This window comes from Primulina eburnea, unplaced genomic scaffold (assembly GCF_022965805.1).
Source record: "Primulina eburnea isolate SZY01 unplaced genomic scaffold, ASM2296580v1 ctg1423, whole genome shotgun sequence".
NCBI lineage: Eukaryota > Viridiplantae > Streptophyta > Magnoliopsida > Lamiales > Gesneriaceae > Primulina > Primulina eburnea.
The window spans coordinates 405,822-550,000 of NW_027330951.1; the positions used below are offsets into that span (position 1 = coordinate 405,822).

At 37.5% G+C, this 144,179-nt stretch overlaps 1 protein-coding gene, 2 non-coding genes and 1 pseudogene across 3 annotated transcripts; 2 read left to right on the forward strand and 2 right to left on the reverse strand.

Moving 5' to 3' along the window:
* Positions 1-3,289: 3,289 nt before the first annotated feature.
* LOC140820755 (uncharacterized) lies at positions 3,290-86,263 on the reverse strand (annotated as a pseudogene).
* LOC140820757 (small nucleolar RNA R71) lies at positions 65,718-65,823 on the forward strand. Its single transcript, XR_012115570.1, has one exon. It is a non-coding gene; the product is annotated as a small nucleolar RNA R71 (small nucleolar RNA).
* On the reverse strand, positions 81,490-82,002 carry LOC140820754 (uncharacterized; the record flags this gene model as incomplete). The annotated part of the gene is made up of 1 exon (XM_073181102.1): positions 81,490-82,002. A coding segment is annotated over one exon (513 nt), but the record flags the coding sequence as incomplete, so codon positions are not given.
* A 667-nt stretch (positions 86,264-86,930) lies between the features above and the next one.
* LOC140820758 (small nucleolar RNA R71) lies at positions 86,931-87,037 on the forward strand. The gene has a single exon (XR_012115571.1). It is a non-coding gene; the product is annotated as a small nucleolar RNA R71 (small nucleolar RNA).
* Positions 87,038-144,179: the final 57,142 nt, after the last annotated feature.

Consider the following 144,179-nt stretch of genomic DNA (forward strand, 5'->3'; position numbering starts at 1 on the left):
GACATAAGTTTTATTACGTTTTGACATGTCTTGAAATTATGATATTATAAGAATTGAATGGAATTCATATATGATGTTCTTGACATGTTAGACAGCGTAGAATCGAAGTCAGATTAAGAAACAGACTGAATATGGAATTGTTATGAATTTCAGAATGAGATTGACTGGAATTGATATAGACTAATATAGTATTATCGGTATCGCAAGATTGTACTGTTATACTGTCAGAATTTGATAAAACAGAGACATTGTGATTTGATTAGAATATTGATACAGAATATTGGTATTGTCATTGCCAGATTGAACAGTGACAGACTTTGAATCAAGACTTTGATTGTATCAGTTCGACAACAAGAAAGGTATAAATAAATTTTGATTCGGGATTGCACAACTCGAGTTAGGTTTGACTTGCGTTTCCCTAAATCACATACTTTACTTTATTGCATTGATATTTGCAGATTATCAGATTGATATGTTAATGTGTTGACTTAGAACAGGGTCAGAGTCCGAGTCTAGGGCAGATCAGCCTAGCTAGGGCAGAACCGCCGAGTCTTTCTCAGAACCGATAAGACTCTAGACTTACGGTGTATCGAAGAGCCTTAGATGAAGATCGACGTCTAACTCAGACACTCGATACAGAATACCAGAGTCTAAACTAGATTGGGATCCCTAGATTTGAGATAAGATAAGATTAGATCACGAGTCATTGATTCATGTAGCCAGATATGATACATGTTTTGATGTTTGTTTATGCTTTTATATATGTTTATATGAATGCATTTAATACATTGTTTATACTGGGATATTTATATCTCACCGGAGTTATCCGACTGTTGTCTTATTTGTATGTGTGCATGACAATAGGTGGGACAGGTACAGGGTCACAGAGGTGAAGACAGACCGAGATTAGAGTGGTGATACCGGACTTGGACTAGAGCTAGGGTTTAAACACTTGATAGTAGTTGTTGAACCTGAGTATGTATGATTGTATATTTTATCAGATTTATACTTTTATACTGATATGTATAGGAGTTTGATTCCATTACCTTCCGCACTTTAAAAAAAAAAATTAGACCCTGATTATTATAATTGATTTAGTCCCAATGACGATTAAGAACATGATTAGCGTCCGGGTCCCCACAAAGGAAATATAGAATATTTAGATATTTGGGTTATGATGTTACAATGAATGGAAATCAAGGACATTATAGGATGAATCAATCTTAGGCATGAAAATTTAAGCGTTAGTGAAATAATGTTGTGGCAAATTAAGAATTTAAAGTGATGACAATTTTTTTAGGTAAATTTGATCGGTTAGTTAAGTTATAAGGATAAACATTGAGTTAATAAATTTTTGGGAACATAAGTTTGATGTGTCACAAGTTGTAGTCATGATCTTAATAGTTAAGATTATACCTTGTGAGAATTTAAAATTTTTAGGAAAGTTGGGTACGATGATGGTTAGTTTAATTGGTAGACGCACGTAAGAGGTGAGGTAGACACCTTGCTTTGAGAAATTTCGGAAGTCATTAAAAAACTTGGGACTAAATGGATAGGTGTATTGGAATTATTTAATTCAAAGCTATTTGGATTAGGTAAGTTTGAATTTCAAATTTATGGGATATTTGTTCATACGGAAATTTTGGGTGAAACAAAACAAAAGGGAATCAAATGTGTTCAATATAAGTTATCAATTAATGAATATTAAGATTTTTTTTATCAAGTAAGAAATCTAAAAGCTTGATATGGGGATTCTAGAATTCTATGGGTTATAAGTGAAATTGATTTAGTAAAGTTAGTCTAATGCTACCATGGGCTAACTTATTAAGTTTATATGCTAGAATTAAGTAAGCATTAAGGATACATAAGAAGGCGACACTTGTTCTAATGAGGAAGTTCAAAGTCCTAGGCCTCAACTAGATTTTAATTGGGAAAATGATAGTTTGAGTAGGTAATTGATGCTAAAAGTGTTAATTTTAAGGTAGAAGGTCGATGTTGTATAATTGAGTTTTATGGATTAACGTTATTCGAGGTTTAAGATTTACAACAATTTCACATTCGGGATGCACTTGTAAATAATAAGTTATGTAAGTTTAGGGCCGTAAGATAAAGATTCGATTCCAGGATTTTAGGCTAATACTACTATGAGTTTGAAGTAAGGTGTAACCTTTAAGCGTTCTACTGAGAATAGTAGTCGATCGGTAAATTTTAGTACAAAGGTTTCTTAAGTCGAACTGCATAAATGATAATATAATAAGTCGATGAATATTACGAGTATAGTATAAGAAAAGTAAGGTGCGATAAGTTTAGACATCCATCTCTAGTATGAGAAATTGCGGGATAAGTGAAAATTCGGGGCTATAGTGGAATAGAACTAAGTCACCATAAGTTGTTTTAAGTTGCGCTTCACAAACGAGGACTTTGGTAGACAAATTTATTTAGGATTGAGGAGACTTAAGGACAGCTTAATATTTATTTTATCAGAGTAACGCATCGGAAGCGTGAATTATTAGGATTCTAGAAGTAAGAGTCTAAACTTTTTGTTTATCAAGGATAATCGAATTTCGAGCACGAAATTTTTTTAAGGGGGGAAGGATTGTAGAACCCGTAACTTAGTCTACGTATAAGCCATGCATAATTCTAGTATTTAAATTTTAAAATGATTTTATTGCAGGAGTATTTAAATGATTTTCCTTAAGTTAATTATTTTATGCAGTATTTTGTTTTTTATCATTTCAGTTAATTCAGTGAGGCGGACTGGGGTTGGAGTTTAGAGATAAAATTTAAGATTTAGAAATCATTTCCAGAATTTATTTTAGCTAGAAAGTAAGTTAATTTAAGTTAATAAAGAAGTTTAAGGAATTATTTAAGTTACTTGAGGTGAGTAGAAAATAAATTCATTTAAGTTCCTTAATTAAGGGTTAGTTCACAAAATTAATTAAAGGATAGGTAAGGCTTTTATGGGTTATAAATTTAGTAAATAATCAACATTTCCCTTCATTTTTATTGATGATTTTCGGCCCCCTTGGATGACTTAGCATGCCGTGCCACCTCACCACCTTTGACCCTTCTTTGTATTTAATTAGTAGGATAATACTTTCATTTTTCTAGCACCATTTAATTAATGATCAAATTTATCCTCACCTAGTCTAGATGGTATTATAATCGGCCATGCTTCTCCCCCCCAAGAAGATTTGTTCAAACAAATTCAAAATTTAAATGAGAGGTAGACTTGGTCTTGCATTTGAATCCCTTTATTAGTGGATCTTCCCCCTCACCTTTCCTACCATCATTCTCCTCCCCCATGACCGAAATTCAAAGAGTTTAGAGTGGGAAAAACTGTGGGCATCATAGCTAGAACAAGAGAGAAATCGAGTGAGAAGAAAGGTAGAAAAGAAAGCGCTCCACCTCCTCCGCGCCGGATCGTCTCATTCTTTCGTTTTTCATTCAAAACGAACCAGGCATGCATATATTCTTCCTTGACTCTTCAATCAAGTCATACTATCATTATTTTTATGTTTCATGATCATCTTTTCATGTAGAAACCGAAACACACCAAGAAATTTCAGAAAATGTACATGCATATTTTCGGCCCTCTCTTTTCAAGCTTCACGGTTTTCTTTTGTTTTGTGGTTTCAGGTATTGGTTCGATTCCAGGATCCCAAGGCTACATCTAGACATGTTATAGGATGGATTAGAACCACTTTGGTCCATTATTTCAGCCCCCATGTGTAAGGGCCAAGATATTGATTCTGTTAATCTGAGATTTTGATTATATTAATCTGAGATTATTGAATTTGAGCTAATGTGATTATTTCCGGGCCATTTCGAGATCAGATTGAACAAAGCATATAAATTGCACAACTTGGGGACAGAGATTCTGGCGCTCGAGCGGTAGTTTGTGACCGCCCGAGCGCCAATGTTCAACAAGAAGTATGTTCGGGCAGAAGATGTGGCGCCCGGGCGGTAGTTTTTGACCGCCCGAGCGCCAAGGTGCAATTTGGAAATGCTTGGACAGAGACTGCCGCGCTCGAGCGGTAGTTTAGCACCGCTCGAGCGCCGACCGAAGTTTAAGAAAAAGGAGACACGTATCTTTACATGCAATCGAATATATATATATATATAACGTTTTCCTTCAGAATTCATTAGAAACGAAGAAGGAAATCGAGAAATCTTTCAGAAAATCCTTACGCCTTTATATTTCGGTCCATCCGTACAAATTGGAATCCGAGTACGACACCGTGTTCCTAGCAAAGACAGCTACTACAGGACGTAAGTTTTGTTACGTTTTGTTAAGATTTGAAATTATGCTATGTCCAGAATTAGATATTATTCATATACTGTGTTCTTGACATAGTAGACATCGTAGAATTGAAGTCAGATTAAGAAACAGATTGATTATGGAATTGTTATGAATTTTAGAGTTAGATTGACCGAGATGTGATGTCAGATTTGAACTGAGGTTGATTATAAGTTAATGGAATTTGTATAGACTGATATGGTATTACCATTATCGTAAGATTATACTGTTGTATCGTCAGAATTTGATAAGACAGAGATGTCTTGATTTGAATAGAATATTGATACAGTATATTGATATTGTCATTGCCAGATTGAACATTGACAGACTTTGAGTCGAGTCTTCGATTGTATCAGAGGACATCAAGAAAGGTATAAATAAATGTTGATTCGGGATTGCACAACTCGAGTTAGGTTTGACTTGAGTTTCCCAAAATCACATACTTTATTTTATTGCATTGATATTTGCAGATTATCAGATTGATATGTTTAGTCTATTGAATTATAGCAGAGCCAGAGTTTGAGTCTAGGGCAGATCAGCCTAGCTAGGGAAGAACCGCTGAGTCTTTGTTAGAACCGCGAAGACTCTAGACTTACGGTGTATCGATGAGCTTAGATGTAGATCTGTGGGGACCCGGGTTCTAAATCGACTTGATCTGGGATTAATTGGATCTGTGAGAAAATGTGGGTCAAATTTTCGCTTTTTAACATTAATTCTAATGTATATAAATAAGCATAAGGTCTTTACTTATTTTACAAACATACAAACATGTCTTGCTCTAATACATCAATGCAACTAGTGTTTAATAAAAAATACAAAATACAAGTAGTCCAAGTCTAATAAGAGTCACTAGTCATCTTATGCGCCCGTAGTCACCACGCTATCTCGAACTCATCTCTGTCGTGACCCAGATCCTGCCCCACCTGTTGTTATGCACACATACAGACATTACAACAGCCGGAAACTCCGGTGAGAACAAATCCCAGTATAAAACATGTATACATGCTAACATAAAATCATGAATCATGTATAAAAGCAATAATAATGGGTTCCATAGTTTATGAAACCAATCTACATAAGCATGAAATGCAAATAAAATCATGTCTTGACTCAACTCGACTCTACTCTAGGGATCCCGGGGTGAATAAGACATCACTGTCTGTTACCTACCCTCCCAATCGGGGTAACTGTACGTCTTACTCCTAAACTTCGGTCGTGTCTCTAACGAAAGTCTACAATCGGAGGAAGTCTGCTCTTATGCGTTGATACACCGAACGTCTATTTTGACAAATCTGTCAATGACTCTCCTATCTCAATGCTTGAATATAAATCTATAGACAAAGCATGATCATATAAAGAGATTTGAATATAAATCTATGAACAAATCCAAATCATATCAAAGAGATAAACAATAAATCTAGTATGTGATTTTGTTGGGAAACTCAAATTGAATCTCATTTGAGTTGTGTCTTCCCCAAACAAAACATGAATTATACCTTTTGTAGCACAATCTGTGTCGTAGTCGAAGTCTCGAAGACGAATCTATCAATATCAAATCTGAAATGGAAATGTTGATACATATTCTATCAATCTCTAATCTCAATCAACACATTGTACTCAACAATCAATCTCAGTACAATTCAACGGCATTTCTGCGTAGTTTCTCGATACCGATCAACTCATATAACAATAATCAATAACCTCAACTCATATTCATCACAATCTATACATCATAAGCTCATATCATTTCTGAAATCTCTATCTTTCCAATTTATGACATGCTGAAAATCATAACAATCACGTAGGGTATCATTTTCTCGATCCGTTTACGGATATACGTTGCTTATAATCATAAGAACATATATCGACAAGCATATCAAGATTTTCCCAACATCAGTATCTCAAATCATGTTGAAAATGAACAATACTTACATCCCCTTAAAGCCTTTGACGAGAGAAACAAAAATCTCAACTCGGATGGCTAAATCTTGAGAAATCTTTCTTCAAAGCCTTGAAGAACTTAAAGTATTTTTCAGAGCTCTCTCTCTCAGTCCTTAGCTGTGTGATGAAAGGAATGAAGACATACTATATATATCTTGCATGTCTAAGAACACTTGGCTCATCCTTTGGAGTACACGTCTCGCGCATATGCGCGACATCACTCGCGCATATGCACGAGACCTACTGGTCTCGGCAATGTCAATCACAACACCTTGGCATATGCGCGCTTCAACTCGTGCATGTGAGCCAAAGTCACTGGAGGTGTCGCGCATATGCGCGCCTTATCTCGCGCATGTGCCCAATGTTTCTGGACGTGTCGCTCAGATGCGCGCCTTATCTCGCGCATGTGCGCCGATGCTACTGTAATTCTCGTGCATATGCGCGCATATCTTTGCGCATGTGCGCCATAACTTCGGCCCTTCTCAATTATTCTGAATATTTTCTCATCTTTTCCCATGTCTTTCCTACTCCATCTCACTTAGTGTTTCTCATGAAATGTCATGCATTCTCATATCTTTGAATCTCACGTCAATGAAGACTAATAATCTCGAGCCTTACATTTCTCCCCCTCTAAGAAATGATTTCGTCCTCGAAATTCTAGGCACTCTATCACATCATACATGAAAAGTAATATAATCTAAACTGAAGAATCACTTACATCATGTAAACAACTCGGGATGTTTCTGTCTCATATCTGTTTCTGTCTCCCAAGTCGCTTATTCGATGCCATGACGACTCCACTGGACTTTCACTAGTGGAATAGTCTTTGTTCTGAGCTTCTTTTCTTTCCGATCAGGAATGTGTATCGGTTGTTCAACATAACTCAATGTCTGATCAAGCTCGGCTTCGTCAGGGTTGATGACATAAGAAATATCTGGCATATATCTACGTATCATCGATACATGAAAAACGTCATGTATCCCAGATAAAGAATGAGGAAGAGCAAGTCGATATGCTCGATCACCAATCTTCTCAAGAATCTCGTAAGGACCGATGTATCTAGGAGACAACTTTTCACGCTTGCCAAATCTGACAACGCCTCTGAAAGGAGAAATATTTAGAAACACTCTGTATCCTTGCTCGAATACCAATGGTCTACGTCTGATATTGGCGTATTTGGCTTGCCTATCCTGTGCCGTCTTCATTCTTTTCTGAATGATTTTTACCTTCTCAGTCATTTCACGGATCATATCAGGCCCAAGTTCTGGTACCTCAGATATATTGTCCCAATATAGAGGAGATCTGCACTTCTTACCATACAAAGCTTCAAACGGTGCCATCTCGATACTCGTCTGATAGCTGTTGTTGTACGAGAATTCACACAACGGTGGTGAATCTTGCCAACTAGTGACAAAATCTAGCATGACAATTCTCAACATGTCCTCTAAAGTCTGGATAGTCCGTTCTGACTGTCCTTCTGTTTGGGATGATAAGCAGTACTCAGGTGTAATGTCGTGCCCAAAGCCTACTGCAAGCTGTGCCAAAAGTATGAAGTGAATCGTGAATCACGATCTGATACGATAGACTTTGGCACACCATGCAATCTGACTACCTCCTTGATATATATCTCCACCATCTGATCGTTTCGGTATGTCATTTTGTATGGAATAAAACATGCTGATTTGGTCAGTCGATCAATGATAACCCAAATCGCATCACAGCCCCGAGATGATCGAGGTAACTTCGTCACGAAGTCCATGGAAATGTGATCCCATTTCCATTCTGGAATAGACAAAGTCTGAAGTAAACCTCCGGGCTTCTTTCTCTCAGCCTTCACCTGTTGGCAGTTTAAGCACTTAGACACAAATTCTGCAATATTTGTCTTCATCTGTTTCCACCAGAATTGTGTCTTCAGATCGTTGTACATTTTTTGGCCTCCAGGATGAATGCTAAACCGACTACAGTGCGCTTCTGACAATATTTGTTGTTTCAAATCTGAAAAATCTTGCACTACAAGATGGTTATTCACGTATAGCACATGATCACGTACCTTATATTCTGACACATGCCCTGATCTAACCATCTGAATTGATCTCTGAACATTCTGATCCGTTCTTTGTGCTTCTTTAATTCGCATAATCAAATCTGGCTCAACTTGAATCGAAGCAAGTAGCAATGGTCTACTACCTGTATCAAATGCTAATCCAGACAAACAGCAATCTTCAACTAAATTCGAAACCCCTATTGTCGACAAGGATAAAGCACAAACATCTCGACTCAAGGCATCTGCTGCTGCATTTGACTTCCCTGGATAGTATTTGATTTCGCAATCAAAGTCTTTTAATAAATCGAGCCATCTGCGCTGTCTCATGTTCAATTTTGACTGAGAAAATAAGTACTTCAGGCTTTTATGATCAGAGTAAATCTCAAACTTCTCGCCATAGAGATAGTGACGCCAAATCTTCAATGCAAATACGATAGCCGCCAATTCAAGATCATGAATTGGGTATCGAGTCTCGTGTGGCTTTAATTGTCTCGAGGCATATGCGATCACATGACCTCGCTGCATAAGAACACACCCCAGCCCTCTGTGAGATGCATCACAATATACAACGAAATCGCCAGTACCTGAAGGAATCATCAAGACAGGTGCACTGGTCAACCTCTTCTTCAAATCTAGAAAACTAGACTCGCAATCTTCAGACCACACGAATGGTGTATTCTTCTGTGTCAACTGGGTAATCGGCTTCGCAATACTGGAGAAATCTTTGATGAATCTTCTGTAGTACCCTACTAGACCCATGAAACTGCGTATCTCTGGCACAGAAGTCGGTCTCGGCCAACTGATAACAGCTTCAACTTTACTCGGATCCACAGAAATACCGTCTCCAGATATGTTATGACCAAAGAAGACAACTTGTCTCAGCCAAAACTCACACTTTGACAGCTTAGCATATAATTTTTCATTTCTCAATGTTTGCAACACAATTCTCAAATGATTGGCATGCTCATTCAGATTCTTAGAGTACACCAAAATATCATCAATAAAAACAATCACAAACTCTTCCAAGTACCTCTGAAAGATGCGGTTCATCAAACTCATAAACACCGCTGGAGCATTCGTTAACCCAAAAGGCATGACAACAAACTCGTAGTGTCCATACCTGGTCCGGAATGCTGTCTTCGGTATATCAACATCTCGAACTCTAAGTTGGTGATATCCCGATCGCAAATCTATCTTGGAATAGATAGAAGATCCCTGCAACTGATCAAATAAGTCGTCGATTCTAGGCAAAGGATATTTGTTCTTTATCGTTGCCTTGTTCAGTTGCCTGTAATCTATACATAATCTCATAGAACCGTCTTTCTTTCGCACAAATAGCACTGGAGCGCCCCAAGGAGATACACTGGGTCTGATATATCCCTTGGCTAGAAGATCTTCTAACTGTGCTTTCAGTTCTTTCAGCTCTATCGGCGCCATCCTATACGGAGCTCTCGAAATAGGAACGGTACCTGGAATAAGATCTATGCGCGCATTTGCACGAGAATTACAGTAGCATCGGCACACATGCGCGAGATAAGGCGCACATATGAGCGATACGTCCAGAAACATTGGCGCACATGCGCGAGATAAGGCGCGCATCTGCGCGACACCTCCAGTGACTTTGGAGCACATGCGCGAGTTGAAGCGCGCCTATGCGCGAGTTGTTGGGATTGACATTGCCGAGACCCGTAGGTCTCGCGCATATGCGCGAGTGATGTCGCGCATATGCGTGAGACGTGTACTCCAAAGGATGAGCCATGTGTTCTTAGACATGCAAGATATATATAGTATGTCTTCATTCCTCTCCTCACACAGCTAAGGACCGAGAGAGAGCTCTAGAAAATACTTTAAGTTCATCAAGGCTTTGAAGAAAGATTTCTCAAGATTTAGCCATCCGATTTGTATTCCGAGTTGAGATTTTTGTTTCTCTCGACAAAGGCTTTAAGGGGATGTAAGTATTGTTCATTTTCAACATGATTTGAGATATTGATGTTGGGAAAATATTGATATGCTTGTAGATATATGTTCTTATGATTATAAGCAACGTATATCCGTAAACGGATCGAGAAAATGATACCTTACGTGATTGTTATGATTTTCAGCATGTCATAAATTGGAAAGATAGAGATTTCAGAAATGATATAAGCTTATGATGTATAGATTGTGATGAATATGAGTTGAGGTTATTGATTATTGTTATATGAGTTGATCGGTATCGAGAAACTATGCCGAAATGCCGTTGAATTGTACTGAGATTGATTGTTGAGTACAATGTGTTGATTGAGATTAGAGATTGATAGAATATATATCAACATTTCCATTTCAGATTTGATATTGATAGATTCGTCTTCGAGACTTCGACTACGACACAGATTGTGCTACAAAAGGTATAATTCATGTTTTGTTTGGGGAAGACACAACTCAAATGAGATTCAATTTGAATTTCCCAACAAAATCACATACTAGATTTATTGTTTATTTCTTTGATATGATTTGGATTTGTTCATAGATTTATATTCAAATCTCTTGATATGATCATGCTTTGTCTATAAATTTATATTCAAGCATTGAGATAGGAGAGTCATTGACAGATTTGTCAAACTAGACGTTCGATGTATCGACGCATAGGAGCAGACTTCCTCCGATTGTAGACATTCGATACAGACACGACCGAAGTCTAGGAGTAAGACGTACAGTTACCCTGATTGTGAGGATAGGTAACAGACAATGACGTCTTATTCACCCCGGGATCCCTAGAGTAGAGTCGAGTTGAGTCAAGACATGATTTGATTTGCATTGCATGCTTATGTAGATTGGTTTCATAGACTATGGAACCCATTATTATTGCTTTTATACATGATTCATGATTTTATGTTAGCATGTATACATGTTTTATACTGGGATTTTTTCTCACCGGAGTTTCCGGTTGTTGTTATGTCTGTTTGTGTGCATAACAACAGGTGTGGCAGGATCTGGGTCACGACAGAGATGAGTTCGAGATAGCGTGGTTACTACGGGCGCAGAAGATGACTAGTGACTCTTATTAGACTTGGACTACTTGTATTTTTTATTTCGTATTAAACACTAGTTGGATTGATGTATTAGAGCAAGACATGTTTGTATGTTTGTAAAATAAGTAAAGACCTTATGCTTATTTATATACATTAGAATTAATGTTAAAAAGCGAAAATTTGACCCACATTTTCTCACAGATCCAATTAATCCCAGATCAAGTCGATTTAGAACCCGGGTCCCCACAACAGGTGGTATCAGAGCAGTAGGTTCTGTAGACTGAGATAGAATAGAATGAGCGGGGTAGATCGAGCCATCTTCCTTGCTTTTGATGTGCTAACATGATTTATTGCTTTCTTTATTATATGTTGTATTGTATCTGAGTTGATTTACAGCATATAATTGCCAAGACTGAATCAGAACCGATTCTGGATCAGAGGTATATGATCAGAGGAGGGCTGAGACAGATTGTATAGCCTGTGTACTAACCTGTTTGATAACCAGATATGCCGCCTAGAAGGATACCGCAACCAGCTGCAGGACAAGTTCCAGAACAGGGGAGTTCATCAGGTACTCAGATGGACGTAACCGTTACCCCGATGGAGACTCTGTTGAAGCGGTTACAGTCGTTCCGACCCCCGACTTTGGAAGGCACTGAGAATGCAGCAGATTGCGAAAGCTGGCTGGATGATATAGAAATGTTATTTGAATCACTTGCCTATTCAGATGAACATAGAGTAAAGCTGATTGGGCATCAATTGCAAGAAGTGGCCAAGAGTTGGTGGCTAACGGCGAAACGAGCCCTAGAACATTGAGGTATTGATATTACTTGGAAAGTTTTTAAAGATGAATTTTACCAACGGTTCTTTCCAGTGTCATACCGAAAAGACAAAGGGGCAGAGTTCGCCAACTTGAGACAGGGGCAATGGAACATAGAGGAGTATGTTGCCAAGTTTTCTTCCTTGCTTCGATTTGCACCACATGTAGCAGGGAATGACGAGGCGGTCGCCGATCAATTCATAAATGGTTTGAATCCGGATATCTTCACCTTAGCGAACAAGGGGCGACCCAACACTTTTTCTGAGGCGCTGAACCGAGCAAAGGGAGCAGAGGCTGGCTTGATTAGGAAGCGAGGAGCTTCCTATAGTGTTCAGGGTCAGAGACCGACGCCACCGCCTGCCGTACGGTTTCCACTACCTCCTCCTCGATTTGATAGTGGAAGCAGTAGTAGTGGCAAGAAGGATTCGTTGAAAGCTAAGGGTAAGCAGTTTAAAAGAGCAAGGAGCAGTTCGTCGAGCTCCAGTGGGTCAAGACAGAGAGGTCCTGGCCAGAGTTTAGATTATGCAGGTGCGTATTGCAGTTCTTGTGGAGGTAGGCATGCCACTGAGCAGTGTCAGGGAGTCATGGGCCGTTGTAACTATTGTAGACAGCCGGGACACTTCGCCAGAGTTTGTCCCCAAAAAGGTGCCAAGAGATTTCAAAGTGCAGGGTCATCAGCTTCAGTAGCTCAGCCTGAGAGGCAAGCTTCGTCTATCCATTCCTTCCAGCCCACGCCTACACAGTCCCAGCCTAGAGCCAGAGGTGGCCAGACAGTGAGCCAACCTCCCAGAAAACCTGCTCAGGTGTTTGCATTGATAGAGGAGCAGGCACAGGATGCGCCAGACGACGTGATTACAGGTAACTGTTTTCTTTGCGGTTATCCTGCATATGTGTTGATAGATACAGGTGCATCACATACATTTATATCAGAACGTTTTACATTGTTGCATTCCTTGCCTTCGAGTCAATGTCTAATGTAGTATCTATTTCTTCTCCGTTGGGAAGTGGTCTTATATCTGTGACTTCAGTTGGACACTGTATACTACAGTTTGAGGGACATGAGACTGATTTAGACTATGTTGTACTTGGTCTATCTGATTTTGATTGTATTGTCGGGATTGACATGTTGACTAAGTACAGAGCTACCGTAGATTGCTGCCACAAGATTGTCAGATTCAGACCTGAAATGACAGAGGAGTGGAAATTCTATGGTAAGGGTTCCAGATCTCGGATCCCCTTAGTATCTGCTTTGACTATGAGTAGATTGTTACAGAAAGGAGCAGAGGGGTTCCTTATTTATTCTGTAGACCTACAGAGATCGAGCCCGGTATTGGCAGATTTGCCAGTAGTACGGGAGTTTGCAGATGTATTTCCTGACGAGATTCCAGGTTACCTCTAGCCTGAGAGGTTGATTTCAGCATAGATCTTATTCCAGGTACGACTATTACCTGGAATATATTTAGAACTGTATTCTACCAACGTTTCTTTCCAGTGTCGTACCGAAAGGACAAGGGGGCGGAGTTTGCCAATTTAAAGCAGGGACAGATGAACATAGAAGAGTACGTGTCAAAGTTCTCTTCCTTGCTGAAATTTTCTCCACATGTAGCTGACAGCAATGAAGCTACTGCCGACCAGTTCATCAATGGCTTGAACCCCGACATTTTGACATTGGTGAACACAGGGCTACCGAATAATTTTAATGACGCCCTGAACAGAGCCAAGGGAGCAGAATCCGGTCTGATGAGACAGAAAGGGGCTTCATTTGTGCCCCCAGCAGCAAGACCACAGCAACCACCTCCCAGATTTGAGGGTGGCAGCAGCAGTGGAGGGAAGAAAGAATTTTGAAGGCCAGGGGAAAGCATTACTGTTTGTAAGAAAGAAAGACGGTTCAATGAGACTCTGCATCGACTATCGGCAACTGAATAAGGCAACGATAAAGAATAAATATCCTTTGCCTCGTATTGATGATTTGTTCGATCAGTTGCAGGGTTCTTCTGTGTATTCCAAGATCGATCTGAGATCTGGATACCATCAGCTGAGAGTCAGAGATTCTGATATCTCAAAGACAGCATTCAGAACCAGGTATGGACATTATGAATTTATTGTCATGCCATTTGGTCTAACGAATGCTCCAGCTGTATTTATGGGATTGATGAACCGTATATTCCAGAAATATCTCGATGATTTTGTGATTATTTTCATCGATGATATTTTGATTTATTCAAAGAATATGAGTGATCATGCTGAGCATTTAAGAACTGTGTTGAGAATTTTATGGGCTGAGAATAATATGCTAAACTGTCAAAATGTGAGTTTTGGTTAAGACAGGTAGTATTTCTGGGTCATATTATATCCGGAGATGGGATATCAGTGGATCCCAGTAAAGTGGAAGCCGTGATTTCTTGGCTAAGACCGACGTCAGTGCCCGAAATTCGCAGTTTCATGGATTTAGCGGGATATTATCGTCGTTTCATTAATGATTTTTCGAGTATTGCTAAACCAATTACTCAGATGACTCAGAAGAATGCTCCATTTGTTTGGTCTGAAGAATGTGAGAGTAGTTTTCTGGAGTTAAAGAAGAGGTTGACCAGTGCCCCAGTGTTGACCATTCCGTCAGGTACTGGTGATTTTGTGGTTTATTGCGACGCTTCTCACAGAGGGTTGGGATGTGTGCTAATGCAATGAGGGCATGTTATTGCTTATGCCTCAAGACAACTTAAACCACATGAGACTCGTTATCCAATCCATGACCTTGAATTGGCAGCCATTGTCTTTTCATTAAAGATATGGCGACATTACCTTTACGGGGAAAAGTTTGAGATATATTCTGATCATAAGAGTTTAAAATATCTGTTTTCACAATCTGAATTGAATATGAGACAACGAAGATGGCTTGATTTGCTTAAAGACTTTGATTGTGAAATCAAATACTCACTAGGAAAGTCTATTGCAGCAGCAGACGCACTAAGTTGAAAGGTATGTTCTTTATCCTTGTCGACAATCGGTGTTTCAAATTTGATAGAAGACTGCTGTTTGTCTGCATTAACATTTGAAACAGATTACAAACTGTTGAGACTTTATACGGTGCAAGTAGAACCAGAGCTGATTTTAAGAATTAAGGCAGCTCAGAAATTTGATCAGAATGTACAAAAATCCGTATCGATGGTTAGAACGGGACATCGATCGGAGTACCAGGTACGTGATAACGTCTTGTATGTGAATAATCGTCTGGTTGTGTCGAATTTTTCAGACTTAAGACGACAGATATTGTCAGAAGCGCACAACAGTCGATTTAGTATTCATCCTGGTGGCAGAAAGATGTATAATGATTTGAAAAGACAGTTCTTGTGGAAACAAATGAAGACTGACATTGCCAAATTTGTTTCCAAATGTCTGAATTGCCAGCAGGTGAAAGTAGAAAGAAAGAAACCTGGAGGGTTATTACAGAGTTTGTCTATTCCTGAATGGAAATGGGACCACATTTCCATGGATTTTGTGACGCAGTTGCCGCGTTCCTCCCGAGGTTGTGATGCGATTTGGGTCGTGATTGACAGATTAACCAAATCCACATGTTTTATTCCGTACAAAATGACGTACAGATTTGACCAGATGGCAGAGATCTATGTCAGAGAAGTGGTCAGATTACACGGAGTGCCGAAGTCAATTATATCAGACCGTGATCCTTGATTTACTTCGCACTTCTGGCAGAGTTTGCAGCAGGCTCTCGGTACGAAGTTACATCTGAGTACCGCATATCATCCACAGACCGACGGAAAGTCAGAGCGGACTATCCAGACACTAGAGGATATGCTAAGAGCAGTAGTGCTTGATTTTAGCACTAATTGGCAAGATGCATTGCCACTTTGTGAGTTTTCGTACAACAACAGCTATCAGACGAGTATTGAGATGGCACCATTCGAAGCGTTGTACGGAAAGAAATTTCGATCCCCTCTCTATTGGGATGATATCTCTGAAGTGCCTGAGATTGGACCTGACATGATCAGAGATATGACAGAAAAAGTGAAGCTAATTCGAAAGAAAATGAAGGCAGCGCAAGATAGACAGGCCAAATATTCCAATGTTCGATGAAGACCGTTGGTATTTGAGGCAGGAGACCGAGTATTTCTAAAGATTTCACCTGTCAGAGGAGTTGTCAGATTTGGAAAGAAAGGGAAACTGTCTCCACGATACATTGGGCCTTATGAGATTCTCGAGAAGATAGGAGATCATGCCTATCGACTTACATTACCGCCTTCATTATCCAGGATACATGATGTCTTTCATGTATCATTATTAAGGAAATACCTTCCTGATGCTTCACATGCTATTCAACCAGACGAGGCCGAACTGGATGAGACGTTGAGCTATGTTGAAAAACCGATTCAGATTATTGATCGTAAAGAAAAACAGCTCAGAACAAAGACAATTTCACTTGTAAAAGTTCAATGGACTCGTCATGGCACTGAAGAAGCAACCTGGGAAACTGAATCAGATATGAGACAAGAGTTCCCAGAGTTATTTCGATAATGTAAATGTTTTATACAGTTTATGCATATACTCCTTATTGATACGATTAATTGACTATGATTTCGGGGACGAAATCGTATCTTAGGGGGGAGAAATGTAAGGGCCAAGATCTTGATTTTGTTAATCTGAGAATTTGATTATATTAATCTGAGATTATTGAATTTGAGCTAATGTGATTATGGCCGGGCCATTCGAGATCAGATTGAACAAAGCATATAAATTGCACAACTTGGGGACAGAGAGTCTGGCGCCCGAGCAGTAGTTTGTGACCGCCCGAGCGCCAATGTTCAACAAGAAGTATGTTCGGGCAGAAGATGTGGTGCCCGGGCGGTAGTTTTTGACCGCCCGAGCGCCAAGGTGCAATTCAGAAATGCTTGGACAGAGACTGCCGCGCTCGAGCGGTAGTTTAGCACCGCTCGAGCGCCGACCGAAGTTTAAGAAAAAGGAGACACGTATCTTTACATGCAATCGAATATATATATATATATATATATATATATATATATATATATATATATATATATATAAATATATATATATATATATATAACGTTTTCCTTCAGAATTCATTAGAAACGAAGAAGGAAATCGAGAAATCTTTCAGAAAATCCTTACGCCTTTATATTTCGATCCGTCCGTCCAAATTTTAATCCGAGTACGACACCGTGTTCCTAGCAAAGACAACTACTACAGGACGTAAGTTTTGTTACGTTTTGTTAGGATTTAAAATTATGCTATGTCCAGAATTAGATATGATTCATATACGGTGTTCTTGACATAGTAGACATCGTAGAATCAAAGTCAGATTAAGAAACAGATTGATTATGGAATTGTTATGAATTTTAGAGTTAGATTGACCGAGATGTGATGTCAGATTTGCACTGAGATTGATTATAAGTTAATGGAAATTGTATAGACTGATATGGTATTAGCAGTATCGTAAAATTATACTGTTGTATCGTCAAAATTTGATAAGACAGAGAGGTCTGGATTTGAATAGAATATTGATACAGTATATTGATATTGTCATTGCCAGATTGAACATTGACAGAATTTGAGTCGAGACTTCGATTGTATCAGAGCGACATCAAGAAAGGTATAAATAAATGTTGATTCGGGATTGCACAACTCGAGTTAGGTTTGACTTGAGTTTCCCAAAATCACATACTTTATTTTATTGCATTGATATTTGCAGATTATCAGATTGATATGTTTAGTCTATTGAATTATAGCAGAGCCAGAGTTTGAGTCTAGGGCAAATCAGCCTAGCTAGGGCAGAACTGTCGAGTCTTTGTCAGAACCGCGAAGACTCTAGACTTACGGTGTATCGATGAGCTTAGATGTAGATCGACGTCTATTGTAGAAATTCGATACAACATACCAAAGTCTAAATTAGATCGGGATCCCTAGATTAGAGATAAGATAAGATTAGATCACGAGTCAATGATTCATGTAGTCAGATCAGATACATGTTTTGATGTTTGTTTATGCTCTTATGTATGTTTTATATGATCGCATATATACATTGTTTATACTGGGATATTTATATCTCACCGGAGTTATCCGGCTGTTGTCTTGTTTGTATGTGTGCATGGCAATAGGTGGGACAGGTTCAGGGTCACAGAGATGAAGGAAGAATGAGATTAGAGTGGTGATTCCGGACTTGGATATAGATAGGTTTTATTACTTGATTGTAGTAGTTGAACCTAGTTTTTAATTAGATGCATGTTATACAGGATTTGTATTATTATACTGGTTTGTATAATAGAGTAATTCCATTACCTTGCGCATTTTAAAAAAAAAAATTAGACCCTGTTTATTTTAAATGATTAAATTAGTCCCTATGACGATTAAGAAATGATTAGCGTCCGGGTCCCCACACCATGCTTGCTGGAAATCGAGATGACAGCAACTCCCCAATCATGTCACCATTTGCATTTGATTTTCTTGTTTGATGTCAATGGTTTATAGATCTTATCTTGGCTGCCCTAAGGGCTATAGCCATGGTTATAACATGTCCTTGTGATGTATAAGACGTGATCAAGTCTCCCCTTTGAGGCTTGGTCCATGGTTGAATCGGTTTTTAAATCAAACAACAAGAACAGCCCTTCGCCCCTTTCGAATTCAGCAAGTGTAACATTTGGTTTTAAGGAATGGTGTGGATCTTGGTTGGCCTATGGCCCTTAGCCACGGTTCATACCATACCTATGGATGTCTAGATCGTGCCATGGTCAATCAAATGGCCACTGGAACGACACGTGATATCAAACGAAGCAAGACACCACACGCATGCAAGGGTGCTCTTGGGTGTGACTTTCGGTGGAGTTATGGTGTGATGCGAATTGTGGCTGGCCTAGGGCCCTTAGCCATGGTTCAAATCATTCATTAGGATGTTGGTAAGAGGTTCTGGTCGGTGGTTCAAGCCCCAATGGCCATTAACCTCGCAAACGACGCAAGGAAACCAAAGCACAGCTGCTGTATTTTTGGACAGCAACTTGCTGTGACGGTTCAGTGGCTTGTTCGAGTTCTCGGTTGGCTTTTACCCCATGGCCTTGGACTGGACAGTGCCTCATCAAGTTAGGAAGGTCATGTTTTTGGCCGTTCGTGATTCGGATCATTTTTGAGGTCGTACGAGAATTTACGGTGCGATGTGCCAAATTGACTCTCGAAATAGCGTTTCATGTTTTGGCCTCCATTCACCTAGATTTCGGCCCTCACCATTTTAGGAGCATTAACTCATCATTTTAAGCGTATTTTAATCATGACTATACGATGTTTCATTGTTGGTTCGGGTTGGTTCGGAGTCATGATTAAATACGAAGCCGTTGGGCGTCATTGTCGCATTTTAGGTTGCATCGAGCCTAGGAGCGATCCAATCCAAACAGTAAATTATTACCGGATATTTAATTGTGCCATTTAATTATATTACTTGCATAAAAATATAAAATGTTCATTTTTGAGATTATGCGATATTGCTTGTGGCCATTTCACTATCATGGGATTATTGATAAATCCGGTCGCCAGTTACCGGTCCGGTCTCCAGTTACTGGTCAGTTCAGTTTGTACCACCTAGTATACGGTGGCATAGTCTGATCAGACGTTTATTATTTTACCCGGTCGCCAGTTACCGGTCATGGGAGCATTTTATTATCCGGTCGCCAGTTACCGGTCAGTTTTAGTGCAAGGGCCACTTGCGTAGACCACAATCTCGACAGAAATTTATGACATGCTATTTTATTACAGGCCTCCAAGGAGCAAACATTTTCACTATGATTTTCAGTTCAGTTATGCACGTATTATAATTTCTCATGACAAGTTAATTTCACTTTATGTCTCATGACCTGATATTTTTATCCCATCCAAATTTTACTATATTATTTACTCGTTATTTACGATGTATGCATGTTGAGTATTTATACTCACTAGACTTGATTGTTGTAGGTACTGATGATTTCGGGGCCGAGGGTGGGGACCAGTGAGCTAGCTTGGGTCGGCAATAGTGGAACCCGAGGACCTCATTTTAGCATTTACCATTTTTATGCTCAACCAGTTTATCCGTTGTTGGATTATTCTTAAATTGTTCTTGGATTATTCTTAAATTGTTCTTTTGCAAACAAATAATTTCTTCCGCTACTATTTTTAACATTTAAACTTTAATTAACGGTCTATTTTATGAATGAGGCATTTTACTTACTTTACAAAGAAAATTTTTAATTTTTCCGCAAATATTCAAACACGAATTTTCGGGCCGTTATAAATTATTATTACATTTCTGCATGGTTTGAAGTTTAGATGGTGGGGAAATTTGGATATGAATGAGATTATATGTTCTTATGATGATAAGCAACGTTTATACGCAATCAGATCAAATAATGGATAGGATATGTGATTGTTATGAAATTACAGCATATATGTGTATGATTATACAGATTTTGAGCCTGTGGATTGATGTTGTTGAAGAGTATGAGTTATTGTCATGATATGGTATCGATTATGCATTGTTGAGATTTGATTATTGTTGTTTGAGTTGTCCGGTATCGAGAAATTACGCCGTTATGCCGTCAAATCAGTAGATTGATATTGTCAGATTCAGTATTGATTGAGATTGTACTGTTATGTTATTGACATTGATCAGATTATGTGTTGATTTGAGTATTGATCAGAACAAGTATTGAATTGAGTTGTTTACTGATATTATACATTTTCGATTGTCATTGCCAGATTTGGGAATGAACAGATTTGAATTCGAAACTTCGACTTCGTCAGATCGAGAAGAAAAAGGTATAAATCGATGTTAACTGGGAGATCGACTTGAGTTAGATTTAACTCGAGTTTCCCTAAACCACATACTTGTATGGTATTGTTTTTATACCTTTGTGTTTTAATGTTTATGTTTATTCTATTGAATTAGAAAGTAGAAAGCAGTGAGCTATTGAGTGAGAGTCACTGACAGAAGGGCTAGCCTATGACAGAGGAGTCACTGGCCCATTGCACATTGTCAAAATAGGTTTAGTCTTGGACAGACATGCCAAGACACTGGACGTTTGGTATATCGAGATGCTTCAGATACAGATAGCATCCTTATTACAGATTATTCGATATAGACTAGACCAAAGTCCAGAAATAAGAACGTACCGCCACCGCGACCGGTAGTAGTAGGTGGGAGACTTGTTACGTTCTTATTCACCGGGATCCCTAGATTAGATGAGAGATGAGTCGAGTCTGAAATGCCGAGTCATGAGTTGAATTACAGATTGTATAAATTATGTTTCGTAGACTACAATTCATGTTTTATTTACAGTTTGATATCGATTCGCATTGTCAGATTTTGATACATGTAGTGATATCTGTTTCATGCTGTATTATACCATAGCATGTATACATGATTTATACTGGGATTTATTCTCACCGGAGTTATCCTGCTGTTGTATTGTTTGTATGTGTGCATGACAACAGGTGGGACAAGATCAGGATCGAGAAGAAGATGAGAGATTGAGATTAGCGTGCTGATTCCAGACTTGGATGTAAATAGGTTTCAGCTCTTGACATGTAGTAGTTGAACCTTAGTTAGTTGAATTTACATTGTTGTATTAAATTTGTACATGTATATTGATTTGTATATTATATCAATTCCATTACGTTCCGCAATTTAAAAAAAAATTTATGACCCTAATTACTTGTCTAGTATATTTATCCTAATAACGATTAAGAAGATGACTAGCGTCCGGGTCCCCTCAAATTGCTGATAGCCCGAAGAAGAATGCACCTACTGTGGGAAGAGCATAGGTTATGCATGCGGTGGAAGCCGAGGAGGAGCCAGACACTACGCTCATTACGGGTAACCTAGTCATTTAACATTTTTATATTGCTTTTAATTGCATGAAATGTCAAATTGGTTATTAGAATTGAATTGGTATCAAGATTAACCTAGTGGAAATTAGGTTGCATGCTCTACCTTAGTTGGAATTAAGATATGATTTTAGAAACCATAGAATTGGTATTGATTTTTTAGCCTTATTTTTAAGTAAAGGATGAAAGAATTCCAAATAAAAAGTTTTATGGCCAAAAATTATGGACAAATCATAACCAAGGGCTAGTATGGGGGTTTCGAAATTCTGGAGGGGTCACTGTGCAATTTTCGAAACTTTTTGGGCAAGATTGTAATTTTCAAAAATTTAATGGACTTAAGTGCAATTAACAAAAAATTAAGTACCGAAAAAATAAATTCCAACAATATTTAGGTTCAAATTGCAATTATTCAAAAATTTTGAGGGACTAAAATGCAAATTTCGAAAAATTGAAGGGCTAAAGTGTAATTTTTCAAGAAATGCTTAATATCGGTGCGTAATCTTCACATAACTTTGGGAAATAATGATAGAAATTCTTTAAGCTTCCACACGAAAAGATTTAAAAGACATTTTCGCCACAGGGAGGATTATTATTCAAGGTGTAGCAACATATGCAATGCTAGATTCGGGAGCTACACATTCTTTCATATTTGAAACCTTCATCAAGCAACTGAATATTATTCCTGAGGATATGGCATTTGGTTTCAAAGTTTCTATTCTTTCCGGTGATCAAATGCTCACGTCTAAAATTGTGAAGAATCTGGAGCTTTATTTATTCAGAGATGTGGTTCAGGCAGATCTTATTGTACTCTCTATGCCTGAATTTGACATCATACTCGGTATGGATTTGTTATCAGCGAATAGAGCTTCGATTGATTTTCGTCAGCGATCAGTGTCTATTCGACCGCCTAGTGGTAAATCTTTTGTCTTTGAGGCGGCGAGGAACAAGCAAATGCCGCATATTATCTCTTCTCTGTGTGCAAGAAAGCTTATGAGACGTGGATGCCAAGCTTTTCTAGCATGTGTCATGATAAGTGCAATTTATTGTACTTTTATTACTTTTTTTTAACTTGGAATTTTGTGACTCTTGAACAGGTTTTATGTGATTTGTTGTTGTTTTTGTTGTTGTAGTTTGGAAGCTTAGAATGAGAATTTGGAGTAGCAAATTGTTGAATTGGAGTAGTGCAAAAGATAAAGTGGCCGAAACATTACCGCACCCGCGGTAGCATATGGACCGCACCCGCGGTCACTGAAGTGTGAAATTAAAAGATTTCTGCCGAAGCCTTACCGCACCCGCGGTAAGTAGAGCGCCTCACCCGCGGTCTTCATAGTTCGAAAATGAAAGGCAGGCCGAAACAGCACCGCACCCGCGGTGCCATCTCTACCGCACCCGCGGTCCATGACAGACAAAGTCCGGAAATTCTTATTATTTGGTGTGCTGAGCATGGGAGTTGATGACTTTTGTGTTTTGCATACAATACTTGTCTAGGACTATAAAAGGTTTCTATTATTCATTCTCTAGGTCATTGGGGGGAGCAAAGGAAAGGAGAGGAGGCTACAAAGAAAGGATTGAAGCTCAAGTTCATCCTTAGGAAATCTCTTGCACACTTTTGGACAGAAATTTCATTGCACTCCAAATCTCTTGTTCTAAATTCTTCTTTCTTTATTTTTATTTGATATGTCTTGTTTAAGATTCATGTGTTGTTGTGTTATTTTTATTATGAACTAATTCTTGTTTCTAGAGGAATGATGGAACAAAACTAGAAACTATGTGTTGGGATTTATGAATTATGCTATATAAGTTTTCCTTATTGTTCATTTGTATTTTTCCAATCTTAATACTTTCATTTTACTGGCCATATCTTGAATGATTCTTATGTTTATAATTTATCACTTGGAAAAGGGAATTTATAAACAAGAAATGGAAAAATACATCGATGCTATTTATATAGTTCGGGAGGACATATATTGCTATTGAAGCCATTAAAAGAAGTTATTGCTTATTGTGTTATTTAATTATAGATTGTTTACGGGGACGTTACAATCCTTTATTAGATAATTAATATCTATTTAACACTCGGGAGAGGGAGTAGATAATTTAGAATTCTTGGCTAATGAATAAGAAGTATATTTATAATATAGCTACACAAAATAACACATGGTGGATAGTTGTGTGAAATCGGATCTCTAGATCTTTTATTCCATTGTTGTTTACTACTATTTGGTATTATAATTAATTTTATTTTCAATCTAGTTATTGGTGCAAACAAATTTGTCAATTGATTATTCTAAATAAAGTCGAGACTATTTCAATTACAAGCACTAATATAAATTTAAAAATACATTCCTCGTGGGATCGACACTTGTACTCAAAATTACATTTTACTATAACTTGACAACGTGCACTTGCGAGCAATCAAAGAAAACACGCAACAAGATTTTGGTGCCGTTGCCGGGGAGTGTTTATTTTGAATTTATATTAGTATTGTTACCAATTAGTCTAGATTTTAATTTAGAGCTATTTTTGTTGTTTTACATTAAACATTGATTTGTTTCTTATCTTTGTTTAACAGTGCATGCGAAGATTGCAAAATCTTGACTTGCTTATCTTTGATCCTGATATCGAAAGAACCGTAAGAAGATTAAGAAAGGCAAGAAGAGATTCAAGCAATGGCTGACAATAGAGATAGTGAAAATCCACCCCCTGCAATACCCATCAGAGATCATTTTAGGCCGGTACTGAATGCTCATTATTCGGGCATAGCACGAGGAACTATTATTGCAAACAACTTTGAGCTCAAGCCTGCATTGATAAACATGGTTCAACAGAATCAGTTTGGGGGAGCCGCTACTGCATATACTCATCTACATCTCAGAACATTCCTTGAAATTACTGACACGGTAAAAATAAATGGTGTCTCTGATGATATAATTCGATTGCGTTTGTTTCCTTTTTCTCTTAGGGATCAAGCAAGAGGATGGCTCCGATCGATTCCTTTGGGGAATATCACTACATGGCAGGAGTTAGCAACCAAGTTCCTTGCTAAATATTTTCCACCTACGAAGTCTGCACAGTTGAAAATAGAGATAAGTACTTTTAGGCAGACTGACTTTGAGCAATTATATGAGGCTAGGAACGGTATAAGGAGTTTTTGAGGAGGTGTCCAAACCATGGTTTTGAAGATTGGGTACAGATTGAATTGTTTTATAATGGTTTGAATGGACAAACAAGAGGCACTGTGGATGCAGCAGCTGGTGGCACGAAATTCGCAAAATCACCCGATCAAACATATGATTTGCTTGAACAGATGACCATTAACAGTTATCAGTGGCCGTCTGAAAGGTCAGGAGTAAATAAGTAAGCTGGAATTTATGCCATATATCCTATTACATCACTCACCGCTCAAGTTTCAGCTTTAACAACTCAAATTGCAGCAATGAATAAGGCTAGTACATCAGAGGTTGAAAATGCATCGGTTATTACTGAAGAACCACATATTCCTGATGAGGCTCATTATATCAACAATAAGAATTTTGGTGGCTACGGAGGATATCGAGGTAACCCTCCCCCGAACACTTATCATCCTGGTTTGAGAAATCATGAGAATTTTTCATATGCTAATAATAAGTGAATGTGTTGAATCCTCCACCGGGGTTCAATACTGTTAGAGTAGGTCCCCGTCGAGCCAAGTGTTGGCCGAGTGTTCACAATGAAACTCTATGTATAAGCAATCTTTATTTTAATAATATTTGAAATTATTATTTTGGCAAATCTTTATCTGTATACCCATGCTAGTTGCATAGATAAAGCCCTTGAATATACAAATAGTAGAAAGAATATGAGATGCTCATATGATGAGTATCATGAAACTCATATTTGAAAAACTATATATTCTAAACCGTTCCTAGTCGATTCAGCCGCCACTAAGAAGGATAAAGGCCGCTCGAGTTAGAGACTAGTATCTGCAATGTGAGTACCATGTTTCATTGGTAGGGGACACTGTGATGTCCGAACATGCAGATAGGTGCTCCTTGTAGAGTGCACTGAACAACCCTCCATAAAAGGACTTTCCAAGTGGTTCTCACTTATCGAGTGGAAAAGTCCTGGTTATGGTTGTACAGAATTAGTCCTTATGACCCGGGACAACATTGAGACTCTATGTGCTAGCGTTTCACTTTGACTTGTTTACCGACTCTTATGGGGTCATTAGGTGGCAAGGTTGGGTGTTACGGCGAAACATATAGGAGTCGATGCATTGTAGTCGGGGATTCACCGCTTACCTACGGGTATGGATATCCTATGTGTTTTTCATGTATATGTGGATTGAAATCTCTGATCAGAGTATGGTGGTAATTATGAAAGGGGTTTCATAGATTACACCATCGATGCAACCACAACATGACACATAGTATCGATTCATTGACAACTCTCGATAGACCAATAGTTGTCGAATCGGTCGGGATATATGAGTTGAAGGGACCGTACTGTACGCTAACCATAATTGAATGGTTCTTGCAGGCACTATCATGTGATACCTAGGGAATCACGTAAGCGATGCTGCTAGGCGTTTAACGTGATTGGTTGGGTACTATCAGACTTGAGTTCTGACGTTCTTACTATCAAGGAGTTGATAAGTAAGAATGGAGCAATTGGGGTATGCTCGAATAAGGACATGTTTAGTCCGAATCACATAGAGATGTGAACCCACGGCTAGTTGTATCAATGAACCATTGAGGGCCACACAAGTACTAGCTTTGTAAATCCCGATGAGAAGTAAAATGTGTTGAACGGCTTATAAAGGAGTTTGTAAGCGTAAAGGAAAATTAGAAGTATGACTTCTATAAAGGAGAAAATAGTTCAATGTGTTGAACGACTTATAAATGAGTTTATAAGTGTAAAGAAAAATAGAAGTATGACTTCTATGAGATAAATATAAATTTTAATTTATGGAAGTGTTCCTAGATTAAAATTTGGCCAAGTGAATAATGTATTTGAAAATTGTGATTTTCATAAACATTATTATGGACAACATTAAATTAATTCAAGTGTTGAATTAATTAATAATAGGATCGGTTAACTCAACGTGAAAGTGTTTAGAAGGGGGGGTTGAATAAACACTTGCTAGATTAAAACTTCTTCGAAAGGTTGGGTACAGTTTTGTTACAAACTGACTCAAGTATCTCGTCGGTCGATAACAATCAGTTAAACTGAATAAAACAGTTGCGGAAAACTAACTGACTGAAAGATAGAATGAATAACTGAAAGTAAATAACAAAGGAAATGTTTCTGGATGTTCGGAGACTTGAATAACTCCTACGTCACCCCTTCTATCACAAAGATAGGATATTCACTAAAAGACTTTGATCAAATACAATAACGTGTACTGACCCACTTCAGTTTGGACTTATCTATTGCCAAAACTGAAACTCTTAGTTAACAACTCTTTTACAGATCACAACTGATCTTAGCACAACTTGTACAATTTATCAAAGATTACAAAGTGCTTTTTCTAGCTCAAAACGTAGCCTGAATGCTACTGATAAAACTGATAAGCTTGAGCTTTGATTTGACGAAGTTGAGAGAATATTTTCGCAGAGTAACAGCAAGTAAAATGAGTAGTTCAGAATCGGTAGTTCTTCAGCTGATCTCTTCGACTATTTATAGGCTTCTGTCAACTGTAACATTTATTTGAATAACAGCCGTTGTTTGCCACGTCAATATTCCCTGATAGATCGTACACTGCAACTTCTGAAATGCGGCGATCCACTACCAGTTCGCAGAAGATTGTACTATTTTTCGGTTGTCGTTTTCACTTTATGACGTGTACAACTGAAAGATCAGCTGATAACAAATCAGTTGGCGAGAATGAACTGGCGAGAATATCTGCTGAAATATCAGTTAAGCTAGGTTCAGTTAAGTCGATCAGTTGGTAGCTTTTAGTTGCTGAATTCAGTTGAGTCTTTTGTCAAACGCCGGAATTAAGTTTCCAACAATTAAACACTAGTGGGCCTAGTAGAGTCCAAATAATTAAATTAATTCAATTGTTGGATTAATTAAATAACAATGGGCCTTGTAGAGCCCAATTGGAAATAATTATTTAACTAGTGGGCTTGAGTTAAATCAAGTAAAGTCTAGTTGGGCTCAAAATGTTTGAGACAATTATAAAGTCCATGGGCCTTGCAAAAGTTGCAAGCCCACTAGGGTTTGAATGCTTGGGAGGTGAAGGGGTTTGGAATACTTTTGATTAAAATAATGCATGGCATGCAATTTTTGAATCTAGCTTTTTGCAACCCCAAGACTCAATTTTCTCCCTCATTCTAGCACCTAGCTTGGCCGAAATATTCATCCCAATTTCTCTCACATTTTTCTTCTCTCTTTTGTTCTTCAAGTGTTGGAGAATAAAAGTCTTCTCATTGAAAAATCCTCTTGATTTTCTAGTGCAAATCAAGAGGGGATTTACCTAGTTGGTGGTGGGCTTAATTTTGGTGTAAGGAGGAGCTTGTAGATCTTCATCCATCAAGAGCTAAAGTGTTTACACTTTAGTTGGAGCCAAACATCAACCTCAAGAGGTTGATAGGTAAATTTCTTAAACATCCTATGTATGTTTTATTTTTGTAAATATTACACCAAGAACAAGGGTGGCCGAAATTTCTTGCTAGAAAATAAAAATTTTTGACTTCCGTTGCGCTTCCGGCCACCGTAATCGGTCCGCTTTCAAGTGGTATCCGAGCTATGGTTACGGTTTTTGTGTAATATTTACGTAATATTATGTTGAGATCGATTTCTAACCGCTTGAGAAATATTTTTGCAAGGAAAACATCAAGGCCGAAAATTTTATGTGACAAAAAAAAAAAAAAAAAAAATTAAATTAATTTTTCGGGGCTGCCCGAGAAATTCGGGCAGTCGAGGGGCAGCCGAGGGGCTGCCCGAAAGTTGCTATTTTAATAAAAAAAAAAAAATTTTTGTTGCCGGAATCCGGCGACGGAGCTCCGGCGACGGCGATGACGGCTAGGGTTTCCAAAAGTGTTTTGGACAATCTTAGTGTCATGGGCCTTGAGTTGTTGGGCCATTAGATGGTCAACATAATTTTGTGAAATTTAAATGGGCCTAAGTATTTTTGTGAAAAATGAGTTTTGGGCTCTTAAGTTTAAATTTACAATTGTTGCACATATTTTCTCATAAAATAAATAATTGAAGTTGGACTTTAATTATTTATAGTAAATTGTGATTTACAAGAAATTCGATTATAAATAAATTAATTTGAAAGTAGACAAAGGTGTTTGTATACTTTGTTAATTTAATTTATAATTGTGGCGGTTAGTGATTGGATCAAGATATATAATATTGGATCAATTAATTATAGTGATAATTAATTGATGGTGTATGATATGTGATATTATGCATGAAGGATGATCAAAAGCCCAAGCCCAATTTGCTAGGTGTATGCTAGGATATTTGTGTTGTATGATTGTAATAATTATCAATTTAAAGTGGGCTTGGTTTATGGCCCGTTCCCACCCCATGAGATGTATCCCTATGTGCCATGGATATTTAATTGTAAATATTAGAATAGTGGAAGATCAAGATTGGAAGATGGTGGCCTTGGTGATTATGAAGATCGAAGACATGTAATATTGGATGCTAATGTAATAATTTAGTTGCATTGCATCCCGTGCATTTACCCTAGGATTGGACCTAGGCCCGTGTTTGGCTCTCACGGGCCATTAGTATTGGGGCAATTGATCATCCTTGTACTGTTTTCTATTTATAATATATGCATGATATGTTATAAATAATGAGTATGTGCGTTATTATTACGATAATAACAAAGTTGCATGAATCCGGCAAACATACGATCAAACATGGCGAGCTTTTAAAATAAAATTAATGATGAGACCTTTCAAAATTAAAAACCCTCATTTTGAATAAGATTCAAAATTAGTATCAAGTCCGAAAAGGGGAATTATAAATTTGTTTATAATTTCCTTGTCTTCCATCGACAATGGATCCATGATGAACGCTACCCGTACTCGGGGCTCGGCTCATATTATTGAGGGGGCCCTGGGTGCCGGAAAGCTGTGACATCCATTGACATGGTGATGTGAACTACGTGGAACTCCCATGATTTCGGCTAATATTATTGAGGGAACTTATGGCGACCGTCCATTAAGGTTCAATATCAATGGGTTAGGCTTGACACGTAAAGATGAACGACGTCATATTATTGGGTCCTAATCAAACGTGAGACACAAGTATACGTAGAGGGTTGCATTGTGATGCAATTGGAAACTACCTTTTAGGAATTGTGATTGGCTGATATTATTCGGGATCACAATTCGCTAATTGGACCTTACGTACCTACTGAGGAAAGGAGTTTCCCGTTTTCACTAGAGGGTAGTGAAAGATGTCAAAACAGTGGGAGCAAATATTTATGAAGTAAAAGTCCAAACTTCATATCTTACTAAATATTTAAAATAGTCATCAACATTTATCTGTTTTACTTTTCAGTACAAATCAACAATGTCTTCGATGCGCAATTCGATATCTGTAATACTCGACAAACACATATTAACTGGACCTAATTACCTCACTTGGCTAAGAAATTTGAAAATAGTCTTGAATTCGGAAAGGGTAACATATACACTGACTCAGTCGCCCCCTGTTGAGGCTCCGACTGACTGCACTCCTGAGGAATTGCAGGCTTACAAGGAATGGTGTGACCATGACTTGATAGCCAGGTGTTATATGCTAACTTCTATGAACGATGAGCTGCAGAGGCGTTTTGAGGGTGCAAAGAATGCTGCTGACATTCATTTGCACCTCAAAGAGCTCTTTGGAGAGCAAACACGTCCTCTTAGGCATGCTACCGTCAAGGAGCTGATCACTTTGCGCATGCGAGATGGGACCTCGGTCCATGAGCATGGCCTAAAGGTGATCGGGCTCGTGGACAAGCTCGTTGGCATGGATCTGATCTTGCCTTCGGAGTTGACCACCGACGTGTTGCTGTTATCGCTGCCTAGCTCATTTGATCCTTTTGTGGTGAATTTCAACATGAACAAGATGGAACCGACCCTTGAGGAGTTGGTGAACATGCTTGTTACGTTTGAATCCACCATCAAGAAAGAGAAGTTGGTTCTTTATGTGGGTTCTTCATCTGGTACGAAGATTGATCCACATGGGAAGGGAAAGAAGAGTTCTTTCCAACGTCCCAAAAAGAACGTGCCCTTGTTGAGGCAATCTCCGAATCCTGTTGAGACAGCCAGACCAGTTAAGGCTGACAAGACTGGTGATGTTTGTCATCACTGCAAGAAGCCTGGACATTGGAAGCGAAATTGCAAGGAATATCTGGCCCAGAAGTGTTCTGGAAACGGTATGTTCTAAATTTAAGTAAACATTTCAAATTAACTCTACTTCTTGGGTATTAGATACCGGTTGTAACAAACACATTTTAAATTTAAGTGCTCTGATACCACTTGATAGGATCGGTTAACTCAACGTGAAAGTGTTTAGAAGGGGGGGGGTTGAATAAACACTTGCTGACATCAGTTAAGAGTTCATAAGAATAAGCAACTCACTTAAATATTCAGTAAAATAACAATAAAGCTTAATCAACAAATTACGAACAATGATCATTAATTAAGATAAATCAATTAATCCAAGTATATTGCGGAAGTGAGAAAACTTAGTCTCAGCCAGTGGCTTGGTGAAGATATCAGCTGCTTGTTGTTCAGTTGAGACGTATTCCAGTCTGATTTCCTTCTTGAGAGCATGATCTCTGATGAAGTGATGTCTGACATCTATGTGTTTGGTTCGAGACTGAAGAACTGGATTGTAGGTTATAGCAATTGTGCTTGTGTTGTCACAAAATATAGGTGATTCTTTAGCATCAACTCCATAATCTCTCAGTTGTTGCTGAATCCAGAGCAGTTGGGCACAACAGCTTCCAGCAGCAAGATATTCTGCTTCAGTTGTGGAAGTTGCTATGGATGTTTGCTTTTTGCTGAACCAAGAAATCAGTCGGTCTCCTAGAAACTGACATGATCCACTTGTACTTTTTCGATCAAGTTTACATCCTGCATAGTCTGCATCTGAATAACCAACTAAATTGAAAGATGAGTCTTTAGAATACCATAACCCAACATTTTGTGTGCCTTTAAGATATTTCAAAATACGTTTGGCAGCAGCAAAATGGGATTGCTTAGGATTTGCCTGAAATCTAGCACACATACAGACAGCAAACACAATATCAGGACGACTAGCAGCTAGATACAATAATGAACCCATTAAACCTCTGTAAAGCGTCGTCTCAACTGATATTCCCCCTTGATCAGTGTCTAGTTTAACTGATGAGCTCATGGGAGTGCTTGCAGCTGAACACGATTCCATGCCAAATTTCTTTAGTAATTCCTTTGTATATTTTGTTTGACTGATGAAGGTGCCTGAATCCAATTGTTTCACTTGTAATCCAAGAAAGAATGTCAGTTCACCCATCATGCTCATTTCGAATTTTTCCTGCATCAACTTAGCAAATTTCTCACATAATTTGGGGTTAGTTGACCCAAATATGATATCATCAACATAAATTTGAACAAGTAAGATATGATCATTCTTAGAAAATTTGAACAACGTCTTATCAACTGATCCAACAGAAAAATCATGATCAGTTAGAAATTTTGAAAGAGTTTCGTACCAAGCTCTTGGAGCTTGTTTAAGACCATATAAGGCTTATGATAGACATGATCAAGAAGGTGATGATTAACAAAACCTGGAGGTTGTTCAACAAAGACTTCTTCCTGCAACTGTCCATTCAGAAATGCGCTTTTAACATCCATCTGGTACACTTTGAAATTTTTGAATGATGCATAGGCCAGGAATATTCTTGTTGCTTCCAGTCTTGCAACTGGTGCATATGTCTCATCATAATCAATTCCTTCTTCCTGCCTGTATCCTTGTGCAACTAGCCTTGCTTTGTTGCGCACAACTGAACCATCCTCGTTCAGTTTGTTCCTGTATACCCATTTTGTACCTATAACAGTTTTGGAAATTGGTCTTGGAACTAAGTTCCAGACATTATTATGGATAAACTGATTTAGCTCTTCTTGCATAGCATTTATCCAGTTAGGATCAGCAAGAGCTTCATCAGTTTTCTTTGGTTCCAGTTGAGATACAAAAGCTGAATGAATGAATAAGTTAAGCATTTGATTTCTCGTTCTTACCGGATCAGATGGATTACCTATCACCAATTCTGGAGGATGTGATTTCTTCCATCTGAGTTCAGCATTTGTTGATTCCAAATTGGTAACTGCTTCAGTAGGTAACTGATTGGTTTCAGTTTCAGTTGGAGCTGTTTCAGTTGGCAACTGAATCTCATTTGTTTGTTCTACTAACTGATTAGCTTCCAATTCAACAGCCTGATCTAATATCTCAGGTTCAGGTGTTTGGAGATTGCTTTGATTAATATGAGTATCTTCTTCATCATCATCCTCCAAACTGATATCTGTAAATCTGTCAGCTAGCTCAACTGTATCAGTTGGCTTATCAGTTAGTACAGTTTCATCAAAAACAACATGAATAGATTCTTCAACATTTAAAGTGTTTTTGTTGAAGACTCTGTAAGCTTTACTTACTGATGAATAACCAAGAAATATTCCTTCTGCAGATTTAGCATCAAAAGCTTTTAAATGAGTTTTACCATTGTCGAGTATAAAACATCTGCAGCCGAATATTTTAAAGTAAGAAACCACACTTTTTCTTCCATGCCAGATCTCATACGGTGTTTTCAAATGATTCTTATTAATCATTGATCTGTTTTGAGTGTAACACGCAGTGTTCACTGCTTCTGCCCAAAACCTTTGAGAGATACTAGAATCAGCAAGCATTGTTCTAGCAGCTTCCTTAAGTGTTTGATTTCTCCTTTCAGCTACACCATTTTGCTGAGGAGTTCTTGCTGCTGAGAGCTCATGTTTGATTCCAGTATTCTCTAAATAGTTTGAAAGAATTTTATTGATAAATTCAGTTCCTCGATCGGATCTGATTCTGTCAATTCCAACTGATTTTTCATTTGATAATCTTTTGAAAAGCTTGATCAGTTGAGCAGCAGTTTGGTCTTTGGTCTTGAGAAAAATGACCCAAGTGAATCTAGAAAAATCATCTACAACCACCAAGGTGTATTTCATTCCCCCTAAGCTCATCACCGGTATTGGACCAAAGAGATCCATATGTAATAGTTCTAAGCATCGGGAAGAAGATTTACGACCCTTGTTCTTAAAAGGAGATTTTATTTGTTTGCCAAACTGACATGCTGAGCAAATTTTGTCTTTTGTAAAATCCATTTTGGACAGCCCAGTCACAAGATCATGTTTACTCAAATATGCAATAGATTTGAAATTCAAGTGGTTTAACCTCTTATGCCATAACCAGTTTTTCGAAGATTTTGAGGCAATAAGACATACTGGTGCATAAGGTTGATCATTCCAGCTGACTTTGTATGTGTTTCCACATCTTTTGCCAGTTAGAATGACCTCATCAGTTGAGTTTTTGACTGAGCAAATAAGTTTGTCAAATTGAACTGAAAATCCATTATCGCATAACTGACTGATGCTTATCAGATTATACTTGAGATTTTCAACTAATAAAACATCATTAATGATAAAATTACCATGGATAAGGTTACCCTTACCCACAGTTGTACCTTTCGAGTTGTCTCCAAAACTAATCTTTGGACCATCGTATTTGATCAGTTTGGATAGCAGTTTTGAATCACCTGTCATGTGTCTTGAGCATCCACTGTCCAGATACCAAACTGAATCTTTAGTTGTACCTGTTACCTGCATTCACATACAAAATAAGATTGTGGTACCCTTTGTTTATTTGGGTCCAAAGTTGATTAGTCCTTTAGGAATCCAAACTTGGATCAGTCTGACTGACCGTCCAGTTGCTGTATTCCATATGGTCTTTCTCGTTTTGTGTGTGCTTTGTGTGTGATGCATAGGTGAATCAATATGTGATTTTGCCTTTCCCAACTGATTGTTCGGCCGATATCGTTTCTGAACAGGCTTACAGTTATAGTAGTTGGAGTATTCATTTGAAAATCGTTTTGAAATTCTTTTCGATGTTTGACCACGAAAGTCAGTTGAAATTTTTGGACTATATCCAATACCATATCTATTTGCCTTGTTCTTGTTCTCAAAGGGTGGTTCAATCAGTTTACTTGGTTCAAGCTGTTCTTGTTCCACGACTGATTTGACAAAGCGAATGAATTTTCCTTTGTCCATATTCAGTTGTGGCTGAGTATCATTGGAAGACATCTCACTTTGACTACTGAACCCGAGTCCAGTCTTGTCAGCAACTGATTTTTGCGAATTCTGAATATCAGTTAGAGCTGCTGAAGATTTATTCCAAGCCTGAATGAGCTCGTTGTGCTTTGCATTTTCAAGCATCAATTTTTGAATCAACAATTGATTCCTGCTCTTTTCAGCATTGAGCTCAGCAATTTCCCTTTTTAGACTCAACATATCAACTGACTGATCAGTTTTAGTATTGTTGTCCAAGGGATCATCTTGCTTTGCTCTGGCTTTATCAAATGATAGAGCAAGCTTTTGATACTCGCTGACCATGTCATGAAGAGTCGAAATAAGCTCTTCTCTAGTGAAATCAGTTGAGCTAAAGTCGAATACCTGCTGATTGTCTGATTGATCTTCTGTCTCATCAGCCATCAGACACTTGACTTCTTCCTCTTCTTCACTAGAACTGTATGAAGTTTCAGCTTCTGACTCATCACTGTCAGTCTCTGCCCATTTGGCTTTGCTTTCTTCAGCTACTAGCACTTCATGCTTCTTTTTATAGGTTTTCCTTTCATCCTTAGGTCTCCTTTTGTGCTCATATGATTTCTTTTTCCGTTCAGTTGAGACTTGACTGTCCTTCTTTGGTTTTGGGCAGTCAGCAATGAAATGTCCTGGCTTTCCACAGTTATAGCAAGCGTTTGAATCTTCTCTGGAGTTATTTCTTTGGTAGCTCTTCTGAAAATTTCCCTGATTCTTCCTCATGAATCTACCAAACTTTCTGATAAACAATGACATAGCATCATTGCTCAATTGATCTGCAGCTTTTTCAACTGAACCAGTTGGTTCTGTTCTTATAGCAGTTAGAGCAGTAGTTGATGAAGGTGTTGATGGTTCTGCTTCTCCTCGAGTTTGTAACTCAAACTCATAAGCTTTCAGATCAGCAAACAAATCATGAATTTCAACTTTGTTCAAGTCTTTTGATTCCCTCATGGCCATTGTCTTGACATCCCATTCTCTGGGAAGTCCTCTGATAATCTTGAGAGCCACTTCTTTATTTGTATACACTTTTTCAAGTGCATTTAGTTCATTTATGATTCCACTGGTTCTTTCATCATATTCAAGCATTGATTCTCCAGCTTTCATTTTGATGTTGTCAAACTTCTGTACAGCAACAGAAAGTTTGTTTTCCTTTGTTTGCTCATTTCCCTCGCATAACTGAATCAGCTTTTCCCATATCTCTTTTCCTGTCTTGCACATCTTGATCTTACTGAACGTTATCTTGTCCAGTGTTTTATACAGTATGTCCTTGGCTACATTGTCAAGGTTTGCTTTTCTTTTATCTTCAGCAGTCCACTCATCTCTGGGTTTTTCAATTCTATGAGGTGCCCCTTCGGTGATGGCAACTGCTGTGTTTGCTTTCAAAATTTTCATTGGCCCGTCAGTTATGACGTACCACATATCATCATCTTGTGCAGCTAAATGAGCCTGCATTCTGATTTTCCAGTCATCAAAGTCTTCCCTGGAAAACATAGGAATTTTGTTGAAAGAAGACATACTGAATCAGTTGAGAGAATATGTTCTACGACAAGATAAACTTCGCTCTGATACCACTTGATAGGATCGGTTAACTCAACGTGAAAGTGTTTAGAAGGGGGGGGGGGGGTTGAATAAACACTTGCTAGATTAAAACTTCTTCGAAAGGTTGGGTACAGTTTTGTTACAAACTGACTCAAGTATCTCGTCGGTCGATAACAATCAGTTAAACTGAATAAAACAGTTGCGGAAAACTAACTGACTGAAAGATAGAATGAATAACTGAAAGTAAATAACACAGGAAATATTTCTGGATGTTCGGAGACTTGAATAACTCCTACGTCACCCCTTCTATCACAAAGATAGGATATTCACTAAAAGACTTTGATCAAATACAATAACGTGTACTGACCCACTTCAGTTTGGACTTATCTATTGCCAAAACTGAAACTCTTAGTTAACAACTCTTTTACAGATCACAACTGATCTTAGCACAACTTGTACAATTTATCAAAGATTACAAAGTGCTTTTTCTAGCTCAAAACGTAGCCTGAATGCTACTGATAAAACTGATAAGCTTGAGCTTTGATTTGACGAAGTTGAGAGAATATTTTCGCAGAGTAACAGCAAGTAAAATGAGTAGTTCAGAATCGGTAGTTCTTCAGCTGATCTCTTCGACTATTTATAGGCTTCTGTCAACTGTAACATTTATTTGAATAACAGCCGTTGTTTGCCACGTCAATATTCCCTGATAGATCGTACACTGCAACTTCTGAAATGCGGCGATCCACTACCAGTTCGCAGAAGATTGTACTATTTTTCGGTTGTCGTTTTCACTTTATGACGTGTACAACTGAAAGATCAGCTGATAACAAATCAGTTGGCGAGAATGAACTGGCGAGAATATCTGCTGAAATATCAGTTAAGCTAGGTTCAGTTAAGTCGATCAGTTGGTAGCTTTTAGTTGCTGAATTCAGTTGAGTCTTTTGTCAAACGCCGGAATTAAGTTTCCAACAATTAAACACTAGTGGGCCTAGTAGAGTCCAAATAATTAAATTAATTCAATTGTTGGATTAATTAAATAACAATGGGCCTTGTAGAGCCCAATTGGAAATAATTATTTAACTAGTGGGCTTGAGTTAAATCAAGTAAAGTCTAGTTGGGCTCAAAATGTTTGAGACAATTATAAAGTCCATGGGCCTTGCAAAAGTTGCAAGCCCACTAGGGTTTGAATGCTTGGGAGGTGAAGGGGTTTGGAATACTTTTGATTAAAATAATGCATGGCATGCAATTTTTGAATCTAGCTTTTTGCAACCCCAAGACTCAATTTTCTCCCTCATTCTAGCACCTAGCTTGGCCGAAATATTCATCCCAATTTCTCTCACATTTTTCTTCTCTCTTTTGTTCTTCAAGTGTTGGAGAATAAAAGTCTTCTCATTGAAAAATCCTCTTGATTTTCTAGTGCAAATCAAGAGGGGATTTACCTAGTTGGTGGTGGGCTTAATTTTGGTGTAAGGAGGAGCTTGTAGATCTTCATCCATCAAGAGCTAAAGTGTTTACACTTTAGTTGGAGCCAAACATCAACCTCAAGAGGTTGATAGGTAATTTCTTAAACATCCTATGTATGTTTTATTTTTGTAAATATTACACCAAGAACAAGGGTGGCCGAAATTTCTTGCTAGAAAATAAAAATTTTTGACTTCCGTTGCGCTTCCGGCCACCGTAACCGGTCCGCTTTCAAGTGGTATCCGAGCTATGGTTACGGTTTTTGTGTAATATTTACGTAATATTATGTTGAGATCGATTTCTAACCGCTTGAGAAATATTTTTGCAAGGAAAACATCAAGGCCGAAAATTTTATGTGACAAACAAAAAAAAAAAAAAAATTAAATTAATTTTTCGGGGCTGCCCGAGAAATTCGGGCAGCCGAGGGGCAGCCGAGGGGCTGCCCGAAAGTTGCTATTTTAATAAAAAAAAAAATTTTTTGTTGCCGGAATCCGGCGACGGAGCTCCGGCGACGGCGATGACGGCTAGGGTTTCCAAAAGTGTTTTGGACAATCTTAGTGTCATGGGCCTTGAGTTGTTGGGCCATTAGATGGTCAACATAATTTTGTGAAATTTAAATGGGCCTAAGTATTTTTGTGAAAAATGAGTTTTGGGCTCTTAAGTTTAAATTTACAATTGTTGCACATATTTTCTCATAAAATAAATAATTGAAGTTGGACTTTAATTATTTATAGTAAATTGTGATTTACAAGAAATTCGATTATAAATAAATTAATTTGAAAGTAGACAAAGGTGTTTGTATACTTTGTTAATTTAATTTATAATTGTGGCGGTTAGTGATTGGATCAAGATATATAATATTGGATCAATTAATTATAGTGATAATTAATTGATGGTGTATGATATGTGATATTATGCATGAAGGATGATCAAAAGCCCAAGCCCAATTTGCTAGGTGTATGCTAGGATATTTGTGTTGTATGATTGTAATAATTATCAATTTAAAGTGGGCTTGGTTTATGGCCCGTTCCCACCCCATGAGATGTATCCCTATGTGCCATGGATATTTAATTGTAAATATTAGAATAGTGGAAGATCAAGATTGGAAGATGGTGGCCTTGGTGATTATGAAGATCGAAGACATGTAATATTGGATGCTAATGTAATAATTTAGTTGCATTGCATCCCGTGCATTTACCCTAGGATTGGACCTAGGCCCGTGTTTGGCTCTCACGGGCCATTAGTATTGGGGCAATTGATCATCCTTGTACTGTTTTCTATTTATAATATATGCATGATATGTTATAAATAATGAGTATGTGCGTTATTATTACGATAATAACAAAGTTGCATGAATCCGGCAAACATACGATCAAACATGGCGAGCTTTTAAAATAAAATTAATGATGAGACCTTTCAAAATTAAAAACCCTCATTTTGAATAAGATTCAAAATTAATATCAAGTCCGAAAAGGGGAATTATAAATTTGTTTATAATTTCCTTGTCTTCCATCGACAATGGATGCATGATGAACGCTACCCGTACTCGGGGCTCGGCTCATATTATTGAGGGGGCCCTGGGTGCCGGAAAGCTGTGACATCCATTGACATGGTGATGTGAACTACGTGGAACTCCCATGATTTCGGCTCATATTATTGAGGGAACTTATGGCGACCGTCCATTAAGGTTCAATATCGATGGGTTAGGCTTGACACGTAAAGATGAACGACGTCATATTATTGGGTCCTAATCAAACGTGAGACAAAAGTATACGTAGAGGGTTGCATTGTGATGCAATTGGAAACTACCTTTTAGGAATTGTGATTGGCTGATATTATTCGGGATCACAATTCGCTAATTGGACCTTACGTACCTACTGAGGAAAGGAGTTTCCCGTTTTCACTAGAGGGTAGTGAAAGATGTCAAAACAGTGGGAGCAAATATTTATGAAGTAAAAGTCCAAACTTCATATCTTACTAAATATTTAAAATAGTCATCAACATTTATCTGTTTTACTTTTCAGTACAAATCAACAATGTCTTCGATGCGCAATTCGATATCTGTAATACTCGACAAACACATATTAACTGGACCTAATTACCTCACTTGGCTAAGATATTTGAAAATAGTCTTGAATTCGGAAAGGGTAACATATACACTGACTCAGTCGCCCCCTGTTGAGGCTCCGACTGACTGCACTCCTGAGGAATTGTAGGCTTACAAGGAATGGTGTGACCATGACTTGATAGCCAGGTGTTATATGCTAACTTCTATGAACGATGAGCTGCAGAGGCGTTTTGAGGGTGCAAAGAATGCTGCTGACATTCATTTGCACCTCAAAGAGCTCTTTGGAGAGCAAACACGTCCTCTTAGGCATGCTACCGTCAAGGAGCTGATCACTTTGCGCATGCGAAATGGGACCTCGGTCCATGAGCATGGCCTAAAGGTGATCGGGCTCGTGGACAAGCTCGTTGGCATGGATCTGATCTTGCCTTCGGAGTTGACCACCGACGTGTTGCTGTTATCGCTGCCTAGCTCATTTGATCCTTTTGTGGTGAATTTCAACATGAACAAGATGGAACCGACCCTTGAGGAGTTGGTGAACATGCTTGTTACGTTTGAATCCACCATCAAGAAAGAGAAGTTGGTTCTTTATGTGGGTTCTTCATCTGGTACGAAGATTGATCCACATGGGAAGGGAAAGAAGAGTTCTTTCCAACGTCCCAAAAAGAACGTGCCCTTGTTGAGGCAATCTCCGAATCCTGTTGAGACAGCCAGACCAGTTAAGGCTGACAAGACTGGTGATGTTTGTCATCACTGCAAGAAGCCTGGACATTGGAAGCGAAATTGCAAGGAATATCTGGCCCAGAAGTGTTCTGGAAACGGTATGTTCTAAATTTAAGTAAACATTTCAAATTAACTCTACTTCTTGGGTATTAGATACCGGTTGTAACTCACATCTCTGTAATGGGTTACAGGTGATGGGAAGAAGTAGGAAGCTTAAGGAAGGTGTGACCTTCTTGAGGATGGGCAATGGAGCAAGAGTTGCTACCAAGGCTATTAAGGATGTTTACTTATTGTTGAACAATGACTTTAAGTTAATTTTAAGAGATGTTTTGTTTGTACATGTTTGGTGTAAAACATTGTTTCCATTTCTATTGTGATAAAAATGGATATTCTTGTTTATTTAGCAAAGGTGTTTGCAACATTTACAAGAATGAATGTTTAATTGGTACTTGAGAACTTGAAAACGATCTCTATAACTTAAAGTTAAAAGATATTCCATTTAATGTCCATTCAAAGGCAGACACCATATGAGATATGGATGGGTAAGCCGCCCAAATATTCTCATCTTAGAATATGGGGAGCCCTGCTTATGTGAAGCAGGTAGTGGGAGATAAATTGGATTGTTGATCCATTTTATGTTACTTTGTGGGATATCCAAGGAATTAAGTTGGATATTATTTCTATCATCCCCAAGAAAAAAGGTGTTTGTTTCTAGGAATACATCCTTTTTGGAAAAGGATTTTCTATTGGATAGAAAAATGGAGATGATAGAACTCGAAGAGGTTCGAGAGACACCCACAATTATAGAACCCACATCCGAAGAGCCAAGTGAGGAGATACAAGCTCCTAAAAGATCCGAGAAAGTCTCGAGACCACCTATGAGGTATGGTCAGCTTCTTGAAGAGGGCCATGATGAGCCTAACCATGGATGTGATCCAAGGACCTTCAAGGAAGCGTTATCTGATGCCGATTCATCCAAATGGCTTGAAGCGATGGAATCTGAGATGAATTCCATGCATTCGAACCAAGTGTGGAATCTCGTGGATCCACCTGAGGGAATTGTTCCCACAGGGTGTAAATGGATTTACAAGAGGAAACTTGGGGCGGATGGGAAGGTATTGACCTTCAAGGCGCGATTGGTGGCAAAAGGATATACTCAAAGACAAGGAGTTGACTTTGAGGAAACCTTTTCACCAGTTGCAATGTTCAAGTCTATAAGGATATTGCTAGCCATGGCTGCATAGTTTGACTATGAGATATGGCAGATGGATGTCAAGACAGCCTTTCTTAATGGGGATATTAAGGAAGTGATTTACATGTCTCAAACCTGGAGGGTTTACATCTATCGGAAGTGAGCATATGGTATGCAAACTTCAGAGATCTATTTATGATCTAAAGCAGGCATCTAGGAGTTGGAACCTCAGATTCGAGAGTACAATCAAATAGTTTGATTTACTAAGAATCCTGAGGAACCCTATATGTATAAGAAGGTCAGTGGGAGTGTTGTGACATTCCCGGTGCTTTATGTTGATGACATTCTACTCATTGGGAATGATGTAGGAATGTTGCAATCAACTAAGATATGGTTAGCGAGTAAGTTCTCGATGAAGGACTTGGGTGAAGCATCTTTTGTATTGGGAATACAGATCTATTGAGATAGATCGAAAAGATGGCTTGATCTCACCCAGTCCACATACATTGATACCATCGTGAAGCGGTTCTCGATGGATGAGTCCATGAGAGGACATCTACCAATGTGTCATGGCGTGTCCCTATCCAAGTCTGTCTCCCAAGACTGATGCAGAGATAGTGGCGATGACACGCATTCCGTATGCTTCGGCAATTCGTAGCATCATGTATGGGATGATATCTACACGTCTTGACGTGGCTTTCGCACTAAGTGTAGTGAGTAGATATCAATCGAACCCTGGTCTTCCATACTGGAAAGCTGTGAAAGACATCCTCAAGGAGTTGAGAAGGACCAATAAATTGTTCTTGGTCTATGGGGTGGAGAACTAAAATTTGAAGGCTATACCGACTCTAGTTTCCAAAGCGATATCTATGACTCGAAGTCAACCTCTGATTTTGTATTCATGCTCTATGGTGCTGCTGTCTCTTGGAAGAGTTCCAAGCGAGACAATACTACGGATTCCAGCACAGAGGCCGAATACATTGCTGCATCGGATGCAGCAAGGGAGGCTGTTTGGATAAGGAATTTCGTCCAAGAGTTGGGCGTCATTCCTAATGGAGTTGCTCCTGTCCCGGTGTTGTGTGACAACACGGGAGCTTTAGCTCAAGCAAAGGAGCCAAGGTCTCATCAGAAGTCCAAACACGTATTGAGAAAGTACCACATCCTCGGAGAGATTGTGGAAAGAAGAGTAGTGTCTATTGACAAAGTCGGCTCCGCAGATTATGTTGTTGATCCACTAGCTAAGCCTTTACCTGGACCATTATTCGACAAGCATCGCGAATCAATGGGTTTTAAGCATATGGGTAGTTGGCTCTAGTGCAAGTGGGAGATTGTTAGAGTAGGTGCCCGTCGAGCCAAGTGTTGGCCGAGTGTTCACAATGAAACTCTATGTATAAGCAATCTTTATTTTAATAATATTTGAAATTATTATTTTGGCAAATCTTTATCTGTATACCCATGCTAGTTGCATAGATAAAGCCCTTGAATATACAAATAGTAGAAAGAATATGAGATGATCATATGATGAGTATCATGAAACTCATATTTGGAAAACTGTATATTCTAAACCGTTCCTAATCGATTCAGCCGCCACTAAGAAGGATAAAGGCCGCTCGAGTTAGAGACTAGTATCTGCAATGTGAGTACCATGTTTCATTGGTAGGGGACATTGTGATGTCCGAACATGCAGATAGGTGCTCCTTGTAGAGTGCACTGAACAACCCTCCATAAAAGGACTTTCCAAGTGGTTCTCACTTATCGAGTGGAAAAGTCCTGGTTTATGGTTGTACAGAATTAGTCCTTATGACCCGGGACAACATTGAGACTCTATGTGCTAGCGTTTCACTTTGACTTGTTTACCGACTCTTATGGGGTCATTAGGTGGCAAGGTTGGGTGTTACGGCGAAACATATAGGAGTCAATGCATTGTAGTCGGGGATTCACCGCTTACCTACGGGTATGGATATCCTATGTGTTTTTCATGTATATGTGGGTTGAAATCTCTGATCAGAGTATGGTGGTAATTATGAAAGGGGTTTCATAGATTACACCATCGATGCAACCACAACATGACACATAGTATCGATTCATTGACAACTCTCGATAGACCAATAGTTGTCGAATCGGTCGGGATATATGAGTTGAAGGGACCGTACTGTACGCTAACCATAATTGAATGGTTCTTGCAGGCACTATCATGTGATACCTAGGGAATCACGTAAGCGATGCTGCTAGGCGTTTAACGTGATTGGTTGGGTACTATCAGACTTGAGTTCTGACGTTCTTACTATCAAGGAGTTGATAAGTAAGAATGGAGCAATTGGGGTATGCTCGAATAAGGACATGTTTAGTCCGAATCACATAGAGATGTGAACCCACGGCTAGTTGTATCAATGAACCATTGAGGGCCACACAAGTACTAGCTTTGTAAATCCCGATGAGAAGTAAAATGTGTTGAACGGCTTATAAAGGAGTTTGTAAGCGTAAAGGAAAATTAGAAGTATGACTTCTATAAAGGAGAAAATAGTTCAATGTGTTGAACGACTTATAAATGAGTTTATAAGTGTAAAGAAAAATAGAAGTATGACTTCAATGAGATAAATATAAATTTTAATTTATGGAAGTGTTCCTAGATTAAAATTTGGCCAAGTGAATAATGTATTTGAAAATTGTGATTTTCATAAACATTATTATGGACTACGTTAACTTAATTCAAGTGTTGAATTAATTAAACACTAGTGGGCCTAGTAGAGTCCAAATAATTAAATTAATTCAATTGTTGGATTAATTAAATAACAATGGGCCTTGTAGAGCCCAATTGGAAATAATTATTTAACTAGTGGGCTTGAGTTAAATCAAGTAAAGTCTAGTTGGGCTCAAAATGTTTGAGACAATTATAAAGTCCATGGCCTTGCAAAAGTTGCAAGCCCACTAGGGTTTGCATGCTTGGGAGGTGAAGGGGTTTGGAATACTTTTGATTAAAATAATGCATGACATGCAATTTTTGAATCTAGCTTTTTGCAACCCCAAGACTCAATTTTCTCCCTCATTCTAGCACCTAGCTTGGCCGAAATATTCATCCCAATTTCTCTCACATTTTTCTTCTCTCTTTTGTTCTTCAAGTGTTGGAGAATAAAAGTCTTCTCATTGAAAAATCCTCTTGATTTTCTAGTGCAAATCAAGAGGGGATTTACCTAGTTGGTGGTGGGCTTAATTTTGGTGTAAGGAGGAGCTTGTAGATCTTCATCCATCAAGAGCTAAAGTGTTTACACTTTAGTTGGAGCCATACATCAACCTCAAGAGGTTGATAGGTAAATTTCTTAAACATCCTATGTATGTTTTATTTTTGTAAATATTACACCAAGAACAAGGGTGGCCGAAATTTCTTGCTAGAAAATAAAAATTTTTGACTTTCGTTGCGCTTCCGGCCACCGTAACCGGTCCGCTTTCAAATACATCAAAGGGGGAAGGAAAACCTTCACTTGAGGATCTAGTTGGGACATTTGTTGTTGAATCTGTTAAAAGGATGGCTAGGACTGAATCTCGTCTTGATGGCATGGAAACTCACATGGGAAATATGGGTGCCACAATGAAATCATTGGAGACACAGATTGGTCAATTGGCTAATGCATTGAGAGATCAAAATAAAGGTCAATTCCCAAGTAATACTGAAGTGAATCCAAAGGAGCAATGCAAAGCTATAACTTTGAGAAGTGGAAGAGAACTTGAGGTTAAAAATTCCAAAGAGAAGAATGAAAATGAGATGACAGTTGAAGAAGTTGAAACTGAGGGATCCAAAGCTGAAGTTGAAGTTGAACAACCTCCGGTACTTAAGACAATTCTTCCATATCCGCGGAGGTTCAAAAAGAAGAAATTGGATGATCAATTTGCAAAATTTTTGGAGATTTTCAAGAAAATTCACATCAACATTCCATTTGCTGATGCTTTAGAGCAAATGACAAACTATGCAAAGTTCATTAAAGATGTGATGTCAAAGAAAAGGAAGTTGCAAGAGTTTGCGACAGTGAAGTTAACCGAAGAGTGTAGCGCCATACTCCAAAGGAAACTACCACAGAAACTCAAAGATCCAGGGAGTTTTACTATTCCTTGTGTTATTGGTGGTTCTAGAATAAATAAATCTGTATGTGATTTAGGTGCGAGTATTAATTTAATGTCTTTTTCTATTTACAGGACTTTGGAGCTTGGCGAGGTGAAGCCTAGCACTATTACCCTGCAGCTGGCGAACAGATCACTTACATATCCACGGGGGATAGTGGAGGATGTTCTGGTAAAGGTAGACAAATTTATATTTCCTGCTGATTTTGTCATTCTAGATATGGAAGAAGATCAGGAGACTCCGCTTATCTTTGGAAGGCCGTTCTTGGCCACCGGAAAAGCTTTGATTGATGTGCACAAGGGCGAGCTCACATTGAGAGTAGGTGGAGAAGAAGTCATGTTCAACATCTACAACACAATCAAAGAACCAAATGAGGTAAGTACTTGTAATAGTATTGATGTAATTGATTCATGTGTATCTCATGTTGGTGCAGGTAGGATGACGAAAGATTCCTTAGAGAGATGCTTGTTGGAATCGGCGTCTACACTGGATGAAGATGATTGGGATGTGTAAGAGGAGTTACTTGCTCTCAATACACTGCCTAAAGAAAAGAGTGATGTGCATAATGTAGAGCTACTTGAAGATGCAAGTAAAGAGGTACCAAAAGCATCCCCTGAATTGAAGGAATTGCCAAGCCACCTTTGTTATGCATTTTTAGGTGAAAATTCGACATATCCGGTAATCATCTCTTTCTTTCTTACTTGTACAAAAAAAGATAAATTGTTGAGAGTGTTGAGGAAATTTAAATCTGTTTTGGGATGGACAATTGCTGATATAAAGGGGATTAGCCCTACTGTTTGTATGCATAAAATCTTGATGCAGGAGTCATATTCACCCTATGTTGATCATCAGAGAAGGCTTAATCCAGCAATGAAAGAGGTTGTGAGGGCTGAGGTATTAAAATTGTTAAATGCTGGTGTTATTTATGCTATATCTGATAGCTCGTGGGTTTCACCAGTACAAGTAGTGCCTAAGAAGGGGGGAATAACTGTAGTGAGAAATGAGAATAATTAATTGATTTCAACTCATCCAGTGACTGGTTGGCGAGTATGCATAGATTACAGGAAATTGAATGATGCGACTAGAAAAGATCACTTCCCTCTTCCCTTTATTGACCAGATGCTTGATAGAGTAGGTGGTTATCATTATTATTGCTTTCTAGATGATTATTCAGGTTACAAGCAGATTGTAATAGCACCGGAGGATCAGGAGAAGACTACCTTCACTTGCCCCTACGGTACATTTGCTTTCAGGAGAATTCCATTTGGTCTGTGCAATGCACCTGCTACTTTTCAGAGGTGTATGATGGCCATATTTTCTGACATGGTCGAGGAAATAATGGAGATTTTTATGGATGATATCTCTGTGTTTGGTTCATCTTTTGATCACTGTTTGCAAAATCTAATGCTTGTTTTGCAGAGATGTCAGGCGAAGAATTTAGTTTTGAATTGGGAAAAATTTCACTTCATGGTTTCAGAAGGTATTGTGCTTGGGCATAAAATTTCGGCTAAAGGAATAGAAGTTGGCAGAGCCAAAGTTGTGGCAATTGAAAATCTCCCACCACCGAAGAATGTGAAAGGGATTAGAAGTTTCTTGGGACATGCAGGGTTCTATCATCGTTATATCAAAGATTTCTCTAAAATTACTAGATCTTTATGTAATTTGTTAGAGAAAGATTCGACATTTATGTTTGACGATGATTGTTTGCAGGCGTTTAACATGATCAAGAAAGCACTGATTTCTGCACCCATTATGGTAGTGCCTGATTGGAAGGAGCCCTTTGAGCTCATGTGCGATGCTAGCGACTATGCTGTGGGAGCAGCATTGGGACAAATGCGAGACAAGATGTTCAAGGCTATTTAATATGCAAGTCGTACACTTAATGCAGCCCAACAGAACTATACAACTACTGAGAAAGAGATGCTTGCAGTGGTGTTTGCATTTGACAAGTTCAGAACATATCTCATTGGCACCAAGGTAACTGTTTTCACTGACCATGCAGCTCTTCGCTACTTGTTTGCCAAAAAGGATGCCAAGCCCAGGTTGATATGATGGATACTCCTACTTCAAGAATTTGACTTCGAAGTAAAAGACAAGAAAGGTTGTGAAAACCAGGTGGCAGATCACTTGTCACGACTAGAGCTGGAAGAAAGAACTGACGGTGGAGTTATCAATGAGTCGTTCCCAGACGAACAACTGTTAGAGGTAAATTTTAAACTCCCTTGGTTTGCTAATATAGTTAACTTCTTGTCTTGTGGTACTCTTCCTCCAGATCAAAATCACCATCAGAAAAAGAAGTTCTTCCATGATATCAAATTTTTCTTCTGGGATGATCCTTGTGTGTATAAGAGATGTGCTGACCAAGTGATTAGGAGATGTGTTGATGGCGACGATGCAAACACAATTCTGGAACAATGTCATTCATCACCTTATGGTGGACATTTGGGAGCAACACGAACAGCAACTAAGGTATTGCAATCAGGTTTTTTCTGGCCTACTTTGTTTAAGGATAGCTATACTTTAGTGAAATCATGTGATAGGTGCCAAAGGTTAGGAAATATTTCTAGGCGTCGCGAATTGCCACTGACAAAAATTTTGGAAGTGGAACTTTTTGATGTCTGGGGCATAGATTTCATAGGACCCTTTCCCCCTTCTTTTGGTCAATCTTATATTTTATTAGCTATTGATTATGTGTCGAAATGGGTGGAAGCAATCGCCACCAGTACTAATGATGCTCGTGTTGTAGTTAAGTTTGTGCACAAGAACATCTTCACCAGATTTGGAACACCGAGGGCCATCATAAGTGACGAAGGTACGGATTTTTGCAATAGAATTTTCAACTCACTATTGGCTAAATACAATGTGAAGCACAAAGTGGCACTAGCATATCATCCTCTGTAGAATGGACAAGCTGAAGTATCAAACCGGGAAATTAAGCAAATACTGGAAAAGACTGTCAACACCAACCGGAGAGATTGGGCTATGAAGTTGGATGATGCGTTATGGGCTTATCGGACTGCATTCAAGATGCCTATTGGGATGTCTCCCTATAGGCTAGTGTTTGGGAAAGCATGTCATCTGCCTTTGGAGTTGGAGCATAGAGCATTTTGGGCTGTGAAGAAATTAAATTTTGATTTGAAAGCTTCTGGTGACGTTAGGAAACTGCAGTTGAGCGAGACGGATGAGTTCTGCAATGATGCATATGAAAATGCCAAGATTTACAAAGAGTAGACCAAGAAGTGGCACGATAAACTCATTGGACGAAGGGATCTCAAACCAGGACAACAAGTACTATTGTTCAACTCTCGTCTGAAGTTGTTCCCTGGTAATCTAAAGACGCGTTGGTCAGGGCCGTTTGTTGTGGAAACGGTGTCACCTTATGGGGCTATCGAGTTAAAGTGCAGTGATGGGAGAACCTTCAAGGTCAATGGACAGCGGGTTAAGCCGTACTATGGGACTGAAGTAAGGCATATCGACAGTGTCAAGCTGAGCGAACCAAATTAATCAGACTAGTGAAAGTCGGGCTGAAGACGTTAAACCAAGCGCTTATTGGGAGGCAACCCAAATTTTTGTTTCTTTATTGCATATTGTTTTCGGTTTTGCTTTTATTCTATTATTCTTATTTTAGGTTGTTTATTTTTTAGTATAGTGTGTGCTTATATCTTCCCAACTCTAATGAATCCCAATTGTTTTCTTTTCAGGACTAAAAATTGAAGAAGAAAAAAAAAATTCCCGAAGGAATACCGCACCTGCGGTATATATTGCACCGCCCCCGCGGTCAAGGAAATTTTTTTTTAATGAAACTGTCGAGAGCACACCGCACCTGCGGTACATGTTGCACTGCCCCTGCGGTTAAGGAAGAAAAAAAATTTTCAAGAAGATACACCGCACCCGCGGTTTTCCCTACAGCGCACCCGCGGTCGATTAATATCGAATTATGCTACATTTATCGAGAGCACACCGCACCCGCGGTCTCTTGTACACCGCACCCGCGGTCGTGGAATACTGAATATCACTACTAATTCGAATATACACCGCACCCGCGGTCCTTCTTGCACCGCACCCGCGGTCGATTGTTTTAAAAGCTGAATGGGGAGAATTAAGACATAATCGAAGAACACTACTCCCAATTTCTTTCCTCCACTTCGAAATTCTTTCACTCAAAATACATTCCACACTCAAATTTTGATCTTTCAAGCACAAAAATAGACTCCACACCTACATAACTTCATAAATTCCACTCAAATTTCCATCTAAATTTCATACAATCAACACCATACCTAGGGTTTCAAAGGGGCTCGAAAATTTCTTCAAGAATTTGATGGATTGTAATGCCCAGAAATTATAAGAAATGATAAGACAAGATTATAAAGTGTTGCCAGGATGGAAAAATAAGAAATTCTGGAAAATGCAGCACCGCACCCACAGTGCTAGACATCACCGCACCCGCGGTGCATGGACAGTAAGTTGGCAAGAAATTCCGAAGCATCACCGCACCCGCGGTGCTAACAGGAGTGCACCCGCGCTAATGACACCGCACCTGCGGTCTTGTAGGAAGCGCACCCGCGGTCTGAGCTGCCGAGAAATGTAGTGATAGACATGGCATGAGCGCACCCGCGGTGCATGTATGACCGCACCCGCGGTGCGACGTGTTGCACAAAGAGGCGTGCCACGTTTTCCTTTATGCATGTAGTATATATACATGTACATAAACGTGTCTTCTTCAGAATTTGAAGAGGAAACCGAGAGCTTAGAGAGAATTTCACTTTTTAAGTTTAGGATTGGATTTACGAAGAAACCGTCCATCAGAATTCGAATTTGAACATAGTACCGTACTCCTCTCGACACGAGCTACACAAGGACGTAAGTTTTATTACGTTTTGAGATGTTTTGAAAATATGATGCTACTAGAATTGCATTTGATTCAGATATAGCGTTTCTGCTATTGTAGACATTGTAAAATCGAAGTCAGATTTCAGAATAGACTGGTTATGCAATTGTTATGAATGATGAAAGATATTAATTGATATTTTGATATCAGAATTGTATATCATTGATTGTGAACATACCGGTATTGAGATTTTGAGTTCTTGTATTATATATGTGATGTTCAGATTGACGGGGTATTCAGATTGTATTGTTATGCCGTAGAAACATCAGTTGAGTTATATTGATCAGATTCAGTATTGATTGAGATTGATCAGACTCAGTAATTATTCAGAGTGTATTGTGATATCGATGACATGACTTAGATTGTATCTTGTTCAGATATTGATCAGATTGTATACTGATTTGAGTATAGATCAGAACATGTGGTGTATTGAGTTATGCACTGATACAGTGTATTCGATATTGTCATTTCAGATTTGATATAGACAGAGTTGAATACAGGTCATCGTCTTCGTCAGACCGGGACGACAAAGGTATAATTCATGTGATATCTGGGAAGATATAACTCAAATTAGATCTCATTTGAGTTTCCCAATAAAATCACATACTTGATTATTGTTTATCTTCTGATATGATTATGATTTGTTTATAGACTTTATATTCAAATCTTTTGAAATGAACATGCGTTGTTTACAGATTGTTATACATTGCATTTGAGATAGAAAAGTTGACAGATAGTCAGACTTCTAGAAGTTCGGGGTATCGTTACATAGGAGCAGACACCCTCCTATTGTAGATTATTCGATACAGATATGACCGAAGTCTAGGAATAAGACGTACGTCACCCCGATTGGGAGGGTAGGTGACAGACAGTGACGTCTTATTCACCCCGGGATCCCTAGAGTTATAGTTGAGTCGAGTCTAGACATGATTTGACTAGAACTGCATGCGTTTATGGTGGTGGTTTCATCTATGAAACCCATGTTTATTGCTTTCAGTTATGACAGCATGTTCATATGATTTGATTTAAATTGCATGGTTATCTGAATTGAGTTGCATGCTTATTTTGAGTTGATTTCATAGATTATGAAATCTATCACTTTTGAATATGAACATGATAGCATGTTTTAAGATTTAGATTGTTTCTATACATGCTTACCATGTTTTATACTGGGATTTATTCTCACCGGAGTTATCCGGCTGTTGTCTTATTTTGTATGTGTGCATGACAACAGGTGGGGCTGGTTCAGGGTCATGAGGATGATGAGAGAAGACGAGTTAGCGTGGTGATTCCGGACTTGTAGCAGACTTGGTTTATTACTTGAACTTAGTAACTGAACCTTAGACTTAAATTGTACAGTATTGTACTTTTTATACCGAAATGTAGTTGTTTTTATACAAAGATGTATATTGTAAGATTCCATTACCTTCCGCATTTATATTTCAAAAATAAAAATTTTTAGACCCTGTTTATCAGAATTGATAATTGAATCCCAAAGATGATTAAGAAAATGATTAGCGTCCGGGTCCCCACAACAGGTGTTATCAGAGCTATAGATCCTTTAGATTAAGATTATCAGAGCTGATAGTTCCTTTAGACTTAGATTATCAGAGCGATAGATCCTTTAGAATGAGATAGTAGAGGATGAGCGGGGTAGATTGAATTTTCTTCCTTGCATGTGATTGCTAGCATGAGATTTATGTCAATGCTGACTTGCATGATGTGTGCTAGCATGATTTATTGCTTTCCCTATTACATGTTGTTTGTTATCTGAGTTGATTTGTGGGAACCCGGGCTCTAATTCTTTTTCTTGGGATTAAATGGATCGTTATTCTAAAATGTGGGTCAATTTTTTTGCTTTTACCTTTAATCAAATGTAATTAAACAAGCATCCATCTTTATTTAATTTACAACATACAAACATAATATACATGTCTTATTCTGTATGTCCTCAACTAACCAGTATTAAAAGACAGTACATAATAAAAGACAACTACTGGTCCATCTGCTACGCCCGTGATCTCCACGCTAACACGATCATCTCTGTCTCGACCCAGATCCTGCCCCACCTATTGTTATGCACACATACAGACATAACTACAGCCGGAAAACCGGTGAGAACAAATCCCAGTATAAACATGTATACATGTAGTAAAACCATCTAAAACATGAAGCATGCTAATATGAATTTCATTCATATATAATCATGCAACGCGAGTCTAATCATGTCTAGATGCGACTCGACTAGAACTCTAGGGATCCCGTTGTGAATAAGACGTCACGGTCTGTCACCTACCCTCCCAATCGAGGTGTTGTACATCTTATTCCTAGACTTCGGCCTGATCTGTATTCGCGTCTACAATAGGGGCGGTGATCTTCCCCTAAGCTGTGATATCGCCGAACGTCTAGAAGTCTGCCTGATCTCCAGACTGTCCTATCTTAATGCATGAATACACAATCTGTAAACAGGCATAATCATTCTAATGCAATGCCACATGATCTGTAAACAAAGCATAGCAAGATTTGTATACAAGTTCTATAAACAAATCTATAAACAATCATAATCATATCTAGATATAAACAATAAAACAAGTATGTGATTTTGGTTGGGAAACTCAAATGTGATCTCATTTGAGTCGTGATTCCCCAAACAAAACATGTACTATACCTTTCGTCGCACAGTTGCTGTCACGGTTGACAATACGAATCTGAAATGAAAATGTTGATACAAAATCTATCAATTCCCACTCAATTCAATCTATTTACAATTCACTAAACGAGCTGGATATAATTCGACGCTATAACTACGTATTTCTTCGATACCGATCGATCTAATTCTCAACATATATCCATAATCAATAACCTCAACCCATCATCCTCCTCATAAGCACATGAGAGTATTCAAAATCTGCATATTCTATTTCTAAACATGCTGAAATTCATAGAACTTGCATATGATATCAGTTCTTCGATCTTTTTACCAATATATCATGCTCAATACGCCAAGAACACAATATAATTATCATATTCCAATTTCCTCAACATCTAAAATCCGAACCATGCTGAAATTAAATTAAATTTACATCACTTTGTAGCCGTCGATGCAAGGATCAACAATCTAAACTCGGATTTAAAATCGGATAGCTAAATCTTGATAAATCTTACCTCAAAGCTTTGAAGAAGTTTGAGGGTTCTAAGGAAGCTCTCGGTTCTTTGGCTGGAAAATGCAGAATTAGTGAATCAGCACGAATTCATATATATACCATGCCATGTGTCACGTTAAGAAGAAGAGATGGATGTTTCGCATGCAGAACCGCGGGTGCGGTACTGTAAGGAGCGCGGGTGCTCTATGGCTTCGGCAGAACTTTTTATTTTTCACAAGTGATGAACGCGGGTGCGGTCATGTAACTACCGCGGGTGCGGTGTGGCTACGGGAATTCACTCATTTTCTGCCCATTGCACCGCGGGTGCGGTGCTTGCCAGACCGCGGGTGCGGTCTTGCACATCTAAACTTTCATATTTTATCGCATCGTTTCGCCCCGTCTGTTCTTGCGCTTCATATTCAACTATCTACCAGAATCTCAGGCATTACTTTTCTCAGTTTCTGTCTATTCATATTCAATCTAGGGCATTACATGATTGCAGCATGTAATTGTTAAGCCTGAATCAGAACCGAGTCTGGATCAGAGGTATATGATCAGAGGAGGGCTGAGACAGATTGTATAGATTGTGTACTAATCTGTTTGATATTCAGATATACCGCCTCGAAGAATTTCAGAAAAGGGCAGTACTTCGTCTGAACAGAGAGATGTATCCGAAACTCAGTTAGAAGAAAAGATGAAAGAATTTGAGTTATTACAGCCGCCGGTTCTGAATGATAACGAGACATCTGAAGACTGTCAGAACTGGTTTGATGACATAGAAATACTGTTCGATTTACTTGATTGTACAGATGAACAGAGAGTTAAAATGGTACCTTATCAGTTACGAGAAGCCGCCAGGAGTTGGTGGATTACCAGTAGAAGAATGTGGGCACAGAGAGGTACAGTGATTTCGTGGGAAATATTCAGAACTGAATTCTATCGAAGATTTTTCTCAGCTTCGTACCGAGAGGACAAGAAATTAGAGTTTGAGAATTTGAGCCAAGGTCAGTTGAATATTGATGAATATACCGCCAAATTCTCTACTATACTGCATTTTGCTCCTCAGATAGCTGGTAATAATGAAGTTATAGTGAATCAGTTCATTAGAGGATTGAATTCGGAGGTAGTTACATTTATGAATCTGCAGCGACCTTACCATTTTGCTGACATCTTGAGTCGAGCGAAGAGAGCGGAGGCGAGTCTGATTAGACAACTGACAAGGTTGTGTGTGAAGCCATTTCAGACACAACGATCCCCTCTTCGATTTGATCACGGCAGTACGAGTGGGAAGCAAGATGTGCTGAAAGCTCGAAAGAAGCCATTCAAGAAGTTGGGAAGTGGTTCCTCTAGCTCCAGTGGTTCTAGCCCGAGTTATACTGGAGTGTATTGCAGAACTTGCGGAGGGAGACATCCCACCGAGCAATGCCAGGGAGTGACTGGTAGATGTAATACTTGTGGACAGCCGGGACACTTTGCTAAAGTTTGTCCCCAGAAGCGTTCCCGAAGATTGTAGGGAACAGAGTTCAACTGAAAACACAAATCCAGAATTCACAACAGGTACTATACTTTATGATCTATTGCATATGTATTGATATATACTAATGCATTTGTTAAGAATATCTTTGACTGAGTTGCATGGGATTATGCTGTATCTGTTGGGTTTATATGTACTGTAGTATTGATGTCCTTGCTTGTTGAGGAAATATTGATATCAGAGATTTCTGTATATATTGTATACTACAGTAAGATGAGAATGAAATAGAGATAGATTATGATGTACTTGTGTTTCCTGATTTGGACGCATTATTGATATGTATATGCTGAACAAGTACAGACATATTGTAGAATTTTTTCCAGAAATGGTAAGAGTCAGATCAGAGATGACTGATCAGTGGAGATACCACGATGAGGATTCTAGATTTAGAATTCATTTGATATCTGTATTGTATATGACTCGATTAATACAGCAAGGAACAGATGGTATCCTTATGTATTCATTAGATGTACTGAAATCGAGCCTAGCATTGGCAGATCTGCCAATGATGTATGAGTTGGCTGATATTTGCCTAGATAAGATTTTAGAATTGTTTTATATCAGAAAGATAGATTTCAGAATTGAATTCAGATCAGATACTGATTGCTGTTTTAGAGTTCAGTGATCGAGCAAAACTTGCACAGTAAAATCCCCAATAAAAATATGATTTTGTATGCTCAAAATAAATCGCAAGTGCACGATGTCAAGTAATAGTATAGTGTATATGAATAGGAGTATCGTTCCACTGGAGACTGTATTTAACAATTATTATTTTAGTTATTAACACTTTAGCGACGAAATTTGATTGTTTGTTTATAACTACTAAAATGCAAGAAAATTAAATAAACAAGTTCAAAGATTAAATGATAAAATATGAATGCTAAATCAATGGATTAAATTTCAAATGATAAAAGAATTTGTTGGGAATTCTGGTTCACCTACCCCTTATTAATTAATCAATTCGTTCGATTGTGTTCTACGCTTCCGACAGGATTTCCTATTCAATTGAACACACTCTCTCGAGCTATGCCAAACTAATTCACTCAATGAAGTAATTAAATGTCTTTAATTATTTATCAAGAATGAACCGCATTTCGATTGATGAAATCCCCTAGTTTTCGACCCTAAGGACTATGACTATCGGTACGTATCCAATTTCATATGTCTATGCAAATTGTAGATCCGCAGATTATACTACTCGATCCTATCACTAGTTATTCTCTCGAACTCACTCGTGATATAAAATCGTCGTAAAAGTTAGCTACGCTCAAACGACACAATAAAAATCGTAGTACAATCAAGAATAAAGCACAACTCAAAATATAAATTAGTCAACTAAAAGTTTGGGGTAGGATCCCCTTTAATCCCAACAAATATGAAAGTTAGCTACTAGAATTCATAATTAAAATAAGCAAAACAATGTTTAAACAAAGGAAAATAAACTAGAAATACTAGGCGTGACGAAATCTGCGAAGAACGATGCCCGGAAACCGTCGAATCTTCAATCCCAGTGCAAAAGCTCTCCCAAAATCCTTTTTTCTCTCAAAATATGTCTGAATCCCCCTCTTAATTCGTCCCCAAGACTTACCATATCATTCCCCCTCCTCAAATCAGGCAAGAAATCGCGAATAAAACTTTCCAAAAATAGGCGGCGCTCGGGCGGTAGAAAAGTACCGCTCGAGCGCCAACTTTCTGTCTTGTTCCTCGGCAATTCAACTTCTCTCGCCCGGGCGGTAGAAATGTACCACTCGGGCGCCAACTTTCTGTAAGGTTATGTTTCGGAGGTATTTTCTCGCGCTTGGGCGGTAGAAAAGCACCGACCGAGCGCCAACTTTCTGTCTCGGCCCTTGAATTATTCACTTCTCGCGCCCGGGCGGTAGAAATGTACCGCTCGGGCGCCGCTTGTTCTGTCCAATATTCTTGAGCTTCCCACCTTTCGCTCTGATTTTCGTTCTCCGATCATTTTTCCTGCAGATCCATCACACACAAGTGAGACATAATCAAAAGCAATTAATTACTATAAAATGAACAAAAAGTAAATGAATATGCATGCATGCGCAATGTAAACTCAATTAAAACTAATGCAATAAACACGTAAAAACACCCCCTATCAACCCCCTCATACTAACCTTTTGCTTGCCCTCAAGCAAAACAGGTTAAAGCACGAGACTCTAAACAACACAACAAAAGTAAAAGACTCAAACAAGAACTAACCAACACAATTAAATACCAATGGTGAAGTGACACGTTTATGTTTATGCCTCAGTTTACTTTCCCACTACCCATCATAATCAAGTCAAGTCGCAACGAATACTCATTCTCGTCTACACATAAATATCGACACTAATTTGAACGTGTGTGTGTATCATGATGGGTCTAGTCATTCGTACGTCAAATAGATCAATCATCAAATCATGCGAGTCACTCAATCAACACTTCAATACAAGTCTCACTAGCATGCATTCCCGTGTTCATTTATCACTAGCCATAAATTGAACTTTATTCAACTTTTAAGTGCAGATAAAGGTGTCGAAAAGAAGGAAAATAAGCTTAAATGGCTAAAAGTTGGGAGTACACCGATCATTTTCATTATGCAATCGTCAAGACTTATCGTCTGACTTTCCTCATCTCCTTACATCTCCAACTTTTAGCCTAGGAATAGAATTTCATTCCTTTTATTTCGGCTCCCCCTCACCTTACATCTCCTTCTTTATTCTTTTTTCCTTTTTTGTTTTTGTTTTTTTTTTTTTTTTGAATGCACAATTTTCAAACATGTACTCCCTAGGCTAAGAATATATATAACTTTTGGATAATAGCTGGTCAAGAGTATAATATGTAAATTCAGTGCATCGGGAAGGAGGTATATGTAACGTTCAAGGCACATCAATTGCTCTCATTCACGATCCCAATCAGTGACTTATTTCCACAGGTTTACATGCTAAATCAACTTGTAAATGATGTCTTTCAAGTTAACTACACAAAACTTTCAAATTTCACCATTATTCCTACAAATTCTAGCCCCCACACATATGTGCTTAAAAAGTTCAAAATTTATACCATAATTCATGCTTTAACAATCACGAGTATCCTTCACGAAGTGACCCAATCAATATTTTTTAAACTATCAATTCATCATCATCATTGACTCATAAACATGTCTTCTCACCATAAACGACACCAAACAAAAAAATTGCAACGAGACTAAGCCAATTAACTAGACAAACAAAACAAACTACCCACCCCCTCATACTTGAGTTGTGCAATGCCCTCATAGCACAAAACGAAACACACAATAAGAAAAAAAAGAACTCATGAATGCAAATGCAAATGCAAAAGAGAATATGCAAAATAAAAAGAAAGGGGAAACAGTAAACTCCCCTGATCAAGGCTCATCCTCGTCATGTTCCGGCGGTTGCACTCCGGCGGCACCCCCGTGCTGGTAATAATCATACTGGAACTGGAATGGGGGAGGAGGTAGCGGAGACGGCGGCACGGTCGATGGGTCAACGCCCCCTTGCACAAGCAGCGAGCGCATCATGGAGTCAATGTGAGACAGATGGTCGGTGACATACGAGTTGAATTGACCTTGATGCGTTTGGAAGGCGAGATTCTCGGCCATCATATCGGTGTGAGTTCGCCGGCGGGGTGGTGGTGGACGGCGGCGTGGAGCGGCGGCGCTAGAGCCACCTAATTTTTCCTCCTCAGTGGGGAAGTCAATCTGTCGCTTGGCATACTTTCGCTTATCGTCTTCGATGGTAATCGGCTTCATGGGTTGAATCCACTCCTCGTCGTCCCGGAATAGAACTCCCGCCCGGGCACACAACTCTGAGATAATTGTCGGGAAGAACAGACCGACGTGACTGTTGCGAGCACACAACATGATTTGAGAGTAGATAAGTGTGCCCACATTCACGTCGTAGCCGTGAGTTAACGCAAAAAGGAGAACCGCTCGTTCCTTTTAGACCTCGCTCTTATGCGAGACCGGCATCATCCGTCGGGCCACAAATAAGTACCACATGGCAGCGTCAACGGTCAAGAATTTCTCGTGGAAACAGCTCGGCGGTCCGCCCACTGGCTTCCACATCGCACCCGCACCCGGATGGCATAGCGCGGTGATAATCAAGTCATAGTTCGGGTCAGCAGCTAAAGCCTCAAAACGAGAGTTGTCGACCTCCGCCGTTTCCAACAGTGCATTGATAGTTGCCGAGTCACACGGGACGTGTACACCTCGAACAAACACCGTCCCATTTCTCCCCTCCACAGCATTCGTGTAAAATTCACGCACCACCGAAACTACCGCCGCCTTAGGATGATTGGAAAAAGTTTCCCATCCGCGCCGTTCCAATTCTATCCGAGGTCCTAGGTGCCTATCGGCCGATTATTTTCGGAATCCCCTCTCTACTATCGGATTTCTATGCATCTTGGCATGCTCATATCTAGCCCGAGCTCCCTTACTAACAAATCGATGCCTATCAAAAGTCGAAGAAGAAGAAGAAGAGCCGGAAGTACCTCGTTGTTTCTTCTTTGGTGCCATGGTAGGTGAGGAGAGAGATGTGGGGTGAATCGGAGAAGATGGCCGCTTGAATTCCGAAGGATGATTGTACCCACGAAGCTTGAACCTCGACGGTTGGAGTGATTCCCTGCAAGAAGATGAGAGGAGAGTGAAAGGGGGTTAGGGATTGAGAGGAGTAATTTGGGGAATTTCGTGCAGAATGGGAAGGGGAAAGGGGAATTCGCGCTTATTAAAGCGGTCGCGCTCGAGCGGTAAAAAGTTACCGCTCGAGCGCCAACCGTCTGGAAAGTTATAGTCTGAAGTAAGCAGTCGCGCTCGAGCGGTAGGAAATCACCGCCCGAGCGCCAACTCTCTGTAATCCAAAGTGAGTTGCGTGCTCGAGCGGTACAAAAATACCGCCCGAGCGCCAACTTTCTGTCCCGAATCACACATTTTTTTTTTTGAATAAAAACATGAAATAACACTAAAATCAAATTGAATGCAAGATGAAGGGAAAGAAAAAAAAAATAGTTCTCAATTTATAGTCGAGAGCTTGACTGTCGGTCCGTCTCAGTTCGGATGATCTTGGAACCGTGTGATTCCAAGTTGTGGCTCAACTGTGCCACCCATGTAGTGCTTGAGGCGATGGGCATTGACCGTGAATGTCCCGTCCTTCCCATCTTTCAATTCGACAGCTCCCGATGGATGAACTTTCGAGATCACGAATGGACCGGACCATCGCGACTTCAATTTACCGGGAAACAAGCACAACCGGGAGTTGTAGAGCAGAACACTTTCACCCTCCCTAAACTCTCTCTCAATGATTCTCTTGTCATGCGCCTTTTTGTTTTTTTCCTTGTAAGACAGTGCAAGATCGTAAGCCAAATTCCGGAACTCCTCCAATTGGTCCAACTGAAGCAAACGCTGTTCACCTGCATCAGTAAAATTAAAGTTTAGCGCTTTTGTGGCCCAGTATGCTCGATGCTCTAACTCAACAGGTAGATGACATGCTTTACCAAACAAAAGCCTATACGGTGTAGTGTCTATAGGTGTTTTAAAAGCAGTCCTATAAGCCCAAAGAGCATCATCTAACCTCACCGACCAATCTTTCCTACTGACACCTAAAATTCGCTTAATCTCACGATTCGACACTTCCACTTGACCACTCGTCTGTGGGTGATAAGGGGTAGAGATTTTATGTGTGACACCATATTTGCTCAAAAGTTTTTCAAAGAGTTTGTTGCAAAAATGAGTGCCACCATCACTAATGATTGCTCGTGGTGTTCCAAAGCGGTTAAAAATGTTTTTCTTCAAAAATTTTAGAACCACTTGAGCATCATTAGTGGCGTATGCTTCCGCCTCTACCCACTTAGACACATAATCCACCGCCACCAAAATGTATTTTTTCGTGAAAGAACTGGGAAATGGTCCCATGAAATCTATCCCCCATACATCAAAAACATCACACTCAATGATATTATTTAAAGGCATTTCGTGACGGTTAGAGATGTTACCTGACCGTTGGCATTTATCACAATGTAGCACATAAGAACGAGCATCTTTAAAGAGGGTTGGCCAATAAAAACCACATTCGAGTACCTTAGATGCCGTCCTCGTTGGTCCAAAGTGACCACCTCCCTCACGGTCATGGCAATGGTTGAGAATCTTATAAAACTCTTCCTCCGCAACACACCGTCTTATCATGGAATCTGCACAAATCTTAAACAAGAACGGTTCCTCCCAAAAATAGTATTTCACGTAAGAAAAGAATTTCTTTCGTTGGTGAAAAGATAGGTTCGGTGGAGGTGTGCCTGTGACAAGAAAGTTAGCGAAATTTGCATACCATGGACAATTTCTCACCTCAAATAGTTGCTCATCCGGGAACCAATCATCGATAGCATGATCAACAGAATCATTACAAATACACTATAATCTAGACAAATGATCTGCAACCACATTCTCAACACCCTTCTTATCTTTTATTTCTAAATCAAATTCTTGCAACAATAGAATCCACCGAAGTAGGCGTGGTTTTGCATCTTTCTTAGCAAGTAAATGTTTCAGTGCAGAGTGGTCAGTGTAGACAATGACTTTAGACAAAACAAGATATGCATGAAACTTGTCAAGTGCAAACACTACTGCAAGTAACTCTTTTTCGGTGGTAGCATAATTCAATTGTGCCTCATCTAGAGTCTTGCTTGCATAGTATATAGTGTGGAATACCTTGTTCTGTCTTTGGCCGAGGACAGCACCTACCGCAGTATCACTAGCATCGCACATGATCTCGAAGGGTAGATCCCAATCCGGTGCTACCAAGACAGGAGCCGTCACCAAGCGCTCCTTCAATTTCTCGTATGCCTGCAAACAATCAGAATTAAAGTCAAAAGGTACATCTTTCATGAGTAAAGAAGATAGAGGTTTGGCAACTTTAGAAAAATCTTTGATAAAACGCCGGTAAAAACCGGCGTGGCCTAGAAAACTTCTAACTCCCTTTATGGACGCCGGAGGTGGTAAGTTCTTAATCACTTCTACTTTCGCCTTGTCCACCTCGATTCCGTTCCCCGAAACCTTGTGCCCTAGGACAATTCCCTCTTGTACCATGAAGTGGAATTTTGCCCAATTAAGCACCAAGTTTGTCTCCTCACATCTCATCAACACTACCGTCAGATTCTGCAAACAATCATCAAAAGACGAGCCAAATATCGAGAAATCATCCATAAAAATTTCAAGAAAAGTTTCTATCATATCATGGAATATAGCGGTCATGCAACGTTGAAATGTGGCAGGGGCATTACATAGACCAAACAGCATGCGGCGAAAAGCAAAAGTGCTGTAAGGACAAGTGAAAGTGGTTTTCTCTTGGTCCTCCTGCGCAATCGTAATTTGGTTGTACCCCGAATACCCATCCAAAAAGCAATAAAACTCATGACCCGCTAACCTCTCAAGCATCTGATCAATAAAGGGAAGGGGAAAGTGGTCTTTACGGGTGGCATCATTCAATTTTTTATAATCAATGCACACACGCCATCCCGTAACAGTCCTAATGGGTATTAATTCATTATTTTCATTTGTGATAACAGTAATCCCACCTTTCTTTGGCACACATTGAACGGGAATTACCCATGCACTATCAGATATAGGATAGATAATACCTGCATCGAGAAGCTTAATCGTTTCAGCTTTCACTACCTCTTGCATCTTAGGATTCAATCTTCGCTGACGTTGCACAACAGGTGAGTACTTCTCTTCCATCAAGATCTTGTGCATGCAGACTGATGGATTGATCCCTTTGATATCCGCCACCTTCCACCCAAATGCACTCTTGTGTGCTTTCAATACTTCCAACAGTTTGTCCTCCATCACATCTGTCAAAGCAGCAGAAATAATGACAGGTAAAGTGTTATTCTCACCTAAGTACACATACTTGAGGTATGGAGGCAACGGCTTCAGCTCAAGTGTTGGGGGATCCTCGATGCTTGACCTTTGAGGGGTCAAATCTCTTCTTTCTCCTAGATCCTCTAGTCGCATCCTCATTGGCCTTCTCCATGGTTGGTTGGCATTAAAGTGTGCCACAATTTCGGCTCTTTCCTCATCCAATTCCTCTTCTCCCAATTCAGTATCGATAGTGGCCTCCAAAGGGTCCCTAAGAGCATCCTGCACATAGTTAGACGCAAGAGAGTCAAAAGCATCAATTCTAAAACAACTATCAGAATGCAGTGTGTGCTTAAGTGCATTAAACACATCAAAAGTAATCTCTTCGTCGCCCACTCTCAATCGCAACTTCCCTTCTTGCACATCAATCAGTGCCTTGCCAGTCTGCAAGGAACGGTCTACCCAAAATCAGAGGCATCTCCTCATCCTCATCCATATCAAGCACCACGAAGTCCGCAGGAAAGATAAACTTGTCCACTTTCACTAGCACATCCTCGATCACTCCGCGGGGGTACTTGACAGACCTGTCAGCCAGTTGTAAAGACATCCTCGTCGGCTTAGGCTCTCCTAATCCGAGTTTCCTGAAAACAGATAAGGGCATCAGATTAATACTTGCACCAAGATCACACAACGCTTTACGAAAAACAACATTACCAATCATGCAAGGGATAGAAAAACTCCCTGGGTCTTTTAGTTTCGGTGGGATTTTGTTTTGCACCAAAGCAGAGCAACTTTCAGTCAAATTTACCGTCATGTGATCCTCCAATTTTCTCTTGTTGGCTAAGATGTCCTTCAAAAATTTAGCATAACTAGGCATTTGCATCAAAGCATCGGCAAAAGGAATATTAATATGCAATTTTTTAAACACCTCTAAAAACTTACCGAATTGTGCATCTAGTTTTGCCTTTTTTAATGCTGCAGGAAAAGGTGGAGGGATAACAATCTTAGGTTGTGCAGTGAGTGCTGGTGTAGAGTTAGATGACTTACCTTGAGACGTCGCAGCATGTTCATCCGGCACTTGGCTTTTCTCTTTTTCTCTAGGCTCCAAAACTTTTCCGCTCTTCAACTCAATGGCCTTCACTTGCTCTTTTGGATTAGTCTCGGTATTACTTGGCAAGGTGCCCGGCTCTCTACTTGCTATCATCTTGGCCAACTGTCCAATTTGATTCTCGAGCCCCTTTATTGATGCATCTTGGTTTTGGAGTCGAGTTTCAGTGGATGAGATAAACTTAGACATCATTTGTTCCAAGTTGGACTTTTCTTCTCTAGGAGGATCGGATCTGTACATCGGTTGTTTCCCATATTGTTGTCCTCTTTGGTTCCTATTATGACTGTTTTGACCGCCCCATGAGAAGTTGGGATGTTGCCTCCACCCAGGATTGTATGTGTTCGAGTAAGGGTCATTCCTTGGGCGGTTTTGGACTCCCACTTGATTCACCGGTGCCTCATCTTGCACATAGAAGGGATTTCCATCTTGACAGTCTTTCACATAGTGTTCCCCTCCACACTTCTCACAGAATATCTCTTGAAGGCGCATCGCCGTGCCACCCACGTTCAAGCCGTCTATTTTCCTGTTTAAAGCGTCAAGTTGTGCAGTAATAACAGAAAAATCAGTTACCTGGTGAACTCCGGCACTTCTCCGCTGGTTGTTCCTATCAGATTGAGGATGATAGCTGCTAGCAGCCATCTCCTCCAACAACTCATATCCTTCTTCCGCAGTCTTCCTCAAAAGGTTCCCACACGCAGCAGCATCTATCATAGTACGGTTAGGAGTAAGCAAACCGTAATAAAAGGTTTGAACGACTAACCCAAGTGGCAACTCGTGATGTGGGCATCTTCGTAATAGATCTTTGAAACGCTCCCACGCTTCATATAGTGACTCTTGATCGAACTGGGCAAATGTTGTGATGTCTGCCCGCAGCTTCATGGTCTTCGATGGAGGAAAGTATTTGATGAGAAACGCCTTCGCCATGTCCTCCCATGTAGCTATCGAACCTACAGGTAAACAATTTAACCAAGCTTTAGCTTTATCACGCAAAGAGAAAGGAAATAAACGCAGTCTAACAGCATCATCAGAAACTCCATTAAATTTAAAAGTATCGCAAATCTCTAGAAAATCCGCGATGTGTGTGTTTGGATCGTCCACAGCAGTTCCTCCAAATTGGACGGTGTTCTGAATCATCTGGATAATGGCTGGTTTGATTTCGAATTGGTTTGCCCGCACAATCGGCCTCACAATGCTGGGGCGTGCACCATCCAAAGAAGGCTGGGCATACTCTAACATGGGTATGCGGCGTGGCATCTCAATTCGTCTCTCGTTTTGGCGCTCCGCCTCCTGCTCTTGTTCGTGCCTCTCCATCAGTTCCTTAAGTCTTTGCTGTTGTCTTCGCCTGCGGAAATTCCTTTCAATTTCAGGGTCACACTCAAGCTCCAAGTCAAGTGACTTTGGCATGCACCGGAAGAGATATCTGAATTAAAATATGGAGTGTTAGTTCAGTAAAAATAAAATACACTAAAGAAAATAACTAAAAATATAATTGTAGATTAACAGTCCCCGGCAACGGCGCCAAAAACTTGATCGAGCAAAACTTGCACAGTAAAATCCCCAATAAAAATATGATTTTGTATGCTCAAAATAAATCGCAAGTGCACGATGTCAAGTAATAGTATAGTGTATATGAATACGAGTATCGTTCCACTGGAGACTATATTTAACAATTATTATTTTAGTTATTAACACTTTAGCGACGAAATTTGATTGTTTGTTTATAACTACTAAAATGCAAGAAAATTAAATAAACAAGTTCAAAGATTAAATGATAAAATATGAATGCTAAATCAATGGATTAAATTTCAAATGATAAAAGAATTTGTTGGGAATTCTGGTTCACCTACCCCTTATTAATTAATCAATTCGTTCGATTGTGTTCTACGCTTCCGACAAGATTTCCTATTCAATTGAACACACTCTCTCGAGCTATGCCAAACTAATTCACTCAATGAAGTAATTAAATGTCTTTAATTATTTATCAAGAATGAACCGCATTTCGATTGATGAAATCCCCTAGTTTTCGACCCTAAGGACTATGACTATCGGTACGTATCCAATTTCATATGTCTATGCAAATTGTAGATCCGCAGATTATACTACTCGATCCTATCACTAGTTATTCTCTCGAACTCACTCGTGATATAAAATCGTCGTAAAAGTTAGCTACGCTCAAACGACACAATAAAAATCGTAGTACAATCAAGAATAAAGCACAACTCAAAATATAAATTAATCAACTAAAAGTTTGGGGTAGGATCCCCTTTAATCCCAACAAATATGAAAGTTAGCTACTAGAATTCATAATTAAAATAAGCAAAACAATGTTTAAACAAAGGAAAATAAACTAGAAATACTAGGTGTGACGAAATCTGCGAAGAACGATGCCCGGAAACCGTCGAATCTTCAATCCCAGTGCAAAAGCTCTCCCCAAATCCTTTTTTCTCTCAAAATATGTCTGAATCCCCCTCTTAATTCATCCCCAAGACTTACCATATCATTCCCCCTCCTCAAATCAGGCAAGAAATCGCGAATAAAACTTTCCAAAAATAGGCGGCGCTCGGGCGGTAGAAAAGTACCGCTCGAGCGCCAACTTTCTGTCTTGTTCCTCGGCAATTCAACTTCTCTCGCCCGGGCGGTAGAAATGTACCGCTCGGGCGCCAACTTTCTGTAAGGTTATGTTTCGGAGGTATTTTCTCGCGCTCGGGCGGTAGAAAAGCACCGCCCGAGCGCCAACTTTCTGTCTCGGCCCTTGAATTATTCACTTCTCGCGCCCGGGCGGTAGAAATGTACCGCTCGGGCGCCGCTTGTTCTGTCCAATATTCTTGAGCTTCTCACCTTTCGCTCTGATTTTCGTTCTCCGATCATTTTTCCTGCAGATCCATCACACACAAGTGAGACATAATCAAAAGCAATTAATTACTATAAAATGAACAAAAAGTAAATGAATATGCATGCATGCGCAATGTAAACTCAATTAAAACTAATGCAATAAACACGTAAAAACACCCCCTATCATTCAGCACAGAATAACATTGAATGTACAGAATGATACAGAATGAATTGAAAGATCAGTAGAAGAGTATCGACCAAGAGTACATCTGATTTAGTGATACTCTTTGGCATGTGTCAGTATATTCAGATATGTTCTGATGATTCTATACTTGTTATATCTATGAGATTCTGATATATTTGCAGTATTTGATTGATCGAATCGAATATTTGAAGATTCTATTGAATATTCTGATAACTGTGATGATTGTATACAGAAATTATTCAGATAAGAATCCTGGTTGAAACAGATGGTATTCAGAGTATGCGATATCTGAAGTTAGTATACAGATTGATTTTGATACAGTTCAGATTTCGATCAGTGGTTGATAAGATACCGAGATCAGAAAGACCAGAAATTTCAGAAATTTCAGATTTGTCAGAGATATATTTTGTCTGATTTGGTAGATTATTTTATTCGACTGTTGCTTTATATCTGCTGAGTATTGTTATTGCTCTAAATCAGTATTTGAAACATCTTATATTGTTTTGGGGAGCACATTTTATTTGCAGATGAGATATAACACTTAATCAGAGTGACATGAAGATATTTATCAGAAATCCTGGTTTTATGAGTTCACTGAACTCACTAGATCTGTATAGGATATTGATATTTCGTGTCTGATTTGATATTACTGTTGTTTTGAATCCGTATATGCTACAGATTAGTGTGAACTAGAAGGAGTATATACAGTTTTAACCGAATCAGAATTGAATTCAAGAGTTACAGTAATTTAAGAATGTGATCAGAATGTTCAGAATTTGATTAATCAGATCAGAATAACAGGTATATGATTTATATTTTATATGAGATTGATTATTCGGTGATGTCAGATGTGTCAGAATTGTACAGCAAAGCTTGATATTAATAGTCAGAGCCGAATACCAGGTAGGTATATTTTCTTTCATTTATGTTATTAACTGATTTGTGTATATCAAATAGTTCGAATCTGAAAGAACAGATATTGTCAGAAGTTTACAGTTATGGATTCAGTGTTCAGTCTGATGATTGAGAGTGTATTGTATTCGAACAGATAGAGTTGATATAGACAGATTAGATCAGTGGTGACAGAATTTGTATTAAAATGTTGGCAGAAATTGTACTGATATGTCGAAATCGCTAACAGAAAAGATAAAAAGATAGAAATCAGAAGATTTATTACAGAATTGTATAGTTCTAAATAGAAATGGGAGTACATTTCTATGGCTTTCATAATGAAATTACCGTCATTTTTACAGATTGTAATATGATATGATTAAGATTGACAAATTGTTCAATCTATATATATCAGTTTGTACCAGATAATGTACAAACTTGACCAAATGACACAGATTGATGTCAGAGAAATGGTCAGAATAATCAGAATGCCAGAGTAGATTATTTCAGATTGTGATTTGGATTGATTTTGTACTTGTGACAGAATATATTATGAACTTTCTTATAGATTTGTCACAGACTGACAGACAGTCAGAGTATATTTTATCCAGATATTGGAAGACTTGGGTACAGCTTTAGTGCTGGATGTTAGCACTAATTATTATGACTTATTGTCACTGTATGAATTACTGTATGACAATAGCTATTAAAATAGTTCAGAATGAACAGATTTAGGAAACCAACGTCGGATGATGATGTTTGGTATTTGGAGTGGAGGATTGAATTTATCCTTGACCAGGATAAACAGAATTGATAACCGTCAATAGTATTGATGGACTATGAACTGTGATTGGGATAAACAGATGGAACAACGACTGTTAGTATTGTTTTATTGAACGGTGATTGGTTTATACAGATGTTGTATAACCAATATGACAAGATTGAGTTTATCAGAGTTAGTTTAGAGGTATTATGATGTTATACTTCATGAATTCGTATTCCAGATGGGGATCAGGGATTTGAGTTTTGATTTAAACTCTAGTATACATTTCTTCTCGTATATCTGAATTGATTTTTTATGAGTTCAGGGACGAACTCAGATCTAAGAGGGGGAGAAATTTAATGCCCAGAAATTATAAGAAATGATAAGACAAGATTATAAAGTGTTTCCAGGATGGAAAAATAAGAAATTCTGGAAAATGCAGCACCGCACCCGCGGTGCTAGACATCACCGCACCCGCGGTGCATGGACAGTAAGTTGGCAAGAAATTCCGAAGCATCACCGCACCCGCGGTGCTAACAGGAGCGCACCCGCGCTAATGACACCGCACCTGCGGTCTTGTAGGAAGCGCACCCGCGGTCTGTGCTGCCGAGAAATGTAGTGATAGACATGGCATGAGCGCACCCGCGGTGCATGTATGACCGCACCCGCGGTGCGACGTGTTGCACAAAGAGGCGTGCCACGTTTTCCTTTATGCATGTAGTATATATACATGTACATAAACGTGTCTTCTTCAGAATTTGAAGAGGAAACCGAGAGCTTAGAGAGAATTTCACTTTTTAAGTTTAGGATTGGATTTACGAAGAAACCGTCCATCAGAATTCGAATTTGAACATAGTACCGTAATCCTCTCGACACGAGCTACACAAGGACGTAAGCTTTATTACGTTTTGAGATGTTTTGAAAATATGATGTTACTAGAATTGCATGTGATTCAGATATAGCGTTTCTGCTATTGTAGACATTGTAAAATCGAAGTCAGATTTCAGAATAGACTGGTTATGCAATTGTTATGAATGATGAAAGATATAATTGATATTTTGATATCAGAATTGTATATCATTGATTGTGAACATACCGGTATTGAGATTTTGAGTTCTGGTATTATATATGTGATGTTCAGATCTTGATTATTGTTTATCTTCTGATATGATTATGATTTGTTTATAGACTTTATATTCAAATCTTTTGAAATGAACATGCGTTGTTTACAGATTGTTATACATTGCATTTGAGATAGAAAAGTTGACAGATAGTCAGATTTCTAGACGTTCGGGGTATCGTTACATAGGAGCAGACACCCTCCTATTGTAGATTATTCGATACAGATATGACCGAAGTCTAGGAATAAGACGTACGTCACCCCGATTAGGAGGGTAGGTGACAGACAGTGACGTCTTATTCACCCCGGGATCCCTAGAGTTATAGTTGAGTCGAGTCTAGACATGATTTGACTAGAACTGCATGCGTTTATGGTGGTGGTTTCATAGACTATGAAACCCATGTTTATTGCTTTCAGTTATGACATCATGTTTATATGATTTGATTTAAATTGCATGGTTATCTGAATTGAGTTGCATGCTTATTTTGAGTTGATTTCATAGATTATGAAATCTATCACTTTTGAATATGATCATGATAGCATGTTTTAAGATTTAGATTGTTTCTATACATGCTTACCATGTTTTATACTGGGATTTATTCTCACCGGAGTTATCCGGCTGTTGTCTTGTTTTGTATGTGTGCATGACAATAGGTGGGGCTGGTTCAGGGTCATGAGGATGATGAGAGAAGACGAGTTAGCGTGGTGATTCCGGACTTGTAGCAGACTTGGTTTATTACTTGAACTTAGTAACTGAACCTTAGACTTAAATTGTACATTATTGTACTTTTATACCGAAATGTAGTTGTTTTTATACAGATATGTATATTGTAAGATTCCATTACCTTCCGCATTTATATTTCAAAAAGAAAAATTTTTAGACCCTGTTTATCAGAATTGATAATTGAATCCCAAAGATGATTAAGAAAATGATTAGCGTCCGGGTCCCCACATGGATCTTTGATTTGTTATTCAAGAAATATTTCAACACACTCAAGGTGAGCAAATCCATTGCATATTTGTTGAAAATTCGAAATAATTGGTGTTATTTGCTATGGAAGGAAATTACATTTAGTGAAGTACATTCTTGATATTGTGGATATTGTTGATTGATTGTTGTGTATATTGTTGAGGTGTGGATATTGTGAGTATTAAGTTTTGGGGAGTGCAAAAATCATTAAATTTTGTGAATTGGATTGAGGAGAAGTTGGTGATTGAAAGGTGTTCGATAAAATGCCTCCAAGAAAAAAACAATCTAAGGGTGTATCATCATCTGTAAATTATGATGCAAACAGGTTTTGGAACGAAATAGCGGAGGAGAACTATGGAAAAAATTTAAACAAAAGCATTGTAAAAGAAAGGGGATTTGATTTGAGTTTTCCTCGATCAGAAATTGGATTAATGCTTACTGCTCGGCATTGGGAGGAGTTTGGCAGGCAGCCACAAGATGCTGTCATTTCATTGGTGAGAGAATTTTATGCTAACCTCAAGGTTAGGCATGATCAATTGAAATTTTGGTGCGAGGAAAAATGGTATCCTTTGATGCACGTACGATCAATACGTTATATGGTATCCCTCCAGTAATGCACGATGAATATGAAGAATACCGGACTGAGCATGTTGATTATAATCATATTCTTCAAACAATTTGCATAGAGGGAGCAGAGTGGAGAATGAGGGATGATGTGCATGTCAGCCTAGCAAAGTCTGATCTGAAAACTGTTGCTAAAGATTGGTATTCATTTATTTCTGCTAGGATTAAGCCTACCGAACACACCACCACCGTCATCAACGAGAGGGCTATCCTTACTTTTTGCATTATGACAGGGAAGACAATTGATTTAGGTCAATTGCTTCAGAGTTCGATGCTTGATTATGCAAGAGGTAATTCTCCAAGCGAACTCCTCCACCCTTCTCTTATCACTGCATTATGCCAAAATGTAGGAGTGACTTGGGCAATGAATGAAGAATTATTAAAGCCGAAAAATGTCATTGTGGTAATTCAACCACATAGGGCAGTCAGAGGTGATCACGCTGCGGCACGTCGAGCTGAAATGGAATTCAACAGAAGAGCTGCAGAAAGACGTGCCCAGGCTCAAGCTCAAGAACCACAACCACAACCAAGAAATAGGCGGGATAGATTAACTTAGTTGGAAGAAGAGATGCACCAACAACGCCAAGATATGGATGAGTTTCGGTTTAGGACCGATACATTTATGGGATATATGATGTATTTTACGTCTGTCTTGGCTCAGCAGTTTCCTTCAGCTTCTTCCTCTGGTAATCCGTTTCCACCTCCTCCACAGTGGCCACCTATATACCACCCGCCGGAGTTCTAACCACCCCAAGATGACGCAGATGATGAGGATGGCGATAACCACTGACGGTCGTTGCTCGAGGTATGTGTATTCTCCTAATTTTCATGCTTATTTACATCAAGGACGATGCACATGTTTTAGTTTGGGGGAGATGTGATTTATTTTATTTTATCTTGTGTGTTTATTTTTTTTGTGTGTTTATTTATTTTTTTAGGTTATTTTGTGTGTTTATTTATTTTCGAGTTGTTTGATTGTGTGTTTGTAGTGTTTTAGTCATGAAATATTTTATTTTGAAATGGCCAATGATGAGAAAAGAAAAATTTTGCATTAAGAAGAAAAGTCATGCATTACATTCATGTTAATCGATCAATTTGAAAAATTTAGAGAACAATCATCAGATTTGTTAAGTTTGAGACTTATAATTTCTATACAACTCTGTGATTTTCATTTGACATTGAAATAAATTTGTTCAAACATATATATGATTGAGGCAATTTTTGATTTTATTTGGGCCTATTTATATTGTTCATAAATATTCATTTGAAGCCCTATTGAGCCTATATGAGAAATAAATTGTGTTCTTTAAATTTCTTGGAAGTCAAGAACTTTTATTTTGAATATATATGTATTTGGTTGATGCATTGAGACACCATTTTTACGATGATTAGATTCTACTTTGTGTTGGTGAATTGAGATTTTGTCTAGAACTATCCAAACATCACTCGAGGCGAAATATGGACAAATTATGATTTAGGAATGATTTAGGTGATTTTTGGATCGATTGAGCCTTTCAAGCTACCAAATAAAAATAATTTATCATTTGTCACCTCTTTGAGATTATATGAATTCGAATGACACACGTTAATATGTGTAAAAGACCTCCATTCGATGTTCTTTCAAATATCCCACATTTACTACCCCGTTGAATATCTTAAACATTAATTTCCTACCTTCTCAAGGGAGTAAAATTCAAAGGATCAAAGAAATGAAAATTCTCCTACAAAAGAAAAAGAAAAAAAATGAATGATGTTACATTGATGAAGTTGGAGAAAAAGGGGAGAAAAAGAGATGAAATGAATAAAATAAAATAAAATAATGGAGATAAAAGAAAAAGTGGAGTTTGTAAAAGAGATAAAATTCAACTTACTCCCTTATTTGAATTCCTAATCTTCATTTTTAGCCATGAGCCAAGGCCTAACATTACAACCATTGAAAATCCTATTAACCTAGTCATAGTTGTCCAATATACTAGTGGAGAGTGATTGGGAGGATCTAGCTTATGGACAATCGATAAACACTTTCATTGAGTAAGAATCTTGATCAATTTTACAAACACCTCATTGCATCAAATATTTATTGGGTATCCATTTCTTGAATGAATATTGCTTTGAACCCAATTTTTACTGGAAAAGACCTCTTGATTTGTGTTTGTAAAAATTTAAACCGATTGAGAATGTTTTGAAACATGAGTTGAAGAGATTAGAAGTTAAGAAAATTAACCAATTGCATGATTTTATCCGGATGAACAAGTGGTTGGATTGATTTGAATTGTGAATGCATGAAGAGTTGTTAATTTATCTTGAGGCCAAGTTCTTTAAAATATTTCATGACTTGTTTGTTTGTGTTGTTTTGTTTTGCTCGTGACTAGCAAAATCTTAAGTTTGGGGGAGTTTGATAAGTGCAATTTATTGTACTTTTATTACTTTTTTTAACTTGGAATTTTGTGACTCTTGAACATGTTTTATGTGATTTGTTGTTGTTTTTGTTGTTGTAGTTTGGAGCTTAGAATGAGAATTTGGAGTAGCAAATTGTTGAATTGGAGTAGTGCAAAAGATAAAGTGGCCGAAACATTACCGCACCCGCGGTAGCATATGGACCGCACCCGCGATCACTGAAGTGTGAAATTAAAAGATTTCTGCCGAAGCCTTACCGCACCCGCGGTAAGTAGAGCACCGCACCCGCGGTCTTCATAGTTCGAAAATTAAAGGCACGCCGAAACAGCACCGCACCCGCGGTGCCATCTCTACCGCACCCGCGGTCAGTGACAGACAAAGTCCGAAAATTCTGATTATTTGGTGTGCTGAGCATGGGAGTTGATGACTTTTGTGTTTTGCGTACAAGACTTGTCTAGGACTATAAAAAGGTTTCTATTATTCATTCTCTAGGTCATTGGGGGGAGCAAAGGAAAGGAGAGGAGGCTACAAAGAAAGGATTGAAGCTCAAGTTCATCCTTAGGAAATCTCTTGCACACTTTTGGACAGAAATTTCATTGCACTCCAAATCTCTTGTTATAAATTCTTCTTTCTTTATTTTTATTTGATATGTCTTGTTTAAGATTCATGTGTTGTTGTGTTATTTTTATTATGAACTAATTCTTGCTTCTAGAGGAATGATGGAACAAAACTAGAAACCATGTGTTGGGATTTATGAATTATTCTATATAAGTTTTCTTTATTGTTCATTTGTATTTTTCCAATCTTAATGCTTTCATTTTACTGGCCATATCTTGAATGATTCTTATATTTATAATTTATTACTTGGAAAAGGGAATTTATAAACAAGAAAGGGAAAAATACATCGATGGTATTTATATAGTTCGGGAGGACATATATTGCTATTGAAGCCATTAAAAGAAGTTATTGCTTATTGTGTTATTTAGTTATAGATTGTTGACAGGGACGTTACAATCTTTTTTTAGATAATTAATATCTATTTAACACTCAGGAGAGGGAGTAGATAATTTAGAATTCTTGGCTAATGAATAAGAAGTACATTTATAATATAGCTACACAAAATAACACATGGTGGATAGTTGTGTGAAATCGGACCTCTAGATCTTTTATTCCATTGTTGTTTACTACTATTTGGTATTATAATTAAATTTATTTTCAATCTAGTTATTGGTGCAAACAAATTTGTCAATTGATTATTCTAAATAAAGTCGAGATTATTTCAATTACAAGCAATAATATAAATTTAAAAATACATTCCTCGTGGGATCGACACTTGTACTCAAAATTACATTTTACTATAACTTGAAAACGTGCACTTGCGAGCAATCAAAGAAAACACGCAACATGTCACTACCGCACATGCTCCCATCAGTCAGAGGTTAGAGATGTTGATATTGTTAGAGACTTTCCTAGTGTCTTTCCTCAGGACGTTTATGGCATTCCACCATATCGTAAGGTGGAATTCTCTATTGAATTTGTAGTGCCCAAATTCAGTACACGTATAACCCATGCAAATACTTAATTATTAAAGCATTTATTTAAATTTAAAATGCGTTTTTAGCCATGCATGATGTGGGGACCCGGACGCTAATCAAGTTCATAATCGTCATTGGGATAATTTAATCAACTATAATACAGGGTCTAATTTTTTTTTTTAAAATGCGGAACGTAATGAAGTAAACTGAATATACAAATATGTATAAAAGAAACTACAAGTCCTGTACCGTCTACATTTAATAAAAACTAAGGTTCAACAACTTAGATATCAAGTGTTTAAACCCTATTTACAATCCAAGTCCGTAGTCGCCATTCTATCACGATCTCTCCTCATCTCCTTGACCCAGATCCTGTCCCACCCGCTGTCATGTACACATACAAACAAGACAACAGCCGGATAATACTGGTGAGAAAGATATCCCAGTATAAATCAATGAAACATGCAATCATATGATAAACATAAAAGCATGAACAGGTAACAGCAATATGTATCAAATTCTGAAACATAATCAATATAAAACCGCCGACAATGCTCGTGACTCCACGACTCAGACTAGACTCAATCCTAGTCTAGGGATCCCGGTTTCCAGATGTTGATATTCCTATACCGACTAACAGTAATAGAAGAATCTCCGATTCTATCCAGGTCGATAGAACCAAACATCCAGTGTTTGGACCTACCCGTCACAGACTGTGGTCCTATCATCAATACACTATCTTGTGACATCGTGCAATGTGCCTGTGGCGATCCCGCCACTATCAGGTATTTCTGTCACAAGATTACTCGTCTAATGCATGCTTCTATAAATCAATAGAACATGCATTTTAATCAAGTCAATGATAAAACATAATAATAAGTAAGTGATTTAGGGAAACCCAAGTATTTCCTACTTTAGTTGATCTCCCAATACACATTGACTTATACCTTTCGTTTGTAGTCTCGGTCTGAAGCGATAATCGTTCTGAACTCAAGACTATCTCTGTAAATCTGAAACGACATATTGAGAATCATAATATCAATATTCTATCTCAATTCAACACTGAATCTGATTAATCTGGATTTAATTCAACTCACGGCATAACGGCACAATCTCAGTACCCCGTCAATACCAAATCAACAGACATCAATTACAAATCATAACTCATATCTGATACAATCCATATTTAATCAATAATCCAAATATGTCCGGTATTAATCAATATACTCTGAAAATTCATAATAATCCCATAATCAACCTGCTTCTTAATCTGACTTCAATTCTATGATGTCTAACATGACAAGAACATAATATATGAATCATATTCAATTCTGAAAATACCATAATTTCAAAACATATCAAAACGTAACAATACTTACGTCCTGTTGTAGCCTGCGTCGATAGGAACTCAGTACTGAAGTCGGATTTAAAATCAAATGGACGGATTTGTCGCAAATCAAAATTTAATATCAAGAAACCTTTTTCCCCCGGAAGCTGCTTCGTTCCTCTCACTTATTTCCTCTGAAGAATGAACGAACATATAAGTATATATATTCATGCATGAAAGGGGCAAGTGGCTTTATCTTTGCAAAACACGTCTCGCACATATGCGCGACATCACTCAGCGCATATGCGCGAGACTATATGTCTCGGCGCGTCCTCTGCACAACACCTTGTTGCGACTCTGATTGTTGTACTCCCAAGAGCAGGTTGTCCACAAGTAGTATAATTCGGTGAGTCCGATATCGTATCCACAGGGAAGCTAAGGTAATTACAAGTCCACTACAATGTCTTTTTGTTTTGTTTTTGTTTTTGTTTCTTTTTAATTTTAATTGTTTGAATCTTTAATGGGTAAATTTTAATTGTTCAAATTTTAATTTAAGTAGTTGAGGCTAAAGGATCCACTCTTGGTATTTTAATAAAGTTAACATTAACGAACAATATTGAAATCCACTTAATAAAATGGTTCCAATATATTAAATAATCATATTTATATTATGTTATATATTATTATCTTATAAGTATATAATATATACTAAAACTTATAAATGTGGTCAAGTATTTATTGTGCTATATATATTTGTAAACACTAAATCAAGGTTCCCATTTAAATCATTTAAATGGTACCAAGAAATTAATATTGTGATATATTCATATATAATAAATCAAGGCATCCACTTTAAATGGTTGGTAATACCAAACTAACATTTAAATGGTTCCAAGAATTTAGTGTAACATATAGCAACAATAAATCAAAACTCCCACTTATAAGTAGGGTATAAAAATACTTAAAGAAATAAATATAACATAAACAATAAATAATGATTAAATAATTTAAAACATAGATTCTTACCTTTTAATAACCTTATTATCATGCCAAGAGTTTCACCTTTTCATCTCAACTATAGGAAGTCAGCTATTCATTATTCAAAGTGTAAAACTTTGAATATGAAATTATCATGCTAATTATATTTAAATGAAGAAATAAAGGAAAACTATAGAGAGAAATATTATGAACTCAAAGGTTTGTTCATAGAATGAGGGATATCTCAATACATTACAATGCACCCCTATTTATAGCCAAATTTGGGGAGACAACCACAAATAAAATATTATTTTTTTACACATAAGTCTTCATTGGTATTCCAAGATATTATATTATATTATACATCACTTTTGAAAATCTTCTTCTTCGAATTTGCTTCTTCACATAAAAAGAAACATGTGGATAATTGAGTTGTCTAGTTGTGGTAATTTTTTCAAACCATTTGACCAAGTAATTTGAGAGATATGGTCAAAATACTAGAGCATGGTAAAACTGCCACTCCTTTGGTAACTTTATTTGTTGCTTAATTTGATCCCAATTGGGAGAGGATTTTTATCTCATGCTTGTCATCAATATTGTAGATATTAACATCAATTTTTTACAGGTCCAAGAATCATCTTAATCTTATTTGCAACGCCAAGTTTATTCTTGTTTTATCGAACCTGTAAAAAAATAGTATAAACTTGTAATTACACAACAACTTATATTTTATACAATTTATTATAAGACATATAATATTTAAACATTTAATAAAATAAAAACTATATATTTGTATTATAAAACATTTAATTAATGTACAATTTTTATGTTTATCACATCTCCCAACCAGCTTATTGCTAGTCCCTAGCAATTTAAGCGTTAATAGCAATACAAAACATATTGATTAATTTAAATAGAAATGTAAATCTAGGTGTTTAAATTAAATTTGAAAACTGTCAAAGTTATATCAAGATCATCATAATTATAATTTATGAAATAATTTGAGATGATCAATTCAAAGCTTATTTCAGGTAGTTAAATGTACACGGCCTTCAGAAATTCCTTGTAAGAGTCTCAACTCCATATCCTCACATGTTAATAAATGTTTCAATTTATGGCAACGATTTCTCTCATGGAGTTGGAATACAGATAAATGCTCAGAAAAATGGTTTACAGAATGCAGACAGATAAACGAGCCAAACTAATCAAAAGATAGAAAATCCATTGATTCAATCTAGTTGTTCTTATTATATATTTTTTTCCTGTTATATTTTTTTCTAAGTTTATGCTTCTTGACCACATATTTATTTAATTTGTACAATAAATTTCTCTTTTTCTTTTTTTATATTTTTTTTATGAGAGATATATGGGTCGTAGCATATAACTTAAAAATTACATAGATCTTCAATATCTTTTTTTTTTGTATTTTTTTTTCAGGAAATATAAATTTTTTTTTTCAAAATAAGAACTCAAGATCTAAACAATAGATAGTTTCTCTCATGATCAATAAAGGTTCGAAAGTTGTTTTCTCAGTACTCTCCACTCACTCACAAAATATGTGTGAGTTTAAAATTTAGGCAATCTTATAAGGTATATCTTGGACCATATACTTTAATATCTGATTTTATCACAATGGTTAATCACTCAAAAAGATTTCATAAATCATATTTTTATATTGATCAGAATATTAAAATTGACTTTTTTTTTCAAATAAAAATTCAAACATTCTTAAATAGATTAATGTGTGTTCTAATTTAAATCTTTCAAACATGTAATATATAACATTCTTAGATAGATTAATACTTTTTCTAATTTAAACCTTTCAAATATGTAATGTATGATATTTTTGAAAAAATTACAAAGATACAAGCAATAAACATGATTTTATTATAAAATATATATATATATATATAATTTTTTTTTAAATTTTTCTCCCCCCAATCAGAATATGACATTATTCCTAATGTCAAAATAACTATTAATAAAGAGTACATAATGAAAGAGATATCACCTGGAATTTTATTGAAGATAACAAACTGAAACAAACGCAAACCAATCCACGACTTTTGAATCAATGATCCAACTTTCTTTTCTTACTGCTTGATTGCGACCAATTGATCTTTGTTATCATCGGGACAGGCTTATGAACAAAAGCTTCCAAATCATCAATTAATTGGTCGGCAGTCGAAGCACAGATAAGCATCCGTTGTGAATTTTCTGAAATGAAATTCTATTCCACAACTTTATCAAGAAATGTCAACAAACTGTCAAAATAATTATTGATATTCAACAAGCCCACAGGTTTATTATGGATATTAAGTTGTGCCCAAGAAACAGTGTGAAAAATTTCTTCTAATGTACCAAAACCACCTGGTAGTGCGATAAAAGCATCAGAATTTTCAATCATTTGAGTGATTCTTTAATGCATAGAAGAAACTTTTAATTCCTCCCCAATCGTAACACCTTTAATATTTCATAATACCCAAAACCTGACTACCTCCAAGATGAGCAGATGTTGAAACAGATTCCATTAACCCAATATTACCTCCCCCATATACCAAGTTAATTTTTCTCTCAGCCAATATCTTTCAAAGATGATTCGCTGCTTCTACAAACACTTCATTTTTTCCAGGACTCGACCCACAAAATACAAAAATATTTTTCAATGTTTGTGTAGAGGATCCAGCCATGTTTTTACTTTCTTTTTTGGTCTGCGAAAATAAAGAGAAAGATGAGAGAATTTATAGGGGTAATATGTTATCATAACAAAACTATGGGTTACAGCTGTAAACAGAATAAATAGTAAAAACAATAATGACACACATGCATATAAACAGTAGTGTGATTGTGGCTCACAATTTTCCTCTGGTTTTACGTCCAGAAACGGCTTCAACGTCTTCTATGAGTCGAGGATATGCTTCCCATCCAATTTTCTTATATATTGGCAAACAGGGTCTTTTTTAGTCGGATTCCCAAGACTATGACGCTCATCTTGAAATTGTTTCCATAAACGGAGAAGTTCAATATTCACATGTCCAATAGAATGCGTCTCATGAGTCAATAAGATGTTATCTAAAGACTCCTTACTCAGCCCATTCTTAATGAAACCAATTTTATCTTCTCTGTTATTGGAAACACATCCCAAAGATCTGCATCGTTTGTCACAATTCCATCTTGCACAATTATGACAAACCCCTAAACTTTTGGCCCTTCGTTTTTTCGCATAAGTGCTTTTTCCTAATCCAGGCAAATACCGAATGAGCAATGATTGTGGAACTTCTCCTCCTAATCGAACCTTAGCTTCTATTATAAGACGAATATCTTCTGGAATTCCTTTTTGCATTAGCAATCTCAATCTTTCACACCTTCCTGCATAAATTTTTCTTAGAACATTTTCAGAAACAGAGGGAAATATTTACAAATTATTGAGAGAATTTCATCCATTTTGAAAAGAAAAGAAATGATTTTTTTTTATTTTTGTGTCAACAATTGTGGGAAACTGATTTAACTGACTATGAGAGTCACGGAGTACAGTTATCCGCCATTTAACCGGGAAAATAAAAAAATTAAGAAAACTTGAAATAAAAACAAACAAACTTAAATGCAACACAAAATAAAAAAAATCAAGGATCAGAATGAGAAATAAACTCTTCTTCAAAGATTTCATTTTCTAAAATTGGTTTAAGCCTTTGTCCATTTACTTTAAAAATATCACCATTTTTAGGATTTTCAATATCCACAGCTCCACAAGTATACACATGCTTTACAATATATGGGCCTGTCCATTTTGATCGTAATTTTCCTGGGAATATGTGAAGTCGAGAATTATAAAGCAAAACTTTTTTACCAATCTCAAAAGATTTTCTAAGAATTGTTTTATCATGAAATGATTTGATTTTTGCTTTATAAATCATTGAATTCTCATACATGTCATTTCTGAGTTCATCAAGTTCATTAAGTTGTAATTTACGCAATTTGTTGGCATCATCCATGCTTGAATTTAAAGTTTTGATCACCCAATAAGCTTTATGTTCCAATTCCACAGGCAAATGACAATGTTTTCCGTAAACCAACCTATAGGGAGACATATTCAATGATGTTTTAAAAGCTGTTCGATATGCCCAAAGTGCATCATTAAGTCACAGAGACCAATCTTTTCTATTTGAGTTAACAGTTTTTTCCAAAATTTGCTTTATCTCCATATTAGCTAATTCAACTTGTCCATTTGTTTGAGGATGATAAGGAGTAGTTACTTTGTGAGTAATATCATATTTTTTCATTAATGAAGCAAATGGTTTATTAACAAAATGAATTCCCCCATCACTTATCATAGCTCGAGGAATTCCAAATCTACTAAAAATATTTTCTTTCAAAAATTTGATGACGATTTTATGATCATTTGTTCGACATGGAATTGCCTCTATCCATTTGGAAACATAATCAACTGCAACTAAAATATACAAGTATCCAAACGACGGTGGAAAAGGTCCCATAAAATCAATTCCCCAACAATCAAAGATTTCGATTTCGATAATAGGATTCAAAGGCATCATGTTTCTTTTTGAAATCGCACCCAATTTTTGACAATTTTCACAGATCTTGCAGATTTTGTGAGTGTCTTTAAACAAAGTGAGCCAATAAAATCCGCACTGCAAGATTTTTGCAGCTGTTTTCTTTGAAAAAATGTCCTCCGCATGCTTCTGAATGACAAAATTTAATGACACTACTTACCTCATTTTCGGGTATGCAACGTCGAAAAATTTGATCTGGACAATACTTGAACAGATACGGATCATCCCAATAAAAGTTTTTTACCTCATTCAAAAATTTTCTTTTATCTTGAGAACTCCATTGCGGTGGCATTTTTCCTGTCACAAGAAAATTTTCTATGTTAGCAAACCAAGCTGTAGTAGTAACTGAAAATAGATGTTCATCAGGAAAATTATTGTTAATTGGTGTCATTTCACAAGATGATCCTGTTACTAGTCTCGATAAATGATCGGCTACAACATTCTCGGTTCCTTTTTTTATCTTTGATCACAATGTCAAATTCTTGGAGCAACAAAATCCATCGTATCAGTCGTGGCTTTGCATCCTGTTTGGTCAACAAATATCTAATAGCAGAATGATCAGTAAACACAATAGTCATTGATCCAATCAAATAAGAACGAAATTTATCTAATGCAAATATTACAGCAAGTAGTTCTTTTTCAGTTGTGGAGTAATTCATTTGAGCATTGTTTAAAGTTCTACTTGCATAATATATCACATAAGGCTTACCGTTTCTTCTTTGACCCAATACTGCACCGACTGCATAATCACTCGCATCGCACATGATTTCAAATGGTAAAGACCAATCAGGAGGTTGCATGATAGGAGCTGATGTTAAATGTCGAATGATTTTATCAAAAGCATTTTGACATTCTTGAGTCCACTCAAATGCAATGTCTTTTGTTAAGAAACCACAAATGGGTTTAGAGATTATACTAAAGTCCTTTATAAACCTCCTATAAAATCCAGCATGTCCCAAAAATGAGAGAATTTCTTTAATGGTTTTGGAGGGGGTAAATTGGCAATGACATCAACTTTTGCTTTATCAACTTCAATTCCATGAGATGACACGACATGTCCCAAAACAATTCCAGAAGTAATCATGTAATGACATTTTTCCCAATTTAAAATAAGACCATTTTCCTCGCATCTTTTTAAAATTTTTTCCAAATTTTCAAGACAATTATCAAATGTATTCCCAAAGATAGTTAAATCATCCATGAAAATTTCCAAACAATTTTCAACCATGTCGCAAAAAATGCTTAGCATACATCTTTGAAATGTTGCTGGGGCATTGCATAATCCAAATGACATCCTTCTAAATGCAAATGTTCAAAAAGGACATGTGAATGTAGTTTTATCTTGATCTTTGAGTGCAATGGATTTTGATAATAACCTGAATATCCATCAAGAAAACAGTAGTATGGATGACCTGCTACTCTTTCTAAAATTTGATCCAAAAATGGTAATGGAAAATGATCTTTTCTAGTGGCGTCATTTATTTTTCTATAATCAATACACATCCATGGGACTCGACTTGTTAACAATTCACCTTTTTCATTTTTTATCACTGTGATGCCAGATTTTTTTGGAACTACTTGTGTTGGGCTTACCCACTTACTATCAGAAATAGGGTAGATAATCCCAACATCAAGTAGTTTGAGAACTTCAGTTTTCACAACATCTTTCATGTGTGGATTTAATCTCCTTTGTGGTTGTTTAGATGTTTTAGCATTTTCTTCTAAGTGAATTTTGTGAGTGCAAATTAGTGGATTAATGCCCTTAAGATCTTTTAGTGTCCAACCAATTGCATTTTATGTCTTTTAAGCATGTCAACTAATTTACCTTCTTGATTACTTGATAGTTTGGAAGATATTACCACCGGATATGTTTCATCTTCTCCAAGAAATCATACTTCAATTCTTCTGGCAAGGGTTTTAACTCCAATATGGGTTGTTCGTCTTTGTTCTCATATTTTGCATCAAATTCTTTCTCTTATCCTGGTAACGAGTGATACCTGATAAAATCATCAAGATCAATTTCAATATTTTCTTTAGCAGTTTCAATTGAACAAATATCTAATTGATCACGAGTACTCCCTTCTTGAATGTTTTCTTCCACAAGAGTTTCAATAAGATTTTCATCTTCACTTTCATCTCATTTGTCATCTCCTTTGTCATGTGGTTGCTTACAAAGATTAAACACATTAAGCTCCAAGGTCATGTTACCAAATGACAACTTCATTATTCCATTCCTGCAATTTATAAGAGCATTAGAAGTTGCTAAAAATGGACGACCCAGAATGACAGGAATTGCGTTACAAGCTTCGATAGGTTGTGTATCTAAAACTATGAAATCGACAGGATATACAAAGTTATCAACTTGGACCAATACGTCTTCTACCATACCTCTTGGGACTTTAACAGATCTATCGGCAAGTAAAAGTGTTACTGAAGTAGATTTTAACTCGCCTAGATTGAGTTCTTGATAAACTGAATATGGAAATAAATTCACACTAGCTCCAAGATCAAGCAAGGCTTTTTTAATCTTTCGTTCTCCAATAATACATGAAATAGTAGGACAACCAGAGTCTTTGTATTTCAAAGTATTATTATTTTGAATGATTGCACTTACTTGTACGGCTAAAAATGTTTTCTTTTCACATTCAATTTTCTTTTCACAGTGCACAAGTCTTTCAAAAATTTGGCATATGATGGTACCTGTTTTATTGCATCTAATAAAGGAATATTAACTTTTACTTGTTTAAAAATATCAAATATATCAGAATTCAAATTTGATTTTTTTGTATTTTTCAATGCATGAGGGAATGGTAGTGACACTGTCTGTTGAACCTCCTCTTCGCAAGTTATGGGTTCCACTTCCTTACCCTTTGGAGTTGATTTATCATCATCTTCACAAGGTTCAAGAATGAATTTTTCCACAACCTTACCACTTCGAAGGGTAATAACAGACTTTACGTGATCCATCGGTTGAGTTCCAGAAGTTCCAGTTTGTGAATGATGATCCTTGGGATTAGGCTGTGGTTGTGCAGGAAATTTAGCTTTTTCATGGACATTAAGTGCAGATGCAAATTTAGCAAGAGTATCTTTCAAATCTGTCATGGTTTGAGCAGTTTGAGTATTGATAGAATCTTGCGTTGCAATGAAAGAATTCAATGTATCTTCCAAATTTCTTTTAGGTGGAGGAACTTAAGGTGCATAATTTTGAAAATTTTGTTGATTTTGGAAATGTGGTTGTGAAAATTGTGCAGCATTATCATTCCTCCAACTAAAATTTGGATGATTTCGCCAAACTGGATTGTAACATTGAGAAAATGTTTCAAAATTTGGCCTTTTGAAATTGTTCAAAACATTGACTTGTTCATGGAGACATTCTTTAAAAGAGGGCAAAGTGGGACAATCTTTTGTAGAATGATCACTTGTATCACAGATGTGACATGCAATTTCTTGAACAAATTTTAATTGACCATTCTTTTTCAATTCAAGTGCCTCAACTTTTCTTGCCAAAGAGGTAAATCTAGCTTGAAGATCATGTTCATCCTTGAGAGTGTACATATCTCCACCAGATGTGGGAGATTGAATCTTATTTGATGGTTCAATTGTACCTATCGTGTCCCAATTTTGAGCATTTTCAGCTAATGAATCGAGATACTCAATTGCCTCGTTTGGATCTTTATCTTCAAATGTTCCATTACACATAAATTAAATCATTTGCCTATCTTTAGGTGATAAGCCTTCATAAAATTGAGAAACAACTCTCCAAATTTCAAAACCATGATGTGGACAAAGATTAAGCAATTCTTTGTATCTATCCCAACACTGATAAAAAGTTTCTCCTTGTTTTTGAGTAAAAATGATGATTTGCCTTTTGAATCTATGTGATGGAAAAAACTTTTTCAAAATTGTTGTTGCAATTCATCCCAAGTTCGAATGGATCCAGATCTAAGATTTTGTAGCCAAGTTTTAGCTTTATCTTTTAAAGAAAAAGGAAAAACCTCAAGTCGAATGGTGTTCATGCTACAATTTAGATCATTATATGTGTTGCACACTTCTTCAAACTCTCGTAAATGCATGTATGGATTTTCAGAATCTAAGCCATGAAAGTTGGGTAAAAGTTGGATAATACCAGGCTTAAAATTGAAATGAGATGCATCAGGGTGAAAAACCAGACATGAAGGTGCACTAGTACATGTAGGATTCATGTGATCTCTAAGTTTCTTCGTCTATCGTGATCATGTTGAGATTGAATTTCATCTTCATTTTCTTGGATGTGTTCTTCCGCCATGTTTTGTAAAATTAAAGGGTTATTTCGAATGAGTCGACCACTAAGTGTACGTGACCAAATGCTCATGCAAATGCAAATGCAAAAGAATAAAAACACACAAAAGCAATAAAAATTCAATTAAAGAAAAATAAACTATAAAGGAAATTAAATAAACTTGAAATTAAATTATACTTCCCCGGCAACGGCTCCAAAAACTTGTTGCGACTCTGATTGTTGCACTCCCAAGAGCAGGTTGTCCACAAGTAGTATAATTCGGTGAGTCCGATATCGTATCCACAGGGAAGCTAAGGTAATTACAAGTCCACTACAATGTCTTTTTGTTTTGTTTTTGTTTTTGTTTCTTTTTAATTTTAATTGTTTGAATCTTTAATGGGTAAATTTTAATTGTTCTAATTTTAATTTAAGTAGTTGAGACTAAAGGATCCACTCTTGCTATTTTAATAAAGTTAACATTAACGAACAATATTGAAATCCACTTAATAAAATGGTTCCAATATATTAAATAATCATATTTATATTATGTCATATATTATTATATTATAAGTATATAATATATACTAAAACTTATAAATGTGGTCAAGTATTTATTGTGCTATATATATTTGTAAACACTAAATCAAAGTTCCCACTTTAAATGGTTGGTAAAACCAAACTAACATTTAAATGGTACCAAGAAATTAATATTATGATATATTCATATATAATAAATCAAGGCATCCACTTTAAATGGTTGGTAATAACAACTAACATTTAAATGGTTCCAAGAATTTAGTGTAACATATAGCAACAATAAATCAAAACCCCCAATTATAAGTAGGATATAAAAATACTTAAAGATATAAATATAACATAAACAATAAATAATGATTAAATAATATAAAACATAGATTCTTACCTTTTAGTAACCTTATTATCATGCCAAGAGTTTCACCTTTTCATCTCAACTATAGGAAGTTAGCTATTCATTATTCAAAGTGTAAAACTTTGAATATGAAATTATCATGCTAATTATATTTAAATGAAGAAATAAAGGAAAAATATAGAGAGAAATATTATGAACTCAAAGGTTTGTTCATAGAAGGAGGGATATCTAAATACATTACAATGCACCCCTATTTATAGCCAAATTTGGGGAGACAACCACAAATAAAATATCATTTTTTTACACATAAGTCTTCATTGGTGTTCCAAGATATTATATTATATTACACATCACTTTTGAAAATCTTCTTCTCCGAATTTGCTTCTTCACATAAAAATAAACATGTTGATAATTGAGTTGTCTAGTTGTGGTATTTTTTTCAAACCATTTGACCAAGTAATTTGAGAGATATGGTCAAAATATTAGAGCATGGTAAAACTGCCACTCCTTTGGTAACTTTATTTGTTGGTTAATTTGATCACAATTGTGAGAGGATTTTTATCTAATGCTTGCCATCAATATTGTAGATATTAACATCAATTTTCTACAGGTCCAAAAATCATCTTAATCCCATTTGCAACGCCAAGTTTATTCTTGTTTTATCGAACCTGTAAAAAAATAGTAAAAACTTGTAATTACACAACAACTTATATTTTATACAATTTATTATAAAACATATAATATTTAAACATTTAATAAAACAAAAACTATATATTTATATTATAAAACATTTAATTAATGTACAATTTTTATGTTTATCACAACTCGCGCATATGCGCGCCCTCATTCAGCGCATATGCGCGAGGCCCTTGATCATTTTACCCAACTCTCGGGTACCCTCGCGCGTATGCGCGACATGAATCCACGCTTATGCGCGAGGTTCTCTGGACATTTCGCGCATATGCGCCCGGCTGGATCGCGCATATGCACGAGAGCTCATCCTCGCATATAAATCTTTTCATGCTGAATTCAAACAGTGTCCCGATTAATCCTCTCATAATCATCTCAATTAATTAACAAATCATTTCGGAATAATAACATAGCAAATTCCGGGCATTACATTTCCCCCCCCCCCCCCCCCCCCCCCCCGTAAGATATGATTTCGTCCTCGAAATCACAGGCAATCAATCATATCAATAAGAAGGCATGTAATAGAAACTAAATAAAACTTACATCAGTGAAACAATGCTGGGAACTCATGTCTCATATCCGATTCAGTCTCCCAGGTGGCTTCTTCAACGCCATGACGGGTCCATTGAACTTTCACAAGAGGAATTGTCTTCGTTCTGAGTCTCTTTTCTTTACAATCGATAATCTGGATCGGCTTTTCAACATAACTCAGAGATTCATCAAGTTCGGCCTCGTCCGGCTGAATAATATGAGAATCATCAGGGAGATATTTCCGCAGCATAGATAAATGGAAGACATTATGTATCCCAGATAGAGAAGGTGGTAATGCAAGTCGATAGGCACGATCTATCTGGAAGACATTATGTATCTCCAGTCTCAAATACCAACGTTCGCCGTCTGATGTTGGCATATTTGGCCTGTCGGTCCTGAGCTGCCTTCATCTTCTTTTGAATCAATTTTACTTTTCCGTCATATCTCTGATCATATCAGGTCCAGTCTCCGGAACATCAGAGATATTATCCCAATAAAGAGGGGATCGGCACTTCTTTCCGTACAATGCTTCAAAAGGTGCCATCTCAATACTCGATTGATAGCTATTGTTGTACGAAAACTCACAGAGAGGCAATGCATCTTGCCAACTAGTGTTAAAATCAAGCACTACAGCTCTCAACATATCTTCCAGTGTCTGTATTGTTCGCTCTGACAGTCTGTCAGTCTGTGGATGATATTCGGTACCCAGATGTAACTTTGTACCGAGAGCCTGTTGTAAACTCTGCCAGAAGTGCGAAGTAAACCAAGGATCGAGGTCTGAAACAATTGACTTCGGCACTCCGTGCAATCTGACCACCTCTCTAATATAAATATCGGCCATCTGATCATACCGGTACGCCATTTTGTATGGAATAAAACATGCAGATTTGGTTAATCGATCGATCACAACCCAAATCGCATCACAACCTTGGGAGGATCGTGGCAACTGTGTAACAAAATCCATGGAAATGTGATCCCATTTCCATTCAGGAATAGACAAACTCTGTAGCAATCCTCCTGGTTTCTTTCTTTCCGCTTTCACCTGTTGGCAATTCAAACATCTGGAAACAAACTCTGCAATGTCAGTCTTCATTTGTTTCCACCAAAACTGTTCTTTCAAATCATTATACATCTTTCTACCACCAGGATGAATACTGAATCGACTACTGTGCGCTTCTGTCAATATCTGTTGTCTCAACTCTGAAACATTTGGCACAACTAGACGATTATTCACATACAGTACATTGTTACGTACCTGATACTCTGATCGATGTCCTGTTCTGACCATCGCAATCGAGTTCTGAATATTCAGATCAACTTTCTGAACCGCTTTAATTTTCAAAATCAGCTCTGGTTCAGCCCGAATAGCACATAATCTCAAAGGTTGACGATCTGTTTCAAAGGATAATCCAGACAAACAGCAGCCTTCTATCATGTTCGAAACACCAATCGTCGATAAGGATAGAGAACATACCTTTCGACTTAGTGCATCTGCTGCTGTATTGGATTTCCCCGGATAGTACTTGATTTCACAATCAAAGTCTTTCAATAAATCCAGCCATCTTTGCTGTCTCATATTCAGCTCGGACTCTGAAAACAGATACTTTAAGCTTTTGTGAACAGAATATATTTCGAATTTTTCACCGTAAAGGTAGTGTCGCCGTATTTTCAAAGCAAATACAATGGCTGCCAATTCAAGATCATGAATTGGGTAGCGAGATTCATGGGGTTTCAGCTGTCTCGAGGCATAAGCAATCACATGCCCTCGCTGCATCAATACACAACCCAATCCGCGGTGAGATGCATCACAATAAACAACAAAATCACCAGTACCTGACGGGATAGTCAACACCGGAGCACTGGTCAATCTTTTCTTCAGTTATAAAAAGCTGATCTCACATTCTTCAGACCACACAAATGGAGAATTCTTCTGAGTCAACTGTGTAATCGGTTTGGCAATGCTGGAGAAATCTTTAATAAAGCGTCGATAATATCCGGCCAAACCAATAAAACTGCGAATTTCGGGCACAGATGTCGGTCTCGGCCAAGAAATCACGGCTTCAACCTTGCTGGGATCAACTGATATCCCGTCTCCGGATATAATATGTCCCAGAAATACTACCTGTCTCAACCAGAACTCACATTTCGAAAGTTTAGCATACAGTTTTCAGCCCTCAGAATTCGCAACACTGTTCTCAAATGCTCGGCATGCTCCATCATATTCTTGGAATAAATCAAAATATCATCGATGAATATAATCACAAAATCATCAAGATATCTCTGAAACACACGGTTCATTAATCCCATAAATACCGCCGGTACATTCGTCAAACCAAACGACATGAAAATAAATTCATAGCGTCCATACCTGGTTCTGAATGCTGTCTTTGAGATGTCAGAATACTTGACTCTCAGTTGATGGTATCCGGATCTTAGATCGATCTTGGAATATACCGAAGAACCGTGCAACTGGCCAAATAAATCACCAATACGAGGCAATGGATATTTATTCTTTACCATTGCCTTGTTCAGCTGCCGGTAGTCAATACAAAGTCTCATTGACCCATCTTTCTTCCTCACAAACAGTATTGGAGCACCCCAAGGAGATACACTCGGTCTGATGTAACCCTTGGCCAGTAGATCCTTCAACTGTTCTTTCAATTCTTTCAACTCGATCGGTGCCATCCTTTATGGCGCCCTCGAAATCGGAACTGTTCCTGGAATCAACTCAATGCTGAAGTCTATTTTTCGAATCGGAGGTAATCCAGGAATCTCATCTGGAAAGACATCAGCAAACTTACACACCACTGGCAAGTCCGCCAATGATGGACTCGATTTCAGTAAATCAACTGAATAGACAATGAATCCATCCGCTCCTTTCTGCAATAATCGAGTCATATTCATCGCATATATCAAAGGAATTCTAGCTCGAGAACCTTTACCATAAAATTTCCACTCATCAGCCATCTCAGGTCTGAATCTTACAATCTTGTGGAAACAATCGACTGTATGTAGAACCCGTAAATTGGACTGCGTATAAGCCATGTATAATTCTAGTATTTAAAATTAAAATGATTTTTATCGTATGAATATTTAAATTCTTTTCCTTAAATTTATTTATTTTACGCAGTAGTTTAATTGTTATCTTTTCAGGTAAATAAGTGAGGCCGGACGGGAGATGGAGTATTGAGATAAGTTAATAAAGACTTATTTAAGTAGTGGTAATTTAGCATGTTAGTAAATATAATTTAAAAAGTTGGCATCCATGCAAGTTATTAAAATTCTTTGGTATTTTATTTAAATGTTTTAAAGCATTAAATGCATGTTTATTTCATCAATTTATGTTTTAAGTATTTTTATGCATTTTATAAATAATTCATGCATGATAAGATTTAATTCATGAAATTCATGCATTAGGATTTCTAGATGCATTTCACGTTCGAACGAGGATCGGAGACCGGAAAATCTTCAGGAAAAACTATTTTATTTCACGATTTATTTTTGTAAATTAATTTAAATCATTTTTAAGTGTATTTTTCGAAAATGGGAAATTTTGGGTATTTTTACCCACTGGATTTTAATTTTTTACGGTACGCAAATTTTATCGAATTGGGAGACTTTTTAATGGTTCGGCTAATATTTTCAAAATCATTTCAACACGAAATATTTTTCGAGATTGTATTTGGATTTAATGGGCCAACGTTTAAGCTTGTTGGGCTTAAAACTCTTTTAAGCTTTTAATTAAACAATTTAGGGCTCATTAGCCATTTGATTACTATTTAATTAACACTACTAAACCACTCTTTAACCTTAACCTTAACCCTACCTTTCCCCCCACCAGCCGACACCCACTTGTTCATCATTATTCTCCATCGGTTTCACCATTTTCAGCTGAAGGGTCCCTTGGCTTTGGCAATTCTTGCAAGGATTATTCTTCCGCCGTCCGATCTTCGATCCTCTCGCGCAAATACATCTAAGGCACACATTGTATCGTCCTTTTTGCATCATACACGATATATATATATATATGTTGTTATTTGCTTGTTCATTCATGAAATTTTGGATCCAGCAACTGTGCATGAGGATTATTGTTTTGCCTTGTTCCATGCATCTCCACGAGCACCACTCACGTTTTTTCTGGTTTTTGGTGCAAGGGGCTGTTGTATTATAATTGTAACGACCCGAAAATCAGACTATGTATAAGCCATGCATAATTATTACTATTTAAATTTAAAAATGATTTTTATATATATATATATATATATATATATATATATATATATAAATATGAAGGGCCTAATTCATTTTGATATTTGACAAGTCATAATTATTTATTTTAAAATCAAAAGTTTAGTTTTATCTTTTCAGTTAAATACGCGAGGACGGACCGGAGTTTGAAAATTAGAAATAAGATTAATAATAAGAAAAATATTCCTAAATTTAATCTACGTCAAGGAATAATTTAATTTAAAGAAAAAGAATGTTTTAGGATTTATTAAATTAATTGGAGTTAAGTTAGTAAATAAATACTATTAGGTTCAATATTTAATTAAATCTTAAATTAAAATATGTAAACAAGTGGGGATAAATTAATCTAGGTATAATATAGTCAAGAAATTAATCATAGCATTTGAATATTTAAATTTGAGGTCATGAATGCCATGCAATAATCTAACCAAAATTTAATGTGTAAATTCACTAAAATATATAATGAGGGTGCTAAACTTTAAGCAATTAAAAAGATTTAAACAATAAAATGCCATGCAAGTTAGTAATAATAATTTTGGGTCCAACATTTAAAATAATTCAAAGGTGGATTACTCTACATTCCAACTATTCCTAATTACAATTCATGGGGTATTCATTTCTCATTTTAATTCTCTAATGGGTAGTAAATTTAAATGCAATAACATACCTCATTTCTACTCAACCTATTAGACAACAAAACCGTGTAAATGCAATAGGAAATAAGGAACAAACCAACGTCAATAAGGGGATTAAGAAACAATTCAAAACCCTTCACCTCCTTCACTTGTAAATCTCATTTTAATGTATATTATGGACCCTTTATAACCATTATTAACACTCCTCTTCCTTACCTACATGTCCTACATTCATATGTTCGAAAAATCAGTAGGAAACATCTGAGAAAAATCGTGAATTAGCAGCAAGGAGGAGAGGGTAGGAACAACAACGCTAGAGGAGGAAAAACAATTCATATCCATTCAACTTCTTGACATGTAACCTCCAACTAAATGCACTTCAAGACTCCTTTATCACCCCTTGTAACCTTCATACTCATTACCTAGCAGCCCTTCATCCATAATTTCGAAATTTACAGAAGAGAACAGCAACTAAAAATCAAGAATAACAGCACAAGAACAAGAAGGAATTCCCAACTCCGACTCCGTCGCTCGTATTCGTCGTATTGGTTTGTTTTATTCAAAACAACTTCCAAGCATGTATATATTATTTCTTTGCTCTTAAATCAAGTCATATTAGATAATTTTAAGCAATATATGTTCATGAATCAAGCAGCATCACGAAAATGACAGCAACATCTAAGCAAAAATCTGCACAGAATTTCTTGGCTCTCTTGTTTTCCACATCACGGTTTGGTGTGTTTTGGTTGCTTACAGGGAGTTGCTCGGTTCCAGGCACACATGGCTGCTACTAGGCATTAATTAGAGTGTGTTAGAGTGTTATTGGTTCATTGGTTTACATCCATACACGCACCAACAAAGTAGTGACAGCAACTTTTCCTTAAATACAGAATTTGAGTCCAAGGTTTATCATTTGGTGGTTTAAGGTGAAAGTTCGAATCATGGCTGTCCTAGGGACTGTAGCCACGGTTAGAACCCTTCCATACAATGTCTAGGACGTGACCAAGGTGTCCTTTCAAGGTTTGGTTCATGGTTCCCTCAAAATTTTTAAAACAACAACACAAGTGCATAGTTCGAATTTTCCATTTCCTGTATTTGGGTGTCTTCGGTTTTGGGGTGTGGTTTGGATTGTGGTTGGCTTTTAGCCCTTAGCCATGGTCCAAGCCATGCCTTAGGATGTTGGTAAGAGTCCCTGGGAGGTGGTTCAAGCCATTGGTCAATAAATTTCAGAGTTTACACCACAAACACACAAGTTGCCACTGCTGGTTTTTTTTACAGCAACTTTCATCTTCGGTTTTGAGGTTGGTTTGAGTTCTTGTTTGGCTTTAAGCCCATGGACTTGGACTGAACAATACCTTAATGAGTTAGGAAAGTCATGGTTTTGGCCGTTTGTGATTTGGTCGAGTTTAGAGGTCGTACGAGAATTTACGGCGAAAGGTGCCAAAATGACTCTCGAAAGAGTGTTTTATGTTTTTGGATTCCTTTCACCTATTTTTGTGTTTTACAGTTATTATGCATATTCTTCAGTATGTTGGGGTATTTTTAATCATGGTTAAATATCGGTTTAATGTTGGTTCGGGTTAGTACGAAACCATGGTTAAAAATCAAGTTGTTGGTCCGAATCGTCTCGTTTTTGGTTCTATTGTTAAGATTTTGTCAAGTTAAGATTTATTTCATGTGTCACATATTAGTAGTAAGTCGCAGCAAGCCTGGGAACGATTCACCTCATCCGGTAAAAATAAGGTTATAATTATATTACGTGCATAAAAATATAAAATGTTTATTTTTGAGATATATGCGATATGTCTTGTGGCCACCTTATGCTTATGGGTTTGGAAGTCGGTAGGAACAACCGAGGACCTCTCCGCCCGGTGACTTACGACCGGTTTATGATTATGTATGGGTACGGACATCCAGTCCAAGGGCTGTGATTGATCTCTACCGCCCAGTATATTGTGGTTTAGTCTGATCAGGCGCTTACGATATGTTATGGGCCACTTGCTTAGAAACATTATCTCTACCAGAAAATTATGATATGTTATGACAGAGCTCTATTGAGCAAAGCTTTTACGTATGATTTTCAGATATGCACGTAGTTATAATTATTCATGATACGATTTTCACCGTATGCTTTACGACACTTTATTTTTACATGGCATGCGATTTTATGATATATTTACTTGTTATTCACGATATATACATGTTGAGTCTTTAGACTCACTAGACTTGATTGTTGTAGGTATTGATGAGGTCGAGACCGCGGACGGAGACCAGTGAGCGATCTTGGGACAACGGTAGTAAACCCGAGGACCTCATGATTTATTTTATGAACCTTTTATTATTCAAACTCGATTTTAATACGTTGGATTATTTTAAGTTGATGTTTACGTTGGATTAATTTTAAACTGTTTGTTTGAAAACAATATTTGATTACGCTGTTATTTTAAAGTTAAAATTATTTACATGTTTATTTTATAAATTGGGCAAATTATTTATTTATTTAGAAAAATTTTAATAATTCCGCAAAATTATGAATACGAAATACGGGCCTTTACAATAATGTTAAGAATCTGATCAGATATTGGTTGGTAAGTTTTAAGTGCTGTTGTGCGCAGCCGGTTGGGTTTTTTATGAAATAGACGAGGGCCGATCGGGTGTGAGTTGTGAGATGGTGCGATCCATTCTTCCTGCTACACCAGCTGTGCGAGGGCCTTCTCCAGCCCTGGAACAGACCCTGGTGGGTCTGAGTTGGGGTCTGGAAAAGCTCAAACCATGCTGGAGTGACGGGACGATCGATCAAGCCAAGGCGAGACGTCTTTGTCACGGTAGGAGCCTTTTGTTGTTTTCTCGATTTTTTTTATGACAGCCGCTTGCATGGGGCTGGAACCATGGGTTTAGTGTGTCAAGTAGAGTCCCAAGGTGGTCAAGCGGAGGTCGTTCATGGCTGGTACATCGGGTGTGGGCAGTGGCGTGAGTTTGGAAAAGAATGAGTGTATGAGTTGGTGCAATGTGATAGGCCCGAGAGCTCCTGTCAAGTTCTGAATAGTTCAGCCGAGGATTAGCAGCATAATGACGTTGCTTTAAGACCCATCAAGCATTTTTAAGATGTGGTAAAAGTTGGGGAAAATGTGGGTAAAGTTTCGTGTCGATTGGGTTAAAAACGGGACCTCGGTCTAAGTTTTAAAACGAATTAAATAAGCTGTAATTTTTGGCTCGAGTTTACGTCTAGGAATGCTTTTAAATATGTTTTGGGACATTTTAAAGAGTTTGGTAAGCTTCGGGTCAATTTTAGAGGTCCAGGGTTGAAACGATAATTTTTGGGTTTCTAGGGGCAAAATGTTCATTTTGCACCCGGGGTGAGATTTTGGTCTTAGCAGCGCCCTGAGCACAAATCATGATATTTTTAAATGTTTATGCATCACGATTATGATTTTTACGCTATTATAATAATTATGGTGCATGCTTGGTTTAAAGGAATTGAAAGAGAAAAAAATGAGAAAGTGAAGAGCACTCCGTCTCCCATGCGCCGCGTCGTTATTTCGTTTGTTTTCTGTCAAAACAAACCAAGGCATGTTTATATCTTCTTTCACTCTTCAATCAAGCCATATAGATAATTTTAAATATCGCAAGTACATGATTTTAATGCAAGAAGATCGAAATTGTTCATATTTAATTATGTTGGTTAATTATATTACGTGCAAAATATTCATTTTGAGATTTATGCGATATTGCTTGTGGTCACTTTACTATCATGATTAAATCCGGTCGCCAGTTACCGGTCAGTTTAGTTCCCGGTCGTCAGTTACCGGTCCGATCGTCAGTTACCGGTTAGTTTCACCCGGTCGCCAGTTACCGGTCAATTCCCGGTCGTCAGTTACCGGTCAGTTCAGTTCAGGGACCACTTGCATAGACCATAATCTAAACAGAAAATTTATGACATGCTATTTTATTACAGGGCTCCAAGGAGCAAACATTTTCACTATGATTTTCAGTTCAGTTATGCACGTATTATAATTGCTCATGACAAGTTATTTTCACATTATGCCTCATGACATGATATTTTTATCCCATGCAAATTTTACTATATTATTTACTCGTTATTTACGATATATGCATGCTGAGTCTTTAGACTCACTAGACTTGATTGTTGTAGGTACTGATGATGTCGGGACCGAGGGCGGGGACCAGTGAGTTAGCTTGGGTCGGCAGTAGTGGAACCCGAGGACCTCATTTTTCAGCATTTATTATTTTATGATCAAATATTTTTATCTGTCGTTGGATTATTTTGTTTTACGGTTATTTTGCAAACATTAAATACTTTTGCTGCCATTTTGAACCTTTAACTTTATTTATCAATTTAATTATGAATGAGGTCTTTTATTTATTTAAAGAGAAAATTTTCAAATTTTTCCGCAAATTTTCAAACACGAATTTTCGGGCCTTTATACTGTAGCCCTGTACTTGGTCAACATATCGATATCGATAATACAATCAAAATCAGATATCCCAAGCACAATGCAGTCTAACTCAATTTCATGCCCATCATATTGCAGTACACGAGACTTCACAGACTTCACCGATATCAAACCTGTCCCTGACAAAGAAAAGACAGACACTACCGCAGACAATGACTCAATAGGTAATGCATGACTCAATGCAAACCTCTCAGAAATAAATGTATGTGATGCACCAGTATCTATCAATACGTATGCAGGATAACCAAAAATAAAACAGTTACCTTCCACAACATCATCAGGTGCATCTTGTGCCTGCTCCTCGGTCAAAGCAAAAACTCGGGCCTGCTGTCTACGAGGCTGGTTCACTGTCTGGCTTCCTCCTGGCCTCTGCTGTGACTGGGTAGACGGTGCTGGCTGGAAAGAATGAACAGCTGATGGTCGTCTTCCTGTCTGAGCCACTGATCCAGATGACTCAGCTGCATGGGATCCCTGGGCACCTCTCTGTGGACATACTCGGGAAAAATGTCCCTGTTGTTTGCAGATACGACAGCTGCCAAATATTCCTCGGCACTGCTCAGTGGAATGCCTCCCTCCACAAGTATTGCAATAAGGTCCAGTATACCTTCGAATCGAGAAGATGTTTGCTGTGGTCCCGGTGCTGGAAGCATAAACGAAGCTCCTCTCTGTCTCATCAGACCGGCTTCGGCTCCTTTGGCTCTGTTCAAGGCGTCGGTAAAATTGTTCGGTCTCCCAATGTTTACCAACGTGAAGAGAACTTGGCCACATATTCCTCAATGTTAAGATGGCCCTGCCTCAAGTTTGCAAACTCGGCTCCCTTGTCCTTCCTATACGACACTGGGAAGAACCTCTAATAGAATTCAGTCCTAAACACATTCCAGGTAATGGTCGTACCTCTGTGTTCCAATGACCTCTTCATCGTAATCCACCAGTTCTTTGCAACGTCGTGTAACTGGTGTCCTATCAGTTTCACTTTTCGCTCATCAGTATATTCCAAAGACTCAAACAGCATTTCAATATTATTCAGCCAATTCTCACAATCCACGTAAGTCTCTGTTCCCTTCAAAGTTGGTGGATGAAATGACTGTAATCTTTCAAGAGTGTCTCCACTGGAGTGGCTGTAACGTCCATTGGAGGATTCGAGGTGCTACCCTTCTCTGGTACTCTTCTCGGAGGCATATCTGAATATCAAAAAGGTTAGCAATCACATATTAAATATGTCTCAGCCCCTTTCTGATCATCTTACCTCTGATCAAGAATCGGTTCAGATCCATACTCAATAATATACATTACCATATCAAAATCAGATAATTCAGGTAAACATGTATTAAGGCAATAAATCATGCTAGCAATCAAAAGCAGGAAAGAAAACTCAATCTACCCCGTTCACTAGCCCTTATCTCAGTCTAAAGGATCCATCGCTCTGATACCATCTGTTGTGGGGACCCGGACGCTAATCAAGTTCATAATCGTCATTGGGATAATTTAATCAACTATATATGCGGAACGTAATGAAATAAACTGAATATACAAATCTGTATAAAAGAAACTACTAGTCCTATACTGTCTACATTTAATAAAAACTAAGGTTCAACAACTTAGATATCAAGTGTTTAAACCCTATTTACAATCCAAGTCCGTAGTCTCCATTCTATCACGATCTCTCCTCATCTCCTTGACCCAGATCCTATCCCACCTGTTGTCATGTACACATACAAACAAGACAACAGCCGGATAATACCGGTAAGAAAGATATCCCAGTATAAATCAATTGCAATCATATGATAAACATAAAAGCATGAACATGTAACAGCAATATGTATCAAATTGTGAAACATAATCAATATAAAACTGTCGACAATGATCGTGACTCCACGACTCAGACTAGACTCAATCCTAGTCTAGGGATCCAGGTTTCCAGATGTTGGTATTCCTATATCGACTAACAATAATAGAAGAAACTCCGATTCTATCCACGTCGATATAACCAAACATCCAGTGTCTGGACCTATCAGTCACAGACTGTGGTCCTATAATCAATACACTATCTTGTGACATCGTGCAATGTGCCCGTGGAGATCCCGCCACTATCAGGTACTTCTCACAAGATTACTCGTCTAATGCATGCTCCTATAAATCAATAGAACAGGCACTTTAATCAAGTCACTGATAAAACATAATAATAAGTATGTGATTAGGGAAACGCAAGTACTTCCTACTTGAGTCGATCTCCCAATACACATGTAATGCCCGAGAATTTAATTATAGTAATCTGAGATTAATCTGGAATGATTTATTCAATAATCGAGATGATTGTAGACGGAACGAATCGGACCGGGAGAGTCACGAAAAGAATTAAAATTATGTGTGCAAGAAGGGTCCCGCGCACATGCGCAGCATGTATGGGCGCACATGCGCGGAGATGGCAGAAGTAGCAGCGCATATGCGCGAAGAAGATGGCGCACATGCGCGGAGCTGGCCGAGGCTTGCGCGCACATGCGCAACGATATGCACGCACATGCGCGAGCCGTCCGAAGAGTTGGCGCACATGCACGAAGCGAGCACGCGCACCTGCGCGTATGGTCCAGTAGGTTGGGCGCATATGCGCGGAGGTGTGTCGCGCATATGCCCTAGCCAACGGGTGCCGAGCAGAAAGTCTCGCGCACATGCGCGATGGGGGTGCGCGCACATGCGCGAGGAGGGGCGCACATGCGCGATGAGATAACGCGCATCTGCGCGTGAGGACCAGTAGCGATTGCGTCGAGGCCGAGAGTCTCGCGCATATGCGCGAGTTGTTTTGTGGCAAAATTCGGAAATGACACGTATGATTTGCATGCAATATATATATATATAGATACACATGCAATTGTTTTATCAGCATTCAGAAATCGAGAAATGAGGGAAAAAGCTTCGTTCTTATTTTCTTAAATTGATTTGCGAGCAAACCGTCTATCTGAATTGAAATCCGACTTCGGTACTGTGTTCCTAACAACGCAGGCTACGCAAGGACGTAAGTTTTATTACGTTTAGACAAGATTTGATTTTATGATGTTGTCAGAATTGAATATGATTCAGATATAGCGTTTCTGCTACCGTAGATATTGTAGAATCGAAGTCATATTTAGAAACAGATTGTTTATGGAATTGTTATGAATTTTAGAATTGATTTGATTGAGATTGCTATCAGAATTATGCTGTTATTCATGTTACAGGGTATAGATACTGAAGTTATAGATTGTACTGAGATTTATTAGGAATTCTGGTAGTGTAATTGTGATGTTAAGACTGACGGGGTTACAAGACTGTAGTGTTATGCCGTCTAAACATCAGTTGGTACAGATAGATCAGATTCAGTATTGGTTTCTGTTATCTCGTGATATTGTTGAGGTGATCAGATTTTGTACTGAATTGGGTATTGATCAGAACAGATTGTGTTTTGAGCTGCACATTGATACAGTGTATTTATTCTTGTCATTTCAGAGTGAAGATGGACAGACTGGACTTCGAGACTTCGTCTTCCTCAGACGGGGAAGATAAAGGTATAATTCATGTGATATTTGGGAAGAACAACTCAATTGAGATCACGTTGAGTTGCCCACTAAATCATACACTATACTCTTGTTATGTTTTTATATGATTATGCTATGATTATAGATTGTTATTCATGCATTAAGATAGGACAGTCTGGAGATCAGGCAGACTTCTAGAAGTTCGGTGATATCACTGCTTAGGGGAAGATCACCCCCCCTATTGTAGATGTGGATACAGATCAGACCGAAGTCTAGGAATAAGACGTACAGCACCTCGATTGGTAGGGTAGGTAACAGCCAGTGACGTCTTATTCACCCCGGGATCCCTAGAGTTTTAGTCGAGTCAAGTCTAGACATGATTTGATTAGGAATGCATGATTATATGGATGTGGCTTCCTAGATCATGGGACCCATCGTTATTGCTTTCAGTTATGATAGCATGTTTTTATGATTTAGAATGTTTATATGCATGTTTATTTGATTTGAAGTGCATGCATATTTTGATTAGATTTCATAGATTATGAAATCTATTATTTTGATTTTATTCATAACAGTATGCTTCATGATTTATTTTGTATATATGCATGTTTACCATGTGTTATACTGTGATTTATTCTCACCGGAGTTATCCGGCTGTTGTCTTGTTTTGTATGTGTGCATGACAACAGGTGGGGCTGGATCATGGTCGAGATGAAGATGAGAGAAGACGAGTTTAGCGTGGTGATTCCGGACTTACAGTAGACTTGGTTTTATTACTTGACTTTAGTAGTTGAACCTTAGACTAGATTATTGTAATTTTAATACTGAAATGTATTTTATACAGATATGTATATTATTAGATGCCATTACCTTCCGCGTTTATATTTTAAAAAGAAAAATTTTTAGACCCTGTTTTATCTTAATTGACAATTAAATCCCAAAGATGATTAATAAGACAGATCAGCGTCCGGGTCCCCACAACAGGTGGTATCAGAGCTGATAGTTCCTTTAGCGATAGATCTTTTAGAGCGATAGATCCTTTAGAGTAAGATAGTCAGAACTGATAGATCTTTTAGACTAACTTAGATTAAGATAGAAGAGAATGAGCGGGGTAGATTGAATTTTCTTTCCTTGCATGTCTGTGCTAGCATGAGATTGATTTTCATGTTGATTGACATTGTGATGCTAGCATGAGACTATATGTTACTGCTTTAAGATACATGCTACCTGACTATTTGATTTAAATTGGTATTATGTATCCTTAAATATAAATCAGATCGGATTCATGATCAGCAGTAAGATGATCATGATCAGAAAAGATTGGCACATATTGGTATTATTGGGTTACTAATGTTTGTGGTAATCAGATGTACTTCCCAGAAGGATTTTGGAAACAGGCAGTACTTCGTATGATCAGCCATATTTACCAGAACCGCAGATAGATATGTCAGCGACTCCGATGGAAACCAAGTTGGCAGAATTTCAGTTATTACAGCCACCGATTCTGAGTGGTATTGAGACATCTGAAGAATGTCAGAACTGGTTTGATGATATAGAGATACTGTTAGGGTTACTTGATTGTACAGATCATCAGAGGGTTAAATTGGTAAGTTATCAGTTACGGGAGGCTGCCAGGAATTGGTGGATTACGATCAAAAGTATATTAGAACTACGGGGTACGGTGATCACGTGGGAAGTCTTTACAACTGAATTCTATCAACGATTTTTCTCAGTGTCTTATAGGGAGGACAAAAGAGCGGAATTTGAGAATTTGAGACAAGGTCAAATGAATGTTGAAGACTATGTTGCCAAATTCTCTACGCTAATGCATTTTGCTCCTCAGTTTGCTGGGAATGAAGAAGCTGTAGTGAATCAGTTCGTCAGAGGATTGAATTCAGAGATAGTAGCATGGATGAATGTACAGCAACCTTATTATTTTACTGATGTCTTAAGTAAAGCGAAGAGAGCGGAGGCCAGTCTGACTAGACAATTAGGAAGATTGTGTATGCAGCAATCTCAGACACAACAATCCCCTCACCGATTTGATCATGGCAGTACAAGTGGAAAGGAAGAGTTACTGAAAGCTCGGAAGCAACAGTTCAAGAGATTTGGAAGTGGTTCCTCTAGCCCTAGTGGATCCAGTTCGCATTATACGAGAGTGTATTGCAGGAATTGTGGAGGGAGACACTCCACAGAGCAATGCCAAGGAGTGCTTGGTAGATGCAACATTTGTAGACAGCATGGGCATTTTGCTAGAGTGTGTCCTCAGAAGGGTTCCCAAAGATTCCAGGGAGCAGGACCATTGGGTGGCAATGCATGAAAAACAGACCCAGTAGTTACAACAGGTACCCTTCGTTATGATTATATTGCATACGAATTGATATATACTAAGGCATTCTTTATGAGTATCTGTGAATGAGTAGTATGGAGATATGCTGTATCTGTTGGGTCTGGGTATACGGTAGTATTGATTCCTTGACTGTTGAGGAATATGTTGATATCAGAAATTTCTGTGACATATTATATACTACAGGTAGTAAGGATGAGACTGGATTAGATTATGATGTACTTGTTTATCTGATTTTGATAGCATGATTGATATTTATATGCTGAACAAGTACTGAAATATCGTAGCATGTGTTCCAGAAATAGTAAGATTAAGACTAGATCTAGTTGATAAATGATGATTTTAGATCCAGAAGTCCTTAGAAAATTTTAGGGTTTAGGACTCGATTATTACAGAAAGGAACAGATGTCATCCTTATGTATTCAGTAGATCCACTGAAATCGAGCCTAAAATTTGATAGTAATATAATAGTTAACTGGTGTTTTCTTAGATAAGATGTCAGATGGGTTCTCTATCAGAAAGAATTGAAAGAATTGACAGATTAAAGTATGGGCTAAGGAATCCAGTTGATTGTGTATTTCTCTTGAAGACATTTTAGTTCTGTTTCTAGATTGACAGATTATGTGTTCAGGGATATATCCACAGCATCTGATTTTTTATATTGAATATTTGAAGACTGGGTTAAATATTCCGAGAACTGTGATTATTGTATACAGCAATGGGTCAGGTATGAATCCGAATACAGTTATTGATACAGGTTTATATTCAGACTAAGTGGTACCAGGAATGTCAGAATTAGCAGAATGTCAGATATGTCAGAACTTTCTTATCTGATTTGGACAGATTATCTTATTCTGATTATCTTTTTCTTGCATTGCTTTACATCTGCTGAGCATTGTTATGATTCTAAATCAGTATTTGAGACATCTTATATTGTTTGGGAGTATATTCTAATTGCAGATAAGATAAAGCAGTTAATCTGCGCAGTATGAAGATTGGTCAGCCAGCCAGAATCTATTATGTTATGAGTTTCTTAAACTCACTAGATCAGCATAGGATATTTCTACTCTGAGTTTGATTTGATGTTATTGTAATTATTATTCAGTGTATGATACTATGCAGTTCCAATTGTATCAGAGTTGTGTGTGGGAAATACAGTAGTCCCGAACGGTGATCAGAATTTTCAGACCTGTATTTTGTTGATCAGATCAATATAACATCTGTATGATTTTGCGTTTTCTATGCGTTTGGTTATTGTGTGATATCAGAATGTTTCAGAATTGTTTCCAGCTTTTGATATGGATAGTCAGAGCCGAATGCAAGGTAGGTATTTTTCATTCTTTTATATTAGTAACTAGTTGTTTATACCGGATAGTTCGAATCTGAAGTCTCAAGTAGTGTCAGAAATGCACCGTAGGGGATTCAGTTTTCATTCAGATGGTTCAGAATGTATGATATTCGAACAGATAATGTTGGTATAGACAGATGAGATCAGTTGGGACAACAATTTATGTTGTAAGGTTGGTAGAAATGGTACTGATATTTCTGAATAGCTAATAAAAGAAGTCAGAAAGCTAGGAATTAGAAGATTATTACCGACTTAGTATATTCCTGAATAGAAATGGGAGTACATTTCTATTACTTTTGTGATAAAAATTCCGCTATTTTCTTCAGATAGAGATATGAGATGATTGTGATTGATAGATTGTTCAATCCATATCTAGTAGTTTGTATAAGATAATGTACAAACAGAACTATATGACAGAGATCACTGTCAAAGAAATAATTAGATTGATGTGATTGTGATGAAGTTTGCACTTGTGATAAATTATCTCATATCATAAGCTTTTGCTCTCAGACTTGTTACAGATTGACAGGTAGTCAGCGTGTAGTAGTCAGATATTGGAAGATATTGATAGAACTCTAGTGCTGGATGTTAGCACTAGTTATCAAGATAGTGCAGAAGGAATAGAGGTAGGAAACCAATGTCGGATGAGGACGATTGGTTTGTGTGGAGCCGAAGATGAAATATGTCCTTAATTGGAATAAACAGATGGAATAGCAACTACAGGTGGTATTGCTTTGTTATGGATTGCAATTGGCGTATACGGGTGTTGTATAGCCAGTAATATGGGATTGATTCGGCTAGTGAAATGAGTTTGGATGTTAAACTCTGTTATACAGTTCTTCTGATAGATTTAGCTTGATGATTGGTGAGTTCGAGGACGAACTCAGATCTAAGAGGGGGAGAAATGTAATGCCCGAGAATTTAATTATAGTAATCTGAGATTAATCTGGAATGATTTATTCAATAATCGAGATGATTGTAGACGGAACGAATCGGACCGGGAGAGTCACGAAAAGAATTAAAATTATGTGTGCAAGAAGGGTCCCGCGCACATGCGCGGAGATGGCAGAAGTAGCAGCGCATATGCGCGAAGAAGATGGCGCACATGCGCGGAGCTGGCCGAGGCTTGCGCGCACATGCGCGACGATATGCACGCACCTGCGCGAGCCGTCCGAAGAGTTGGCGCACATGCGCGAAGCGAGCACGCGCACCTGCGCGTATGGTCCAGTAGGTTGGGCGCATATGCGTGGAGGTGTGTCGCGCATATGCGCTAGCCAACGGGTGCCGAGCAGAAAGTCTCGCGCACATGCGCGATGGGGGTGCGCGCACATGCGCGAGGAGGGGCGCACATGCGCGATGAGATAACGCACATATGCGCGCGAGGACCAGTAGCGATTGCGTCGAGGCCGAGAGTCTCGCGCATATGCGCGAGTTGTTTTGTGGCAAAATTCGGAAATGACACGTATGATTTGCATGCAATATATATATATAGATACACATGAAATTGTTTTATCATCATTCAGAAATCGAGAAATGAGGGAAAAAGCTTCGTTCTTATTTTCTTAAATTTATTTGCGAGCAAATCGTCTATCTGAATTGAAATCCGACTTCGGTACAGTGTTCCTATCAACGCAGGCTACGCAAGGACGTAAGTTTTATTACGTTTAGACAAGATTTGATTTTATGATGTTGTCAGAATTGAATATGATTCAGATATAGCGTTTCTGCTACCGTAGATATTGTAGAATCGAAGTCAGATTTAGAAACAGATTGTTTATGGAATTGTTATGAATTTTAGAATTGATTTGATTGAGATTGCTATCAGAATTATGCTGTTATTCATGTTACAGGGTATAGATACTGAAGTTATAGATTGTACTGAGATTTATTAGGAATTCTGGTAGTGTAATTGTGATGTTAAGACTGACGGGGTTACAAGACTATAGTGTTATGCCGTCTAAACATCAGTTGGTACAGATTGATCAGATTCAGTATTGGTTTCTGTTATCTCGTGATATTGTTGATGTGATCAGATTTTGTACTGAATTGGGTATTGATCAGAACAGATTGTGTTTTGAGCTGCACATTGATACAGTGTATTTATTCTTGTCATTTCAGAGTGAAGATGGACAGACTGGACTTCGAGACTTCGTCTTCCTCAGACGGGGAAGATAAAGGTATAATTCATGTGATATTTGGGAAGAACAACTCAATTGAGATCACGTTGAGTTGCCCACTAAATCACATACTATACTCTTGTTATGTTTTTATATGATTATGCTATGATTATAGATTGTTATTCATGCATTAAGATAGGACAGTCTGGAGATCAGGCAGACTTCTAGAAGTTCGGTGATATCACTGCTTAGGGGAAGATCACCTCCCCTATTGTAGATGTGGATACAGATCAGACCGAAGTCTAGGAATAAGACGTACAACACCTCGATTGGTAGGGTAGGTGACAGCCAGTGACGTCTTATTCACCCCGGGATCCCTAGAGTTTTAGTCGAGTCAAGTCTAGACATGATTTGATTAGGACTGCATGATTATATGGATGTGGCTTCCTAGATCATGGGACCCATCGTTATTGCTTTCAGTTATGATAGCATGTTTTTATGATTTAGAATGTTTATATGCATGTTTATTTGATTTGAAGTGCATGCATATTTTGATTAGATTTCATAGATTATGAAATCTATTATTTTGATTTTATTCATAACAGTATGCTTCATGATTTATTTTGTATATATGCATGTTTACCATGTGTTATACTGTGATTTATTCTCACCGGAGTTATCCGGCTGTTGTCTTGTTTTGTATGTGTGCATGACAACAGGTGGGGCTGGATCAGGGTCGAGATGAAGATGAGAGAAGACGAGTTTAGCGTGGTGATTTCGGACTTACAGTAGACTTGGTTTTATTACTTGACTTTAGTAGTTGAACCTTAGACTAGATTATTGTAATTTTAATACTGAAATGTATTTTATACAGATATGTATATTATTAGATGCCATTACCTTCCGCGTTTATATTTTAAAAAGAAAAATTTTTAGACCGTGTTTTATCTTAATTGACAATTAAATCCCAAAGATGATTAATAAGACAGATCAGCGTCCGGGTCCCCACAACACATTGACTTATACCTTTCATTTGTAGTCTCGGTCTGAAGCATTGATCGTTCTAACTCAAGATTGTCTCTGTAAATCTGAAACAACATATTGAGAATTATAATATCAATATTCCATTCTCAATTCAACACTGAATCTGATTAATCTGGATTTAATTCAACTCACGGCATAATGGCACAATCTCAGTATCCCCGTCAATACCAAATCAACAGACATCAATTACAAATCATAACTCATATATGATACAATCCATATTTAATCAATAATCCAAATATGTCCGGTATTAATCAATATACTCTGAAAATTCATAATAATCTCATAATCAACCTGCTTCTTAATCTGACTTCAATTCTATGATGTCTAACATGACAAGAACATCATATATGAATCCTATTCAATTCTGATAATACCATAATTTCAAAACGTAACAATACTTACGTCCTGTTGTAGCCTGCGTCGATAGGAACTCAGTACTGAAGTCGGATTTAAAATCAAACGGAAGGATTTGTCGCAAATAAAAAATATAATATCAAGAAACCTTATTCCCCCGGAAGCTGCTTCGTTCCTCTCTCTTCCTTCCTCTGAAGAATGAACGAACATATAAGTATATATATATTCATGCATGAAAGGGGCAAGTGGCTTTGTCTTTGCAAAACACGTCTCGCGCATATGTGCGACATCACTCGGCGCATATGCGCGAGACTATATGTCTCGACGCGTCCTTTGCACAGCACGTCGCGCATATGCGCGCCTTCATTCAGCGCATATGCACGAGGCTCTTGATCATTTTACCCAACTCTCGGGTACCCTCGCGCATATGCGCGAGGTTCTGTGGACATTTCGCGCATATGCGCCCGGCTGGGTCGCGCATATGCGCGAGAGCTCATCCTCGCACATAAATCTTTTCATGCTGAATTCAAACCGTGTCCCGATTAATCTTCTCATAATCATCTCAATTAATTAAAAAATCATTTCGGATTAATAACGTGGCAAATTCCGGGCATTAAACATGATTTATTTAAATGCATTGTTTTAAATTATTTAGGTTTATGTGATGCACGTTAAAATTGTGTTTCGAGTTTCTTGTTTCTGGCGATTATTCGAGGTAGGAGCGAGGAATAAAGACCGGTGACGATTTTGACAATTTTAAAACATGGTATTTTGTTTCAAGTTGAGGATGGGGCATTTTAGATAATTTATTTAGTTTAGCATTTTAAAGCTAAATTATTAATTGAGTGATTTTAGAATTTTAAAACTTTTAAAGTTTAGCAAGTTTGCATTTTATTTTAAATTTAGAGATTTTTATTATAATTACGGGAGAGTTAATATTTTATATTAGTTACTAATCACTAATTAAGAAATATTCTAATCCCCTAATTTAGCTAAACACACACACACACACTGAGAATACACACACACGTTTTATCACACACACACACACACTCTATTTTCAGATTCTTAATATTTTTGAGAGGAGAAAATATTAGGCTTCTTAGCCTAGAGAGCAGCCGCCCCTTCCCTCCATAATTTCCAGCAAGTTTTCGTCGTTTTTGTTGCAAGAAATTCTCCCCACGATTGTCTTGGATCAACCTCGCACCTTTCATCATTTCGGTATCGCCGTATCGTAAGTTTTCACATCGAAGGCACGTATATTCTTTCGTTTATGCATCGATCTCGTCATATTATGCGTTGTGTTATTTATTAAGCGTAAAATACATGGGTGATGTGTAAGTTTGAGCAGAAATGGTTTAGATTGCATTTTGAACGTTTTTGGTATCTCAAATCACGTTTTTGCTGTCAATTTCAAAAATACGATTTTTCGGTCATGATTATGAGAAAACGTTAAACATATGAAACGTATAACATTTCGAATCCTTCGATTTGAAAAATATTTCGTGTTTGGATAAAAATTGAGTGAGTTATGGTGTTTTTAATGTGACTGCTCAAATTGTTTTTTCTGAAAAATATGTTATTGATGCATTCTTGAAGTTTATCTGTTGCAGGCTTCGTTGGGAACCGTCGGGTGATCACTAATGTGTTTAGGTATATGTTTTATGAGTTTGGGATGAGTTTCGATGCTTTGTTTCGTGTCGATAGTTGTTGGTTGCATTAGAAATCGTAGGAATAAATTGGTGTCTGTTGCGACTTTGATTGTTGCACTCCCAAGAGCAGGTTGTCCACAAGTAGTATAATTCGATGAGTTCGAATATCGTATCCACGAGGATGCTAAGGTAATTACAAGTTCACTACAATGTCTTTTTATTTATTTTTTTCTTTTAGTTGTTTGAATCTTTAATTGGTAATTTTTAATTGTTCAAATTTTAATTTAAGTAGTTGAGATTAAAGGATCCACTCTTGGTATTTTAATAAAGTTAACATTAACGAACATTATTGAAATCTACTTAATAAAATGGTTTCAATATATTAAATAATCATATTTATATTATATTATATATTTTTATCTTCTAAGTATATAATATATACCAAAACTTATAAATGTTGTCAAGTATTTATTGTGCTATATATATATTTGTAAACACTAAATCAAGGTTCCCACTTTAAATGGTTGGTAAAATCAAACTAACATTTAAATGGTACCAAGAAATTAATATTATGATGTATTTATATATAGTAAATCAAGGTTCCCACTTTAAATGGTTGGTAAAACCAAACAAACATTTAAATAGTTCCAAGAATTTAGTGTAACATATAACAACAATAAATCAAAACTCCCACTTATAAGTAGGGTATAAAAATGCTTAAAAAAATAAATATAACATAAACAATAAATAATGATTAAATAATATAAAACATAGATTCTTACCTTTTAGTAACCTTATTATCATGCCAAGAGTTTCACCTTTTCATCTCAACTTTAGGAAGTTAGCTATTCATTATTCAAAGTATAAAACTTTGAATATGAAATTAACATGCTAATTATAATTAAATGAAGAAATAAAGAAAAAATTGAAAGGGATCGGTTTTAGGTGCCCGAATGCGCAACGGAAGGTACAAAATTTTCGGTTTTTGCAAGAGAAAAATCGAGCACCTCTATACTAGTGTGTAGTAGGAGAGAGAGAAAACATTTTTCTTGGTTGGACAAAACGTTAAAGTGAGCATGTGCATTGTAACGTATGCTCGTTTTAAAATTCTACTGGATATATTTTTTTTTTAAAAAAAGCTCGCATTTTCGAAATAACATTTAAAAAGGTTCTTAAATATTCGACCATAAAAATAGCGTCGTTTAAAAATAATCAAACTCATCTTTTAAAATAATAATATTTATATTAACATAAAAATAGGCATGCTGTCGTACTGAAAATATCATTTAAAAATACTCATAAATATTTGCTAATAAAAAGGAGTAAAAATCGTAATAGAAAAATATAACATTTAAAAAAATGATATTAAATATTTGTCAGTAAAAATAGCGCAGTTTAAAATAACCCAACTCGTCTAAAATCATACGTAAACATAAACGTATAAAAATTCTTAAAATCATCAACTTATGAAAATATTCATCTCCTCTCAATCTCATAAATCGTAATGCGGAAAACATGTGGTCCTGGGGTCATGTCACCTTACCAGGTCTGTCTACTCAGAGTTCAGCACCTCCAGTCTCCTCATCATTAAGCTCACCTGCATCACACACGCCTAGTGAGTCTAAAGACTCAACACACCTGCACCGTTAAAAACAAGTACATATACGTAGCACACAACAGTGAAAAATATCATACTCAATATATCTTTCATGAACTTAAAAATTCGTGTATGCAGTAAAAATCATATATGTAAACGTGTCCTTTAAAAACATGGTGAATATCATAGCATGTCATCTCATGTCATCATATACGTAAACGTGTCGTGTAAAATCATATCGTTTAAATCATGTCATCTCATGTCATCATATACGTATACGTGTCGTGTAAAATCATATCGTGTAAAATCATGTCATCTCATGTCATCATATACGTATACATTTTCTTTTTAATTGAATTCAGTTCATTAGCTGTGACTTTCGTATCATCATATCATCATGTCAGTCGATGGATCCATCTACATGTAACCGCGGTACCCAGCGGCGAGGGTCATCAGCGACGGCATTACCCGCCCACTGAGCCCGGGCCTATCATATCATGTCTATGGAAATACGATCGTCGAGCTCCCTCTGGGGCCTTCTCCCGTAAACGGGCTCCCTCTGGGGCCTTTTCCCTCACGATATCTCCAATCATATCATCGTGTTAGTCACAACTAAATCACTTCCTTCAAAACGTGTCATCATATTCATCACTTGATAAAATCATGCATATACGTAATTTTTCCTTTAAACCAAGCATGCATCGTATTTATCGTAATTACATAAAAATCATGAATGTGATGCATAAACATTTAAATCATGATAAAATGTGCTCAGGGCGCTGCCAAGACCAAAAATCTAACAAAGGATGCAAAATGTCCATTTTGTCCCTGGAAACCCAAAAATTATCGTTTCACCTCTAGACGTAAAAATTCACGTTTTTGATCTTTTCTTAATTCCATTGGCTCTAACATGTCCTAAATAATTATTTAAGCCTACATGAATTTTCCCATATTTTTATTGGCTTAAATCGACGACTTTTAAATTAATCCCTCCATATAACATATTAATGCGTTTTATTCTCCAATTAAACCAAACCTTTGCATAAAATTCCCAAATTAAAAACTTCGACTTCTAATAATTATTTGAGCTTAAGTATAATTTTCCATAATTTTTATTAAGCTTAAATCTAAATGTTTCCATTAATCCTTTAATTAACGTTTTTGCGACGATTAAATCCCGAATAAATCCAAAACTCATTATTTTGATCCGAACCTTACCAAACTCCTAAAAATATCCCAAAACATATTTATAAGCATTCCTAGACGTAAACTCGAGCCCATTTCATAACCTAACCGATTCATTTTAAAACTTAGACCGGGGTCCCGGTTTTAACCCAAATTGACTCGAAACTTAACCGAATTTTTCCCCAACTTTTACCACACCTAATACACTCATTTACAGCCTCAAAATCATCCAAACCAACCCACTAAAACTTCGAGCATGACTCTGGACAGTGGCTGGAAAAAAAATCAGCAATCCTCATTGGAACTCCTAGGCAAGTAAGCTTGAATCTCTTGGTCCCAACTACCGGCCAACGGTTACAGCATCTAAACACCCTTTCTGGTCTCAAGACCGAAATCCCCAAGACCTCCTGGACCATCCCTAGCCACCCTACTGATCATGGAACCCGCCCACGCAAAGCACTCGATGAACCTCTCCAAAGACAAGTTACCCGAGTCCCCTCACCAAAGCTCCTTCGTTTTGCTTAAGGAACAAGACCAGCCGTGCTCAGCCCCTTCCCAGCCTTTCCACTGATCCAAGAGGGTCGGCTTCAAGGCTGGTGTCGAGCCATGAACACTACTAACCCAAAACTCTCGATCTTGCACACTAAAGTCACAACGGCTACAACCCGAGCGATTCCACTTCGATCTTGGCAAACCGAGACTCCATTATTTATCCACCGTTACACCCGGCATGTACAGCCCCTTTTAGCATGTAATTAGCAGCTCCTCTCACAAACACTAAAAAGAAACGTGAGTTGGATGAAAAAGGTGCAAGAACTTTGAACAAAACCGAAGCCTTCCAACATCATATGCAAGATCCAGAATTATATGAAAATAAACACACATAACAGCAAATATATAGCATGTATGATGCAGAAATAAAAGTACATGGCGTGCCTTAAGATGTAAGAACTCGAGAAGAATGAAGATAGGAGCGCCGGAGAGCCTTGGATGCAAGAACAAGCCAAAACCGATACAATTCAGCTGCTGGGGGAAGAAGCCGAGAGAAATAATAGCTGAGTTAAAGTGTCGGGTGCTGTTTTTCAAGAATAAATGCTGGTGGGAGTGAGGGTGTCGGCTATTATGAGGTGGGGTGGTTTAGGTTTAGTTTAAGTGTAGTTTAGGTTAATTAAAATATGTGCTAATGACCCTCAATTAAAATAAAAAAGGTTTTAAGCCCAATAAGTTTAAAAACAGGCCCATTAAATCCAAACACGCTCCCGAAAAATATTTCATATTGGAAAGTTTGTGAAAATATTAGCCTAAGATCCTTGAATCAGATCTTTATCTTACGGCCCCAAACTTACGTAAATTAACTATTTACAAGCACATCTCAAATATCAAATTGTTGCAAACCTTAAATTCGAGTAGCGTTTCCTTAAAACCTAAAATGTACGATACAGATCTTCTATCTAAATAATAAAATCATTCTAGCACCAATTACATGCTTTAACTATTTTCTCCCCCATTACAATATAGTTGAGGCCTAAGACCCTTGGACTTTCTTCATTGAAGCGAATGTCGTGTTCTTACGTATCCTTAATGCTTAATTAATACTTGCGTATAAAACTTAATAAGTTATCTCACGATAATGATGGACTAACTCTAATAAATCAATTCACTTATAACCCATAAAATTCTAAAATTCTCATATCAAAATTTTAGATTTCTTACTCGATAAAAATCTTAACATTCGTCCACTGGTAATTTATATCGAACACAACTAATTCTCTTTTATTTTTATTTCACCCAAAATTTCCGTATGAACGCATATCTCATAAATTTAAAAATTCAAACTTACGCAACCCAAATAATTTTAGATAACATAATTCCAACACACACATTCACGTATTCTCAAGTTTCTTAATGACTTTAAAAATTTTCTCAAAACAAGGTGTCTAGCTCAATTTTTTTTTTTTTTTAACGATCATGGGCCATTAGGCTGAACCAACAAAGGCCTCGGCCCATACCCACGCACCACTACTGGTCATGGGTCGTTAGGATGGTCCAGCATGGGCCTCGGCCCATGCCCATGCACCGCCACTCACAGAATATCCCACTCCTGGAAAGTGGTTCCTTTCGCCTTCCCCAACACTTGAACCCAGGATCTCCAGGATAAGTACCTAGATTCCTAAGTGTTGGTAACCAGTTGAGCTACTAGCCCAACTGGTTACCAACACTTAGGAATCTAGGTACTTATCCTGGAGGTCCTGGGTTCAAGTATTGGGGAAGGCGGAAGAAACCACTTTCCAGGGAGTGTGATATTCTATGAGTGGCGGTGCATGGGCATGGGCCGACGCCCATGCTGGACCATCCTAACGACCCATGACCAGTAGTGGTGCGTGGGTATGGGCCGAGGCCTTTGTTGGTTCAGCCTAATGGCCCATGATCGTTACATGCATGCCATGCCTTGGATGTTCAAAAAAGTTGTCTCCCAACCTTTCATCTCCCTTGCATGCCTTCTACTTGGGCTTGTAACAATTACAAGGCCCATGGACTTTTATTTAAATTTCCCAAACACATTTGAGACCATTTAAATTTTACTTGATTTTACTCAAGCCCACTAGTTTAATAATTATTTCTAATTGGGCTCTACAAGGCCCAAATGTTATTTAATCAATCCAACACTTGAATTAATTTAATTATTTGGACTCTACTAGGTCCACTAGTGTTTAATTCATTCAACACTTGAATTAATTTAATTTAGTCCATACTAATGTATATGAAAATCACAATTTTCAAATACATTACTTGTTTGGCCAACTTTTAATTTAGGAACATTTCTTCAAATTAAAAGTTACATCCCCCTTATAGAAATCAAACTTCTATTTTTTCTTACGCTTATAAACTCCTTTTGTAATGCCCAAGAATTGTCGTAGCATTAATCAGACAAGATTAATGAAATGCCCAAGAATTATAGAAGTGATAAGACAAGATTATAAGATGTTGTATGGGCTAAAAATATAATTTTCAGAAAGTGCAAGACCGCACCGGCGGTCTGGGAAATACCGCACCCACGGTGTGCGTCCAAAACCTGCGGCGCATATGCGCGACGTCTCCAGTAGCATCGGCGCATATGTGCGGAATGGATGGCGCATATGCGCGGGACAGACAGAGGGATTGGCGCATATGCGCGGCTTAAACGGCGCATATGCGCGAGAGGGAATTGTGCTGGTTCGAGTAACTGGCGCATATGCGCGACTTTGTGCGCGCATATGCGCGCAACGTGCAGAACATGCACTTCGCCACTTGCCTTGCATGCACGAAATGTATATATATATGTATACAACCGAATTCTCCATCAGACATTTAGACAAGAAACGAAAGGAGAAACTCTAAATTCTTTCGAGTGAGAATTTGAGTATTACGAGAAATCTGTCCGTCTGATTTCTAATCCGACTTCAGTACTGTGTTCCTAGCAACGCAGGCTACAACTGGACGTAAGTTTTATTACGTTTAAACAAGATTTGAATTTATGATATTGTCAGAATTGAATATGATTCAGATATGGTGTTTTTGCTACCGTAGACATTATAGAATTGAAGTCAGATTAAAGAACAGACTGTTTCTGTAATTGTTATAATTTTTGAAAGATATTGACTGAGATTTTATATCAGAATTCTGTTACTATTCAGAGTATGAATTATGTTGACACAGATTATGAATTCCAGTATTATATTTGGGATGTTCAGATTGACGGGGTTATTCAGATTGTATTGCTATGCCGTCGAAACATCAGTTGATTTAGATTAATCAGATTTCGATATGATTCAGATTGTATTGTGATAGCGATGATATGAATCAGATTATAACTTGTTCAGATATTGATCAGATTGTATACTGAGTTGGGTATTGATCAGAACAGATTGTATATTGAATTATTCACTAATACAGCGTATTCGATATTGTCATTTCAGATTCGAGATGGACAGATTTGAATACAGGACTTCGTCTTCATCAGACGGGGACGACAAAGGTATAATTCATGTGATATTCGGGAAGCATAACTCAGATTAGATTAATTTGAGTTTCCCAATAAAAATCACATACTAGATTATTGTTTATATTGTTACCTGATTATGCTTTGATTATAGAATTGTATTCAAGCATGTAAGATAATTGTGATATTCAGTTATGAATATGATTATGCTTTGTTTACAGATTGTTATTCATTGCATTTAAGATAGGAAAGTCTTGACAGTCATTGTCAGACTTCTAGACGTTCGGTGTATCGTACATAGGAGCAGACATTGTCCTATTGTAGCACCACGATACAGCCATGGCCGAAGTCTAGGAATAAGACGTACAGTTACCACGATCGGTTGAGTAGGTAACAGCCATTGACGTCTTATTCATTACGGGATCCCTAGAGTTATAGTTGAGTCGAGTCTAGACATGATTTGACTAGAACTGCATGTGTTTATAGATGTGGTTTCATAGACTATGAAACCCAGGTTTATTGCTTTCAGTCCTGATAGCATGTTTATATGATTTGATTAAATTGCATGGTTATCTGATTTGAATTGCATGCCTATTATGAGTAGATTTCATAGACTATGAAATCTATTCCTTTGAATATATTCATGACAGCATGTTTTAGGATTTAGATTGTTATATACATGCTTACCATGTTTTATACTGGGATTTATTCTCACCGGAGTTATCCGGCTGTTGTCTTGTTTTGTATGTGTGCATGACAACAGGTGGGGCTGGATCAGGGTCGAGATGACGACGAGAGAAGACGAGTTAGCGTGGTGATTCCGGACTTGTAGCAGACTTGGTTTATTACTAGAATTTAGTAATTGAACCTTAGACTTAGGTTGTACAGTATTGTACTTTTCTACTGAACTGTAATTTTTATACAGAGATGTATATTATTTAGATGCCATTACCTTCCGCACTGGTATTTAAAAAAAAGAAAAATTTTTAGACCCTGTATTATCTTAATTGATATTTAAATCCCAAAGATGATTAAGAAGATGATTAGCGTCCGGGTCCCCACAACAGGTGGTATCAGAGCGATAGATCTTTTAGAATGAGATAGAAGAGAATGAGCGGGGTAGATTGAATTTTCTTCCTTGCATGTGATTGCTAGCATGAGATTTATTTCAATGTTGACTACATTGTGCATGCTAGCATGATTTATTGCTTTCCCTATTACATGTGGTTTGTTATTTGAGTTGACTACAGCATGTAATTGCCAAGCCTGGATCAGAACCGAGTCTGGATCAGAGGTATATGATCAGAGGAGGGCTGAGACAGATTGTATATATTGTGTACTAATCTGTTTGATATTCAGATATACCGCCTCGAAGAATTTCAGAAAAAGACAGTACTTCGTCTGAACAGAGAGATGTATCAGAAACTCAGTTAGAAGAAAAGATGAAAGAATTTGAGTTATTACAGCCGCCGATTTTGAGTGGTACCGAGACATCCGAAGATTGTCAGAACTGGTTTGATGATATAGAAATATTGTTTGATTTACTTGATTGTACAGATGAACAGAGGGTTAAAATGGTGCCTTACCAGTTACGAGAAGCCGCCAGGAGTTGGTGGATTACCAGTACAAGAATGTGGGCACAGAGAGGTACAGTGATTTCGTGGGAAATATTCAGAACTGAATTCTATCGAAGATTTTTCTCAGCTTCGTACCGAGAGGACAAGAAATTAGAGTTTGAGAATTTGAGCCAAGGGCAGCTGAATATGGACCAATATATTGCTAAATTCTCGACTCTACTGCATTTTGCTCCTCATCTAGCTGGAAATGATGAAGCTATAGTGAATCAATTCATCAGAGGGTTGAATTCGGAGGTAGTTGCGTTCATGAATTTGCAACGACCTTACCATTTTGCTGATATCCTGAGTAGGGCAAAGAGAGCAGAGGCGAGTCTGACTAGACAAATGACAAGGTTGTGTGTGAAGTCACCCCAGATATCGCAGTCCCCTCTTCGAATTGAGCGTGGCAGCACGAGTGGGAAGCAAGATTTGCTGAAAGCCCGCAAGAAGCCCTTCAAGAAGTTAGGGGGTGATTCCTTGAGTTCCAGTAGTTCGAGTCCGAGCTATACTGGAGTGTATTGCAGGAGTTGCGGAGGGAGACATTCCACCGAGCAATGCCAGGGAGTGACTGGTAGATGTAATATTTGTGGACAGTCGGGACACTTTGCTAAAGTTTGTCCCCAGAAGCGTTCCCGAAGATTGTAGGGAACAGAGTTCAATTGGAAACACCGATCCAGAATTTACAACATGTACTACTCTTTTATGATTATATTGCATACGTATTGATGTGTACTAATGCATTCTTCATGAGTATCTGTGCTTGAATAGCATGGTGATATGCTATATTTGTGGGGTCTGTGTATACTGTAGTATTGATTCCTTGGTTGTTGAGGAATATGTTGATATCAGAGATCTCTGTGACATGTTATATACTACAGTAAGATGAACCCGGAATTGGGTTAGATTATGATGTACTTGGGTTATATGATTTTGATTTCATTATTGACATGTAATGCTAAACAAGTACAGAAATATCGTAGAATGTGTCCCAGAAACGGTAAGATTCAGACCAGATCTGGCTGATAAACGGAGATTTTCCGATAAGGATTCTAGATTCAGAATTCCTTTAAAAATTGTATTGTTGATGACTCGAGTAATTTCAGAAAGGAACAAATGGTATCCTTATGTATTCAGTAGATCTACTGAAATCGACTTTAGCAACTACAGATTGGATAGTTACGTAAGGATTGATTGATAGTTGCCTAGATAAGATTTCAGATGTGTTGATATCAGAAAGGTAGATTTCCGAATTGAATCGATACCAGGTAATGGTTATATACTAGAATTCAGTACAGAATGATATTGAAGATTAATAGAAGGGTACAGATTGCTAACTCTTATGTTCAGAGATATTCTGATGATGTTATGCTTGCTATATCTATGATATTTGTTATATTAACAGCATCTGATTGGTTGAATTGAATATTTGAAGATTTTATGGAATATTCAGAGAACCGTGATTATTTTATACAGAAATTAGTCAGTTGAGACAGAAATCAGCAACTGTAAACGACACAAGTAACAGATATAGCAGGATTAGCAGAAATGTCAGAAAGTCAGAATTGCTGAGTTTTACAGATTTTCTTATTCTCTTATTCCCTTATTATGTTATATCTGCTTGCGTATTGTGATTGATCTAAATCAGTATTTGAGACATCTTATATTGTTTGGAAGCATATTCTATTTGCAGATGAGGTATGGCAAATGATTTAGGCACTGTGAAGATTGATCAGTAGTCAGAATTATCAGTATTGCCAGCAATCGTTGTTTATGAGTTTTCTTAAACTCACTAGATCTGTATAGGTTGTTTGTATTCCGAATCGGATTGATATTACTGTGGTTTGCATGTATGTTTGATACAGAATATTGTAAACAGTTGAGAGGGGCAACAGTTCAGAATTATAATCAGAATGCTCAGAATTGTATTTCAATAATCAGAACAGAGTTGCGATCAGAGCAACCGATATGTGATTTGTGTTTGTATTAGACTGATTGTGTTAGGATACCAGAATGTTTCAGAATTGTATAACAGAATTGGTATGTATAATCAGAGCCGAATACCAGGTAGGTATTTTCTCTTTTAAATTATGTTATTAACTGATTTTTTTATATCAAGAGTTCGAAGTTGAAATCACAGATAATGTCAGAAATGCGCTGTAGTGACTTCAGTTATCATGTTTATGACTGAGAATGTTTGATATTCGAACAGATAGTTTTGATATAGACAAATTAGATCAATTGTGACAGAATTTGTACAAAAAAAAAAATGTTAGCAGAAATTGTACTGATATGTCTGAATCGCTAACAGAAAAGACAGAAAGATAGAAATCAGAAGATTTATTACAGAATTGTATATAGTCCTAAATAGAAATGGGAGTACATTTCTATGGCTTTTGTAATGAAATTACCGCCATTTTCTACAGATTGTGATATGATATGATTAAGATTGACAGATTGTTCAATCTATATCTATCAGTTTGTACCAGATCACGTACAAACATGACCCAATGACACATATTGATGTCAGACAAGTGGTCAAAAAGATCAAAATACCACAGTAGATTATGTCAGAACATAGTCAGAGTGACTAGAATATAGAAGTAGATTATATTAGATGATGATTTTGATTGAGTTTGCAATTATGGCAGAATATACCATAAGTTAGTTTGTAGAGTATTTACAGATTGACAGACAGTCAGAGTATACTATCCAGATATTGGAAGATATCCAGAAAGCTGCAGTACTGGATGTTAGCACTGGTGAATATGACAGATTGTCACTATCTGAGTTATGAGATGATGTTATTTATCTGATTACCAGAGGGGTTATGAGATAGATACAGATAAGATAGTGTACAGTGAGTACTATAGATTCTTTGAATCAGAATAATATCTCAAAGATACTTGGGATAGGAGCTGATACGGTCAGAGATATGACAAAGAAAAGATAGTTGATTCAGAGTAGAATGAGAATAGCTCAGATCAGACAGATTTATCATGCCAGCATCGGATAGTGACGATTGGTATTTGAATACAAGATTGAATATATCCTTGATCGAGATAAACAGATTTGATAACCGCTGATGACAGTAATTTGTTATGAACTGTGAATGGTTTATACGGATGTTGTGTAACCAACATGGCAAGATTGATTCTATCAGAGTTAGTTTAAGAAGTATTAGAATAGTATACTTTATGAAGTTTTATTCCAGAATTGAAATCAGAGATTGATACAAGAAAGAGATTTCAGAATGGATTCATTAAGAGAGGAGTTTGGATGTTAAACTCTATTATACATATTCTTCTGGTATATCAGAATTGATAGCTTGCGAGTTCGAGGACGAACTCAGATCTAAGAGGGGGAGAAATGTAATGCCCAAGAATTGTCGTAGCATTAATCAGACAAGATTAATGAAATGCCCAAGAATTATAGAAGTGATAAGACAAGATTATAAGATGTTGTATGGGCTAAAAATATAATTTTCAGAAAGTGCAAGACCGCACCCGCGGTCTGGGAAATACCGCACCCGCGGTGTGCGTCCAGAACCTGCGGCGCATATGCGCGAGATAAGTGGCGCATATGCGCGACGTCTCCAGTAGCATCGGCGCATATGCGCGGAATGGATGGCGCATATACGCGGGACAGACAGAGGGATTGGCGCATATGCGCGGCTTAAACGGCGCATATGCGCGAGAGGGAATTGTGCTGGTTCGAGTAACTGGCGCATATGCGCGACTTTGTGCGCGCATATGCGCGCAACGTGCAGAACATGCACTTCGCCACTTGCCTTGCATGCACGAAATGTATATATATATGTATACAACCGAATTCTCCATCAGACATTTAGACAAGAAACGAAAGGAGAAACTCTAAATTCTTTCGAGTGAGAATTTGAGTATTACGAGAAATCTGTCCGTCTGATTTCTAATCCGACTTCAGTACTGTGTTCCTAGCAACGCAGGCTACAACTGGACGTAAGTTTTATTACGTTTAAACAAGATTTGAATTTATGATATTGTCAGAATTGAATATGATTCAGATATGGTGTTTTTGCTACCGTAGACATTATAGAATTGAAGTCAGATTAAAGAACAGACTGTTTCTGTAATTGTTATAATTTTTGAAAGATATCGACCGATTTGACAACCATTGGTATATCGAGAGTTGTCAATGAATTGGTACTATGTGTCATGTTGTAGTTGCATCGATGGTGTAATCTATGAAACCACTGTCATAAATACTACCATACTCTGATCAGAGATTTCATACTACATACACATAGGATATCCATACCCGAAGGTAAGCGTTGAATCCCTGATTACAATGCATCGACTCCTATATGTTTCGACAAAAACACCCAACCTTGCCACCTGATGACCCCTTGAGAGTCGGTAAACAAGTCAAAGTGTAATGCTAGCACATAGAGTCTCAATGTTGTCCCGGGTCATAAGGACTAATGGTGTACAACCATAAACTAGGACGTTTCCACTCGATAAGTGAGAACCACTTGGAAAGTCCTTTATGGAGGGTTGTTCAGTGCACTCTACGAGGAGCACCTATCTGCATGCTCGGACATCACAATGTCCCCTACCAATGAAACATGGTACTCACATCGCAGATACTAGTCTCGAACTCGAGCGGCCTATATTCTTCTTAGCGGCGGCTGAATCGACTAGGAACTGTTTAGAATATATAGTACTCCAAATATGAGTTTCATGATACTCATCATACGAGCATCTCATATTCTTTCTACTATTTGTATATTCAAGGGCTTTATCTATGCAACTAGTATGGGTATATAGATAAAGATGTGCCAAAACAATAATTTCAAATATTATTAAAATAAAGATTGCTTATACATAGAGTTTCATTGTGAACACTCGGCCAACACTTGGCTCGACGTGCACCTACTCTAACAAAAATATAGAGAGAAATATTATGAACTCAAAGGTTTGTTCATAGAATGAGGGATATCTCAATTCATTACAATGCAGCCATTTTTATAGCCAAATTTGGGGAGACAACCACAAATAAAATATTATTTTTTTACACATAAGTCTTCATTGGTGTTCCAAGATATTATATTATATTACACATCACTTTTGAAAATCTTTTTCTCTGATTTTGCTTCTTCACATAAAAAGAAACATGTGGATAATTGAGTTTTCTAGTTGTAGTATTTTTCAGACAATTTGACCAAGTAATTTGAGAGATATGGTCAAAATACTAGAGCATGGTAAAACTGCCACTCCTTTGTTAACTTTATTTGTTGCTAAATTTGATCTCAATTGTGAGAGGATTTTTATCTCATGCTTGCCACTAATATTGTAGATATTAATATCAACTTTCTACAGGTCCAAGAATCATCTTAATCCCATTTGCAACGCCAAGTTTATTCTTGTTTTATCGAACCTGTAAAAAATAGTAAAAACTTGTAATTACACAACAACTTATATTTTATACAATTTATTATAAAACATATAATATTTAAACATTTAATAAAACAAAAACTATATATTTATATTATAAAACATTTAATTAATATGCAATTTTTATGTTTATCACACCTCCCAATCAGCTTATTGCTAGTCCCTAGCAATTTAAGCGTTAATAGCAATACAAAACATATTGATTAATTTAAATAGAAATGTAATCAAAACTATCTAAGTGTTTATATTAAATTTGAAAACTGTCAAAGTTATATCAAGATCATCATAATTATAATTTATGAAATAATTTGAGATGATCAATTCAAAGCTTATTTCAGGTAGTTAAATGTACACGGCCTTCAGAAATTCCTAGTAAGAGTCGCAACTCCATATCCTCACAGGTTAATAAATGTTTCAATTTATGACAACGATTTCTCTCATGGAGTTGGAATACAGATAAATGCTCAGAAAAATTGTTTACAGAATGCAGACAGACAAACGAGCCAAACTAATCAAAAGATAGAAAATCCATTGATTCAAAATCTATTTGTTCTTATTATATATTTTTTCTTGATATATATATATATATATATATATTTTTCATAACATCATGGAATCAGAATAAGTTTATGCTTCTTGACCACATATTTATTTAATTTGTACAATAAATTTCTCTCTTTCCTTCTTTTTTTTTATGAGAGATATATGGGTCGTAGCATATAACTTAAAAATTACATAGATCTTCAATATCTTTATTTTTTTGTATTTTTTTTTTCTCATGAAATATCATTTTTTTTTAAAATAAGAACTCAATATCTAAACAATAGATAGTGTCTCTCATGATCAATAAAGGCTCGAAAACTGTTTTCTCAGTCCTCTCCACTCACTCACAAAATATGCGTGAGTTTAAAATTTTAGGCACTCTTATAAGGTATATCTTGGGCCATATACTTTAATACCTGATTTTATCACAATGGTTAATCACTCAAAAAGATTTCATAAATCATATTTTTATATTGATCAGAATATTAAAATTGACTTTTTTTTTCAAATAAAAATTCAAACATTCTTAAATAGATTAATGTGTGTTCTAATTTAAATCTTTCAAACATGTAATGTATAACATTTTTTCAAAAATTACTAAGATACAAACAATAACATGATTTTATTTTAAAATAATATATTTTTTTAATTTTTTTTTACATTTTTTTAATTTTTTTTCCATAAGTTTGTTCTCCCCCCAATCAGAATATGACATTGTCCCTAATGTCAAAATAACTATTAATAAAGAGTACATAATGAAAGAGATATCACCTGGAATTTTATTGAAGATAACACACTGAAACAAACGCAAACCAATCCACGACTTTTGAATCAATGATCCAACTTCCTTTACTTACTGCTTAATTGCGACCAATTGATCTTTGTTATCATCGGATCAGGCTTATGAACAAAAGCTTCCAAATCATCAATTAATTGGTCGGCAGTCGAAGTACAGATGAGCATCCGTCATGAATTTTCTGAAATGAAATTCGATTCCACAACTTTATCAAGAAATGTCAACAAACTGTCATAATAATTATTGATATTCAACAAGTCCACAGGTTTATTATGGATATTAAGTTGTGCCCAAGAAATAGTGTGAAAAATTTCTTCTAATGTACCAAAACCACCTGGTAGTGCGATAAAAGCATCAGAATTTTCAATCATTTGAGTGATTCTTTCATATATAGAAAAAAATTTTAATTCCTCCCCAATCGTAACACCTGTAATATTTCCTTCAGCTAAAGCTGTAGGAATAATACCCAAAACCTGACTACCTCCAAGATGAGCAGATGTTGAAACAGATCCCATTAACCCAATATTACCTCCCTCATATACCAAGTGAATTTTTCTCTCAGTCAATATCTTTCCAAGATTATTCGCTGCTTCTACAAACACTTCATTTTTTCCAGGACTCGACCCACAAATTACACAAATATTTTTCAATGTTTGTGCATAGGATCCATCCATGTTTTTACTTTCTTTTTTGGTATGCGAAAATAGAGAGAAAGATGAGAGATTTTATAGGGGTAATATGTTACCATGACAAAACTATGGGTCACAGCTGTAAACAGAATAAATAGTAAAAACAATAATGACACACATGCATATAAATAGTAGTGTGATTGTGGCTCACAATTTTCCTCTGGTTTTACGTCCAGAAACGGCTTCAACGCCTTCTATGAGTCGAGGATATGCTTCCCATCCAATTTTCTTATAAATTGGCAAACATGGTCCTTTTTAGTCGGATTCCCAAGACTATGACGCTCATCATGGAATTGTTTCCATAAACGGAGAAGTTCAATATGCGCATGTCCACTATAATGCGTCTCAAGAGTCAATAAGATGTTATCTAAAGACTCTTTACTCAGCCCATTCTTAATGAAACCAATTTTATCTACTTAGTTATTGGAAACAAATCCCAAAGATCTGCATCGTTTGTCACAAGTCCATCTTGCACACTTCTGACAAAACCCCTAAACTTTTGGCCCTTCGTTTTTTCGCATAAGTGCTTTTTCCTAATCCAGGCAAATATCGAATGAGCAATGATTGTGGAACTTCTCCTCCTAATCGGACCTTAGCTTCTATTACAAGACGAATATCTTCTGGAATTTCTTTTTGCATTAGCAATCTCAATCTTTCACACTATCCTGCATAAATTTTTCTTAGAATATTTTCAGAAACAGAGGGAAAATATTTACAAATTTTTGAGAAAATTTCATCAATTTTGAAAAGTAAAGAAATGATTTTTTTTTTATTTCTGTATCAGCAATTGTGGGAAACTGCTTTAACCGACTATGAGAGTCACGGAGTACCGTTATCCGCCATTTAACCAGGAAAATAAAAAAGATTAAGAAAACCTGAAATAAAAACAAACAAACTTAAATGCAACACCAAAAAAAAAATCAAGGATCAGAAAGGGAAATAAACTCTTCTTGAAAGATTTCATTTTCTAAAAATGGTTTAAGCCTTTGTCCATTTACTTTAAAAATATCACAATTTTTAGGATTTTCAATATCCACAGCTCCATAAGTATACACATGCTTTACGAAATATGGGTCTGTCTATCTTGATCGTAATTTTCCTGGGAATATGTGAAGTCGAGAACTATAAAGCAAAACTTGTTTACCAATCTCAAAAGATTTTTTAAGAATTGTTTTATCATGAAATGATTTGATTTTATTTTTATAAATCCTTGAATTCTCATACGCGTCATTTTTGAGTTCATCAAGTTCATTATGTTGTAATTTACGCAATTTGTTGGCATCATCAATGCTTGAATTTAAAGTTTTGATCGCCCAATAAGCTTTATGTTCCAATTCCACAGGCAAATGACAATATTTTCCATAAACCAACCTATAGGGAGACATATTCAATGTTGTTTTAAAAGCTGTTTGATATGCCGAAAGTGCATCATTAAGTCTCAGAGACCAATCTTTTCTATTTGAGTTAACAGTTTTTTCCAAAATTTACTTTATCTCCCTATTAGCTAATTCAACTTGTCCATTTGTTTGAGGATGATAAGGAGTAGTTACTTTATGAGTAATACCATATTTTTTCATTAATGAAGCAAATGGTTTATTAACAAAGTGAGTTCCCCCATCACTTATCATGGCTCGAGGAATTCCAAATCTATTAAAAATATTTTCTTTTAAAAATTTGATGACGATTTTATGATCATTTGTTCGACATGGAATTACCTCTATCCATTTGGAAACATAATCAACTTCAACTAAAATATACAAGTATCCAAACGACGGTGGAAAAGGTCCCATAAAATCAATTCTCCAACAGTCAAAGATTTCAATTTCAAAGATAGGATTCAAAGGCATCATGTTTCTTTTTGAAATCGCACCCGATTTTTGATAATTTTCACAGATCTTGAAGATTTCGTGGGTGTTTTTAAACAAAGTTGAGTTAGTAGATCAACTGGTACCAGGATTGCTGCCAAGATCTATATAAGTCCAGGAGGTCTTGTGTTATAATCCTGGGAAGGCAAAAGCTCCAGTGCCTGGGCTGGAGAAGTTCTATGAGTAATGGGTAATGGGATAACCGTGAGGGGACTCAAGCCCAATCGGGAACAGCCCATGTGCATTACTGTTCCCGATTGGGCTTGAGTCCCCTCACGGTTATCCCATTACCCATTACTCATAGAACTTCTCCAGCCCAGGCACTGGAGCTTTTGCCTTCCCAGGATTTGAACCCTAGACCTCCTGGACTTATATAGATCTTGGCAGCAATCCTGGTACCAGTTGAGCTACTGATTGTAGAACCCATATTTTAGACTACGTATAAGCCATGCATAATACTAATATTTAAATTAAAATGATTTTTATGGCATGAGTACTTAAATTCTCTTCTTTAAATTTATTTATTTTATGCAGTAGTTTAATTTTTATCTTTTCAGTTAATTCAGTGAGGCCAGACTTGAGTTGGTGTTTTGAGATAAAATTTAAGATTTAAGAAATCATTCCCATATTTTATTTTAGCTAGCTAGTAAGTTGATTTAAGTTAAAAGGAAGTTTAAGGAACTATTTAAGTTACTTTAGGTGAGTAAGAAATAAGTTCATTTAGGTCCCTTAATTGAGGTGTTAATTCACTAAATTATTTAAGGGATAGGTAAGGCTCTTAAGGTATTAAAATTTATCAACTAAACAAAATTTTCCCTTCATTTTTATTGTGTAATTTCGGCCACCCTTAATTGATAAGCATTGATATGCCAACTCACCCTTTGACCCATTCTTTCTTATTTTAGCATGCTAACCTTTTTAATTATTAATCAACCTTAATTAATTAATTATTAAGCTTTATCCTAGTCTAGATTTGCATGAGAGAATCGGCCACTCATTCTAGATCCATCTAAGAAGCCATTTGATATCAACCAATTCAAATTTCAAAAAGAGAAGACTTGGTCATACTTTTGCATCCCTTTAATTTTGGATCTCCCTCACACTCCTAACCATCATTCCCCCACCCTCATTCACGAAATTCAGAGTAATTTTGAGAGAAAAATCGTGGCTAGCACTAGAGAAAAAAATAGGAGAAAATCGAGTAGAAGGAAGGAAGGTAGATCACTGCGTCTCCTCCGCACCGGATCGTCTCATTCTTTCGTTTTTCTTTCAAACGAAACCAGGCATGCATATATTCTTCCTTGACTCTTCAATCAAGTCCTACTATCATTATTTTTATATTACATGACCATCATTTCATGCAAAAACCGAAATATGTCAAGAACATTTTGAAATAAAACATGCAGAATTTTTCGGCTATCATGATGCTCTTCACGAGTTGCTTTGTTTTGTGGGTTTCATGTATTGGTTCGATTCCAGGCTCCCAAGGCGGCACCTAGACATGTAATAGAATGGTTTAGGACCATGTTGATCCATTAGTTCAGCCCTATGCTTGCTGGAAATCGAAAGGACAGCAACTACCCCAAACATGTCCCTAATTGCATTCGGTTTCCTTGTTTGATGTCAAAGGTTGATGGATCTGATCATGGCTGCCCTAAGGGCCTATAGCCATGGTTAGAACACTTCCTTATCATGTCTAAAACGTGACTAAGTCGCCCTTTTGGTTGCTCGGTCCATGGTGAATTATTTTTCAATTTAAAACATCAAGATCGGCCCTTTTCCTTTCGGCCTTCATTTTTTTCAGCATGTGTGTTTCGAAATTTTGGTGGAGTGGTGTGGATTTTGGTTGGCCTATAGCCCTTAGCCATGGTTCATACCATACCCCTAGATGTCTAGATTGTGTCATGGTCAATCAAATGACCATTGGAAGGATTCGTGACATCCAAACAAAAGCAATTCATCCTACGTGCAGAATTCGTTCTCGGTGGGAACGTTCGGTTGTTTTCTGGTGTGGTTCGAATTGTGGCTGGCTTAGAGCCCTTAGCCATGGTTCAAATCATTCCTTAGGATGTTGGTAAGAGGTTCTGGTCGGTGGTTCAAGCCCCAATGGCCATTAGCCTCACACACGACGCAAGGAAACCATAGCACAGTTGCTGTATTTTTGGACAGAAACTTGCTGTGACGGTTCAGTGGCTTGTTCGAGTTCTCGGTTGGCTTTTAGCCTATGATCTTGGACTGGACAGTGCCTCATTGAGTTAGGAAGGTCATGTTTTCGACCGTTCGTAATTCGGTTCATTTTTGAGGTCGTATGAGAATTTACGGTGCGATAAGCCAAATTGACTCTCGAAAGAGCGTTTCATGTTTTGGCCTCCATCCACCTAGATTTCGGCCCTGACTATTTCAGGAGCATTAATTCATCATTTTAAGCGTATTTTAATCATGACTATATGATGTTTCAGTGTTGGTTCGGGTTGGTACGGAGTCATGATTAAATACGAAGTTGTAGGCGCACTTGTCTCAGTTTTTGAATTTAATTGCATAGTTTGGTCAAGTAAAAGCTATTGCATATTTTTCATGGCATATTTAGGTTGCAGCGAGCCTGGGAGCGATCCAATCCATGAGTAAAATTATTACAGGATATTTAATTGTGTGAATTAATTATATTACGTGCAAAAATATTCATTTTGAGATTTATGTGATATTGCTTGTGGTCACTTTACTATCATGATTAAATCCGGTCACCAGTTACCGGTCATTTCAGTTGTTTTGCCCAGTATACTGTGGCAGTAGTCTGATCAGACGTAAATCCAGTCACCAGTTACCGATCCGGTCCCCAGTATCGGTCAGCTCAGTTCAGTTCAGTTCAGGGACCACTTGCGTAGACCATAATCTCACCAGAAAATTATTACAAGCTATTTCAGTACAGGACTCCAAGGAGCAAACAATTTTTACTATGATTTTTCAGTTCAGTTATGCACGTATTGTAATTGCTCATGACAAGTTATCTTCACGTATGCCTCATGACATGATATTTTTATCCCATGCAAATTTTACTATATTATTTACTTGTTATTTACGATATATGCATAGTCTTTAGACTCACTAGACTTGATTGTTGTAGGTACTGATGATGTCGGGATCGAGGGCGGGGACCAATGAGCTAGCTTGGGTAGGCAGTAGTGGCACCCGAGGACCTCAGTTTCAGCACTTGCCATTTTTTGATGCTCAAATATTTTATCAGTTGTTGAATACTTTAACTTGTTATTTTGGCAAGTAATAATTTCTTCCGCTGCTATTTTGAACGTTAAAGATTTTATCAGTTTTTGGTATGAATGAGGCACTCCATTTATTTTAAAAGAAAAATTTTAATTTCTCGCAAATTTTCAAAGTAAGGATTTTTAGGCCGTTATAGAAATATTATGAACTCAAAGGTTTGCTCATAGAATGAGGTATATCTCAATTCATTACAATGCACCCCTATTTACAGCCAAATTTGGGGAGATAACCACAAATAAAATATTATTTTTTTACACATAAGTCTTCATTGGTGTTCCAAGATATTATATTATATTACACATCACTTTTGAAAATCTTCTTCTCCGAATTTGCTTCTTCACATGAAAAGAAACATGTGGATAATTGGTTGTCTAGTTGTGGTATTTTTTTCAGATCATTTGACCAAGTAATTTGAGAGATATGATCAAAATACTAGAGCATGGTAAAACTGCCACTCCTTTGTTAACTTTATTTATTGCTTAATTTGATCTCAATTGTGAGAGGATTTTTATCTCATGATTGCCACCAATATTGTAGATATTAACATCAACTTTCTACAAGTCCAAGAATCATCTTAATCCCATTTGCAACGCCAAGTTTATTCTTGTTTTATCGAACCCGTAAAAAATAGTAAAAACTTGTAATTACACAACTTATATTTTATACAATTTATTATAAAATATATAATATTTAAACATTTAATAAAACAAAAACTATATATTTATATTATAAAACATTTAATTAATATACAATTTTTATGTTTATCTATGTCAAAATTTGAGTTTATGGGTTTCATTGATTTGCGTGTGGTGCGTCGTTTCTTTGGTAACGGTTGGGGCGTTTTTATGGAGTCGAGTCTGTAATGCTCGAGAATTTGGTTACTATAATCTGAAATGATTTATTGATAATTGCTGTGATTATAGACGGAAAGGATCAGACCGGGAAAGACGAGAAAAGACAAGAGATATGTGCGAGGACAGAGCCCTCGCGTATATGCGCGCATTTGCGCGAGATTGGCAGAGGACCTCGTGCATATGCACGAAGTGAGTGCGCGCATATGCGCGAGCATGTACAGGGATATATGCCAAGTCCGGAGAACCTCGCGCATATGCGCGGAGATGGTGCACGCATATGCGCGAGCTGCCGAGAAGATGAGGGCCGAGACCAGTAGGTCTCGCGCATATGCGCCGAGGAGGATCGCGCATATGCGTGAGACGTGCAGTACATACAAGAAGCCACACGTCCCTTGTCATGCAATTCATATGATGGATCGTGTGTGTTAACGCCTTCGAAGGCATTTCGCACACAACAACCTTCAATGAGCTTCAACAGCTCGTGTTCTAAGAAATTAACACCGATGAATTAAATCGAGTTTGGTTTTAAACCAAGCGGAAGAAAGTCGAAGTAATCCTTCGTAAAGAAAACTAAAATGTTAGTAAATATTTTAACTTGTGTAAACTGACTAACTGAAAGAACACATATTAATTTTGCATTCTTGTATTTCAGTTATGGTAACAACTGAACACACGAACACTCTAACTAATCAAAACAATTTTAAAGCGATAGATAATCAATTAAATACACAAGATATGTTTATGGATGTTCGGAGACTTCAACTGCTCCTACGTCACCCCTTCTATCTCCATGGATATGATACACTAGAAGACTTTGATTTATACAACTACGTGTACAAGCCCACTCAGCTAGGACTTATCTACTGCCTAAAATGAACTCCTAGCTACGACTGAAAATGTGACACCCTCGACCGGTTTTAATAAAATAACAGCGGAATTTAAAATTTTCTTTAAAATGGAAGAAGGATTAAATTACATTTCAATATATCAAAAGTAAATACATGATCAATAAAATGATGCAACAAAATACAAAATATCATTTTTGTGATCTTGCCCAAAATGCTATCAAAATAGTCTTCTTCCTTCCTTCTCTATATGCATATGACTCTGGCACACAATCAAAGTCCCGGCTCGTCGCTCTTATCTGCATCACATGAAATAACTAAAATGAGTATAAAACTCAGCAAGTGAAACTCTTACATAGCAATGGATACATATCATACTCTGAAAAACATAACTCTTCCAAAACTCTGAAGTAAATCTAGGGTCACGATCAGACACGATCGACACAGGAACACCATGAAGTCTAACAATCTCTGCTATGTACTCTTCGGCATACTGGTTCATGGAATACGTCGTCTTGACTGGAAGAAAATGCGCTGACTTGGTCAACCGATCAACAATAACCCAAATAGAGTTAAAACCTTTCTGCGTTCTGGGAAGACCAGTCACGAAGTCCATCGTAATATGCTCCCATTTTCATTTAGGAATCGGCAATGACAGCAATGTCCCAGCAGGTCTCTGGTGCTCGATCTTCACCTGCTGACAAGTTAGGCACTGAGAAATAAACATGGCAATATCTTTCTTCATACCTGGCCACCAATAGAGTCTACGAAGATCCTGATACATCTTGGTGCTGCCTGGATGTATCGAGTATGGTGCGGTATGTGCCTCTGTCAAGACGTCTCGCCGAATATCATCACCAGTAGGAACACAAATACGGCCTCTGAATGTCACCAAACCATCTCCATTCATCCCAAACTCTGAATTACCTCTCTCCTCTGCTCTAGCTCTCAACTCTGTCAACTGTAAATCATTGACCTGCTCTCTATGGATCTTGTCAGTCAATGTAGCCCGAATGACTAACGCTGAAAAGTGAGCAATGGTTCCCGGAACCACCAAAGCTATCTTCTCTCGTTGCAAGTCCAACAACAACGGTTTCTGGATCATAGAACGCAAAGAAGAACTCGACTTACGGCTCAATGCATCTGCTACAACATTCGCTTTCCCTGGGTGGTAACTAATCGTCACATCATAATCTTTGACAAGCTCTAACCACCGTCTCTGACGCATATTGAGTTCTTTCTGGGAAAACAAATACCTCAAACTCTTGTGGTCCGTGAAAATTTCACACTTTTTGCCATATAAGTAATGTCTCCAGATTTTCAGGGCGAAAACCACAACTGCAAGCTCCAGATTGTGCGTAGGATAATTCTTCTCATAGTCCTTCAACTAACGAAAAGCATAAGCTATAACCTTTCCACGTTGCATCAGCACTGCACCAAGACCCTTTTTCGATGCATCAGTGTAAACAACAAAGTCCTCTGAACCACTGGGCAATGCAAGTACTGGAGCTGTCGTCAACTTATCTTTCAACTATTGGAATCCACTTTGACAATCATTGGACCACTCAAACTTCACAGTCTTTCTCGTCAGATTGGTTAACGGCAAGGCAATCTTGGAAAAATCTGAAATAAAACGACGATAATAACCCTCCAAACCAAGAAAACTGCGTATCTCAGATACAGTGGTAGGGATAGGCCATTTCTGAATCGCCTCAATTTTCACAGGATCAACAGCTATACCATCCTTCGAGACAACATGGCCTAAGAAAGAAATCTGCTCCAACCAGAAATCAAATTTCTTCAATTTAGCATACAACCTCTTCTCTCTCAACAGCTGAAGAACAAATCTGAGGTGCTCTGAATGAAGCTCTCTAGTCTTGGAATAAATCAATATGTCATCGATAAAAACAATGACAAAGCTATCCAAATACGGCTTGAACACTCGGTTCATAATATCCATGAAGATTGAAGGAGCATGAGTCAAACCGAATGACATCACAAGAAATTCATAATGACCGTACCTGGTCCGAAACGCCGTCTTAGGGATATCAGACTCCCTAGCCTTCAACTGTTAATAGCCAGATCGCAGATCAATCTTCAAAAACACTGTAGCTCCATGCAGTTGGTCAAAAAGATCGTCTATTTGCGACAACGGATATTTATTCTTGATAGTCACTTTGTTGATCTCTCTGTAATCAATGCAAATCCGCAAAGACCCATCTTTCTTCTTGACAAAAAGAAACGGAGCTCCCAAAGGCGAAGAACTCGGCCGAATGAAACCTTTATCCAAAAGATCTTGCAATTGCAGCTTCAACTCTTTCATCTCTATAGGGGCCATTCTGTACGGAGCCTTAGAAATAGGAACTGTACCCGGAACTAGCTCAATCACAAACTCTACATCTCTGTCCGACAGTAAACCCGGCACATCATCCTCAAATACATCCGGAAACTCTCTCACAACATCAATATCATCAATATTCAACTTCACAATTCTATCCACATCAATAATCGAAGCCAAAAACCCATCACAACCTCTAAACAACAACTTCTTAGCCTCAAGACATGAAATAAAAGGAAGGACCAGCGAAGTACCTGCACTGGCGAGCATACCTTCCCTATTGCCATCATCTGCAAATTTCACCGTCTTAGCAACGCAATCAATCACTGCACGATAGGTTGATAGCCAATCCATGCCAAGTATAATATCATACGCAACCATTGGAATATCAATCAAATCGGCATAAACCACTCGCTCGTCAATTTGAACAGAGCACGCATACACGATAGATGTCGGGCACAACACATCCCCAGAAGGCAATACAACATTAAACTGGAGGGAAAGAATAGAAGGAACTAGACCCGAAGATCTCAAAAATAGTTCAGACATAAAAGAATGAGTAGCACCTCTATCAATCAATGTCGTAACTACTCTGCCTGAAATTAAAATAGTGCTAGAGATCACAGAAAAATCATGGTTTATACCTTCATTCGTCATAGTGAAGATGCGACCCTGCACCTTCTCTTTACTCGAGCCTCTCGGACAGTCCTTGGAAATATGTCCTGCAGTGCCACATCGATAGCAAGTATGTGTACCAAATCTGCACTCTCCCCGATGATGTCTACTGCACTTGGGACACAACGGCTTCTCTAGATCAAATGGAACTGCCGGTGCTTTAGGACTCGACTCTAACTTGACTTTCCCCTTGAAATTGCCCTTTCTTCTTTGGCTCGAATCCTGACCTCTCTGAGCTATAGCCTGCTACCTTGCCTGTCTCTCTCTTGCAATGTCTTTCTCATCTTGCTCGGCTAACAAGGCTTTAGCCACAATCTCTTTATATGACACCGCCTTAGACATGTTGATGTCCCTCCTAATATCTGCTCGGAGGCCTCTAATGAAATGAGCACCCTTGTCTTTGTCATTGGAGGCAATATACGGGGCAAACAGACAGCCCTCCTTGAACTTCAGAATATACTCATCGACATTCATACCTCCTTGACGAAGTTCCAAAAACTCAGTCACCTTCCGAGCTCGAATTGCATCTGGGAAGTACTTGTCATAGAAAAGATCAGTGAACTCTTGCCACTTCAATGCCAGAACATCCACACTAACCTTGGTAGCATTCCACCAAATGCGTGCAGCTTTGACTAACATGAACACTGCACAACTGATTCTATCCTTGTCTTCATAGTTGAGATGATCGAAAATCGCCTCAAGAGCTTTGATCCACTCCACGGCCACCAATGGATCGGTCCTTCCTGCAAATTCCAGTGGATCCATCCTCTTGAAAGCGGTAAAGATCCCATCAGTTCCAACTGCTTGTGCCCCTTGACCTCTCCTTTGACCTGTTCCTTGCATACGAATCAGTTGCTGAATCTGCTCACTATGGACCTTGGCCTGCTCTTTCAGTAACTTGCCGAACTCGTCGACAACTCTCGAGGAAGAACTATCCTCACCCTCTGAAGCCTTTCTTTTAGGAGGCATAACTCCTACAATGTGCTCACACAATACTCTATTGGGATATAAGTCTGTGGTCGTTGATCAACTAATTGCATGCAATATCTGACTATGTATCTATCAATCCAATAAATCATTTGAACTCTCTTTTAGGCATTAAACCAAACACTTTGCATAATCTTTTCTTTTGTATTCCCTTTGACAATAATTGAGACATAAAATGTCTCTAATAAACAACAAAGTGTATCAATACATAACATGAATCAAATGGAAGGGAATAACAGGTTAAAACCATTGAAACACAATATACATAATATCATGTGAGCACAAGGAAGTGAATTCCACTTAAAACCAATAGAACCTTGATTCTACTCTCTTGGTACACTTCATACAACAATAAACCATATATTGCACCATCAAAATCTCAATAATCACAACCCATACTAATAAACCCATAAAATCAACACCATCAACAAACCCATGATATCCCAACATCAAAACCAAGAATAAACTAATCAAAATGCTTACCTTAGCTCCTTGAACCCACAAGAACCTTAATCTCACCACAAATAACCAACAAGAAGCTTGATCAAAGAAATGAAAGGAAGAAATGTAGAAACCCTAGCTCTCCCTTGCTGAAGAAATCGAGAGGAGTGGAGAAATGAGAGAAATAAAGCCAACTCATGTCTTATATCACTTAAAATCTCGAAAACACGCTTCTACTATTCACGGACCGCGGGTGCGCTAGCCCTTGCACCACGGGTGCGCTATGCCTTCGGCACCTCATCCAAAAATTTGAAACTGTCGACCGCGGGTGCAATGCATTTTGGAGTGCGGGTGCACTCTGGTCACTGCGGGTGCACTGAAAAATGGAGTGCGGGTGCACTCTCCTCTGAACCAACAATACTCTTTGCAAATAAAATCGAATTATAACATCGCTTTTCTTCATATTTTGGCAACACTCCCAACAAGGAAGTTGCACCTCTATAACATATCTAACCACTCCAATTGGCCTCATACCAATCGGCTCAACATACAAATTACCATGAATTAAATCGCAACGACGCTACAATAATCGCCACACAACAACTATAAACAACAATACTATAAACCATAAATCAAGATTCTTAACATCCAAACCATACTAAACTCGACCAAATAGTCAATAATCATATGAAATCTTAGACTGTACCGTTCTCCAGGATTGGCTATTACAGAAAACAGCAACTTCCAGTCGACAGTTATTTAACGTCTGTGTGAGAAAGACTACATACACAAGTTTAACGTCTTTGTGCAAGAGTGTTTTGGGTGGTTTTGAGAGTGAATGTGTGTGAGAACTGAACAGAAGCGTTCTCACACACCGAGGGATAACATGCTTCTAAACTAAGCATATATCACAATGAATAATTCCCTCTGGGCTTAAGTGTTTCTGAATGCTTATATGCAACTGATCGTGCCATTTACTCTCTAGTATTGTATATGTTCTCCCTCTGTTGTTTGAGTCGTCACCGCTCTTCTCTTTATATAGGAGGAGGAAGCTGATCGTACAGTGAGACTCATTTATTGTATCCGTTGCATTTGAATCGGCTTCTTGGACTATGTGTCTCTTCTTTTTGATTGTCCCTCTGAAGCGTTTTGTCTTTAATGCTCTGATGCAACGTCCATTATTGTCCTTTGACTGGATAATGGCTTTGTACCTTCTTGCACAGCTGGAATCCACTTCGAAGGAATCTATCATCGTCCATAACAGAAGGATTCTAACTGATGCTTCGAACTGGTCAGTTTGAACTGATCTTTTAGTTGGGCTGGTGAAATCAGTTGACTCGTCAGTTGAACTGATTTAATACTCGTTCAGTTGGACTGATTAGCTGGGTTTCTTCATCAGTGGAACACTCTTTCGGATAGGAAGGATTGTGAGGTTTTCCTGCTGAATTACCTATCAACTGGTCAATCAGCTGTACTGCTCAAATGATGTAGCCAGTTGAACTGATTCATTTTGAGTGATCAGTTGGGTCTTCAGTTTTGCGATGTAAACAACTCGTAGATGATCCTAGATGCTGCACAATTAAGGTAGATCATTAATAACACAATTAACAAGTTTTGTAACCATCAAAGTCAAGATTGCGAACTTGAAAAGTTCCTACATGAAAAGTCCCTTGTCATGCAATATATATATAAAGAAACTTTCATTTCCCCTCAAACGTTTTAGAAGAAGAGCAAAGAAAGTTGTGAAAAATTCTTACGCTTTTTTATATTTTAGATTTGTGATTGTGAAAGATCCGCCCATCAGAATTTCGATCCGAGTTCAGTACTGTGATCCTGTTGATAAAGGCTTCGACAAGACGTAAGTTTTACTATGTTTTGATATGATTTAAAATTATTATATTGAAGGAATCAGATAAGATTCATATATGGTTTTCTTGACATAGTAGACATCGTATAATCAAAACCAGATTGAAGAATAGGTACCGTATGAAATTGTTATGATTTTCGGAATGAATTTGATTGAGATTTGATATCAGATTTGTATGGTTATCGATTATCAGTTGTGAGATTTATATCTGTTGATATTTATATTGCTGGGTATATTGAGATTGTGCAGTTATGCCGCTTAAACAGAATTTGAATTAGTTCTGATTATATCCAGTATCGATTTGAGTGGTGTATTGATATTATACTCCTCGATATTGTCATTGCCAGATTGAGTATTGACAGGCTTCGAATTCGAGATATCGACTTCGTCAGATCGACATAAAGAAAGGTATAAATCAATGTTAACCGGGAGATCGACTTGAGTCAGATTGGACTTGAGTTTCCCAAATAACACATACTTTATTTATTGCATTGATGTTTGCAATTCATGAGATTGATATGTTTAGTCTATTGATTTATAGCAAAGCGTGTATTGAGTCATGGGCGGAGATGCCTAGTCATTGGCGGAGATGCCAAGTGTTTGGCGGATATGCCGAGACACTGGATGTTTGATTTATATCGTTGCTTAGGAGTACGTCGACTCCAATTGTTGAGATTAGATATATGTGCCAATATCAGGGAACCGGGATCCCTAGATTAGATATGAGTCGAGTCTGAGATGACGAGTCACTAGTTGATTTACAATTTTATATTGATTCATGTTTTCAGATTTGATACATGTTATTGATGACTGTTTATGCTTTTATATATGTTTTTATATGATGGAATTTATTCATTGTTTATACTGGGATTATATTCTCACCGGATTTATCCGACTGTTGTCGTGTTTGTATGTGTGTATGACAACAAGTGGGACATGATCAGGGTCAAGAAGATGATGAGAGAGGACAAGTTAGCGTGGAGATCCGGATCAGAAGTAGATAGGCTTCAACACTTGATATATAGTAGTTGAACCCTAGTTGAATTTAATGTATTGAGTACAAGACATGTACTTTACTTTTGATATGTATATCAGAGTGATTCCATTACGTTCCGCATTTGTATTTAAAAAATAATAATTTAGACCCTGTTTATTATAATTGATCAAATCATTCCCAAAGATGATTAAGAAATAAATTAGCGTCTGGGTCCCCACAGAGTCAGTGCCATAACGTCCAAGGATGTGTCTCGATAGATTGGTTCACGAATCTTATGATTTAGCTATGAGTATTAAGCTTCGAGTCGCGGAGTCCAGAAGACTCAGGGCCCGAGCGGTAATATTTTACTGCCCGAGCGTCGCTCTTTCTATCCGAGGGTCGGCGTCCAGAAGACCTAGCGTTGGAGCAGTAATTTTTTACCGCACGAGCGTGGCCCCATCTGTAAAAATGTTTGGTTCTTTCTTATTTTCAAGTTCAATCGGGAGTTAATGTCTTTTATGGTTGGAAATATTCACACGTGATCTTAGAGTTTGTTTCGGGGTTTGATGTCATGGTTAGTACGATTAAAATAGGTCAAGTACCGAGCGATCTAGGATGTCATAAGCTATTTAATTGACTCGGTGGTGAGCACGAATACCTGCGTCTAAGTTATGCAAGATAAGTATTTGAATTCATGTTAGTAAGTGCAGCAGTGGCCCCAAGCGAGATCCAGCAAATCCCTCAAAACCAAATAAATATGTTCGACGTGCAAAAGGAAATATTTCAAGTTTTTTAGGTATGCTAAATGTCTTGTGACCAAAGCTATGTATGGGATTGGAAAGTGGTAAATCATGACATGGACCAATCCACCCTGTTAAATCATGAACGGGTTTAGATCAGGATTGGAAAGCGTTAAAGCATGAACAGGGACCAATCTACCCGTTAAAGCATGAAAGGGGATCTCATGTATGTGGCAGTGGATTTTCACTGTCAGCCTAGTACTGTGGTTTAGTCTGATCAAGCGATTTATGTTATGGGTCACTTGCTTTGAAACACGCCTCTACACAAATCATGAAGTTATGTATGTACAAGTATGCAAGCATGTTTATGAAAAGTTTTCACGTTATGGCACGTCTATGTTATGTATGTATGTTCAAGTTTAATTGAAAGTTCAAGTTTCAAGTATGTACACTCTATTTTGAAGTTGCATGTGGTTTTATTACGTATTACTCGTTACTACCAGTTAATACGTGTTGACTCTTCAGACTCACTAGACTTGATCGATGCAGGTGAACATGATTTTGACGAGACTAGGGGTGGGGACCAAGGAGCTGGCTTGGACTGAGCAGGAGGTTAGAACCGAGGACCGCCCAAGTTTTTAAGTTTTTATGAAATGTCATATACTATGATTTCACGCTACTGGTTATGAGATTTTAAACAAATACTTTTGTCAAACATTATTTTTAGATCTTTGTTGCATCTAATTCTGGGACGTACGGTTTACTTTATCGAATTTGAAGTTTGACTACTCATTTAAGAAAATTTTTTATTTTTCGCAAATTTTAAGTAGCAAAAGGTATGGTACGTTACAGAATTAATGCCGGGTACTGTACCTATATCTAAAGCACATTATTCTCTAGCACTCGCAGAAATGAAAGAATTAAAAGATTAAATCCAATAATTGCTAGACAAGGGTTTTATTCGCCCTAGTTATTCTCCATGGGGTGCACCGGCATTATTTGTCAAGAAGAAAGATGGTAGTATGCGACTGTATTGATTATCGAGAGTTGAATAGAGTCACTATCAAGAATAAGTATCATCTACCAAGAATCGAAGATTTATGTGATTAGTTGCAAGGAGCATCGATATTTTTGAAGATTGCTCTTCATTATGGATATCAGTTAAAAGTGAAAGAGTCCGATGTTCACAAGACAGCGTTTCAGACAAGATATGGGTTCTACGAGTTTATGGTCATGCCATTCGGGTTGACCAAGTCGCCAGAGATCTTCATGAATCTCATGAATCGCGTATTTCAGTCGTATCTAGATCAATTCGTCATAGTTTTCATTTAAGATATTTTGATCTATTCGAAGAGCAAAAAGGAACATAGTCGTCATTTGAGGACATCACTGCAACTACTTCAAGATAGGAAGTTGTTTGGAAAATTCAGCAAGTGTGAGTTTTGGCTTGATAGAGTGGCATTCTTTGGCCACACCATTTCTAGCGATGGCGTCGAGGTTCATCCGAGTAAAGTAGACGCAGTGAAAAAGTGGCCAGTACCGAAGAGTGTTACCGAGATCTGCAGTTTCTTGGGACTAGCTGGATATTATTGAAATTTTATTCAAGGATTCTCATTTATAGCGGTACCCATGACAGCCTTGACAAAGAAGAATGCAAAGTTTGTATGGGAATTTGAGTGTCAAGACAGTTTTGATAAGTTGAAGCAAGATTGGATATCAGCGCCAGTGTTATCTATGCCATTGGGCAAGGAGAGTATGTTCTCCATACTGACGCTTCTAAACTTGGTTTGGGGGCAGTTCTGATGCAAAATGATCTAGTTATAGCTTATGCATCGAGACAGTTGAAAGTTAACGAGAAAAAACTACCCTACTCATGATCTTGAGCTTGCACCGGTAGTTTTTGAATTGAAGATTTGGACACATTACCTATATGGGGAGAAGTGCAAGATATTCACTGATCATAAAAATTGGAAGTACTTCTTCACCCAAAAATAATTGAATATGAAACAACGAAAATGGCTTGAGTTAGTGAAGAACTACGATTGTGACATTAACTACCATCCGAGAAAAGCTAATGTAGTGGTAGATGCATTGAGTCGAAAGGCAGCAGTTATCACTCATTTATCAATTCAAAGACTGTTGTAGTCCGAGATACAATGGTTTGAGTTTACAGTGTATGTTAGGGACAAGGCTCCTAATCTTGCCATCTTGTCAATACAG